At 33.5% G+C, this 142,499-nt stretch overlaps 15 protein-coding genes across 31 annotated transcripts in view; 9 read left to right on the top strand and 6 right to left on the bottom strand.

Annotated features, from left to right (window-relative positions):
• The window catches only part of LOC108330833 (probable apyrase 7), a 4,868-nt gene extending 137 nt beyond the window's left edge, over positions 1 to 4,731 (top strand). Inside the window, exons 1-3 of one of the 3 annotated variants that reach the window (XM_017565417.2) lie at positions 1 to 72; positions 317 to 1,345; positions 1,853 to 4,731. The exon at positions 1 to 72 is cut by the window's left edge and continues 137 nt beyond it. In XM_017565417.2, the coding sequence (XP_017420906.1) occupies positions 421 to 1,345; positions 1,853 to 2,400 (1,473 nt within the window). In that variant the 5' untranslated portion in view covers positions 1 to 72; positions 317 to 420 and the 3' untranslated portion in view covers positions 2,401 to 4,731. Of the gene's footprint in view, positions 1,346 to 1,852 lie in introns of all 3 variants that reach the window. The other 2 variants (XM_017565409.2, XM_017565424.2) reach the window with 2 other exon arrangements.
• Positions 4,732 to 17,610: 12,879 nt separating this feature from the next.
• On the top strand, positions 17,611 to 21,410 carry LOC108330884 (CRAL-TRIO domain-containing protein C3H8.02). Its single transcript, XM_017565478.2, has 6 exons — positions 17,611 to 17,809; positions 17,962 to 18,114; positions 18,632 to 18,778; positions 19,391 to 19,543; positions 19,691 to 19,813; positions 20,943 to 21,410. Exons 1-6 carry the CDS (start codon positions 17,690 to 17,692, stop codon positions 21,018 to 21,020), a joined length of 774 nt encoding a protein of 257 aa, XP_017420967.1. The 5' UTR covers positions 17,611 to 17,689; the 3' UTR covers positions 21,021 to 21,410.
• A 2,604-nt stretch (positions 21,411 to 24,014) lies between these two features.
• On the top strand, positions 24,015 to 25,451 carry LOC108330903 (uncharacterized). Its single transcript, XM_017565501.2, has 2 exons — positions 24,015 to 24,444; positions 24,516 to 25,451. The coding sequence occupies exons 1-2, from the start codon at positions 24,242 to 24,244 to the stop codon at positions 24,955 to 24,957; spliced, it is 645 nt and encodes a 214-aa protein (XP_017420990.1). The 5' UTR covers positions 24,015 to 24,241; the 3' UTR covers positions 24,958 to 25,451.
• Positions 25,452 to 28,851: 3,400 nt separating this feature from the next.
• LOC108330853 (CRAL-TRIO domain-containing protein C3H8.02) lies at positions 28,852 to 42,491 on the top strand. Of its 5 annotated transcripts, none has more exons than XM_017565443.2 (7): positions 28,852 to 29,123; positions 38,718 to 38,853; positions 39,018 to 39,170; positions 39,686 to 39,832; positions 40,470 to 40,622; positions 40,770 to 40,892; positions 42,052 to 42,491. In XM_017565443.2, exons 1-7 carry the CDS (start codon positions 29,119 to 29,121, stop codon positions 42,127 to 42,129), a joined length of 795 nt encoding a protein of 264 aa, XP_017420932.1. In that variant the 5' UTR covers positions 28,852 to 29,118; the 3' UTR covers positions 42,130 to 42,491. The 5 variants fall into 5 exon arrangements, 4 of the variants coding, with proteins under 4 accessions (XP_017420932.1, XP_017420926.1, XP_017420946.1 ...); XM_017565437.2 differs by having other exon boundaries at positions 38,712 to 38,853; XM_017565457.2 differs by having other exon boundaries at positions 28,853 to 29,116; positions 38,708 to 38,853.
• An 11,388-nt stretch (positions 42,492 to 53,879) lies between these two features.
• LOC108342807 (protein MODIFIER OF SNC1 1) lies at positions 53,880 to 65,642 on the top strand. Of its 4 annotated transcripts, none has more exons than XM_017580630.2 (11): positions 53,880 to 54,154; positions 55,619 to 55,694; positions 56,164 to 56,247; positions 56,341 to 56,385; positions 56,476 to 56,848; positions 57,273 to 57,375; positions 60,627 to 60,698; positions 60,807 to 62,112; positions 62,199 to 62,463; positions 62,544 to 65,233; positions 65,318 to 65,642. In XM_017580630.2, exons 2-10 carry the CDS (start codon positions 55,663 to 55,665, stop codon positions 65,118 to 65,120), a joined length of 4,857 nt encoding a protein of 1,618 aa, XP_017436119.1. In that variant the 5' UTR covers positions 53,880 to 54,154; positions 55,619 to 55,662; the 3' UTR covers positions 65,121 to 65,233; positions 65,318 to 65,642. The 4 variants fall into 4 exon arrangements, with proteins under 4 accessions (XP_017436119.1, XP_052726346.1, XP_052726341.1 ...); XM_052870386.1 differs by having other exon boundaries at positions 53,880 to 54,161; positions 56,488 to 56,848; XM_052870381.1 differs by having other exon boundaries at positions 53,880 to 54,161; positions 60,810 to 62,112.
• Positions 65,643 to 71,554: 5,912 nt separating this feature from the next.
• On the bottom strand, positions 71,555 to 72,956 carry LOC108329336 (probable E3 ubiquitin-protein ligase ZFP1). The gene is made up of 4 exons (XM_017563508.1): positions 72,784 to 72,956; positions 72,105 to 72,237; positions 71,852 to 71,998; positions 71,555 to 71,689 (listed from the first exon to the last, which is right to left on the bottom strand). The coding sequence occupies exons 1-4, from the start codon at positions 72,954 to 72,956 to the stop codon at positions 71,555 to 71,557; spliced, it is 588 nt and encodes a 195-aa protein (XP_017418997.1).
• Positions 72,957 to 78,073: 5,117 nt separating this feature from the next.
• LOC108347082 (uncharacterized) lies at positions 78,074 to 82,011 on the top strand. 4 transcript variants are annotated; one of them, XM_017586539.2, is made up of 6 exons: positions 78,074 to 78,289; positions 78,451 to 78,503; positions 78,619 to 78,680; positions 79,747 to 79,912; positions 80,385 to 80,826; positions 81,387 to 82,011. In XM_017586539.2, exons 3-6 carry the CDS (start codon positions 78,654 to 78,656, stop codon positions 81,799 to 81,801), a joined length of 1,050 nt encoding a protein of 349 aa, XP_017442028.1. In that variant the 5' UTR covers positions 78,074 to 78,289; positions 78,451 to 78,503; positions 78,619 to 78,653; the 3' UTR covers positions 81,802 to 82,011. The 4 variants fall into 4 exon arrangements, with proteins under 4 accessions (XP_017442028.1, XP_017441730.1, XP_052726323.1 ...); XM_017586241.2 differs by lacking the exon at positions 78,451 to 78,503; XM_052870363.1 differs by lacking the exons at positions 78,451 to 78,503; positions 78,619 to 78,680 and having other exon boundaries at positions 78,076 to 78,289.
• Positions 82,012 to 89,366: 7,355 nt separating this feature from the next.
• LOC108341318 (uncharacterized) lies at positions 89,367 to 92,344 on the top strand. The gene is made up of 5 exons (XM_017579021.2): positions 89,367 to 89,481; positions 89,793 to 89,838; positions 90,060 to 90,449; positions 91,413 to 91,750; positions 91,922 to 92,344. Exons 1-5 carry the CDS (start codon positions 89,413 to 89,415, stop codon positions 92,120 to 92,122), a joined length of 1,044 nt encoding a protein of 347 aa, XP_017434510.1. The 5' UTR covers positions 89,367 to 89,412; the 3' UTR covers positions 92,123 to 92,344.
• Positions 92,345 to 96,987: 4,643 nt separating this feature from the next.
• Positions 96,988 to 99,908, top strand: LOC108335716 (LRR receptor-like serine/threonine-protein kinase GSO1). Its single transcript, XM_017571833.2, has one exon. The coding sequence runs from the start codon at positions 96,988 to 96,990 to the stop codon at positions 99,796 to 99,798; it is 2,811 nt and encodes a 936-aa protein (XP_017427322.2). The 3' UTR covers positions 99,799 to 99,908.
• Positions 99,909 to 101,440: 1,532 nt separating this feature from the next.
• LOC108339307 (cysteine-rich receptor-like protein kinase 1) lies at positions 101,441 to 107,412 on the bottom strand. The gene is made up of 5 exons (XM_017576446.2): positions 106,433 to 107,412; positions 103,423 to 103,773; positions 102,797 to 103,031; positions 102,379 to 102,523; positions 101,441 to 102,278 (listed from the first exon to the last, which is right to left on the bottom strand). The coding sequence occupies exons 1-5, from the start codon at positions 107,193 to 107,195 to the stop codon at positions 101,856 to 101,858; spliced, it is 1,917 nt and encodes a 638-aa protein (XP_017431935.2). The 5' UTR covers positions 107,196 to 107,412; the 3' UTR covers positions 101,441 to 101,855.
• Positions 107,413 to 108,508: 1,096 nt separating this feature from the next.
• Positions 108,509 to 110,231, bottom strand: LOC108338163 (uncharacterized). Of its 2 annotated transcripts, XM_017574902.2 has the most exons (3): positions 109,156 to 110,227; positions 109,006 to 109,047; positions 108,509 to 108,683 (listed from the first exon to the last, which is right to left on the bottom strand). In XM_017574902.2, exons 1-3 carry the CDS (start codon positions 109,970 to 109,972, stop codon positions 108,619 to 108,621), a joined length of 924 nt encoding a protein of 307 aa, XP_017430391.1. In that variant the 5' UTR covers positions 109,973 to 110,227; the 3' UTR covers positions 108,509 to 108,618. The 2 variants fall into 2 exon arrangements, with proteins under 2 accessions (XP_017430391.1, XP_052726311.1); XM_052870351.1 differs by lacking the exon at positions 109,006 to 109,047 and having other exon boundaries at positions 109,156 to 110,231.
• Positions 110,232 to 114,289: 4,058 nt separating this feature from the next.
• On the top strand, positions 114,290 to 121,428 carry LOC108330618 (uncharacterized). The gene is made up of 5 exons (XM_017565150.2): positions 114,290 to 114,551; positions 115,392 to 115,496; positions 120,240 to 120,495; positions 120,669 to 120,746; positions 120,886 to 121,428. The coding sequence occupies exons 1-5, from the start codon at positions 114,513 to 114,515 to the stop codon at positions 121,005 to 121,007; spliced, it is 600 nt and encodes a 199-aa protein (XP_017420639.1). The 5' UTR covers positions 114,290 to 114,512; the 3' UTR covers positions 121,008 to 121,428.
• A 377-nt stretch (positions 121,429 to 121,805) lies between these two features.
• Positions 121,806 to 129,280, bottom strand: LOC108331475 (M phase phosphoprotein 10). 2 transcript variants are annotated; one of them, XM_017566180.2, is made up of 13 exons: positions 128,551 to 129,280; positions 128,175 to 128,242; positions 126,434 to 126,545; positions 126,219 to 126,329; positions 125,969 to 126,106; positions 124,007 to 124,075; positions 123,856 to 123,897; positions 123,666 to 123,734; positions 123,402 to 123,473; positions 123,257 to 123,310; positions 123,025 to 123,166; positions 122,774 to 122,836; positions 121,806 to 122,177 (listed from the first exon to the last, which is right to left on the bottom strand). In XM_017566180.2, exons 1-13 carry the CDS (start codon positions 129,184 to 129,186, stop codon positions 122,173 to 122,175), a joined length of 1,581 nt encoding a protein of 526 aa, XP_017421669.1. In that variant the 5' UTR covers positions 129,187 to 129,280; the 3' UTR covers positions 121,806 to 122,172. The 2 variants fall into 2 exon arrangements, with proteins under 2 accessions (XP_017421669.1, XP_052726300.1); XM_052870340.1 differs by lacking the exon at positions 121,806 to 122,177 and having other exon boundaries at positions 122,610 to 122,836.
• A 5,753-nt stretch (positions 129,281 to 135,033) lies between these two features.
• Positions 135,034 to 138,236, bottom strand: LOC108334841 (uncharacterized). The gene is made up of 8 exons (XM_017570777.2): positions 137,167 to 138,236; positions 136,669 to 136,702; positions 136,335 to 136,562; positions 136,096 to 136,185; positions 135,883 to 135,948; positions 135,661 to 135,752; positions 135,512 to 135,559; positions 135,034 to 135,387 (listed from the first exon to the last, which is right to left on the bottom strand). The coding sequence occupies exons 1-8, from the start codon at positions 137,565 to 137,567 to the stop codon at positions 135,270 to 135,272; spliced, it is 1,077 nt and encodes a 358-aa protein (XP_017426266.1). The 5' UTR covers positions 137,568 to 138,236; the 3' UTR covers positions 135,034 to 135,269.
• A 2,943-nt stretch (positions 138,237 to 141,179) lies between these two features.
• The window catches only part of LOC108320468 (uncharacterized), a 6,938-nt gene continuing 5,618 nt past the window's right edge, over positions 141,180 to 142,499 (bottom strand). For all 3 annotated transcript variants that reach the window (XM_017551888.2, XM_052870329.1, XM_017551897.2), the window contains 2 exons: positions 142,487 to 142,499; positions 141,180 to 141,440 (listed from right to left, as the gene is read on the bottom strand). The exon at positions 142,487 to 142,499 is cut by the window's right edge and continues 84 nt beyond it. In XM_017551888.2, coding sequence (XP_017407377.1) covers positions 141,327 to 141,440; positions 142,487 to 142,499 — 127 coding nt within the window. In that variant the 3' untranslated portion in view covers positions 141,180 to 141,326. The remainder of the gene's footprint in view (positions 141,441 to 142,486) is intronic.

The following is a 142,499-nucleotide window of genomic DNA, read 5'->3' as shown; positions in this document are numbered from 1 at the left end:
AGTTTATGAGTTTTCCAAATTCCATCAGATAATTTCGGATCAAGCTACAGCAACTCTACAGCCACAGCTCTGGTAAATTCATCTTCTATTATACTCAGTAGTAGCTACAATTAGTGAAGTAGATCTCATCTCAACCAAGTACGCGTTTTCCTCAACCCGATTTTGGAACTCGATTAAAAGGGGTTTTCATATGACAATTACATCATTTTTCTAATGGAAGTCCCCAAATCCCCTTCCAAATGCAAACGAATCGCCAAACACAAATGGCTTATAAAATTCGGTTTAGTAATTTTGGTGATGCTGCTATTATTTCTAGGTTTTTATCTTGAGTCAGAAACTGGAAAACTCAATGCGTCGTCGTATTACACCGTGGTTGTGGATTGTGGAAGCACTGGGACACGGGTGAATGTGTATGAGTGGATGGTAGGGGTGAAAGGAGCAAGCAAAGGGAACTTGCCAGTGTTGCTGCACTCCTATCCTGATAATACAACCAGGAGGAGTTCACTTTGGAAAGGTTCTTGTCAATATCACTGTATGCAAACTGAACCCGGGTTACACAACTTTGTTAATGATTCTTTAGGAGTGAGACAGGCTTTGGAGCCCTTGATTGTGTGGGCGGAGCAAGTGGTGCCGCGAGAAATGCGCGGCAGTACTCCTGCTTTTGTCTTGGCTACTGCTGGGTTGAGGGGGCTCACCTTGGAGGACGCTGATAGGGTATTGGGAGATATTGAGGCTGTTGTGAAAGGCCATAGCTTTATGATGAGCAAGAGCTGGATAAGGGTTTTGAGTGGGAAGGAGGAAGCTTATTATGGCTGGGTGGCTTTGAACTACAAAATAGGCACCTTTGATGATAACTATCCCAACTCTCCCACTTTGGGACTTGTTGATATTGGGGGCTCGTCGTTGCAGATTGTGGCAGAGATAGATGTTGCTGTTGATGATGTGCATGTGATGAAATCAAGGCTCGGATCAACGGAACATCGGATTATGGCATATTCATTGCCTGCGTTTGGCCTAAATGAAGCGTTTGATAGGACAGTTCTTAGGCTCAGAAACAATCAAAGTGAGGAAAGAACTGCCAGTATCTCTGACCTCAGACATCCTTGTCTGTTATCAACTTATGTACAAAACTATACATGCCATTCTTGCTCTGCATTGGCTTCCATTTATGAGAAAAAACACAGTCAAGACCGGGAAAGTGAGCTTTATTCTTTACGTCTTACTGGAGAACCTAATTGGGAGCAATGCAGAGAACTAGCTATTGGTGCCGCCATGAACTCGAGTTCCAAAGTGTCACATCTGACAGTTAGCAAAAATTGCCAAGCTAGTTTATTTTCTGGTACTGGTAAGGGTATAATCATTTGTTTGCATTGTAGTTTTCTTATTTTATTAATTCACGCTTTACAATTTTTATGAAATTTTCTCGTGGTCTTCTTGAAGTATGTTGAATATACATGTTAATTGAGAATTATAATAATTTCAGCATGGCAAATTTTTAGCAGTTGGTTTGGTTTGTACCCGGTGGCTATATGTAGTTACTTTCATTTTCTCAACCTCTCACCCAATCTCCAAAACGCTACTTTGTAAAATCGTAAAAATGAAAAGTAGATCAAACAATAAAGATACATTATCGTATCCCCTCTATGATCATACCAAAAAATTCAATTGTTGATTGTGTGAAACTATATCACTTTTGATGACTAAGGTTGTTATACAGTCCACCTTTTCTCTATGTAAGTGTTGACATTGCACAACCCTAGCTCCCTGATAACATTGAAGAAAGGGTGGTTAAAAGTTTTGTTTCTATTATGTGCTGCTAGGAACTTACTGTGTTTCATCACTTACCTTGCAGGCATTGATATACTTAATTTAACAGCTGTTGCACAACCAGCCAAGTTTCATGCATTGTCTGGTTTCTTTTTTGTCTACAATAAGCTAAATTTGAGCCCAAGAACCAACTTAACAATGGTTTGGGAATCAGGCAAACAAATATGTTCAAATTTATGGTCTGGTTTGAGCAGTGTTTCTGATAATCCAGATTATGCTGGACTATTTTGTTTCCAGGTGGCTTATATGGCATCATTGATTGATTATGGTCTCTGTCTTGGGGATGTTGAAATGATATTTGGCCCAGGTGACATTTCGTGGACTTTAGGAGCTGCATTAATTGAAGGGAAATTTTTGTGGTTAAACAGTACAAGCTACGAAGCCCATGCTATTATTTCAACTTTAAAGAATGTCAAGGTCACGTCTTCTCCTACTGTTCTATTTGCTGTACTCGTATTACTTTCATTGATTGTTTATTGTAGTCAAATTAGGCTACCAATGCCAAGTAGAAGGGATTCTGCTCCTGGCTCATCTTTGCCATCTTATACTCCTATAAGACGTCGATCTAACTAATAATATTTCGGCATTTTTGTGTCAGTCTTTGCATAATTCATTTTTGAAGAATGACATAACATTGGAAGTTTTAGAAATCAATGTTTATTTACTTTGACTCACTCAATTTTAAACCTGATACTTTAATAGGAGGAAACCAACTTTGTCCCCAATGTTTTGGTACCAATTGCACAATATTAATGAAAAATAGTTTAGGGATTGTCATGTATTGGCAGTTTCATTTTCAGTTCATGTAACCTGAAAGTATTTTATGACCTAAAAGCCATCCAAGTCATATTTGAGGAATTCTGAAATTAAGAATATGGCTTGAGAAGTCAAAAATATGTTCTCAATATGAATATTTGTCTATGATTCGGTGCTTGTACAATCTTAACATTTGATATTAATGACTTACCTTGCCTGTATAAATTATTGTTTGAACATCAAAATAGAAGAAATAAGTATAATATAATTGTAGTATAAATATACTTGCTATAAACATTCTAAATTCCTTTAATTGATATTTCTTTTGCCCATTCCTCTTTTTTTTTTTAATTTTTTTTTCTTGATTTTTGGGTCACCTGGTGGATCCGGGGACTGAGATAGTGAAAGATAGCTTTCACAGGCTGCTAACTCCTTTGGCCTCTAGACTGACCAGTTAAAGTTTTTTCCATAAGCAAAGAGAAATTTTAAATAAAACAGTAGCATTGATAACATAAGATCTGCTATATGAGTACAGGGAATAAACGCACCCAAGAATTATGAGGTGCGTACATGTTCTTGTTCACTACCATCATATATTACCAAAGACAAATCCCACCCCTACATGAACTGACTAGTTAGAGTTAACCTTAAAGCAATGTTGTATGGAAGAGAGAAAAACGAAGAAACTTAACACTTTGTAATATGTTGATTGTAGTTGAAGACATTTAGCTATAAATACATGATATTTTTTGAAGGAATGCTACTACGAGTCTTTTCTAAACACTTTCTTTTATTTAGCAAAATTCACAGGCATGTCATCATTAAATGATGTAGGTCCCTCGCTTTATTTGGTAGGTCACACTCCCATGAACATGTGTGTTGAAAAGAGCATGCTATTGATGTCTCTCTTTTATTGTATTGCTTCTTGTTTGATTTAGTACTTTTATTTTATAATCATATCTACTTGATTCTTTGCTGCATTTGATTCCAATTTTCCTAGTTAGTGAAGTTCCCCTGGCCACACTCATTTATATATCTGCGGGAAGGAGTGTTGTGCCTCATGGAGCATTGAATTAACCCCTGAAACCTGATCTTACGAGGCAACATATTATACTCATCAATGGCAAATTTAGCGTTCCTTATGGCTACTTGAAGTTTGGACCTTTTATTTTTTTCTTCCTCCAAACCTATCATTAACATTTAATTCAACTAAGAATAAGCTTTCACAAACTAGGACAATATACGAGAGACATAATTGAAGTGACTCAACTTGTAACTAACTATGGTTAATTATGATTAGTTATGGTTACTTAGTTAATTATGGTTGGTTAGTTATGGTTAGTTAACTATCCCAGTATCAGTTGCAAAATAAGATGCATTATTTATTACTGATACATTTTTCAATGTCATGTCATTCTTCAAAAATGAATTATGCAAAGACTGACACAAAAATGTCAAAATATTATTAGTTAGATCGACGTCTTACAAGAGTATAAGATGGCAAAGATGAGGCAGGAGCAGAATCCCTTCTACTTCGCATTGGTAGCTTAATTTGACTACAATAAACAATCCATGAAAGTAATACGAGTACAGCAAATTGTACAAGAGAAGACGTTACCTTGACAATCTTTAAAGTTGAAATAATTACACGGGCTTCGTAGCTTGTACTGCTTAACCATAAAAATTTCCCTTCAATTAATGCAGCTGCTAAAGTCCACCAAATGTCACCTGGTCCAAATACCATATCAACATCCATAAGACACAGACCATAATCAATCAATGATGCCATATAAGCCACCTGGAAACAAAATTGTCCAGCATAATCTGGATTATTAGAATCACTGCTCAAACCAGACCATAAATTTAAATAGATTTAATTAATTTAGCTTACTGTAGACCAAAAAGAAACCAGACAATGCATGAAACTTGGTTGGTTGTGCAACAACTGATAAATTAACTATATCAATGCCTGCAAGGTAAGTAATGAAACACAGTAAGTTCCTATCAACACATAATAGAAACAAAACTTTTAACCACCCTTCTTCCATGTTATCAGGGAGCTATGGTTGTGAATTATCAACACTTACATAGAGAAAAGGTGGACTGTATGAAAACCTTAGTCATCAAAAGTGATATAGTTTCAGACAATCAACAATTGAATTTTTTGGTATAATCATAGAGGGGAATACGGTTTAGGAATTAAAGTTTAGGGTTAAGGGATAGAGTTAGGGTTTAGGGTTAGGGTTTATGTTTTAGGATTTGTTAGTTAGGTTTGGGGTCCGTGGTCCAGGGTTTTGCGTTGGGGTTTGGGTTAGGGTTTAGGTTTAGAGTTAGGGTTGAGGGTTAGGGTTGGGGATATGGTTAGGGTTAAGGTTTATGGTTTACAGTTTTGATTAGGCTTTAGCTTTTACGGTTAGGGTTTAGACTTTAGAGTTTAAGGATTAGAGTTTAGGGTTTACGGATTAGGGTTTAAGGTGAGGATTAGGGTTAGGATTAAGGTTTAGGTATTAGGGTTGGGGTTAGGGTTTATGATTTAGTGAATTCTTTGTAAATCTAGACTTTGGCCAGAAGAGGGAGGTTATGCTCCCAACCATGGAGGTTATGCTCCCAACCAGGGAGGTTATGCTCCCAAACCATTCTTTGTAAAGAGAGTTCTTTTACCGTGAATAATAGAAAATCTCATTCTTACATTACTGTTTCTACCTACTGTTAGTGTTCTTGTTAGGTTCCAAACCCAGGTACCTAACAGAGTTCGATTAAACAAAGTAGGAGAAGTAAAGTTTATGAGTTCTGTACATATAAATAGAAGGAATAAGTCGAAATAGACGAAGAAAGCCAAAAGTTGAGAGATGAGGTCCAAAAAGGAGAAGGAGATGAACATAGAAAGCGAAAAAGAGGACAAAGAAGTAAAAGTATATAGAGATGACTAACCTTTCACACGTCCAAAGATGCATTGGTAGCCTAATTTTACTACAATAAAGAATCAATGAAAGTAATACGAGTACAACAAATAGTACAGTAAAAGAAGACGTTACCTTGACATTCGTTAAAGTTGAAATAATAATATGGGTTTCGTAGCTTGTACTATTTAACCACAAAACTTTCCCTTCAATTAATGCAGCTCCTAAAGTCCACCAAATGTCACCTTGTCCAAATACCATATCAACATCCCCAAGACAGAGACCATGATCAATCAATGATGCCATATAAGCCGCCACCTGGGAACAAAATTGTCCAGCATAATCTGGATTATCAGAATCACTGCCCAAAATTGTTTGCCTGACTCCCAAACCATTGTTAAGTTGGTTCTTCGGCTCAAATTTAGCTTATTGTAGACAAAAAAGAAACCAGGTAATGCATGAATCTTGGCTGGTTGTGCAACAGCTGTTAAATTAAGATATCAGTGCCTGCAAGGTAAGTAATGAAACGAAGTAAGTTCCTATCAACACATAATAGAACCAAAACTTTTAACCACCCTTCTTCCATCAGGGAGCTAAGGCTGTGCACTGTCAACACTTACATAGAGAAAATGTGGACTGTATGACAACCTTAGTCATCAAAAGTGATATAGTTTCACACAATCCACAATTGAATTTTTTGGTATAATCATAGAGGGGAATACGGTTTAGGATTAAGGGTTAGGGTTAGTTAGTTAAGGTTTAAGATTAGGTTTTCGTGTTTAGGGTTAGTGATTTAGGGTTTAGGATTAGGGTTAGGGTTTAGGTTTAGGGTTTAAGTTTAGATTTAGGGATTAGGGTTAGGGTTAGCGTTAGGGTTAGGGTTAGCATTAGGGTTAGGGTTTATTGTTCAGGTTGGTTTACGATTAGTTAACTATGGTTACTTAACTATGGTTAACTACGGTTAGTATGGTTAGTTAATAGTTAATTATGAGTTAACTAGGGTTAGTTAGTTATGATTAGATAATTATTGTGGGTTAGTTATTGTTAGTTAATTATGGTTGCTAAATCACATGCACTATTTATTACTAATACATTATTCAATTACCAGTGCGTCGAACATTTAGATACAAATATCAATACATATTGTATAACGGTTATATACATTTAAGCGGGTCAAGAGACACTTATTAGCATTTCAAGAATAGTTTCAAAAATAATTTCAAGAAGTCATGAATTTTACATATTACAAATTTCTCAAAGTGCAGCAGATTACAACACAACATAATGAAGGAAATGACAACAACAGCTTAATTGCGTAATAAATATAATTTCTTAAAGATAATATAAACAACGGACATAATATAACCAACCTGATACTTTAACTCAAGCATTGATACTTTAGATTACCTTTTGATATGTAAGAATCATCTCCATATGTAGTTTGGAATCCCATGATTCAACAAACCATAAATCTATAATTCTCTCAAGTGTCAACGTTTCCCTTGTTCCACCAATATACTTGATCATGTCAAATTTCTTTGTCGTCTAATACATGATGGAAAAAGTTGAAGAATAAGTTTAATGAGATAAAAATACAAACTTGAAGCCAAAACTAGAAAGATACACACCCACGAAATAAAAAACTTAAGTTGGGTTATAAAATTGTAACTTGATAAACTCAATGTTCACCAAATCTGCAACCTTTATAACACTCTGAATAAACAAAAAAAGAGTTTGATTAAACAAAGTATGAGAAGTAAAGTTTCTGAGTTCTGTACATGTAAATAGAAGGGCTAAGACGAAGAAAGCCAAAAGTTGAGAGATGAGGTCCACAAAGGAGAAGAAGATGAACATAGAAAGCGAAAAATTGGACAAAAAAGGAAAAGTATATAGAGATGACTAACCTTTCACACGTCCAAAGTTACAGATAATATGAAAAAGGATAACATAAATGAAGGCTGATATTATTTTACAGAAAAGGTAAAAAAAGAAGAACAAGAAGCGGGAGAAGGTCTGATATTATATAGAAGGAGAATGTCTGATATTATATAGAAGAAGAAGGTCCAAACCTTTCAGACTCACCTACTACTAGTTAACTAGATTAGTTAATTATGATTAGTTAATTATGGTTGGTTAGTTATGGTTAGTTAATTATAGTTAGTTAGTTATGGTTACTTAGTTAATTATGGTTGGTTAGTTAACTATCCCGATATCAGTTGCAAAATAGGATGCATTATTAATTACTGATACATTTTTCAATGTCATATCATTTTTCAAAAATGAATTGTGCAAAGACTGACACAAAAATGTCAAAATATTAATAGTTAGATCGACGACTTACAAGAGTATAAGATGGCAAAGAGTATAACCTCCCTGGTTGGGAGCATAACCTCCCTCTTCTGACCAAAGTCCAGATTTACAAAGAATTCACTAAATCATAAACCCTAACCCCAACCCTAATACCTAAACCTTAATCCTAACCTTAATCCTCACCTTAAACCCTAATCCGTAAACCCTAAACCCTAGTTAACTATTAACTAATCATAGTTAAGTAATCATAGTTAACTAATCATAAACCAACCTTAACAATAAACCCTAACCATAACACTAATCGTAATGCTAACCCTAACCCTAAACCTTAACCCTAACCTTATTCCTAATCATAACTCCAACCCTAACTCTAACCCTAACCTTCATTCTAACTCTAACCTTATTCCTAATCATAATTCCAACCTTAACCCTAAAACATAAACCTTAACCCTAACCATAACGCTAACCCTAACCGTAAACTCTAAACCCTTAACCCTAAACCCTTATCCCTTAACCCTAACTCTAACCCTAACCCTATTCCTAATCATAACCCTAACCTTAAACCCTAATCCCTAAACCCTAATCCCTAAACCCTAAAACATAAACCCTAACCATAACGCTAACCCTAACCGTAAACCCTTAACCCTAAACCCTTATTCCCTAACCCTTAACCCTAACCCTAACCCTATTCCTAACCATAACCCTAACCTTAAACCCAAAACCCAAAACCCTAAAACATATACCCTAAAAACCCTAACCCTAATCCTAAACCCTAAATCAGTAACCCTAAACACGAAAACCTAATCCTAACCCTAACTAACTAACCATAAACCCTTACCCTAAACCCTAAACCTAAACCCTAACTTTAACCCTAAACCCTAACTTTAACCCCAAACTCTAAACTCTAACCTTAAACCCTAAACCGTATTCCCTTCTATGATTATACCAAAAATTTCAATTGTTGATTGTGTGAAACTATATCACTTTTGATGACTAAGCTTGTCATACAGTCCACATTTTCTCTACGTAAGTGTTGACATTGCACAGCCCTAACTTCCTCATAACAGTAAACCCTAACCCTGAAACGTGAACCCCGAATCTGAACGCTAAACCTTAAACCATAAACCCTAAATCCTAAACAATAAACCCTTAAACATTGAACCATGAAGCTTGAACCCCGAACCCTAAACCTTAACCCTTCACCCCGAATCCCGAATTTGAACCCTCAACCCCTAACCCCGATCCCCGAACCCCAAACCCCAAACCCTCAAAGTTAAACCCCTAAACCTAACCATAAACCTTAAACTATAAACCCTAAACTTTAAACACTATATCCTAAACACTAACAAAAATCCTAACTCTAACCTAAACCTTAAACCCCGAACCCCGAACTCTGAATCCTAAACCCCGATCCCTGAACTAGAAACCCTGAACCTTGAACCCTAAAGCATAACCCTAACCCCAAACCCTAACCCCAAACCTTGAACCATGAACCCTAAACCATGATCCCTTAACCCTAACCCTAAACATTAAACTATAAACCCTAAAATCTAAACACTAACTAAAACCCTAACCCTAGCCATAACCCCGAACCCCAAACCCCAAACCTTGAAACCCTGAACCCTGAATCCTAAAACCTAACCCTAAACCTTAACCCTTAACCCTTAACCCCGAATCCTGAATCTGAACCCTGAACCACAAACCCCTAACCCCGATCCTCGAACCCCAAACCCCAAACCCTCAAACTTAAACCCCCAAACCTAACCATAAACCTTAAACTATAAACTCTAAACCTTAATCACTAGATCCTAAACCCTAAACACTAACAAAAATCCTAACCCTAACCTAAACCTTAAACCTTGAACCTCGAACCCTGAACCTCGAACCTTGAACTTTACCCACGAACCCTGAACCAGAAACGTTGAACCTTGAACCATAAACCCTAATCGCTAAAAAAAACCCTAACCCTAACATTAATCTTAAACCCTGAACCCATAAACCTAAACCCTAAACATAAACCCTAACCTAAACCTTAAACCCTGAACCCTATAACCTGAACCCCGAACCCTGAACACCGAACCTCAAACCTGACCCTCAAACCCCGAACCAAAAACCCTAAACCCTGAACCCTAAACTCTAAATGCTAAACCTTAAAGCCTAGCCTTAAAGTCTAACCCTAGAGCCTAACTTTAAACCATGAACCCTCAATGCGAACCCGAACTCAAAAAGGAACCCGAACCCGAACCTGACCTAAACCCGAAACCGAAACCTTAACCCCAAACCTTAATTAATAAACCCTAAACTTTAAACCGTAACCCTAACCCTAACCCTAACCATAATTGTAACCCTAAACTCTAAACCATAAACTTTAAACCATTATCCCTACACCCTAAACAATAAACCGTAAACCATAACTCTAACCCTAAACCCTAAAACAATAACTCTAACTCTAAACCCTAAAACAATAACCCCAACTCTAAACCCTAAACCTTAATCCTAAACCCTAGCCCTAGCTCTAAACCCTAACCCTAACCATAATCATAACCATAACCCTTGTCCTAACCTTAAACCCTAAACACTAATCCTTAAACCTTAAACTCTAAACCCTAAACCCAAACCCAAACCCTAAAGCTTAAACCCTAATCCCTAAACCATAAACCCTAAACTCTAATCCCTAAACCATAAACCATAACCTTAACCCTAACCTTAATCATAAACCCTAAAACACTAACTCTAAACAATAAACCCTAACCCTAAACCCCGGAACACTTACCCTAAACCCTAACCTTAAATCATAAACCTTAACCATAAACCCTAACCCTAAATCCTAACTCTAACCCTAAACCCTAAATATTAACCAAAAACCTAACCCAAACCTTAAACCCTGGACCGTGGACCCTGCACCCTACACCTTGGACCTGAACCCGAACCCTAAACCCTAAATCTTAATCTATAAACCTTAAACTTTAAACCCGTACCTTAACCCTAACCATAACTGTAACCCTAAACATTAAACCCTTATCCCTAAACCCTAAACAATAAACCCTAAACCATAACCCTAACGCTAAACCCTAACCCTAGCCCTAACCCTAAACCCCAAACCAATAAAAACAAATGTTTTTTAAATCTTTTCGCAAATTTAGAATGATCTTTAACCTTTCTTATAATCTAAGTAATACGCGTATGGAGTGAAAGTAAAAGAGATAAGGAGAGAAATACAAACAGAGGATTTATACTGGTTTGGCCTCAATGCCTACATCCAATTTCCCTTCCAATCAACCTTAGATTGAAGGATCTTTCACTATAATGATTTGAGTTTTACACCAAAGGTTTTACAGAGACTCTCTCAAATGTAAACACCTCTCTTACTCAACAATCAAATATAGAAAGATAGCAAAGAACCACACGTCTTCACTACATAACCCTTTGAGAACACCTCTCAAAGTACTGAGAGCTCCTCACTATTCTTCTTGGTCGCACGCACAGGGAATCAACACAATCTGAGATTGCAGAAAATGAAGTTTGATCAGTTAAAAATACACCTCACTCGTGCAGTAGTTGATCAGTAGTGTAAATCCATATTTGTTCTTCAAGAAACCTTCAAGATGTACCAAACTCTATGAATCGTGTTTCTTGGAGCGTCTCAACACCTGTAACACTTTTCTCAAATCAAAGATATCAGATATGAAAGTTTAGAATGATCAATAATGTTTCAGAGTTATGTGTAATGCGTCAATTTATAGTTTTCCTCATGATAGACGCAAAATAATCGATTACATTAATAATGTTCGGTTACATTAGTAGCAGATGTAACAAAATTGAAACTAACACATTTTTAAATGAATGCACAATTAATGTAATCGATTTGCAATATGTGTTAGTCAAACATATTTAAAAATATGACCGTTATTGCAGATATGACTAAGCTTGAAAACAGTTTTCAAAATATAACAGACGTAATTGATTGCATAACTAGTGTAATCGATTAAGCTTTTCACTTAAACAGATTTTGAAAATTTTTTCTCTTCAAAAACTCATCATAGCACATTTCAACAATATGTTTGCAAAGACACGACTTTTAATCGATTTTACATATAATGTAATCGATTTAAAACTTGTTGTTTTGCCATAGTTTAAAAACATAAGCTATCTGATGAACTTAATTGGTTTGCATACTTCTGTGATCATAAACCCTAAACCATATACCCTAACCATAAACCCCAACTCTAAACCCTAAACCCTAAAACTTAAATCTTAAACTCTAATCCCTAAACCATAAATCCTAAACCTTAATCACTAAACCATAAACTTTAACCCTAAACCTAAACCTACCCTTAAACCCTAACTCTAATCCTAAACCTTAAAACCCTAATCCTAAACCTTAGAACACTTACTCTAAACCCTACCCCGAATCATTAAACCTGAACTCTAAACCATAACCCTAAGTCTGACTTCAACCCTAAACCTTAACCCTAAATCCTAACCCTAAGGCTAAACCATAAACCCTACACCCTAACTCTAACCATAACCCTAAACCTTAAACACTAACCAAACTTTAACCCTAAACCCTAACCTTAAACGCTGAACCTCGAACCCTAACCTTAAACCCTTACCGTAAACGCTAAACCCTAATCAAAACTGTAAACAATAAACCTTAATCATAACCCTAACCTTAAACCTTAACCCTAACCATAAACCCTAACCTTAAGCCTAACCTAAACCTTAAACCCTAAACCCTAACCTAACCCTAAACACTAACTCTAACCATAACCATAAACATTAACCAAAACCCTAACCCAAACTTTAAACCTTAAACCCTAACTTTAAACCCTGAATGTTGAACCTTGAATCCTAAACCTTGAACATTGGACCCTGAACTGTGGACCTTGGACCATAGACTCTGGACCCTGGACCCTAAACCTTAAACTACAAACCTTAAACTTTAAACCCTAACCCTAAGTCTAACCATAATCGTAACCCTAAACCATAAATCGTAAACATTAAACCCTTATCCCTAAACCCTAAACAATAAATCCTAACCATAAACCCTAAACCATAACCATAACCCTAAACCCTAAAATAATAACCCTAACTCTAAATCCTAACCTCGACCCCAACCCAAAACCCTAACACTAAAACCTAGCCTAACACTAGTTAACACATTATGAACTAACCATATATTTAACTAACCATACTAATAACAGTTAACCATAGTTAACTAACCATAAACAAACCCCAACCATAAACCATAACCCTAACCCTGACTCTAACCTTAACCCTAACCTTAAACCTTAACCTTAACACTAACCCAAACCCTAAACCCTAACCACTAAACCATGACCCTAACCCTAACCCTAAACCATAACCATAAACCCTAACCCTAAACCCTACCTTTGACCTTATCCTTAACCTTAACCCTAAACCCTAACCCTAAACTTTAACCGTAAACGCTAAACCATGATCGAAACTCTAACCCTAACCCTAATCCTAAAATTTAAACCATGAACACTAACCCCTAAACCCTAAACTCTAAACCCTAACTCTAAACCTTTAGCCCTAAATCATACACGCTAAACTCTAACCCTACCCATAAACCCTAAACTGCAAACCTGAAAACTAAACCCTAACCATAAATCCTAAACTCTAACCCAAACCCTGATCCTAAACCCTAACACTTGATCTTAACTTTAACCTTAACCCTAAACCTTAAACCATAAACCCTAAACCCTCAATTATAAGCCCTAAATCCTAAACCTTAAACTCTAACCTTAACCGTAACTGTAATCGTAACTCTAATCCCTAACCCTAACCTTAAACCCTAACTTTAAACCCTAAATACTAAACATTAAACCCTAACTCTAAACGCTAACCCTAACACTAACCATAGCCCTAACCCTAACCCTAAACCTTAACCATAACCCTAACCCTAAACCATAACGTTAAACCCTAACATTAATCCTAACCCTAACCTTAACCCTTACCCTAAACCTTAACTTTAAACACTAAACCCTAACCCAAACCCTAACTGTTAACCGTAAATGCTAAACCCTAAATCATAAATCTTAAACCCTAACCCTAAGCCTAACCTTAATCGTAAACTTAATCCTAAACACTAACACTAATCATAAGCCCTAACCCTAAATTATAGTCATAACCCTAAACTATAATCGTAAACCCTAAACTATAGTCATAACCCTAAACTCATGAAACCTTGGGGGAACAACTTTTGGAACATTTCTTTATATAGTGTTTTCTTGGAAAGTGTTTTTTTATGTTATTAATGTGATTGATTATTAAAATAATTAAAAGTATAGAGTTTATTTGAGAACAGACACTGAAAGCATTGGTTTGTTACGCTGAAAATTGTGGTTCAGTGTCTTTTAGTTAATGTTATGTTAAAAATAATATATATATATATATATATATATAAAGAAAAGAATAAATTATCTAGTAGTTTTCAACTAGTAGAAATATTTTGGTGGTGTTTAAAGATAATTTTAGGTTTTATTTTAAAGCTTTTAATTAAAGTCTATTATCCGGGTAAATGAGTCATGTAATGAGTTGTCTTTATATTTTCGAGTTGTCAAATATGGTTGTTTAATGATTGAAATGAAGATGTTGGTTTGATTCTTGTGCAACTACAAATTGCATTATTTATAATTTTTCTATGGGACATTTTTTTGATAAATCCAATTTTCGACACCGAAAATTTTTGTACACAGGGAGAACGAAAGATCCAAGAAAAATACTTATGATTTATGGGTGAGATGTAAAGTGAGTAGTTTTGCTGTATAAAAAAATAATACATTATGTTTAAGTATATGTATAACCTAATTGGTAAGAACTTTTCTTGGGTTATATTATCTTCGTAAATTATTTGTTTAATTGTTTTAATAATTTACTAGTATATGAAAATGTATGGTGTATAATTTATATTTATATGTTGCATGTATTTATCAATGAAATGTGAATAGCATAGTGGTTAAGGTTTTAGGATTGTGTATCTATATTGGATGTTTATTTTAATCTGCTGCTTTGGTCATGAGTGGGAGTTGTGGCTATTAAGTGAATTAAAAAGAAAAAAAAAAAAGAAACAATGTGGATGTTGGGAAGGAGCGTATAAGAGGGAATGGAAAGGAAACGTGCTTATCATTTTTTTCGGCTTCATTTTCGGTCAGTTTTAAGTGCAGTTTTCTTTTAAAAAATAAGTTTCATTATAATAGGAGGATATTTTTGGTGGTTGGGGAGGATGAAAAGAGATTTTTGGAATAGGGGAATAAAGGTGAGGGCAACAGAGGTGAGTTTTTTTTAAAACATAAACACAAAAACCTTACGTGAACTGAGAGACCGAGAGAGGTTGGACTGTTTGAAGAGAAGAAGAGGAACTTCTAGCTAGTAGCTTTGGCCAAGGTATGGGAAGCTACCTTAGTTATTTTTCCTAGCTTTCAATATGTGTTCTGGGTTCTTGCTGTATTCCGGATTTATCCTATTATGATGTGTTGAGTGTGTTATACGTTCCAACATTTAAGGTCCAGATAGAGCCTTTAGTGTTGAAGCTAGGATCTGTTTTATTGTCTTGACTCTGCATGTTGGTTTTTAAGTTTGTATGATGCTAATTTTTGTTTTGTTTTACGTGCATATGGGTTGTTCGGGGTTGATAACAGCAGCTATGTTGTAGCCATGAGAGTTTCGTGATTTTATGCTTGGAGAGTGGCTTATGAGTAGAACCTGTGACTTTTATAGTTATATCCTTCCTTGTGGCTTTGCATCTTGTTTATAAATTGTAAAAAGAAAATGTTTTCAAGTTCTGTATAGCAAAATGAAGAAGTGTTTTGTTTTGGTTTTGGTGCATTTATTTTGAGCAGGACCCGCGGCAATTAAGGGTGGTAGTTTCTTTTGGTTTTATTATACTTTATAAATCATTTTATTGTAAAAGCATGAGTGAATAGGAAGAAAGTTATATTGGCTACGTAAAAGCATGGAAAGAATGATGCATGGACTAGTAATTTGTGAATTTGTGGGACCCGCGACATTAATGTCTAGTAAGACAGAGACTTTTTATTTGTTCAAGTGGGGCCACTTCATGAAAAGTGAAGTTGATGTTCATTTTAATATGAAGCAACGTGAATTGAGAGGAAAAAGAGGGAGGGGTGCGCTTAGAAGAAAGGAAAGAATGTGTATATTGATGGTGTTGACCTTTATTAGAAATTGGTTGGAAATGTTTTTATACGAGAATGAATAGTTACAATGATTAATTAAAATGATAAATGATTTATTATTTTTGGATTGGTATGGAATGTTATTTATTTATTTGTTTTATTTATTTTATTCCTTGAGTGGAACTCGTGAGAAATTCATATTCAATATATTGAGTTTCGAATGAACTTTAGATAATGATGAATGAATAGTGTTAGACAGAAAATGAGAATGGTTGTTGTACTATGATGAACTTTGACTGATGAGTGGAATGATTGAGTGTTGAAGTTATACTTGGGTCTGACTAATTCTTTTCACTATTGAGTTATGGTATTGTGGAGGCTCATGGTGTTATTGATCATGAATGATTAATGATGAGGTTATTTTAATAGAGGTACATGTGATGATGATTCGTAGTGACGATGTGTTTGGAGATGATGTTGATAATGATCATGGTGTATAAATGATTCTGTTAGTAGGATAGCGTTGTGGTGATTGATTTGTCATTAAGTTGTGTTTACTTTCTATGTACATATTTTATTGTTATTGGTTGTGCTATGGTAGCTTACCCATACTTGTTGTGTTTGTGGTCGTGTGTCTTGCGATGATCGTATAACTTTTGGTTATACGGGAGCAGATGTTGCAGATGCTTCATATGCATGATAGAGATGTGAGAGTGGGAAAAAGATTATTTAAAGTTTTTGTGTGATAAATGTCAAAGACAATGTAATTGGAATTACTTTATTTCATTTTTATTATACTAATTTCCATATTATATAAGTGGATTTTCATAATGGTATTATGATTTTAAAAATTTTAAATTTTACTCTTAATCGAAGTATCCCAAAAATCGGATGTTACAAAACCTAAACCAAAAACCCAAACCCTAAACTTAAACCTTGACCCTAAACCCTAACCTTATCCTCAACCACAACCTCAACTTTAACCATAACCATAACCCTAATCATAAACCCTAAACATTAACACTAAACCCTAGCTTGAATCCTAAACTCTAGCCCAAACCCTAAATCCTAGTCCAAACCATAAATTTTAACTTTAAATATAGTTAATTAATCCTCACCATAATCCTAACCCTAATCATGACATGTTTTTACTTCAATGTTAGTTAAGAAACGTAACGTAATAAAATATATAATTTTTATAATTTTATCATTTTTTATTAAATATAGTAAATTAATTTTTAATAAAATACAAAACTTAAAAAATAATATAATAGAATAAAACATATTAATTAAGGATAAAATTGATAAAAAAAACTGTATGTATTAAAATAAAATTGCTAAATTTTTTTGAAGTGAATCCACTTTATTAATAAGATTATTAAATATTACAATTAAATTAACAAGTTATAAAAAATGAAAATTTAAAATATATTTTAATTCTAAATTTTATTTGTTTGATGTGTGATATATTAAAAAAATAAAAGTTGAATAATCAATTATATAAAAACTTGTCTTATGTAAGAGATATTAAGAAGTAAATATTTGAAATTAGAAATTAATCATATATATATATATATATATGATTATAATTAAGAGTAATTTTGTTATATATAAAAATAAATAAAATGACAAAATTTATTGATAATAATATATGAAAGGAGAAGGTGTGGTATAGCCGTGGAGCAACCTAAAGCTTCACCCACCGTTAACGTAAGGAACAGCACGGAATTGATAGACATGCGTACTCTATACCCAACCGTCGCTGCTCCTCTTTCTCTTTCAAACTTTTCCCTTAGGACAAATTTCCTTGTTCGATGCAGTAATCTTCACTCGCAACCGCAACTCGACACGCGCAAGGTAACCACTTCTTTCTCAATCTTCCATCCACAGCATTTCACACTTTCTTCTCTTTAAGTGCACAATAACAGTTTGATGCTCGGTCAAATTCAAATGCATAATTTTTAGTTTAGGGCATATCTCCTCATGTTAATTAAAAAAGAATATTGCAGTTAGTTCTTTCAGTGAAGGAAAATCTTGAAAAAGAACACCATAGCCTCCCTGTTGGAAGAAATGGAAGGGATGACGAAGATATGATACTGTGGTTTCTCAAAGATCGCAAGTTTTCTGTTGAAGATGCTATTTCCAAGTTGACTAAAGCGATTGTATCCTTCTGGTCATTGTATCAATGTCCAATTTTATTCATAACGCATCACCACCGTTGTTTGAGGAGTGCGAAATAAGCGAATTTGACAAATTTTATTTTCTACTCGCATGTGTAATTTGATCTGTCCGAAAATGAGCCTTGTTGACGTGTTCAATGTGGACTGTAAACTTGGGTTTTGCTCTGATGTCTTTTGACCATGGTGTGCTTTGAGCAATTAAGGTCCAAGGTCTTTTGAGTTCGGCTAACGCTCCAGCCAGGTTGACACGCCATGGCGATGCATGTATACCTGTAAAAGACGCTCATACTTTCCGGTCATTAAGAAACCTACTGTGTCAATAAGCAATCCTTTGTCAACACCCACCAGGGTGAAATCCAAGTCCAAAGGTCACCTCGAACATGTCAATTAGATCCATTTTCGATATATCTGAACTAATCTTGTTCGTATTAATGGGATTAATTTTCTTTCAAATTTATGCCTACTACTCATCTTGTTGCTTTGCTTTCTACTCTATAAGAAATGGCGTCAAGATTTTGAGGTGTCTAAATTGACCGATGAAACTGTTAAAGATGCTGCTCAAACTGGAAAAGGATATGTACACGACTTTCTAGATATTAATGATAGACCTGTGCTTGTGGTGGTTGGATCAAAGCATATTCCTATGGTAAGAGTAGAAGTGGTAGTTGTTAGTATTTTATTCTTTATTGCTTTATATTTCTTGTTATTTTTATATTCCGTGAAATGAAACCGATTCGAGAAAATGTTAATACTGGCATGCAGAGAAAATTTGCTTTGCAGTGAAAGATATGTTTCAATTTTCTGAGGATAATAATTAAGAGTTTGACGTTGGTACTCTGATTTGCGTTTGAACACCTATTTAGTTTAGAACGCTAATGACCATAGAGACAGGGACTGATGTTGTAAATTCATTGGAATGTGGGAAATGAGTAAAACAAACACACTCCCTAACCTCAACAACTTCCCTGCCATGCTTCCCTCTTTCTGCTTCTAGAACCTCATCACTTGCAATTGATACTTCTACTCTGTATCATAGATGTTAAATTTGGGGAATTAATGTGATTGCCTAATTTGGTACAAAATTCTGGTTGTAAGTATATGCAGCTTGATGTCACTGGAATAACTGAGGTCAACTGCATTACATATTACACACTGTACTTTACTTTTTTAGTTTATGTATATACCTCAGATATAACCGGCAGCCTTGTGACCTTTGGATAACTATTTGTGACAATGTGGACAAATAATTATGTGACAGGCACTGGACCCTGTAGATGATGAGAGGCTGTGCGTTTTCTTAATTGAGAAGGCATTAAGTAAGCTTCCAACTGGGAAAGAAAAACTACTTGGAATAGTTGATCTCAGAGGCTTCAGAACAGAAAATGCTGATCTTAAATTCTTGACTTTCTTGGTAATAGTTTTTAATATCTGCCAAACATAATTCAGTTAAGAAGTCTGAATCATCATCACCTAATGTAGTTTGAACTGTAGTGCCTCACTAGAAAGAAATTGTGCAAAGAGCAGCACAACAGCTAATATATTTCTTTATTTTTGGCAGTTTGATGTATTTTATTATTACTATCCGAAGCGATTGGATCAAGTACTATTTGTGGATGCACCTTTTGTTTTTAAGCCAATTTGGCAGCTAGCCAAACCCTTGTTAAAATCATATGCTTCCCTGGTAAGTGATTCTTGTCTTAAATGCCTGTTTTTAATATGAAAAGAGTTGTTTTTCCCTTTATGTTTAAGGGCTGAGTGCTTGAGATGGCTTCAGTTTTCTGAAGGGTTACCCCGTAGTATAACCTAACCCTATGTGTTGAAACTCAAAATTTGAGGGGGAAAAAGGGAGTTATCTGGTGGAAACTGTGGGCTTGGACCAATAGGGTTTGTGGTGGACCTTACTCATTTTTGTGAATTTCTTTGGAATGTAAACTGGTTTACTGGGTCCTAAGATAAGATAAAAATTAATGTTGTTCATTGTAATTTGATCTAATATCACAGAAATAGGAGGCAATTGCCTGCTGAAGAGTAGCTATAGTGGTTGTAGCTGACCATGCGTTTCACCTTCTCAATCTGAGGTTGAGGGCTCCTGTCTTAGACCCTTCCCTTTAGGTTCAGTCAGTTCCGTGTGATTTTCGCCAGGGGTGTAGTGACAATGTGTAGGTGATTGGGTAGTGTTGCTGGATTAGAGGCCAGGAATATTGCCTCCCGAGAATAATGAGAGAAAAGAGATGAATGATACTTTCTGTTCATTCGTCATAATTCATTACGGCGGGTTATATATAAGGGAAAATAACCAAAAGCATAACAAAAAGTAAAGGAATGCAATAGCAAATGCGTAACAGAAAATAGAGGAATGTAATAACAAACATAACAATAGCCCATAGCGGATTGACACCACAGCACTGAATATCTTTGCCAGATTTGAGGAATCTTCAGTGCACATAGGTATTTGTGTTGAGGCTTGATATCCTCCTCACTAATAAACCCAACTTCAGATGTAGCTTCTGTAATGACTGGATGAATAGGTACTGGGCTGCTGCGGTTCATAGAACAATGTTCCCATCCAGGAGTTCCCTCGTTTCTTTGGGATGACGATTGTGTTACTGACTTTAGGTTGTGATTAAGTCAACTAGCTGAATGTAATTGGGCTTATGGGATGTAAGATTGTTGGCTCATATGTTTAAGTTAAACAAACCATAATGATTAATTTCAGCACTGTTTGGCGTTAGATATCAACTCTTTGTGCTGCTCCATCATCATCTTCTTCTAATTATTTCTTCTCCTGCCTTCCCCCTTTTATTTTACAGGTAAGATTTTGCTCTGCAGAAACTGTTAGGAAGGAATATTTTACAGAAGAAACTTTGCCACCAAACTTCAGAGATTGAAAATTGGATGGAATAAAAAATTGCAGCAAAAGTTGCAAACACACTCGTATTAAGCGCGTTTATCTTGGGACTTAGAAGGACCACAACAGCAACACAACATTTATTTCGTCAAAAACTTAGAAGAGCTAAAGGAAGGAATTTGATAAAAGCAGTGCTGATAAAAGCAGTGCTGATTAAGGCACCCGTAATGTTAAAAGCTTAAAAGGAGCTAAAGAAAGGAATTTAAGAAAAACAGTGCCGATATGTAGGAATATGAGACCAAAAGAAAAAAAAAATCGTTTTCAGTTAATTACTTCCGTTTTGGAATTTTGTCATATGTTCTGACTAATTTCTGTTGTACAAGCGGTACAAACTTGTGTTTTAAATGCATATTATTATTTTTTTTGGTCATTTGAATACTTCTAAATATTGGACGTAACCCGTCATACAATTGTATAATTGTTTAGTATAATATTTAGTCCTAAAGAAATAAAAGAGAGGGGAAAGACATCTAATTTAAAAGTCTGTCTTTTCCATTTTCCTGTCAATAATTTATAGATATTTTAGAGGATTTACTCGCAATACTTCTAAAATTGGCCAATTAAGAAATATCTCACTTAAATAAAATTACATTTATGCTATACTGATCAGACATTATAAAAAAAGATTCTAACAATGCATTTAAATAATATTGAATAGAAAATTGTCGAAATCATATAATATCAAGGATTAAGAGAAATTTCCTTAATATCAGTATCTGGCCTCAATGAAATTTAGTTCAACACGCAATGAACTGATCATATAATGAAAACGGCTGATAAAGAAGCTCTTGATCACAATAAGATCAATAGTAAAGGGAGGAAATCTTTACGATACTCATTACTGTATCGTAGGAAAACAATCTCGAAATGCCTTCCCTACACGCCTAATGCTTTGAGTTTGAGGTTCTTTTCTTTGAGGAAAGTGGTCCACTAAACTGGTTTATGATCTATTTCTTCAAAGACAAGATGCTGAGGTAACTTCTTCCTGTAGGTGAGGAATGTTCCACCATAAGCTGTGTAGTTGAAGTACTCACGTTCTAAATACAAGTCCAACATTAGTAGTTAAAAATTACACATCGAAGCATGAAGTGGTAGAAGACCTTAGCCACTTTAAAAGTTTTGGATGCATTGCATATGCTCACATTCCACAGATCAGCAGAGGAGCAAATTGGGGAGTAAAGGAGATAAATGTATTTTTCTTGGTGTTAGTGATATTTGGAACGCTTATAAATTATATAATCCTAACACTAAGAAAATTGTCATAGCGGAGATGTTGTATTTTATGAAAAAAAAATTTGGAATTGTAATGAAGATGCATGGCAGCCAGGCCAACAACTTAATGTTCTAGATTTTGATGATGAAAATGGAACAGAAAAGTAACCAATAAGCGCTTCACAAGATGAGCAAGGTGTAACCCAATAAATTCCAATAACTACAAGAGAGCTGAGACCACCACACAATAGAAGGAAGCATGCGTGGATGTGTGATTTTGAAGTGGTAGGAATTATCAATATGATGATCCACTTGTTCACTCTGCCTTCTTTACAAACTGTGATCCAATATCCTTTGAGGAAGCAGTCAAAGAATCAAAATGGAGACAAGCAATGGATGATGAAATCACAGCCATAGAGAAAAAATGATATGTAAGAATTAACAAAACTTCCAACAGGGCAAAATACAATTGGTGTTAAGTGGGTATATAAGACAAAATTAAAAGACAATGGAGAGATTAACAAGCACAAGGCGCATTTAGTAGCAAAAGGCTATAAACAAAATTTGGTATTAATTATAAAGAAATTTTTGTTCCAATCGCTCGACATGATACAATTAGACTTGTGATTGTTTTGGTGGCACAAAACTCTACCTTTTAGATGATGTGAAATCAACTTTCTTTTATGGAGAACTTGCAAAACATGTATTCATTGATCAACCTCCTAGCTATATTAAGTTTGGAAATGAGCACAAGGTTTATAAGTTAAAGAGAGTCATGTATGGACTAAAACAAGCTTCACAAGCTTTGTACAACTGAATTGACGCTTATCTTTTTTAAGGATTTAAAAGAATGTCCATATAGACACATTTTTTTTTTGTCAAGATTGATGATGGAGGGAGAATGTTAATTGTGGGTCTATAGGTTGATGATTTAATTTTCACTCAGAATGATGGTGTTATGTTTGAGAATTTTAAAAAGTGTATGATGCTTGAATTTGACATGACAGATCTTGAAAAATTGTATTATTTTTTAGGCATTGAAGTAAAATTATCAACTACAGGAATTTTTATTTCTAAAAAAAATGTGCATGAAATTCTGGACAAGTTTAAAATGAAGGATTATAATCCAATTAGCACACCTATGGAAACAAGTTTGAAGTTGGTTAAAGAATCCAGAGATAAGAAAGTTGACAACACGACTTACAAGCAAGCTGAGGAAAGTTTAATGTACTTAAGAATGACAAGACTAAACATAATGAATGTCATAAGTATTATTATCAAATACATGGAATGTTCGAAAGAGATATTGTGAGAAAAAGAATTTTTCTTTACTTAAAAGAGACTATTGAATATGACTTATTCTATCAAAAGAATAAAAAATTATATTTATTTAGTTTCATTATGCAAGTGAATTTTGTGATAAAAAGAACATAATATATTCATTATGGATTCAACAACCATTGTTAAAGAAGACACTCTGTTGTAATTGTTTTTCTAGATAGAAATCATTCTTATGTCTTACTTTAGATTATACTTTACAATCATACAAATTAATTCTAATATATAACTCTTTATATATTTCACTGTTCAATTCCACTATCATAAAAAAAATCCATATGTAACAAAATAAACTATTTTTCAATAATCAACTTTAGTATCTCACTCTAAAACACGAAAGTATACACTTAATATTTTATAATAGTAATCTTTTCTGCTAGTTTTCTTTACAAACTGTGTAGCTGTTACTTGTCTTTTACTTGCCTAGTTTTTCACCCTCTCTTATCCAAACTCTCTGGCGCTGAAGACAAATAATTCTGATTGATATTGAAATCTGCAATTCGGTATACAATCACTAGAAATCAGAATCAGAAGAAGAATAAAACAATTGTCACAAAAGTCAACGGCTAAGAGCCTTGATAAAATCACAGAAGAGGTATATTGAGAAAAAGAGGAAGGAAATAGCAAGAGAGAAGGGGGAAGGAAAGGAGAATGAAGAAGGGAATAACACTACTAACCATAACAGTGATCGCGATATGTTTGGCTATGGTTAGCAGTGCGCCGGAGTCCCCACCATACACTGTGGTACACTCGCAGTCCGATTTCGAGATCAGGCTCTATGGAACCTCCGTTTGGATGTCTGCTCCCGCTCTCGACATTTCCTTCGAGAAAGCCTCCTGGGACGGTTTTCACAGGTAATTCTTCTTTACCCCCCACAATAACTAACTGATAACTAACCAACTAACCCGATTTTACTATCTCCCAGGTTGTTCCAGTTTACTGAAGGCGCCAACCTCAATTTCTCACGAATCCCAATGACCGTTCCCGTCTTGACCACCACCGTTCCCGGAGCCGGTCCCCTCAAGTCCCAAGGCTACTACGTTAGTTTATACTTACCCGTTAAGTTCCAAGGAAACCCACCCCTGCCGCTTCCAGAACTCAATATCAGGCCCTATGAATTCACCACCCACTGCGTTGCGGTTAGAAAGTTCTCTGGATTCGCCAATGATGAGAGGATTGTCAAGGAGGCGGAAAAGCTTGCCACCAGCCTCAGTCGCTCTCCCTGGGCGCAGTCCAAGACTCGCCGTGGTTACTCGATCGCGCAGTACAATACTCCCATCCGAATTGTGAATCGCAAAAACGAGGTCTGGGTGGACATTGATGCTCCTCAATTAGGCTGTGAATCGGTTGGTATTTCCACGTATTGATGGAAGGGGTATGGAAGAATGGTTCGGTACTTGTGAAGGTGTTCTTGCCTGCTTCTTGTACAGGTCTGTCTGATGTGTGATATATGTTCATATTGTTTAACTGTCATGAAACATAGACTTGTGTTGTGTCTGTGAATAATAGGTTGCGTGAGATTTCTCACACGATCATGTCTATGGACAACAGATCGACTCGCTTGCACTGTGTCAGTTATGTTATGATGGGATCTGTAGAAGAAAAACGTCACTTTCTTTCCTCTTTCAACTAATCAATTGTTAAACTCAGTGACAGTGATTATTGGAGGAGTGTCGGAAAAGATGAGAAGTTGGGGAAATAGCTTATGAGCACTAATGAAAGGAAACACTTTGTAATTATTAGAACATAAAGGGACAATCTTAGTTGAGTTTGTTTAGGAGTTTAGCTTAGAGAACATTGGAATTTTATAACGTTTTTATTTTTACACTTTATAAACTAACTTGAATCAAGACTTTCTATATGATTAATTCTAGTCATTGAAAACAAGTTAGGTTGCATGGATTGATTTTTCTACTTGTTTTTTTATCTTCCACACCGTCACTTTTAGCTTAGAAATTCAATGCTGTCAAATTGGTGCTATCTAAAGAAAATAATTTAGACCAAAAAGTTGGTTTGGGTTGAGGCATTAGGATTAACATATCGAGTCACAACTTTTCATGATCCATTTTAAGGACTTTTTCCTAAATTTCAGCCCAGGGTCTGCCACCAGCCATTGTGGAGGCACTTTCTGTATCATATGCAATTGTCAAGTTGTCTAAAATAAGTATAGCAGTGTCTGCAAGGTTACTTGCAGAGATTACATAAACAGAACCTGTAACAACTACTCCCCTCTTCATGTTTTAGACTGATACACCTCTACCATAAAAAAAAAAAAGTGCACTTGATCTGTATGTTAGTCTTAATCATCAGAGGTAATATAGTTGCAGTTACAGATACCAACATTTCAGAGATTTACATTTGTTTGGTATCGAATTTTCAAAGATAGAGGATTCAAGTATTCACTCTGATGACTTTAGAAGAACAGTTATGAGCCACGGATTAGCCACCAAACCAAACTGCTCATTTCTTTGTTCAGTGATTGCTTGCTTAATCTAACATTTTCTGTGCTGAAATTGCTATTGTAATTTTCAATTAACACGTCTTTTACATGCTTAAAGAAAGCGGGGAAAGAAATTATTAAAAGCACAATGGAAACAAAAATGAATTAACTTGGCAAATTAACTTAAACTTAAGAGAAAAGTCAAATTTAAAATAATAGTTCATCAGGTCAAAACTTAAATAGTAATTCAAGGGATTAATGTTACTCAATGTAAAACTCTTAATAGAGACAGTTTATTGCTCAAAAACCAGAACAATTAGTAGTTACTTGCAGTGTTGTTAGAAGGCTCCAAAGCCTCTTTTACTTAAGTTTTATTGCAATATGAATGTGACAATTGTTTGTAAATTCTCTTTGCTTACGCTACCTACGTATGACACACGGAGTGCAATATGACATTTTCATTTTATTTTAAGCTGAGATTTTTACGACCAAAAATACAGGTTATAAATGGTTCATATATAGACTAAATACGCAAGATTCTATTTCAACATAAATCACACTTTTAAATGTGTTCAAAATTTCCAGTCTTTTTTTCTTGGAAAATCAATGTTTCAAAGTAATATTTTTGATAAAATAGATATAAAATTTATCAGTATCAAAGATGAGGTGGTTCTCTCAAATTTGAGAAAAATAAATTTTATACTCTTTATTTATTTATGTCATTAACGTGTTCTCCTAAATAATATATTTCTTTCCTTTCTCTTTGTTGTTTTTCATTTTTCTAACAATCGATTAAACAATTATTTACTTATTTTCTTTTATTTATCTTTCTTTCTTAAACCAAACAAAACATTAATCATATACAAATAAAATGTATTCAAAATTTCCTGTATAATTGTTGAATGTCCAGAGTCTTAAAAATAAGAAAAAAAAATGAAATAATTGACCTACTTGGAGACGACTCCTAACTTTCTTTTGCTTACGTGATAAGACAAATAAACAAATGAATAAAGAAAATTAATAAGTCAGATAAATTTTAATTGAGATTTCGATAAATTAGTTAAAAATATTTCATGAATATATAACATGTTAAAATTTATTTAAAAATAATATTTATCTATGATCTAAGTTCCAAAAAAATTATTAAAATTATTCATTCACAATTTTTTCATGAATATATGGTCAATCCAAAAGAAAACATTACTTCATTTTGTACAATAAATGGTGTCAGACATATAAATTTTCTTTTTGATATATTTATAAAATTAAATTATTTAAGTGGTTATTATATTTAATGACATTACAATAGCTCATTGAATAGTTTTCAACTAATAGAAATTTCTTGTTTTTATAATGGTCGAATACATCCATCCATTATAGCATCAGCCACTTTCACGAGAAACAAGTGACTATCTAGTTAATATACTTTATAATAAACTAGTAATCAATAAAAGTCGTTATATGTTTATTATCTTTATTAGTTTTTTTTATTGTTACAGAGAATTATATTAATTTAAAAAACGATAAATTTAATAAATAATCATTAAAGATAAATAGTAAAATAATTATTTTAATTTAAAAAACAATTTAACTTAAGTAAATGATCACTAAAAAGATAAAAGTTATAAGATAGTTATTTTAGTTTAAAATTTTTAAAATATAATTATTTGAGGAGTAAAATTGAAAAAAATCGTGTATAAAAAAAGTCTTCTTTAATAATATAGATAATAAAAGATATATATTCATATTAGTTTTACATTTTATAATTTTATTATTTTTTATTTTCAAAGGTATAATTTTACAATTGCAGATAATATATTTGTAAAAACTTAAAATATTTTTTTAAATTAAAAATTAAGAAAGATTTAATTATGAAAGTTAGTTGAATTATTGTTGTTTCATTATCTTCGATTTTAAAAATATTAACAGAAAAGTATTCTTTTAGTTATTAAATAAATTGAATATATATATATATATATATATATATATATATATATATATATATATATATATATATATATAAAATAAACTATTGATAAACCCATGAAAGGCCCATACTAACTCGGGCGCTAATATAAGTGTGCAAAATGATTTATGAATGATAATTAAATTTAGGTTTGGTTGAATCTTTAATTTATTTGATGATATATTTTATGTGGTGTATGTGTTTATGTGAAAGGATATATATGAAAGAAAAAATAGGTGTTAGTATTTTGGCTTGTTTTGCTCTTTAAATGGTCTGGGAACACTTTTTTTTAGAGACACTACAAAAAATAAGAAGAAATGTGCAAGAAGATAATTACTTACGGAAATTTACAAATCAAAGATAATCATTTTAATTTTATTTCAATTAATGGCTTAAATTAACAATATTTTAATTTAGTTTCATAGATTATCAAAATTATATTATTTTTTTTTATAGACATAATATTTATAGAGTTTATAACTATACAATGTTGTTAGTGTAATTTGTATATTCTTGACTAATAAAAAAATATTGCGATTAAGATTTTTAAGACGGTTATTATCCGATTGAATGAATTATCATATACAAAAAATTAATGTTTGTGCAACCTTATATTTATCATTATTAATTAATCGACCACAGTTATCTAATATTTATATAAAATAAATAACAATTAATGAAACGATTGATGTGATTTTATTTTATTTTTTTATGGTATATTCTCACTTGATAACTGGCACTACTAGTAAGAAGCATCTTTCTTAAAGTAGGGTTCATGTGAAACTATACATTTATTTAGTAATATCTATTTTGAATTGGAATCTTAATATTTAAACAACACATTACACATCTGACTAAAACGATTCAAGCCATACTTGACTACTACGAATAATAAAATTATTCTTATCCACTTTTAACATCCATTTTCGTTCTCCCTCTCCGATCCGAAACCCATCGCCTCTAACTCTATCAGATCTCTCTTTCTAAACCTCACTCAACACCTTCCGGGAAATTCCCCTAACCTATTGAACGTATATTCATCTCCTTTTATCTTTCCTTTTCTTCGCAGCTTTCTGCAATTGCTTCGCTAGGGTTTCTCCGAGGCCACGGATTTTCCACTGTATGCGGTACACTTTCGTTTCCACTTCCAACTCTAATTCATCCGCGATTGATTACGGGGAAAGGAAGGAAAAAACACGTATTTCGTGGGGGATTAGAACTGGCATTTTTGCAACTGTAACTTTAACTGCTGTGGGATTTTATATGCATTGTTTTTTTTTTCTTCTATTGCGGGATATTAAATGGGGCGGTGTAAAATATGTTTTTGTCGCGAAAGTGTATTTTGTACAATCGTTTGTTTGTATATATTTTTTATTTTGAGGAATATAATGATTAAATGCCTTTTTATGGCGATTGTGCCTGTGAACCTCGTTTGGACCGTTTTCTCGGTTTTTGAAGATGTTGCGCATGTGTGATTTTTGGGCGTAACTTGCCTGTGATAGCATTGTTTAGGAGCGCTCGTTGTTGAAAGTTTGTGTTCCTCTTGTTACATCTGCTTTTGGATCTCTGGTTTGCTGATAAGATAACTACTATGGAATTGGCGCATGATTTGCTGTGGTGAAATTGATTTGTTAATGGGCTTTTGGAATGTTATCTTATAGGCTTGGTATGGACACATGGTTGTGTTGGGAGTATCAAGGGGGAGGTTTTTGACCGGGGAGTCAATGAGCAATGAGATGTGAGTCCAACCTTATAAGAGATTGACACCACTCTTTATCCAAAACCTTAAGGTAATGAGTTAATGGGTCTTCCCACTTATAAACCACTCTACTTTCTCATTTCTCTCCAATGTGGGACTTAGACTCACACTTGGATTCCCAACAATCTCCCCCTCAAGGGTGAGTCATTGGTACACTCCCTCTAGAACTCCCCCTTCAGCGGAAGCATCCCTTTCAACCACGAGTAGCCCTCTATACCGTCGTTCATCTTAACGGGTCTCACTTTCCTGGACCCTTGCCAGGAAGACTTTCGATATAGGGATCATTACCCTCGTCTGAGCCTTGGTCACCAACACCAACCATCGGCTCTGATACCACTGTTAGGAGTATCAAGGGGGAGGTTTTTGACCGGGGAGTCAATGAGCAATGAGATGTGAGTCCAACCTTATAAGAGATTGACACCAATCTTTACTCAAAACCTTAAGACAATGAGTTAATGGGTCTTCCCACTTATAAACCACTCTACTTTCTCATTTCTCTCCAATATGGGACTTAGACTCACACTTAGATTCCCAACAATTGTTGGGTATCAGTCATACAACACAAGCACACTAGGCAAAAATGGAAATTTTATACTAATGGAAGAAATTACAACACTCTCTTCCTTTACACTCATAATTTCTCAATTGCTTAAAGAAGCAAGAGAAGATAGAAAGAAGAGAAGAAGATGGGATGAGGAAAGGGGAACCTTAACCTCTCTTTTATAACCAAAGGAGGAAGTCCCTTACAATGTTTTACTAGATGTGGGACTTCTCTCCTTCACAATCTCCCACTTGAAGATTTTGATTAAACTAATCAAATCTTCACACCATATTTGCCATCCATGTTGCTTATGTTTCCAATAGGCCGTAATAGGATCGAGTCTTTCTAAACTTGTCAGTATTAACCGGCTTTGTCATGACATTTGCTAGGTTTTCATCTGTGTGAATCTTTTGCATATCAACACTTCTTTCTTCCATTACTTCTCTCACAAAGTGATACCTTATTCCTATGTGCTTTGTCCTGGAATGAAAGGCTGGATTCTTTGCAATGTGCAAAGCACTTTGACTATCACAATACACAACAATTTGTTGTTGCTTGTGCCCAAGTTTCTCCTTTATCCTTTTAATCCAAATAGCTTCCTTACATGCTTGAGTGGCTGCCATGTATTCAGCTTCTGTAGTAGACAGAGCTACAACATCTTGTAACTTGGATAACCAACTTATAGCTCCTCCAGCAATTGTAAACACATAGCCAGTAGTAGATTTCCTTTTATCCAGATCACCTGCAAAATCTGAATCAACATAGCCTCTGACAATTGATTCTGATCCTTTATAACATAATGCAAGGTTTGAGGTTCCTTTGATGTATCTAAGGATCCTCTTAACAGTATTCCAGTGCTCTCCACCAAAATTTCCCATGAATCTACTAACCACTCCCACTGCTTGAGCAATGTCCGGTCTTGTACAAATCATGGCATACATGAGGCTTCCTACTGCTGATGCATACGGTACACGAGACATTTCCATCCTCTCTGCTTCACTGCTAGGTCTCATACTTGAGGATAACTTACAGTTGATAGGAAGAGGGGTAGAAATTGGCTTGCAATCTTGCATGTTGAAGCGTCACAAGATCTTCAATAAATAATTCTTCTGTGAAAGCCAAATCTTCCTATCTTTTCTGTCTCGGTGAATTTGCATCCCTAAAATCTTGTTTGCCGATCCCAAGTCCTTCATATCAAACTCCCTAGCCAACTGTGCCTTCAGTTCTTGGATTAGAGCTTTGTTGGGGCCTACCACCAACATGTCATCCACATACAACAATAAAATGATAAAATCATTTTCTGTAAACCTATTGTAATAAGTACAATGGTCTGAACTTAGTCTGTTGTATCCGAGGCTAATGATGAAGGAATCAAATCTCTTATACCAACACCTTGGCGCCTGCTTTAGACCGTATAGAGATTTGTTCAACCTGCAAACCAAGTTTTCTTGTTTTTCAAAGCCTTCTGGTTGGAGCATATATATTTCCTCTTCAAGTTTTCCATGAAGGAAAGCAGTCTTTACATCCAATTGCTCTAGATGTAAATCAAATGCAGCACACATTGCAAGGACAATTCTGATCGTTGTTAGTCTAACAACTGGGGAGAAAATCTCGTTAAAATCAATGCCTTCTTTCTGAGCATATCCTTTAACAACTAATCTAGCACGATATCTTTCCACTTGATCATTGCCATCTTTCTTGATCTTATAAACCCATTTGCAACCAATGGCTTTTCGACCCTTTGGAAGTTCCACAAGATTCCATGTCTTGTTTCTATGAAGAGCTTCAATTTCTTCTTGCATTGCAGCCATCCACAGAGAAGCATCTGAACTAGTCACGGCCTCTTGAAAAATTGAAGGTTCTCCTTCTTCACTTAGGAGACAATACGCATCATGACTTGTCATCACATATTGTGAATGCCAAGATGGTTTGACTTTTTCTCTTGTTGTACGTCGGAGTTCTCCATCACCAACTTCATTTGGTTCATGTTCTTCTTGCTCCTCTTCTGAATCAGAAGAACTTTCCAAAGGCTTCTTCTCTATCTGTACTATAACTTTGTCCTTCTTCTCGCTGTCATTTGTCTGCTTACTTTGAGTTCATTTTCTGCAAAGACTACATCTCTGCTAACAATAACTTTATGGGCAGTAGGATCCCACAAACGATACCCCTTTACATTGTCAGCATAACCCAAGAATATGCATTTCCTGGATTTTGGATCCAACTTTGTTCTTTCTTGGGAGTTGTACATCACGTACACAGGACAACCAAATATACGTAAGGATGAATAATTAGCTGCTTTGCCATTCCACATCTCCATTGGAGTTTTCAGCTCAATAGCAGTTGATGGTGACCTATTTATCAAGTAACAAGCAGTTTTAACTGCTTCTGCCCAAAAGGATTTAGCTACACCCGCAGTTTGCAACATAGCTCGTGTTCTTTCTAGAAGAGTTCTGTTCATCCGCTCTGCTACACCATTTTGTTGCGGTGTGTGTGGTACTGAAAATTGTTTGACAATACCTTCTTTCTTGCAGAATTCTTGAAAATCTCCATCTACATATTCTCCTCCGTTATCTGATCTCAAGCACTTAATTCTTTTTCCAGTTTCAAGTTCTATTTGTGCTTTGAATTCCTTGAATTGAGCAAACACATGGGACTTTTTCTTGATAGGATACACCCATAATCTTCTGGAGTAATCATCAATAAATGATACAAAGTATTTTGCTCCTCCAATGGATAGTTCTAGTGATTCCCACACATCAGAATGGATCAAGTCCAGTATATGTTTACTTTTGGTAATCGTTCTAGCAAACTTCAACCTATGTTGCTTGCTTGTTACACAATGCTCACAGAAAGGTGAATCAACCTTCTTGAGCCCGGGTATGAGATTACGTTCCGCAAGAATTTGCAATCCTCGTTCTGACATATGCCCAAGTCTACGATGCCACATTAGTACCGCTTCTTCTTGGCTTGTCGATGCAACCGTTGCGTTGGCTTCTTGCAAAGTATCTCCCATAAGCACATATAAGTTTGCCATGATTTTCTCAGCTTTCATGACTACCAAATTTCCCCTTACTGCCTTCAAGATCCTTCCTTCAATATGGATCTTACATCCGAGGTCATCTAGTTGCCCTATAGACAAAAGATTCTTCTTCAAGTCTTTCACATGTCTTACACCTTGAATTGTGCGAACGGTACCATCATACATCTTTATTTTGATTGCACCAATTCCAGCAATTTCCAATGCATGGTCATTTCCCATGAATACAGATCCACCTGAGATAGGCTCATAAGTGTGAAACCAGTTCCGGTGAGGAGTCATGTGCCACGTTGCTCCTGAATCCATTATCCATCTATCATGACATTTCTTTTCATCATTAGAATTGATTGCTGCTTCGCTAACGAGGATTTCTCCGTCTTCTGCGGTATTTGCAACACAACCTTGTGAGGTTGATGCTTCATTTTTCCTCTTCCAACACTCTTTCTTTGTGTGCCCTTTCTTGCCACAATAGTAGCATTTGTATTTGAAATTCTTCTTACTTTGTGAGCTTGACCTGTCGTTGTTTTTACTCCCACTCGAACCACGTTCCATTGATATTCCTCTTCTCATCATTAATGCTTCTGCTTGTTTTGAAGTTTCCGTTCTATCCACTTTGTTTTTCCGCCTGTATTCTTCTTCAAGAATAGTTCCGGCAACATCTTCAAAGTATAGACGCCCTTCAATATTATTATTCGTAACGTTGATGATGAGCTGGTCATACGAGTCTGGTAAGCTTTGAAGTAGAAGCTCTGCACGCTTATTTTCAATTATGTTGAAATCTGCTGCTGATAATTGGGCAAACAAGGTGTTGAGGTGGTTTATATGGTCCGTCACCGAAGTGGACTCACTCATCCGAAGTGTGTAGAGTTTCCTCTTCAAGAATATTCTTGTGTGAAGAGACTTCACCTCATAATTTTATGAGGGCATCCCAAATCTCCTTTGCTGTATTTTTCTCCGCCACGCTAGATAATACTGAGTCTGCCATTGTTAGGTGCAAATTTGCGATAGCGTTGTTGTCAATTTCTTTCCACTTTTGATTCGTCATTTCTACGGGTTTTTCTTCAATTGCATCTATGCAATTGTCTTTTCTCAGAATTGCCTTCATCTTTAATTTCCACAACGAGAAATTATTCCCGTTAAACTTCTCTATCTCATATTTTGTTGTCATGGTTTTTAGAACTGGCTTATGCACTTCTCACTATGAATAGTATTGTCTACTGGAACAACACAGGTAGACAGTGAAGTAAAGCACCAAGAAGTTCCTAGGAAAGAGAGGTGGGTCACAAACGGACACTCTTAAGTACCAAGTCTTTCCTAGCCAGAACTTTCCCAGACAGCACTTTCACACTACCAAACGTTTTCAGTAATAACTCTTTTCTGATGCGGAAGATCGGATTAAACCGCAACCACAGAGCATACTCAGAATTTTACCAACACTATTCTAATGACAATAGCAGCGAAATACAAACCTATAGCTCTGATACCACTGTTGGGTATCATTCATACAGCACAAGCACACAACTAAAATAGAGAAGAGAAAATATTGATAATAGGCAAAAAGGAAATTTTATACTAGTGGAAGAAATTTACAGCACCTCTCTCTTTCTCTAAAGAATTTCTCAAAATTATGAGAATACAAGAAAGGAGAGAATGAGATATATAACAAAGGGCGCAAGGGGTTTCTTTTATAGCCACCAAGCCATGCTCCTTTACAAGTTCCCACCAATGTGGGACTTCATTTCTCACAATCTTCCACTTGAAGATTTTGATGAAACTAATCAAATCTCCCCACCATCTTTGCCTTCGTGTTGCTTGTTCTTCTGATAAACTTCAGTAGAATCGAATTTACGTAAATCTGTCAATAACCTTTGACACCAAATTCTGATTCTCTGAAACGCAATGCAACACCTGATCAATATTTTACTGCTCTCCACCTAAATCTGCCACGAACCTACTAACCACTCCCACTGCTTGTGCAATGTCTGGTCTTGTACGCATCATAGCAATTATAAGGCTGTACAAGACCAGACATTGCACAAGCAGTGGGAGTGGTTAGTAGGTTCGTGGCATGTTTAGGTGGAGAGCAGTAAAATATTGATCAGGTGTTGCATTGCGTTTCAGAGAATCAGAATTTGGTGTCAAAGGTTATTGACAGATTTACGTAAATTCGATTCTACTGAAGTTGAACAGAAGAACAAGCAACACGAAGGCAAAGATGGTGTGAAGATTTGATTAGTTTCATCAAAATCTTCAAGTGGGAGATTATGAGAAATGAAGTCCCACATTGGTGGGAACTTGTAAAGGGGTATGGCTTGGTGGCTATAAAAGAAACCCCTTGCCCCCTTTGTTATATATCCCATTCTCTCCTTTCTTGTATTCTCATAATTTTGAGAAGTTCTTTAGAGAAAGAGAGAGGTGCTGTAAATTTCTTCCACTAGTATAAAATTTCCTTTTTGCCTATTATCAATATTTTCTCTTCTCTATTTTAGTTGTGTGTGCTTGTGTTGTATGAATGATACCCAACAGTGGTATCAGAGCTATAGGTTTGTATTCCGCTGCTATTGTCATTAGAATAGTGTTGGTAAAATTCTGAGTATGCTCTGTGGTTGCGGTTTAATCCGATCTTCCGCATCAGAAAAGAGTTATTACTGAAAACGTTTGGTAGTGTGAAAGTGCTGTCTGGGAAAGTTCTGGCTAGGAAAGACTTGGTACTTAAGAGTGTCCGTTTGTGACCCACCTCTCTTTTCTGGGAACTTCTTGGTGCTTTACTTCACGGTCTACCTGTGTTGTTCCAGTAGACAATACTATTCATAGTGAGAAGTGCATAAGCCGGTTCTTAAAAACCATGACAACAAAATACGAGATAGAGAGGTTCAACGGCAACAATTTCGCATTGTGGAAATTGAAGATGAAGGCAATTTTGAAAAAGGACAATTGCATAGCTGCAATTGAAGGAAAACCCGCAGAAATGACAGAGCAGAAGTGGAAAGAAATTGACAACAACGCCATCGCGAATTTGCACCTATCAATGGCAGATTCAGTGTTATCCAGTGTGGCGGAGAAAGAAACAGCAAGGGAGATTTGGGATGCCCTCATAAAACTATATGAAGTGAAGTCTCTTCACACAAGAATATTCTTGAAGAGGAAACTCTACACTCTCCAGATGAGTGAGTCTACAACGGTGACGGACCACATCAACCATCTAAACACTTTGTTTGCCCAACTATCAGTGGCTGATTTCAACATAGTTGAAAATGAACGCACGGAGCTTCTACTGCAGAGTTTACCCGACTCGTATGATCAACTCATCATGAATATTACGAATAATAATATTGAAGGTTGTTTACACTTTGAGGATGTTGCCGGAGCAATTCTTGAAGAAGAATCCAGGCGAAGGAACAAAGAAGACATGCTGGAAAGTTCAAAGCAAACACAAGCTTTGGTGATGATGAGAGGAAAATCAACGAAATATGGGTCTAGTGGGAGTCAGTCCCATGATATATCTCAAATGCTACAATTGTGGTAAGAGGGGGCATGTCAAGAAAGAATGTTGGCACGAGAAGAGTGGAAGAAAGAACTCTGAGGCATCCTCACAAGGTTGTATGGCAAATACCTCAGAGGATGAAGATATTATGTGAGAAAGAAGGGAGATCTGGTAAGTCATAAAAGCTCAGAAGATCATGGCATATGCTTATGGGAGATACGTTGCAAAAGGCTAATGCAATGGTTACATCGACAAGTCAAGAAGAAGCGGTGTTGACGTGACATCGTACTTGGACAAATGTCAAAGTGAAGTTTGCAAGGTAGAACGTAATCTGTACCCGGGCTTAAACATAGATCAGGGTTTGCTAGTTTGACTACCAGAAAAGAAAACACAAGAAGACTTGGTTCATTCTGATGTAAGGGAATCACCGGAGTTATTCCTAGGAGAAGCAAAGTTTATTCCAGGTGTTTGAGTGTATTACATCAAGAGGAAGTCAAATGTGTTGTTACCAGTTCAAGAAAACCAAAGCACGAGCTTGAAATTGGGGAAAGAATTAAGTGCTTGGGCTATGCTAACAATGTGAAGGGGTATTGCCTGTGAGTTCCACCGCTCACAAGGTTATTGTTAAACAAGAATGAAATGATGCTCTAACCAGAAGGCTTTGAAGAACAAGAAAACTTGGTTTGCAGGTTGAACAAATCTCTATACGGTCTAAAGCAGGCGCCAAGGTGTTGGTATAAGAGATTTGATTCCTTCATCATTAGCCTCGGATACAACAGACTAAGTTCAGACCATTGTACTTATTACAATAGGTTTACAGAAAATGATTTTATCATTTTATTGTTGTATGTGGATGACATGTTGGTGGTAGGCCCCAACAAAGCTCTAATCCAAGAACTGAAGGCACAGTTGGCTAGGGAGTTTGATATGAAGGACTTGGGACCGGCAAACAAGATTTTAGGGATGCAAATTCACCGAGACAGAAAAGATAGGAAGATTTGGCTTTCACAGAAGAATTATTTATTGAAGATCTTGCGACGCTTCAACATGCAAGATTTCAAGCCAATTTCTACCCCACTTCCTATCAACTGTAAGTTATCCTCAAGTATGAGACCTAGCAGTGAAGCAGAGAGGATGGAAATGTCTCGTGTACCGTATGCATCAGCAGTAGGAAGCCTCATGTATGCCATGATTTGTACAAGACCGGACATTGCTCAAGCAGTGGGAGTGGTTAGTAGATTCATGGGACATTTTGGTGGAGAGCACTGGAATACTGTTAAGAGGATCCTTAGATACATCAAAGGAACCTCAAACGTTGCATTATGTTATAAAGGATCAGAATCAATTGTCAGAGGCTATGTTGATTCAGATTTTGCAGGTGATCTGGATAAAAGGAAATCTACTACTGGCTATGTGTTTACAATTGCTGGAGGAGCTATAAGTTGGTTATCCAAGTTACAAGATGTTGTAGCTCTGTCTACTGAGTGTAAAGGAAGAGAGTGTTGTAATTTGTGAGTTGTGATTGTAAAAAAGGTTATACCTATGTTTGTCAAGTGGTGCTATAAAAAAATAGTGAGTGATCATGATCAGAAGAAAAAGCTGTTTTGTATTGGTTGATTCATTGCATGAAGATCAGGTCCTTTTTGTAGTTGTTTCAACTTTGAATATAGCAGTGTGATATTGAACTGGTGGAAAATATGATTGGAAACCCTTAATACAGCATTTCTACACGAGGTGGATGGGCTAACTGCAAATATGGATATTATTTCATTTGATTGTCCGATTGAGTAAAATGAAAAGTTATAATTGTTTATTGGAAATTTGATTGTTGATACACATGTATTTTGCTGCTATTTTATTGGCAAAAATAATTGACGGATCCTTTGATAGTAAGGAACAGCACGGAATTGATAGACATGCGTACCCTATACCCAACCGTCGCTGCTCCTCTTTCTCTTTCAAACTTTTCCTTTAGGACCAATTTCCTTGTTCGATGCAGTAACCTTCACTCGCAACCGCAACTCGACACGCGCAAGGTAACCACTTCTTTCTCAATCTTCCATCCACAGCATTTCACACTTTCTTCTCTTTAAGTGCACAATAACAGTTTAATGCTCGCTCAAATTCAAATGCATAATTTTTAGTTTAGCGCATATCTTCTCATGTTCATTACTATCTTAATTAAAAAAGAAAATTGCAGTTAGTTCTTTCAGTGAAGGAAAAGCTTGAAAAAGAACACCATAGCCTCCCTGTTGGAAGAAATGGAAGGGATGACGAAGATATGATACTGTGGTTTCTCAAAGATCGCAAGTTTTCTGTTGAAGATGCTATTTCCAAGTTGACTAAAGCGATTGTATCCTTCTCGTGATTGTATCAATGTCCAATTTTATTCATAACGCATCACCACCGTTGTTTCAGGAGTGGGGTAAGCGAATTTGACAAATTTTATTTTCTACTTGCATGTGTAATTTGATCTGTCCGAAAATGAGCCTTGTTGACGTGTTCAATGTGGACTATAAACTTGTGTTTTGCTCTGATGTCTTTTGACCATGGTGTGCTTTGAGCAATTGAGGTCCAAGGTCTTTTGAGTTCGGCTAACGCTCCAGCCAGGTTGACACGTCATGGCGATGGATGTATACTTGTAAAAGCCGCTCATACTTTCCGGTCATTAAGGAACCTACTGTGTCAATAAGCAATCCTTTGTCAACACCCACCAGGGTGAAATCCAAGTTAAGAGGTCACCTCGAACATGTCAATTAGATCCATTTTCGATATATCTGAACTAATCTTGTTCGTATTAATGGGATTAACTTTCTTTCAAATTTATGCCTACTACTCATCTTGTTGCTTTGCTTTCTACTCTATAAGAAATGGCGTCAAGATTTTGAGGTGTCTAAATTGACCGATGAAACTGTTAAAGATGCTGCTCAAACTGGAAAAGGATATGTACACGACTTTCTAGATATTAATGATAGACCTGTGCTTGTGGTGGTTGGATCAAAGCATATTCCTCTGGTAAGAGTAGAAGTGGTAGTTGTTAGTATTTTATTGTGCTTTATTGCTTTGTATTTCTTGTTATTGTTATATTCCGTGAAATAAAACCGACTTGAGAAAATGTTAATACTGGCATGCAGCGAAAATTTGCTTTGCAGTGAAAGATATGTTTCAATTTTCTGAGGATAATAATTAAGAGTTTGACGTTGTGCTCTGATTTGCGTTTGAACACCTATTTAGTTTAGAACGCTAATGACCATAGAGACAGGGACTGATGTTGCAAATTCACTAGAATGTGGGAAATGAGTAAAACAAACACACTCCCTAACCTCACCAACTTCCCTGCCATGCTTCCCCTCTTTCTGCTTCTAGGACCTCATCACTCTCAATTGATACTTCTACTCTGTATCATAGATGTTAAATTTGGGGAATTAATGTGATTGCCTAATTTGGTACAAATTTCTGGTTGTAAGTATATGCAGCTTGATGTCACTGGAATAACTGAGGTCAACTTTTGTCAATTATCTCACTTTCTGCATTACATATTACATACTGTACTTTACTTTTTTAGTTTATGTATATACCTCAGATATAACTGGCAGCCTCGTGACCTTTGGATAATTATTTGTGACAATGTGGACAAATAATTATGTCACAGGCACTGGACCCTGCAGATGATGAGAGGCTGTGCGTTTTCTTAATTGAGAAGGCATTGAGTAAGCTTCCAACCGGGAAAGAAAAACTACTTGGAATAGTAGATCTCAGAGGCTTCAGAACAGAAAATGCTGATCTTAAATTCTTGACTTTCTTGGTAATAGTTTTTAATATTTGCCAAACATAATTCAGTTAAGAAGTCTGAATCATCATCACCTAATGTAGTTTGAACTGTAGTGCCTCACTAGAAAGAAATTTTGGAAAGAGCAGCACAACAGCTAATATATTTCTTTATTTTTGGCAGTTTGATGTATTTTATTATTACTATCCGAAGCGATTGGATCAAGTACTATTTGTGGATGCACCTTTTGTTTTTAAGCCAATTTGGCAGCTAGCCAAACCCTTGTTAAAATCATATGCTTCCCTGGTAAGTGATTCTTGTCTTAAATGCCTGTTTTTAATATGAAAAGAGTTGCTTTTCCCTTTATGTTTAAGGGCTGAGTGCTTGAGATGGCTTGAGTTTTCTGAAGGGTTACCCCGTAGTATAACCTGACCCTATGTGTTGAAACTCAAAATTTGAGGGGGAAAAAGGGAGTTATCTGGTGGAAACTGTGGGCTTGGACCAATAGGGTTTGTGGTGAACCTTACTCATTTTTGTGAATTTCTTTGGAATGTGATCTGGTTTACTGGGTCCTAAGATAAGATAAAAATTAATGTTGTTCATTGTAATTTGATCTAATATCACAGAAATAGGAGGCAATTGCCTGCTGAAGAGTAGCTATAGTGGTTGTAGCTGACCATGCGTTTCACCTTCTCAATCTGAGGTTGAGGGCTCCTGTCTTAGACCCTTCCCTTTAGGTTCAGTCAGTTCGGCGTGATTTTCGCCAGGGGTGTAGTGACAATGTGTAGGTGATTGGGTAGAGTTGCTGGATTAGAGGCCAGGAATATTGCCTCCCGAGAATAATGAGAGAAAAGAGATGAATGATACTTTCTGTTCATTCGTCATAATTCATTACGGCGGGTTATATATAAGGGAAAATAACCAACAGCATAACAAAAAGTAAAGGAATGCAATAGCAAATGCGTAACAGAAAATAGAGGAATGTAATAACAAACATAACAATAGCCCATAGCGGATTGACACCACAGCACTGAATATCTTTGCCAGATTTGAGGAATCCTGAGTGCACATAGGTATCCCAATCTAAGGGATGTTTATTGCTGTTTTTAGGCTTGATATCCTCCTCACTAATAAACCCAACTTCAGATGTAGCTTCTGTAATGACTGGATCAATTGGTACTGGGCTGCTGCGGTTCATAGAACAATGTTCCCATCCAGGAGTTCCCTCGTTTCTTTGGGATGACGATTGTGTAATTGACTTTAGGTTGTGATTAAGTCAACTAGCTGAATGTAATTGGGCTTACGTGATATGGGATGTAAGATTGTTGGCTCATATTTTTAAGTTAAACAAACCATAATGATTAATTTCAGCACTGTTTGGCGTTAGATATCAACTCTTTGTGCTGCTCCATCATCATTTTCTTCTAATTCTTTCTTCTCCTGCCTCCCCCCTTTTATTTTACAGGTAAGATTTTGCTCTGCAGAAACTGTTAGGAAGGAATATTTTACAGAAGAAACTTTGCCACCAAACTTCAGAGATTGAAAATTGGATGGAATAAAAAATTGCAACCAAAGTTGCAAACACACTCGTATTAAGCGCGTTTATCTTGGGACTTAGAAGAAACACAACATTTATTTCGTCAAAAACTTAGAAGAGCTAAAGGAAGGAATTTGATAAAAGCAGTGCTGATATAGGCACCCTTAATGTTAAAAGCTTAAAGTAGCTAAAGAAAGGAATTTAAGAAAAACAGTGCTGATAGTAGGAATATGAAACCAAAAGAAAAAAAAATCGTTTTCAGTTAATTACTTCCGTTTTGGAATTGTCATATGTTCTGACTAATTTCTGTTGTACAAGCGGTACAAACTTGTGTTTTAAATGCATATTATTTTCTCTTTTTTGGGTCATTTCAATACTTCTAAATATTGGACGTAACCCGTCATACAATTGTATAATTGTTTAGTATAATATTTAGTCCTAAAGAAATAAAAGAGAGGGGAAAGAAATCTAATTTAAAAGTCTGTCTTTTCCATTTTCCTGTCAATAATTTATAGATATTTTAGAGGATTTACTCGCAATACTTCTAAAATTGGCCAATTAAGAAATATCTCACTTAAATAAAATTACATTTATGCTATACTGATCAGACATTATAAACAACGATACTAGCAATGCATTTAAATAATATTGAATATAAAATTGTCCATCCAAATCATACAATATCAAGGATTAAGAGGAATTTCCTTAATATCAGTATCTGGCCTCAATGAAATTTAGTTCATCACGCAATGAACTGATCATATAATGAAAACGGCTGATAAAGAAGCTCTTGATCACAATAAGATCAATAGTAAAGGAGGAAATCTTTACAATACTCATTACTGTGTCGTAGGAAAACAATCTCGAAGTGCCTTCCCTACACGCCTAATGCTTTGAGTTTGAGGTTCTTTTCTTTGAGGAAAGTGGTCCACTAAACTGGTTTATGATCTATTTCTTCAAAGACAAGATGCTGAGGTAACTTCTTCCTGTAGGTGAGGAATGTTCCACCATAAGCTACAGCTTTCACGGTTAGATAAGTTTGTATTTTTTTTTAGTGGGAAGGATTGTTAGTAGATAATGATTGTTATTTTTCTTATTTTCAGGAGTTAGTTCAGATTTTTTTTTTCTTTTCCATTACTCTTTTATCATGTTGGGTTAATGTAAGCCTGTTTAAAGAGTTTATTTCCTAATAAATAAACAAGCAAGAGAGTATTTTCAATTTTTTTCTATTTTTCATAAAATTTGTCACTTTTAATGTGGTATCATAGCTCGATTCATAGAGAGGAGGGTGAGATAGAGAATAAAACTGGGTTGAAGCAACAAATTTGGGAGGGGAATGCAGTAGCACATGGCAATGACTTTTGATAATTTTATGCAACCAGTTATTCCTCATGGTCAATATGACCATTAGAGTACGTGATGGAGAATTTTTATAGGTCCAAGAAATTTCAAGGGGTATCAAAAGCAAAAGGACAACAACTCCAAGCTTTAAATGCAAAATTTGAAAAAACTTGATTTAAATAAGGTGAATCAATTTCAGATTATTTTTCTTGTGTGATGGCAATTATAAACTAGATGCACATCAATGAAGACAAAACTAAAGAAGTCATTGTTGTTGAAAAGATACTCGGTCTTTGTCACCAAATTTCAATTTTGTTGTATGTGCTATCAAGAGTTCAAAGACAAACTGCAAAGTTCATGAAGCTCAAACAACAAGATACAGAGGAGAAAGCTTTGAAGGCTTCTACCTATACTTATTCTAATAACTTTAGAGGAAGAGGTATAGGCAAAGAAAGAGATGGAAACAAAATTTCAACAAGAATTATAGAGGTGATAATGACTAATTTCAAGACAAAGGTAAAGGAAAGGAACATAACAAGTCTAAGGCAGAAAGTTTTAGATGTCGTAACTTTGGACATTAGGCTTCTGAATGTTATACCAAGTTGCCTCGTGACAACAAGGAAAAGGAGAATGTTCAAATCTTGTGGAGATAAAGGAAGAAAAGACTTTGTTGATAGTTGTTCAAGAAGCAAAGAATATTGAGCCAAACATTTGGTATGTAGATATAGGTTGTAGTAACCACATGACAGGTAACAAGTCGTCTTTTTCTTATTTCAATGAAAATTTTCACTCCACTGTGAGCTTTGGTGATTGTTCTAGTGTGCAAGTGATGGGAAAGGGAGATATTAATATAAAAACAAAAAATGTTATGTTGAAAAAATATCTAATGTGTTTATGTCCTTAATTTGAAAAGTAACTTGTTAGGTGTTGGACAATTACAAGAAAATGGCTATTTTATCACCATTAGTAAAGGTTCTTGTGAAATTTATGATTTTGTTAGATGTGCTATTGTTGTTGTACAAATGAGTTCAAATAGGTTATTTTCACTCAATATTGAATCTAGTTTGATGACTAAAGTAAATATCACTCATGGTTATGGCATTATCGTTATGGTTACTTGAACTTTGGAGGATTGAAGACCTTCCAACAAAAAAGCATGGTGATAGGCCTTCCATAAATTACTGCTCCTTCTCAAGGTTGTGAAGAATGTGTTGTTAGCAAACAACATTGTTCTCCATTTTCCAATGGCAAATAATGGAGAGCAAAGGATGTTTTGGAGCTAGTGCATTCATATTTATGCGAGCTAATTAAACCTACATCAATGGAGTTAAAAGATATATAATTACTTTCCTTAATGATTTTTCTATAAAAATTTAGGCAATTTATTACACGAAAAATCAGAAGTTTTTCCTCTATTTAAAAGCTTCAAGATTTGAGTGGAAAATGAATAAAGAAAGCTTATCAAGACCCTTCGCATAGATCGTGGTGGAGAATATTGATCTAATGAGTTTGCACTTTTTTGTGAAGAGCATTGAATTCAAAGGGAGTTGACAACAACATATACACCATAACATAATGGTGCATCAGAAAGGAAAAACATGATCATTCTCAACATGGTGAGGAGTATTTTGACAATGAGAAACCTCTTTAAAAGTTTTTGGCCTAAAGTAATTAGTTGAAGTACTCACATTCTAAATACAAGTCCAACATTGGTAGTTAAAAATAAGACATCGAAGGAAACATGAAGTGGTAGGAGACCTTAGCCACATTAAAAGTTTTGGATGCATTACATATGCTCACATTCCATATCAGCAGAGGAGCAAATTGGGCAATAAAGGAAATAAATGTATTTTTCTTGGTGTTAGTGATATTTCAAACACTTATAAATTGTATAATCCTAAAACTAAGAAAATTGTCATAAGTGGAGATGTTGTATTTGATGAATTTTTTTTTTTTTGGAATTGTAATGAAAATGCAGGTCAGCAAGGCCAACAACTTAAGTTTTTAGATTTTGATGATGAAAATGGAATAGAAAAGTAACCAACAAGTGGTTCACAAGATGATCAAGGTGTAACCCAATAAATTTCAACAACTACAGGAGAGTTGAGACCACCATACAACAAAAGGAAGCCTGCATGGATGAGTGATTTTGAAGTAGTAGGAATTATCAATCTAATGATCCACTTGTTCACTTTGCCTTCTTTGTAGACTGTGATCTAATATCCTTTGAGGAAGCAGTCAAAGAATCAAAATGGAGACAAGCAATGGATGATGAAATCACAGCTATAGAGAAAAATGATACGTAAGAATTAACAAAACTTCTAATAAGGCAAAATACAATTGGTGTTAAGTGGGTATACAAGACAAAATTAAAAGACAATGGAGAGATTAACAAGCACAAGACGCATTTAGTAACAAAAGGCTATAAACAAGAATTTGATATGGATTATAGAGAATTTTTTGCTCCAATAGCTCGACATGATACAATCAGACTTGTGATTGCTTTGGCGGCACAAAACTCTTGGCCTACCTTTTAGATGATGTGAAATCAAAATTTCTTTCATGGAGAACTTGCAAAACATGTATTCATTGACAACCTCCTAGCTATATTAAGTCTGGAAATGAGCACAAGGTTTATAAGTTAAAGAGAGCCTTGTATGGACTAAAACAAGCTCCATAAGCTTGGTATAGTTGAATTGGCACTTACTTTTTTAAAGAAGGATTTAAAAGAATGTCCATATGGACACACTTTTTGTCAAGATTGGTTATGTAGGGAGAATGTTAATTGTGGGTCTATAGGTTGATGATTTAATTTTCATAGAGAATGATGTTGTTATGTTTGAGAATTTTAAGAAGTGTATGATGCTTGAATTTGATATGACAAATCTTGAAAATTTATATTATTTTTTAGGCATTGAAGTAAAATTGTCAACTATAGGATTTTTTATTTAAAAAAAATGTGCATGAAATTCTAGACAGATTTAAAATGAAAGATTGTAATCCAGTTAGCACACCTATGGAAACAAGTTTGAAGTTGATTAAAGAATCTGAAGGTAAGAAAGTCATATTTGTTTGGTTTTAGAAAGAGTGATTATGCAAATGAATTTTGTGATAAAAAGAGCATGACATGTATGTATTCATTATGGGTTCAACAACCATCTCATGGTGTTAAAGAGACTACTTTTGTAACTGCTTTTCTGAATAGAAATCATTCTTATATCTTACTTTAGAGTATACGTTAGAATCATGACACATTAATTCTAATATATAACTCTTTATATATTTCACTGTTCAATTCCACTATCATAAAAAAAATTCATTTGTAACAAAATAAACTATTTTTTAATAACCAACTTTAGTATCTCACTAAAACACAAAACTTTATACACTTAATATTTTATAATAGTAATCTGCTAGTTTTCTTTACAAGTTGTGTAGCTATTACTTGTCTTTTACTTGCTTAGTTTTTCACACTCTCTTATCCAAACTCTGGCGTTGAAGACAAATAATTCTGATTGATATTAAAATATGCAATTCGGTATACAATCATTAGAAATCAGAATTAGAAGAAGAATAAAACAATTGTCACAAAAGTCAACGGCTAAGAGCCTTGATAAAATCATAGAAGAGGTATATTGAGAAAAAGAGGAAGGAAATAGCAAGAGAGAATGGGAAAGGAAAGGAGAATGAAGAAGGGAATAACACTACTAACCATAACAGTGATCGCGATATGTTTGGCTATGGTTAGCAATGCGTTGGAGTCCCACTGTAACACCCAAATATTTTAAAGGGTATTACTGATAGTAGAGACTAAATTAATTTGATATCTCATATAAACAATCAAACTTTATTTCAATTACTCCAAAGTACAATACCAAACTTACAAACTTTAAACAATATAGTCTTCACCATTGAAATTTCAACTTATAAATTTTACACAACATAATCTTTCCAATACAAATTTATTCTTTTTACAAAAATCCCTGAAAGTTTTTCCCCGCATCTCTCTCATCTCTAAGCTTTTTCAACCGCATCTGCAACATTATCTAATCACATATAACATGAGTTATATGATCATAGTACAAACAAATAAGGGTAAGCCAACCATATCATAAAATCATTAAACTTGTAATAAAAATATTATAATCATGTATTTCTGCAATTGATAAAATATCATTATTTCGATGTCATTAATTCATCATTATCAAAATCATCTTTCTCATTTCCATAAATCTTACAAGTGTACCATGCTTACTCATGAAGCCTTATGGTCAGACCGCTCTCTGCCTGCTTCCTTAAGCCTCACTTATATACCATGTCTTACTTTCTGAAGCCTTATGGTCAGACCCCTCTCTGCCTGCTTTTATAAAACTTACGAATCATATGTTTATGTCAAAGCCTTATGGTCAGACCACTTTCTGCCTGCTTTCATAAACCTCAGGTGTTACTTTGCTCATACCAAACTCTCATGGTATAACTCGAACATACTACTCCCGATAGTAACATCATTTCATAAGTAATGATTTCTCATATCCACCCCAACATTTCATAAAACCAACAATTCATACCCTCTTATCCACCTAACTCAATCATGTTCATTCTTTAATCATGAATTCATAATAACCCGTTTTGGTATCAATAAATTAAACATATTGCCAAATATCATGCTTCATATTATAAACTCATTTTGCCCATAACGAGTATAACTCAACGTACTTTCACCAAACAAAGATCATGGATCAACCAAAATATATCAACATATCTTAGGAACTACATATTAAAGTCTGGGCTTAATGTAATAAAATATATATGAGATAATATTATGCATCTACAATCAACTTGTTTTATTTTATTTTCATCCTAGTATAGATTTTTCTTTACTCCAATTGGTCACCGGAGAGGACCCAGATGTCTGAACGCATCAAACTCACCTTCGACGCCAGCACATATGACTAGTCACAACTGACTGGACCAGGCCAGGGCTGCTCTATGATCAGGGATGTGCCAACTCAGGTTTTTAAGGTTCCTCTATCCTACCAACAAAGAAAGGCCCTCAATAATTAACAATTGATTTATTTAAATTATCTACCATGCTCTCTTATGCTCTAAATTTGAAATGCCAAATTTTAATGTGTTCACTTCCTCTCATAGCAACCTCAAACAATATTTGTACATCTATTTAATACCCATATATAAGCTATTTCAGAACCCTTATTTCAGACCTTCCAACAAGATCAATTTCAGCCAATAAACTCATTCAGAACAGATTAAATTCATCACATCACAACATGTAAAATTTCACAGTTTCAGTTATCATACCCAATATAATAAAAGTCATAAAATAGTTTCACAAGAGCACACCAGTTCAACATTCATACGCAAATATTTTATAAAATAAATTCATACAAAAATAATTAGCTCCCATTACCATCAAAATAATATTAATATAAAAATTTAGGGGAATCAAGAAGTTGAATCTAGCAGAGCCGGTTAGACAACTTCTCATCCTTCCAGAAAGATGCAATAAAAAAAATAGATAAAACAATAAAATTTATGGGGAAACAAGAAGTTGAATCTGGCAGAGCCGGTTAGACAACTTCTAATCCATCCAAAAATACAATATAATTAAATAACACGAACAATAACATGTCTGGGGAAACAAGAAGTTGAATTTGACAGAGCCGGTTAGACAACTTCTAATCCTTCCAAAAATGCAATAAAATAAATAAGTAAAGCAATAAATAGTTTGGGGAAACAAGAAGTTGAATCTGGCAGAGCCGGTTAGACAACTTCTAATCCTTCCAAAATACAATAAAAATAAATAAGGAAAGCAATAAAATGTTTGGAAAAACAAGAAATTGAATCTGGCAGAGCCGATTAGACAATTTCTAATCCTTCCAAAATAAAAAAAATAAACAACTAATAACATACAAATGGCATAACATAATCAATATCACATTTTACAATTATCACACTTGGATATCATCACAGAAGCATACTCTTATTTAAATTTCAAGATCATACAGAAACAAAATACTCCATATTCAAGATTTAAGATCAGACAAAAACAGAATATAGCATATTTTAGACTCAAGATAATACAAAAGGAAATACTCAAAGTTAGCTCTTCTTACCTCTATTCCAAACTTAGTTTCCTCTTCTCAAACCGTTCTCCGGAAACTTCCAGAATTTCCTCTCTTCAACTAGAATTTCCTCCAACTCTCTTCTCTCACAATTTCTCTAGAATTTTGGTGTAAATCTTTAGCCTCCCCCCCTTGGCTATTTATAGCCAAAAATTTTACTATTCATTTTTACTATTCATTTTTACTATTCACTTTTACTATTCATTTTTACTATTCAAAAATTATTTTTTTATTCACCATTCTTATCTCTGAATGATTAATTCTACGTGGAGTGTTCTCTTCCACAATTTATTTTAATATATATATATATATATATATATATATATTTTAACCATTCACTATTCACTATTCACTATTCACTATTCACTATTCACTATTCACTATTTACTATTCACTATTCACTTTTCTTAAAAAATCCTACATATGTTATCAAAAATTTGAAGCTCTCCCTCTAGAATTACTATAATTTTATATCCAAAAATTTACATTTTTCTATCCATTAAAATTATTATTACTAATAAAATGCTAAAATTTACTATTATAAATATATATATATATATATATATATATATATATATATATATATATATATATTTTTTCATGGGTCTTACACCCACCGTACACTATGGTACACTTACAGTCCAATTTCGAGATCAAGCTCTATGGAACCACCGTTTGGATGTCTGCTCCCGTTTAGAGGAGTGTAGAAAAATATGAGAAGTTGGGGAAATAGCTTATGAGCACTAGCTTACTTACTAAATGATTGGTGGTTATCATATCCAATCAGTATGGTGTCCTAATAAGTTAGGAATAGATTCTTTAAAGATAAGAATTAGTTAGAGGAGACCTTTGAGAAATAGGAAGAAATTGGACCAAAGGTAAGAAGCAAGAGATAACATGCAAACATTTTAAGTATAAGACCATAATCAAGTCGACATTATAAACATACAACAAGCTAAAGGAAACAACAAGCTAAAGGGAACAACAAGCTAAAGGGAACAATGACTCAACATCAATGCTTTTACTTACGTCTTGGAAATCTAAGAGATTTTGATTAGAACATAAGTGATTGTTTGTTCTAGATGCATTATTTTTGGCTTGCTAGCAAAATTGAATGTTTTAAGTCGTGGTTGTGATTGTTTTGGCAATTCAATTTGCAATCATGCAATGTGTTTCACAATTTTAAACCTTGTTTGTTGTCAAGCAAAGCTATGTGAGAACTACTAATGAAAGGAAACACTTCCTAATTATGAAAACATAAAGAGACAATCTTGGTTGAGTTTGTTTAAGAGTTTAGCTTAGAGAACATTGGAATTTTATAAGGTTTTTATTTTTACACTTTATAAACTAACTTGAATCAAGATTTTCTATATGACTAATTCTAGTCATCGAAAACAAGTTAGGTTGCATGGATTGATTTGTCTTCCACCACTGTCACTTTTAGCATAGAAATTTAATTTTATCAAATTGGTGCTATCTAAAGAAAATAATTTAGACCTAGAAATTGGTTTGGGTTGAGGCATTAGGATTAACATATCGAGTCACAACTTTTTATGATCCATTTTTTTTGAAATATAACAAAAAAATATTCTTAGTTATTTTTGGGTAGAGTCTTTTTTTTTTGGAAAATCAATGTTCCAAAGTAATATTTTTGATAAAATAGATATAAAATCTATCAGTATCAAAGATGAGGTGGTTCTCTCCAATTTGAGAAAAATAAATATTATACCCTTTATCTATGTCATTGACGTGTTCTCCCAAATAATATATTTCTTTCCTTTTTCTTTATTGTTTTTCATTTTCCTAACAATCGATTAAACAATTATCTACTCATTTTCTTTTATTTATCTTTCTTTCTTGAACCAAACAAAACATTAATCATATACAAATAAAATGTGTTCAAAATTTCCAGTATAATTGCTGAATGTCTAAAATCTTAAAAATAAGAAAAAAATGAAATAATTGACCACTAGATGAAAGAGACTGCTAAATTTCTTTTGCTTATGTGCAAGACAAATAAACAAATGAATAAAGAAATAAATCAGATAAATTTTAATTGAGATTTCGATAAATTAGAAAAAAAATTTTCATGAATATATAACATGTTAAAATTTATTTAAAAATAATATTTATCTATGATCTAATTTCCAAAAAAATATTAAAATTATTCATTCACAATTTTTTCATGAATATATGGCAATAAAAAAAAACATTACTTCAAGTTCTACAATTAATGGTGTCAGACATATCAATTTTCTTTTAGATATATTTATAAAATTAAATTATTTAAGTGGTTATTATATTTACTGACATTACAATAGCTCAATGAATAGTTTTCAACTAATAGAAATTATTTGTTTTTATAATGGTCAAATACATCCATCCATTATAGCATCAGCCACTTTCACGAGAAACAAGTGACTATATAATTAATATACTTTATAAGGAATCAGTAGTCAATAAAAGTGATTATATGTTTATTAGTTTTTTTATTGTCATAGAGAATTATATTAATTTAAAAAACGATAAATTTAATAAATGATCATTAAAGATAAAATAGTAAAATAATTATTTTAATTTAAAAAATAATTTAACTTAAGTAAATGATCACCAATAAGGTACAAGTTATAAGATAATGATTTTAGTTTTAAAATTTTAAAATATAATTATTTGAGGAGTAAAATTGAAAAAAAATCGTGTATAAAAAGAATCTTCGTATAGATAATAAAAGTTATATATTCCTATTAGTTTTACATTTTAGAATTTAATTATTTTTATTTTTAAAGGTATAATTTTATAATAATTGCTGATAATATATTTGTAAAAACTTAAAATATTTTTTTAAATTACAAATTATGAAAGATTTAATTATGAAAGTTTGTTGAGTTATTGTTGTTTCATTATCTTGGATTTTAAAAATATAACAGAAAAATATTCTTTTAGTTATTAAATAAATTGAATATATATATATAATAAACAATTGATAAACCCTTGAATGAAAGGCGCATACTAACTCGGGCGCTAATATAAGTGTACAAAATGATTTATGAATGATAATTAAATTTAGGTTTGGTTGAATCTTTAATTTATTGGATGATATATTTTATGCGGTGTACGTGTTTATGTGAAAGGATATATATTAAAGAAAAAAAAATAGGTGTTAGTATTTTGGCTTGTTTTGCTCTTCAAATGGCTTGGGAACACTTTTTTTAGAGACACTACAAATCAAAGAAACAGAGTTTCAGTAATTTTAATTTTTTTTCAATTAAAGGCTGAAATAAATAATATTTTATTTTAGTTTCATAGATTATCAAATATTAATTTTTTATAGACATAATATTTATAGAGTTTATAACTATACAATGTTGTCAGTGTAAATATTTATATATTCTTGACCAATAAAAAATTACTGTGAATAAGATTTTTAAGATGGTTATTATCCGAGTGAATGAATTATTATATAAAATAATTAATGTTTGTTTAACCTTATATTTTCATTAATAATTAATCGACCATATTTATATAAAATAAATAACAATTAATGTGGTTTTATTTTATTTTATTTATGGTATATTCTCTCTTGGTAACTGGTACTACTAGAAAGAAGCATATTTCTTAAAGTACGGTTCATGTTAAACTATACATTTTTTTAGTAATATCTACTTTGAATTGGAATCTTAATATTTAAACAACACATTACACATCTGACTAAAACGATTCAAGCCATACTTGACTACTACGAATAATAAAATTATTCTTATCTACTTTTAACATCTTTTCACTCCCCAGGACTCTTTTAGTTTTTTGTCCACTCATTTTTTTAATAAAATAAAATCAAAGACAAAAAGTAAACCCCCCTAAAAAAAGCCCTTTAAATGATCTGTTTTGTAAATGAAATCATATTTCTAATACAAATTAATTTATATACTTTTGTAAAAGTGGGTTTATTTTACTCGTTCCACTTTTGAATTTTGCAACAAACTCTATTATTTGTGAGCAGAAAATATTTTCACTAAGCCATAATTAGTAACAATATTAAAATATTTTTCTGAAATTAAAATTAATTTTGAATTTAAAGTTTTTTTTTAAGATATAAATAACGGACTCCTCACACAAGTTCTATATTATACGAAATACAATATTATTTTACTGTTGATTTTTTTGATAAATTTTGTAGACTATTTGATCTACATGTAAGATAAAGATAATAAATTAATGTAATTTGTAGGTTGGGCCTACATCTATATGAATAAACAATTTTCTCACGGACGGTAAGGTAACTCAACTGTTACGTCTTTCAGCTCTCTCTTTCTCTCTCTTATTTTCTCATTTTCGTTCTCGTTCACTCGTGTACCCTTCTCCCTCTCCGATCCGAAACCCATCGCCTCTAACTCTCTCAGATCTCTCTTTCTCAACCTCACTCAACACCTTCCGCGAAATTCCCCTAACCTATTGAACGTATATTCATCTCCTTTTATCTTTCCTTTTCTTCGCAGCTTTCTGCAATTGCTTCGCTAGGGTTTCTCCGAGGCCACGGATTTTCCACTGTATGCGGTACACTTTCGTTTCCACTTCCAACTCTAATTCATCCGCGATTGATTACGGGGAAAGGAAGGAAAAAACACGTATTTCGTGGGGGATTAGAACTGGCATTTTTGCAACTGTAACTTTAACTGCTGTGGGATTTTATATGCATTGTTTTTTTTTTCTTCTATTGCGGGATATTAAATGGGGCGGTGTAAAATATGTTTTTGTCGCGAAAGTGTATTTTGTACAATCGTTTGTTTGTATATATTTTTTATTTTGAGGAATATAATGATTAAATGCCTTTTTATGGCGATTGTGCCTGTGAACCTCGTTTGGACCGTTTTATCGGTTTTTGAAGATGTTGCGCATGTGTGATTTTTGGGCGTAACTTGCCTGTGATAGCATTGTTGAGGAGCGCTCGTTGTTTAAAGTTTGTGTTGCTCTTGTTACCTCTGCTTTTGGATCTCTGGTTTGCTGATAAGATAACTACTATGGAATTGGCGCATGATTTGTTGTGGTGGAATTGATTTGTTAATGGGCTTTTGGAATGTTATCTGATAGGCTTGGTATGGACACATGGTTGTGAGTTGTGATTGTAAAAAAGGGTTATACCTATGTTTGTGAAGTGGTGCTATAAACAAATAGTGAGTGATCATGATCAGAAGAAAAAGCTGTTTTGTATTGTTTGATTCATTGCATGAATATCAGCTTCTTTTTGTAGTTGTTTCAACTTTGAATATAGCAGTGTGATATTGCACTGGTGGGAAATATGATTAGAAACCCTTAATACAGCATTTCTACACGAGGTGGATGGGCTAACTGCAAACATGGATATTATTTCATTTGATTGGTCGATTGAGTAAAATGAAAAGTTATAATTGTTTATTGGAAATTTGATTGTTGATACACATGTATTTTGCTGCTATTTTGATGGCAAAAAGAATTGACGGGATCCTTTAAACTGTTCCTTGTGTTTTAGAAGAGTCTAAATTTCATGCGAGTTGATAATCTTACCTAAAACCACCAGTAGTTGACCTGTACATTCTTAACATTCTTAACATTTTTTATTCATTGGCTCAGCTCCATTTGGAGACAGGTTAGATTTGGTAATAAATGGAGAAAATAATAAGATAGCAATGTGTTAAGCTGCCGTTGAAAATTAGAATTTGAATGACCTTTCTAACTGCCTGAAATGCTTGTATTAGAATGATGTTATAGATGAACGGCATCCTAAAATTAGAACTGTATTCTAATTGAGTACGGAAGAGGCTGTTGTGAATTTGCTGTTGCTAGTTCAGACATTTTAAAGTTACTAGTTGATATAGCTCCCATGATTCCCTTAAAATTGATACATCTACTAAATGTTCACTGGTTTATTGTTGGCATTATAATTTATAATACATCTTAAATTCTGATCATGTATGAAATCATTACAATATGCCTTTTTATTAATTGAATTATGTTTCTTTGGCTCTCCTAAGCAGGCCTTTCAATTAGGATTGGATGACCGTGTGGCAGCAACTAGACTATGACTTCAAGCATGTTGAGTGGGGAACGGAGGTATGTTTAAATTTGAGTGCTTTTGAAGTCACTAAAGTGAACTGGTGGTGAGAAGTTTGGGCAGTATGCAGGTCCTGTGGTGTCATAAGGGTTTCTGAAGTAAAATCGAATGGTGTTTTTCCCCCTTAAGATATGGCAATTTGGTTCCATTGTTAAGTTGATTGAACACTAAGACCAGAAACCAACATACCTAACTGCTCAATTGCGGACTCAGTATAAAAATATCCCTTGTACCATTTCACTACCTTTTGTAATGAAGTATATGGAATTCAGACATGATTTTTTTAGCATTCTGCACAAACCCAGTAGTTGTTCTAAGTCCCATCATGCCTTGCTATTTTACTAAGGCCATATGCCAGTATCTTATCCATTATCATGTTTCCCCTCAATGTGCACATGAATTATAAATATATTAACTTATTAAGTGATAAAAAAAATTGACATTGATGATATGATAATGCTGTTGCAGATGGGCCTCCTCTTCCAGAAGAGGTGGTATGACTGTTTTAGGGAAAGTTGCAGTTCCAAAACCTATCAACTTACCTAGTCAGAGGTATTTATGTTCTGGCTGAACACTTTTAACTTTTCAGTTAACTAACTCTGATTGGGTGCCATCTGAAAAAATTTACTTCTTAATTTTCTGAAGGTTAGAAAATCATGGTCTGGACCCAAACGTGGAGATTGTTCCCAAGTGAGTATATATTCTATAAACCCAAAAGCTATGACTTTTTCTGATGCCTTCTAGTTTTGGATTATGGTTGCTTATCTGATCTTTTATTAGGGGTACACTCAGCTGGGGTAGTAGATCATCATCTTCTACATCTAATGCATGGGGTTCTTCTCTGTCCCCAAAAACTGATGGTGGTGCTAGTTCACCCAGTCACCTCAGTGCCCGTCCATCATCTGGTGGAAGTGGCACACGACCTTCTACTGCTGGCAGTGATAGGGTTCTTGAGCCTACTGCTAATTCATGGGGCACAAATTCTCGGCCTTCATCAGCATCTGGGGTACTGTCAAAAACTCAGTCTTCATTGACATCATTGCGTCCTCGGAGTGCAGAAACTAGACCTGGAAGCTCTCAGCTATCTCGATTTGCTGAACCCTTGACTGAAAATTCAGGTGCCTGGAATGCTGCTAGGACTACAGAAAAACTGGTAGGCTTCTGCTTAAAACTTGAGTACCACTATTATTTACTTTTGAAGAATTTTTAAATGTATTCTTTTGGTATTCATTGTTTGTGTTTACAGATTTAATCTAGTGATTAAGATGTCCGGTCTTACAGTGATTGTCACTGGAATTTTACATTGGAAAAAGACATTCCATTTCCTACCCACATTTTTTGTTGGTTTGGGGATGGTCCACACCTTGTTGTGGAGTATAGTTCTGTGACTAATTTTCTGGTTAAGACCTGGTTGTATATATTCCAAACATCATGTATATACATTATAATTTGGAATACAATCAAACTAGGTGTCTTTTCCTTGTATTCTTAGGTCCAACTGTCCATGTATGCTTTTATTTCTCAGAGATTGCTATCCCTGCCGCTGATAATAGTTTGGTGCAATTGTACAAATGCAGGGTGTTGCACAACCCAAGAATGAAGAATTTTCTCTAAGCTCTGGAGACTTTCCAACCCTTGGTTCTGATAAAGATAAGTCTGTTCTGAATTCTGAGCTGCAAGGTATCATCATACAATCATACTCTCTATAACTATTACGGTGATTGCTTTATGCTTTATTAATTGGAGTATATGTTCTTTTATGGAGTTTAGTTTTGCATTTTCTTAAATTCAGAACACATTTAGTATTTACTGGTTACCTAATTTCAATAAAATGGTTTTAACTTAATTTCTAGGACTTTTTATGCTTATGTTGTAAAGCGATATCAATTATTCCCCTTAAAGTTTTTAATGTGTGTGGTTATTTGGCTGTGCACTTGTCCTCTGGTTTTGTAATCAGAATTCCTTTATACTATATTCCTTTGTAAGTGTAATTTGGGAATGGTTGGAAGATGATTCACTTATATTTTATGAATACATATTATTTTATGTCCACTATGTGCTTGTTAGAATAGTCTATATTATATTTTGAACAAAGTTGTTTTGTGTTGTATCTTTTTTTATGTAGCCTAGTATCCTAGGGGTTTCTTATTTTCTCTTTCCTTGAGCTTATGTTGTAAGTTTCTCATTCTTACACTCACACCTGATTGAAACTGTGCACACCGTATTACTTGGTGCAAGTATACCTGCATATCTCTTGGGTGATGCCAATCTCATTGCTTGTTTTCTTATCAACAGAATGCCTTCTTCGTCCGTTGATATTAAAGTTACTTATTCCATTATGTTTCCAAATGAACCTTAATTTCTAGTTGCTATCAATTAGAGCTATCAAATATGTCTTCCTAGGATATTCTCGTCTTCGAAAAGGGTATTGTTTGTTGTCCTTCTGAAACACAAAAGTACTAAATGTTTACAATTGTGACCTTTTTTTGAAAGGGAGATATTTCTTATCTTTGTCCCCTCACAAAGTCGACTCTATCCAACAAGTCTCACCCATTTCAGTAGTTGAACCCTCTACTACATCAAACCCACTCGAATCATCATTGATGCCTTTCATCAGTTACCAACGTAGGCCACAAGTAACTGGTCCCATATTGCATGGTGAGTCCTCTTCAAGTCCTTTGCTATCATCACTCAATATTGTTACTACTGATAATATAGATTCCAGTTGGCCCATTGCTTTCCAAAACCATACTCATTCCCTCATCCTATTTACAATTTGTTAAGCTATCATAGGACAGTCCCTTCCTAGTTTTCATTTGTTTTCTGTCTCATATCTACCATTCCAAAAAATGTGATTGAGGCACTTGATCATCCTAGATGGCGATAAACCATGATTGCTGATTTGTAGGCTCTTGAACATGGGACTTAGTTCTTCTACCACTTGGGCAGAAAACAATTGGTTGTAAATGGGTGTATGGCTTTAAAGTTGGGCCAATGGTGAGGTTGATTGAGAATATACTTAGATATATGGTCTAGGTTACAATGATATTCTAAATGACAATTGTACATCCCTTTGCTGTGGCAGCTCTTTACCATTGGCCTCTTCATCTGTTGGATATTAAGAATACTTTTTTATGGTGATTTGGTGGAACCGTTACATGGGGAAACCTCCTAGTTTTGTTGATCGTGGGGAGTTAGAATTGGTTTGTAAATTGTAATGGTCCCTTTGATCTCAAGCAATCTCAATGTGCTTGGTTTAGATAGTGCAATCATGTTATTCAGATCATTGGGATGAAACCTAGGGAAGTAAATAATTTAGTCTTTGATTGTCATACATGACTTGGAAGACATGTATATCTAGTTATTACCGGAAATGATGCCTCCAAAATTATTCAGCTAAAGCAACATTTGTGCAAACACTTTCAAACCCAAGATCTTGGAAGTCTGGAACACTTCCTAGGCATTGAAGTGTCTCAATCAAAAGAAGGTAACTGTGTTGGATATCTTGAAAGAAATAAGAATGATTGATTGTAAACTGGTTGATAATTCTGTGGATCCAAATAAGAAATTAACAAAGTGAGCCCTCTTCATATCCTTAGAGGTACAAGATCCTTGAGGGAAAACTTATTTATCTTACTATTTCTAATCCTAACCTAACTTTTGCAATTGATTTGGTGAGTCGGTTTATGTAGGCTCCTTACATTGATCATACCATTCTCAGGTATCTCAAAATAGGTCTAGGACAGGGTCTACTGTATGAACATAAAGGAAGTACCCAGTATGGATATTTTGTCGATGATTGGGCTGGGTCTCCTTTAGACAAATGTTTCACTATTGAATTGGATATTGTGTTTTTATTGGAGGAAGCATGATTTCTTGAAAAAGCAAGAAACACAACTTAGATGCCCAATGTATAAAAAGATGGCTATGGAGACCCAAACATAAAGAGTGGGCACGAGTACCCAAAACACAAAAAAACATAATGTGAGAGCTTGGAACAGAGAAATATGCAAACGATAGATTGAAAATGGACTTTAGGAGTAAAGGTTGATTAGAGATGCAATTCATGATGATGAGATGTATGCATGATATGATTTCATTAGGGGAAATATTATTTCTTGGAAAAGCAAGAAACACTGCAGTTTCTCTATCAAGTGCAAAAACTAAATATAGGGATTGGCAACATTCATTTGTGAACTTGTGTTGATAAAACAATATTTGTAGGTACTAAAGTTTTGTGAAATTTAACAATGAGAATGTACTTATGATAATCAGGCAGCTATGTGCATTGCTTCCATCCCTCTGTTTCATGAAATGATAAAACACAAAAATTGTTGTCCAATGAAATTTGCTCAAGTTTTTTGGCTCCTATAATCAACTTGCAGGCATTTTGATAAAATCCTTGAGAGGATTGGATTCAATTTATGTGTTCCAAGCTTAGAACATATAATCTGTATGCTCTAGCTTGAGGGGAGTGTTATAATAGTTTATATTATCTTCTGATAACAAAGAAAGCTTTTTTTGTGTTGTATCTGCATGTTAGAATGGTATCCTAGGGGTTTCTTTTTTCTCTCCTTCCTTGAGCGTAAGTGGTAAGCTTATCATCCTTATGTATATATGTGTGTGTATATGAACATCAACAAAACAGTGAGGTCTAATATAAGATCTCTTAAAACACCTTTTCTCTTTAAGTGTGTTAAAATGAGTGATTTGTGTAAGTTTTGAGTGAGGAGTTAATCTGCTACAGTCATATGGCCACATTGGTTTAGAAGTTGGTTTTACTGTTAATTGTTGAATAGTTATACTGCAATATAGTGCTGTTAGTTTGTCACTTTGAAATATACAATATAGAAACTACATTAGTATCTTGAGGTACACTACCAATCTTTCCAATGATTTTTTTAATAATTTTTTTTATCAACCAATGGCAGACCAAAATTCTCAAGCTCACCCTGACTCCTCTTCTGAACTCAGGAAAGAGATAAATGAGACTCCTGTTATTGGTATGTACTCATGCTCTTGCCTTTTAAACTAATGTTGGTTCAATTTTTTTTCTGCCATTTTCTGATGCTAGGTTTTTGTTCTTTGTCTGATGCTCTTTTTTTTTTCAGAAGATGATCATGTAAATGCAAATATTAAGGGTGAAAGTGTAAATTCTTGGAGGAGAGATTATCAGGTTTATAATGAGGAAGGTGTGAGGCCAGGCATAGAGAAATGGCAGGGAAACTCTCAGCTTTATCCTAATGCTGGTATTCCTCCTCAACACTATGAAGCTTGGCATGGTCCTCCGGTAAATAACCCTCAGGGCTGTGTTTGGTTCAGGGGTCCTCCCAGTGGTCCCCCATTTGGAAATCCTGTTACTCCAAGTGGCTTTCCAATGGAACCATTTCCATATTACCGTCCACACATGCCCCCTGCTGGTCTTGCAAACCCTCCCCCAGTTCCCCCCTCTGGAGCTGGACCACGAGGGCACCATAAGAATGGAGATGTCTACAGGCCTCATATAGCCGATGCCTTTATTCGTCCAGGCATTCCTATGAGACCTGGGTTTTATCCCGGTTCAATGGCTTATGAGGGATATTACAGTCCTCCAATGGGCTATTGCAATGCAAATGAGCGAGATGTTCCTTTCATGGGAATGGCTGCTGGACCTCCTGTCTTTAATAGGTACTCAAATCAAAATCCTCCTGAACCTGGCAATGCACATGGTAGGTCTGCTGGATATGGTAATACTGGGAAGCAATTGACTTCAGAGCAAGTGGAATCTGGCCATCCTCCTGATACTGCTGGACCATACAGAGTTCTTCTTAAGCAGCACCCTGAATCAGATGGGAAAAATAAATCAACAAATTTTGAGGATTCAGAGAAAACCAATGCATTATATGCTGATGGTCGTGGCCAACCTAGAATGACTGTTTGGGAGAATGAGCCGAGATCAAACTACAGAAAGAATGAAGATATGGATCTGAGGACGATTACCCATGGTGAAGTTTCTTCTCAGACTTCAGAGAATAAAGTATCTAGTTCTTCTGTCATTAAGGGCAAATCTCTTGAAAGTTCAGGAAACATAAAACTTGATGATAATTCAGCGAGGAAATTGGAGACTGTTGCCTCAGATATGCTAGAAATCTCCCCTAAACCATCTGCTCCAAAAGATGCCAGTCTAATTCAAAAGATCGAGGGTTTAAATGCAAAGGCTAGGGATAATTCATCTGCTCGAAATAGAGAGGAGCAAAGGAGTAAATTTCATACAAGTAATGCTGCGATAGACCATGTGGAAAATACTGTCGGTGCTGATGTGTTTCCAGCACGTACTCATGCCACAGAAAATATAAATCCTGCCCATCATGAAATGGGCGCTGCTGGTGCTGGAAAGAATTTTGAATCCTTGTCTTCCAGTGGAACTGCCACATCCAGGTTTGGCAAAAACTTCTACTAGGTGTCTATTACTGTAATCATGGTTCATTTATATTGGTTAAAAGTATTGAAGTGCTTATTCACAGGCAATCTGCTCATGGAATGCAAGGGAGAGGTGATCATCGTAACAAAGGAAGATCAAACAATCTAGATGCTGATGGTTGGCGAAAGAAATCTGTGGTTGAAGATTCTTTAGCCTCATCAGGTGTACAGTTGGAAGCATCTAATGTTCTTGTGGGTGATCATCAAATATCTGTTCAGACCAATGACAGGTCAGGATCCTATAACCAAGCAAGGCACTTTGGAGAATCTGTTCAAACCTGGTCTGATTCTGGTGACAGCCATGCACAGGTAATGTGGGTACCTTTCTGTGCTTGTTAGCTTAACTCTTGGCATTTAGTACTTACATGATACACTTTGAAACACATCAGCGTGCCAAAATGAAAGAGTTAGCCAAGCAACGGACTAGACAGCTGCAGGAGGAAGAGGAGGAACGGACAAGAAAGCAAAAGGCTAAAGCTCTTGCTAAGTTGGATGAGTTAAACAAGCGATCTCAAGCAGGAGATGGACCAACTCAGAAAGAGTATATTACAAATCCTCAAATGCAGGAAGAAGAGGATGAATGGACAAGAAAGCAAAAGGCGAATGCTTTTGCAAAGTTGGATGAGTTAAACAAGCAATCTCAAGCAGGTGATGGCTCAACTCAGAAAGAGTATGTGACAAATCCTGCCATCCATAATAAGCCAGAGGAGTTGCAACCTTCTGAGCCAAAAACTACAACTGTCAATTCTGCTGTAAATGAACCCAGCATTAGTAGAGTGGAAAAATCACCAGTCTTGCTTGTCGAACCAACTGTTGAGACACTTAAAAGTTCTATCCATGAGCCTATTCTGAAGCAGAATCAAGTTGTGGCGCTGCATCATGATATTAATAATGCTGATGCTACTAATCCCTTGCATGCTCATAACAATGTTGCCTCAAAGCAGAAGCGAATGAACTATAAACAGAAGCAAAATCTTCCTTTTGAGAAAACATCAAGTGACAAAGTTGTCTCTACCACCTCAACTGCCCTGAAAGTTGAGAATGAGGCAAGGATTGATGTTTCTCTCTCTTCTGGTGGTGTTACAAACGAAATTAGTTCAGTCTGTGGCTCTGACTTACCCATGAATTCAGCTGCTGTGGTTGAGTCTTCAGCAAACCCAAAAAAGAAGAATATTAGGAATAGTAAAAACAAACAGAAACATGACGAAAGTTCAACTCAGGCTGTACTACTAATACCAAAAGAAACCAATCTTTCCAAAAGCTCGGTTGAAGGTGACAAGTCCAAGGCTTCTGACTTTGAGTTAGAACAGGGTGTACTTCAACCGGCGCCCCTATCTAAAGATCCAAATCAGTTTCCAGAGCAACACAGATATTCATCAAATGAGGAATCCCATGGTAGACAGAATAGCCAGTGGAAATCACAGCATTCTCTTAGGATGCCAAGAAATATGCAGACCAATAGACCGGCAGAGAAATCCCATGGGACTGATGCTGTGATGTGGGCACCCGTTAAACCACAGAACAAGAGTGAGATCATGGATGAATTGGTGGATAAAAGTAAAACTGAGGCAGTTAATCCTGTAAAGAATGAGGAGCAGGTGCATAATTCAAAAAATAAGAGGGCAGAAATGGAGAGATATATTCCAAAACCTGTTGCAAAAGAAATGGCTCAGCAAGGAAATATTCTACAGGTAGCTTCATCAAGCAATCAGTCTCTTACTAATGATAGCATTGGGAGAGTTGATTCCGGGTCACAGGGCCCCCAAGTCATTCAGCATACTAATACAGTTGTTGGAAAAGTGGGTTCTGGGATGGAGTCTAAAATTAGAGATGGCAGGCATACTAAGCAGGGAAAAGCACATGGGTCGTGGCGGCAACGAAATATAACTGAATCAACTAATGTGCATGATGAACTGGACCATGATTCAAACTCTGAACCAAATGTTCAGAAACCAACAGAGCATTATCATGATCACAAGTCTGAAGCAAGCTTTGTGAAAGGAGGGCAAACCAAGCACTTCAGTGACACTGGTGAAGTCAATGGTTCTAACAATTCTAACTCTAATGATTCAGCTGCTTGGGCTTCAGGTCCTGTTAAAGATCATGCTGCAACAGGCAGAGGGAGGCGGGCCCCTTTCAGAGGACACAAGGGCGCAGGAGGGAACCGTGAAGTTGATAACAAAAGAAATTCTTGGGAGGCAGACAAAGTTGAAACCCTTATTTCATCTTCTGAGCATGGTCAACCAGATATTGGGATGGCTTCTAAAGAAAATCGAGGTGTGGGTGAACGTTTGATGTCTCAGTGGCAACCTAAATCTCAAGCATCTAGTAATCACAGAGGAAATATATCAAGTGACCAGAATGTTAGCTCGGTAGTTGTTGGAGGTAACAAAATGGATCCCACCCACAGCGGGGAATTTCTTCCAGTGAGCCGGGGCAAGAGTTCCAATGCTCACATCTCACAGCCTTTCTATGATCAACCAGTCTCTGAGAAAAGCAAGGCCGGGGAAGCTCCCCATTTTATTAACCAAGAGGGTAAGAAAGAGAGAAGACATGCTCCGTCAAAAAGGCAACAGTACTCCCCGAATCTGGCTTCTGTTACCTTAATTGAGCAGGCTCCAACAAGTCCAGATCTTTTGCAGGACCAACGCCCATCGTCTGGGTCTGGAAAAAATGTGAATCAAAATCGGTTTCGAAGAGGACATGAATCACATGGAAATTTGAAGCTACCAACCCAGGATAATCGACATTATAATCAACCTACAAACCGGGAGAGGCAGGGCCCAAGCACGCATCAGGAGTATCACGCACTTGGCGCATATGATGATGGCAAATCGGACAACTTTGAAAGACCTAAAAATGGTAGCCATGGTGAAAGAAGATTCAGGGAGAGAGGTCCAACTCATTCACGCCGAGGTGGGGGTAACTCTTATGGACGCCAGGGTGGTTTTGAATCTTATGACTAGACATGCTGAGTTAGTCAGTTGTGGAGATAGTTTCGTAAGGCAGTCTTTTTTTGTCTTCCTTCAGAAGCCACACACCCCATCAACTGTGCTTCTATATTAAGCCGAGCTTTCAGGTACATGCAGTGTAGGTTCCAGATATCTTGCCTTATGTAGTCACATCATTTATGTATGTACTGATGTCGGTATGTGTTCGGCAGGGCTAGGAGCGATGAAGATGGTGTCCCCGTTTTTGTGGGGGGCTGGGGGCATAAAAGGGTTTCGTGGATAGAGTTCCCTGTGGTTGATTGTTATTTTTCTAGTGTATCTGATTGAAAATTAGTAATTTGATGGCATTTTGTTTCTTATCCAAGTATGGAATACTTGACACATGTTTCATCGTGTCTATTGCTAGGGATAATTAGGATACCAAAGAGAGAACGTGTGTTCTGCGGTGCCCTTTTCCTCTTATTTTGGCTGGAAAATATAATGATATATGCTCACGCGTTTGCGCAATCTGAGTAAATATAAATTTTAATTGGGTCAGTAATTCAGCGAAGGAAAAAGCTACCGAATACTGTTCATACCGTTTTTTTGTTTTACTCCTTGTGGGCGTTCGAGGGATTGGGGTTTTGGAATGCTAATGGATCATTTGGTGCAATATTGTTTTAAAAAAAACCTGATACTTGATACTTTTATTGTATATCTGCTACCATCGAGTGTTTTAGTTACCTATCTGTTAAGGCGTGGGACGTATTATGGGATTTATTTATACATTCTTCTCAGTACTTGCTTATATTAGTTTATGCATACATAATTTGTCTCTAAACCAATTACTATTTTTTATGAATTCTAAATCAACTTTAAAATCTTACTTTGAATACAATACGCATTTTATATAATTCGTTGGTACTTCTAATTACAAAATCAAGTTAACAAGAAAAACATCAGTAAGAATTGTTCAGTTTGATTTTATTAATTTATGCGCTTCAGTTTTGAATATTGGAATTAAAATTTGTTTTAAAAGAATATTTTTAATTGAACTTAGATTTTTCATTGATTTTTTTTTAAATAAAATTGTTTGGAAATTTTTATCATACTAATGTTGTTCAGATTATATTCTAGAATAAAAATTATTTGAGTTTATACCTTAAAAGTAGACATTTTTTTAATTGAAATTTAGAAAATAATAAGATACCTTGTGACATTATTTATATCTATCTTGGTTAATCCAAATGGGTATACAGATAGAATTTGGTTGAGTTGAATATAATATCGAATTAACTCAATTAAATTTATTAGATTGAGTTGAGTGAGTTTAATTTTTTATTTATTTAGGAGCATAACTTTATTATAGTAAGGTTAAGTCAGGTCTTCAATTGAATAATTTGAAAAAACACTATTAAAAAAATACTTTAAAATGAATCCTTCTAGTGTTTCTTTAATAAAGTTGATTTACATAAATAATACTCAAATATAAAATTATTGGGTACAATATTTTTAATCATTGTGTGGTTGGATTTAGTTCGATTAGTTAATTTTAAATTTCATCGACTCTAATAAGATTATATTAAATAAATTTAAACATAAATATAAAAATGTAATTCGGTTGGATTGTTCAACTACCCATTCATTTGCTATAATTTTTTTCGTTACCACAACATATTAATTAAAATATAAATTTATTAATAAAATTTATTGATAATTATAATTTTTAATTTATTAGTAAAATTTATTGATAATTTAAATTTATTAGCGAATTAATTTTGGTTGATAAAATTTCTTGGATAATTTTATAATTTCTCTGTAGTGATTAGAAATTTACTTTTAACTTTTAAAACTTACTCATATATGAATATTAATTAGAGGTATATAAATTTTATTTCCTAATCTCACGCGATAGAGTATTTCTTGAATGAAAATATTATATAGTTCATGGTTTGAGACATACTAGTTACAATTTAAAATATAGACCTCGTATGCACTAATTAAATAATTGGATATGATTAAACATTAATCAAATGTTAGAGGGCTTTGAGCTAATCATAACTCATAAAATGCATAGATGAAGATTATTATAAATAATTGCTGTGTCTAAACAAACTTAATTATGCTATTTTAGAGATTATTATAATTTTATTACGATTAATGTAACTTTTATTCATGGTTAATTTAGGGCTTTCTCGGAAAATAAAATCTGAAATGATGGTTTGCAGGAGAAATTTTGATGATGTGCAGTAAAAGAAAAAGATGGAATTGATTCTTTAAAGGCTTGTAAAAGCTTTTATTATTGTTCCAAGTCCCTGTTTGGACATATGAAGGAATCCTTGGACTTTTTTTGCTACGAAAAACATGTTTCCCATTTATTTTAATGTCGGTTAAGAGAAAAAAAAAGAAAAGAAAAACACATGCTAATCCGTGACATTGACGTACGAAGACGGGTATAATGAGACTTTAAAAGTTTTTACTAAGAAGGATGTTTTATGAGTATATGACTTTGTCATTTTAATCTTTAAATAGCTTCCAAGTGTAGTTAATTTAATGAACATGAATATTGATGAGTTAAACATACTAAATTGACAAAAAAATTAAGAATTTATTTATGTAAGAAATTTGGCACAAGACATTATTTAAGGAAGAATTTGGTAGTTTACCCAAAAATAATTTTCAATCCAACATGAAGTTAATAATGATGATAATCTTTTTAATTGTGTTTTCCGGTCAATCTTAAGCTCGATGAAGACAACTTTTGTGGCAGTAGAAAGTCCTTGCCACCGTTCACGATCTAAACGTCGTGCGTTGCTAGTTTTGTGTTAATCATAACATTAGTGTAGACTTTCTCAATCACGAACGACAAGACCAACTTCTTGTTGCATGGTTACTCGCCTCTATGAATGTCTACATACTCACTAAGATCATGGTGGGTCTTGATATCAAGAAGATTGTAAACATACCCTTGTTGCTATTGGATCTCCTCTCACCATTGATGATCACATTGATGAGATTCTAGACGGGCTCTTAGAAGAATATGATGGTTTCATCACTTCTGTCACATCGCTTTGACCCCTATAGCGTCGAAGACATTGTTGCTTGCTCAAGAGGAACGTTTTGATAAGCATAGGCTTACTAATCAAACTCTCATGCAAGATAATCTTGCTTCATCTTCTAGGAATTCTAATACTCCTCAGCCCAAAAATAAGAATTGGTTTCAAAACATTGATGGTCGTTCTTCTTCATGCAACAATCCTCGTCAAAACTCTTACAACAAGAGGACCTCTGATTTCAAGCCTAGCGCCAAAGGTTCCTGGTCTTCATCTTTCGGTTCCAATATTTAATGTCAGATTCTCCACAACACAAGATGACAGATGGGGACTCCATATTTTCTGACCCTCTTTGGTACCTTAATAGTGGTGCCACACACCACATAACTCATGATAGCAATTCTTTCTCAAAATCACCTCGTACAATTACGTACTTATGCGGTAAAAATTGGTAATGGCTCAGGTATGACAATCACTCAAACTAGTATGACTTGTTTCATAGTTCTTCCATGCATATACCTCTTATTTAAAAAAAAAAACACTTAGTAGATGTCGGTTATGGTCCTGTCCGACGTCTATTGACGTCTGTGAATGCACTGACAAACGTCAAATTGTTTCCAGTGGCCACTTCAGGTTTTTTTGTGCTTAGCACCAGACAACGGCATTCAACGGTCATAGACAGCGGATGCCTTATATCCGACGTCTCATATGACGTCTGATGTATGTAGATCCGACGTTTAATATGACATCTGTGGGATAACATCCAACGTCTATTGATGTTCCTTGAAGGAACCGATGTCCCATTGACGTCTCTCAATATGATATCAGGAGAGATCAGATGTCAAAAACTCAAAATAACATACATTAAAAGCTTTTTTCTACAGTAGTGGTTCTAGTACAAGATTTTTTTAGTGTTTCTAGGTTTGCCAAGGATAATAATGGGTTTTTCTAATTTTTCCCTATCCATTGTTCTGTTAAAAAATGAGGAAACCGAGGAAATAATACTCCATGGAAAAGTTAAAGATGGCCTTTATGTTTTCGCTCCTTCCCAACCAACCATGCATGCTTCGGGTTATCAGACTAGTGTCATCAGTGTCCATGAGCATATACGAAAAAAATTCCTGCACAAGAAAAGAGAATAATATGTGATAAAGAAAGTAGACTTTTAAGGATTAAGAAAATTTTTAAAAGTAAAAAGAATGACATAGGAGGATGAAGATTATGCATGTTGTCTCTATATATTAGGTGCATTTTGTATGGGCATTGAAGAACTTCTTGAATGATTTGTTGTTTCTGAAACTCTATATGGTGAAGCAGTTACATAAGAATGAAAGTTGGAGTGACGTCTAAGTAATTTATAATGTGATCCTAAAACTATTTATAAAGATGATAGCTTAATTAAGGTAAGTATTAAAGAGAGAAACTTATTACTAAAGATAATTTAATTTTGAAAATTTAATTCTAAATATTCATTTTACTTAATCTTGATACCATTAATTATTATTTCTAAATCTACATTAAAATTGATTACTTGAAAATATGTATTTAATGATAAGGGAAATGTTAACAATATTTTAATCTTTAAAATCTAATTCCTAAAATTCAGTATACCTTACCTTGATATCATTTACTATAACTTGTGAATCTGATACACCATTAATTTAAGTGAAGAGGAAAATCTTTACATAATTTAATTTTGGAAATCTAATTTTAAATTTGATGACATTAATTGTTATTTGTAAATCTACGGTAAAAATAGATTAATTATAAAGATGATAATGAGAAGGCTAGAATTAGAGAGGAAATCTTTACCATTAAAAATAATTCAATTTTTGAAATATAGTTCTAAACACGTTAATTATTATGATTTATCTTTATAGGATTGAATAAACGAGCCATTAATTATTACGTTTGATATCCAAATCATTTGCATCATTATTTTATTTAATTATTACATTTTAATCAAATCCTAACTAACTATGAAAATACAAAGTAAAATGTAAAGAAAGAAGGTATTGATATAATCATAGGATAACTTCAATTTTTACCATTAAAGATGATAATGACAAAGGAAACTTAAAAAGTAATCTTTACCATTAAAGATAATTTAAATTTTAAAATTCCATTATCAATATCACTTTTATTTAATCTTGACGACATTAATTATTACTTGTAAATGTACTGTAAATATACATTGTTTATAATGATCATCACGACAAGGGAAGAGTCAAAGAGAACTATTAAAGATAATTCAATTTTTGAAATTCAATTTTAAATATTTCGTTTATCTGATTTTGGTGTCATTAATTATTACTATTTATGTTTTAGGATTGAATAGGAACCATCAATTATTACGTTTGCTATTCATATAATTTGGATTATTATTTTATTAATCATTACATTTCAATCAAATCCTAACAAATAATAAAAATATAAAGATAGAAAATATCCATATATATAGAGAGGATAAGTTTAATTAATTTTACATAATACATGATAATCTAATTACAAAACACAAAACCAAATAATTAATAATCCTTCATATCTCCTAGAAAATCTTTTAAATGATAGAATTATTTTAATCAAATTATCAATATAACTTAATTTTCATTATATTTCATTATATAATAATTTCACTGCCTTATTATTTTTTTTTACAAAATAAAACAATTATTAAAAAAATTGAAAATTCCGTGGGTGGTCTAGTTTGTTTTATAAAACTTTTAATTTTATTTGGATGTATATATCAAATTAACATACTGAATAGCAATTAAAACGAGATAATAATACTCTTTTACTGGTATACCTTGATCTATATACTTCAATCAATATAATTTTAAAAATATTTATTTTTAAATAATTGTTTGTTTAAGCTTAATATTGTTAATGAAATATTATTTTATAATTTATTATTTACCACTACCGAAAGCCAAATATTTGCAGTTTCATAAGTCCCGTATAATTCTATTTCAATTATTAAAAGAAAAAATTAATAGACTTTATAAGATTTAAGAAAGTAGTTTCTTGATGAAAATGATTAATAAAGACTTTTTGTTTCTTGTCAACTAATTTGATTAGAATTTTATTTAGTAAACGCAATCGAATCAATACCATTTAATGTATGATATATTAAGACAACAAGAAAAGAAAAAAATTTCAAGAAATACACCAATTCTTTATATTATGCACTTGGAAATAAGACATTAATGAAAAGTAAGAAAAAATATTAAGAATGTAATTTTTCATGGTTAACATTTAAAGAACAATATAACATGATAAATGTAAATAATTGTTCATGAAAATAACAAACAATGAGCTTTTCACTCTTACAACGATGTTAGGAATATGTATTACTTGATCGAGAACAAAATATGAATTCACTGAAATAATGAATTATGTAGTTTTAATTTTTCGTATCTATTCAATAGTCAATCCTTTTGATTTGCACATGGGACAAACATTTTTCTCATGTAACCATCTCTTTATACACTCTCCATGGTATTCATGTCCGCATTGAAGAATTCCAATCTCCTCTTTATTTTTATATTCATCCTGTGAAATCATGCACATGCATTCCAATTAATATGAGAAAGAAAAAAACATATTTTTAATATATCAATTTTTAATGAATAACCTCAATCTAGTACATAAAAAAAAGACAAATAAACTAGTACCTTATAAAATATAAAATATACATGTTCCTATATTTCATACCTGACATATTATGCAAATATCAGATTCCTGATCCCCCAAGTTCTCAGATAGTAGATAACTTTTTGTCTGCATATGTCTTGCAATAATATCTTCTGACAAACCCTTTTCCGAGTTGTCATTCATCCATTCACTTAACTCAAGAAGTTCCTATTGTCCAATTTCAAACCGTTAGCAATTTAAAGTTTTTCATAATCACTAAGATTTTAGTATGCATAGAAAAAAACATCAAACTATACATATATAGTATACTTGCCTCATATGACATGCCATCAATGTCCAAGCGCATATCACTATGAGGGTCACCTAATGAAGGAAATTCTTGCACATTATAAAGTGTCTCGTATGACATGTCATCAGTGTTCATGAGCATATACGAAAGGAAATTCCTGCATAAGAAAAGAGAATAATACGTGATAAAGAAAGTAGGCTTTTAAGGACTAAGAATTTTTAAAAGTAAAAAGAATGACATATTACACGAAATGCAGGAGGATGAAGATTATGCATGTTGTCTCTATTAGGTACATTTTGTATGGGCATTGAAGAACTTCTTGAATGATTTGTTGTTTCTGGAACTCTATATGGTGAAGCAGTTACGTAGGAATGAAAGTTGGAGTGACGTCTGATCTCTTGCACACGGTATTGTCGATGGAGAAATCTGTGGTGGTGTCTTCTTCTTCGGAGACCCATTCTTGTATTCTCTTCTAATGAGCTTACATTAGCACTAGGAGGTGGAGCTGTAGAAAATGATCATCCATTAATACACAAAATCAATAATTTAAAGAAAATAACATAAAATTACAAGACTCTTCAATCAAAACTGGTAGAATAATGTTGCACACATGAATACTTTATAAAAAAATCAAAATAGAACAAGTAGAGAAAGAAAGGTAGACATTTTACCTTGTACATAGGAGATTGGAAGATTTGGATACCAAACCAAGGCCGAATAATGACCCCAAACGAAATTGTTAGAGTAACTAGGTTGATGGTGAAGTCTATGGTGTTGTGTTATTCCATATATCATTCCATTTTCATCGACATCTACTAAGTAATTGGAATCAATAGTCATTCCTCTTATTACCATTGTGTGTATATTCTCAGACATGTTTCGCAATCGAATGTGATTAAGAAATTAACAAAGAAAGATAATGTTGAAGGCAAAAAATCCTTTTGGGGAGAGAAAGAAAATTTTAAGAAATGAGTAATTTATAATGTGATCCTAACACTATTTATAAAGATGATAGTTTAATTAAGTGTTAAAAGAGAAATTTATTACTAAAGATAATTTAATTTTGAAAATTTAATTCTAAATATTCATTTTACTTAATCTTGATACCATTAATTATTATTTCTAAATCTACATTAAAATTGATTACTTGAAAATATGTATTTAATGATAAGGGAAATATTAACAATATTTTAATCTTTAAAATCTAATTCCTAAATAATCAGTATACCTTACCTTGATATCATTTACTATAATTTGTGAATCTGTTACACCGTTAATTTAAGTGAAGAGGAAAATCTTTACATAATTTAATTTTGGAAATCTAATTTTAAATATTCAGTTTGTAATCTTGATGACATTAATTGTTATTTGTAAATCTACGATAAAAATAGATTAATTATAAAGATGATAATGAGAAGGCTAGAGTTAGAGAGGAAATCTTTACCATTAAAAATAAATAAATTTTTGAAATATAGTTCTAAACACGTATACTATTATGATTTATCTTTATAAGATTGAATAAAGAGCCATTAATTATTACGTTTGATATCCATAGCATAATTATTTTATTTAATCATTACATTTTAATCAAATCCTAACGAACTATTGAAATACAAAGTAAAAAAGAAAGAAGATTAAACATGATAATGACAAAGGAAACTGAAAAAGTAATCTCTACCATTAAAGATAATTTAAATTTTAAAATCTCATGATAAATATCACTTTATTTAATCTTGACAACATTAATTATTACTTGTAAATGTGTCGCAAATATACATTGCTTATAACGACAAGGGAAGAGTTAAAGAGAAACTATTAAAGATAATTCAATTTTTGAAATTTAATTTCAAATATTTAATTTATCTGATTTTGGTGTCATTAATTATTACTATTTATGTTTTAGGGTTGAATAGGAACCATCAATTATTGCGTTTGATATTCATATAATTTGGATTATTATTTTATTAATCATTACATTTCAATCAAACCCTAACAAATAATAAAAATATAAAGATAGAAAATATCCATATATATATATAGAGAGAGGATAAGTTTACTTATTTTTACATAATACATGATAATCTAATTACAAACACAAAACCAAAGAATTAATAATCCTTCATATCTCCTAGAAAATCTTTTAAATGATAGAATTATTTTAATCAAATTATCAATATAACTTAATTTTCATTATATAATAATTTCACTGCCTTATTATTTTTTTTTACAAAATAAAGCAATTATTAAAAAAATTGAAAATTCCGTGGGTGGTATAGTTTGTTTTATAAAACTTTTCATTTTATTTGGATGTATATATCAAATTAACATATTGAATAGCAATTAAAACGAGATAATAATACTCTTTTACTGGTATACCTTGATCTATATACTTCAATCAATATAATTTTAAAAAGATTTATTTTTAAATAATTGTTTGTTTAAGCTAATATTGTTAATGAAATATTATGTTATAATTTATTATTACCACTACCGAAAGCCACAAGTCCCGTATAATTCTATTTCAGTTATTAAAGGAAAAAATTAATAGACTTTATAAGATTTAAGAAAGTAGTTTCTTGATGAAAATGATTAATAATGACTTTTTGTTTCTTGGCAACTAATTTGATTATAATTTTATTTATTAAACGCAATCGAATTAATACCATTTAATGTATGATATATTCAGACAACAAGAAAAGCAAAAAAAATTTCAAGAAATAAACCAATTCTTTATATTATGCACTTGGAAATAAGACATTAATGAAAAGTAAGAAAAAATATTAAGAATATAATTTTTCATGGTTAACATTTAAAGAACAATATAACATGATAAATGTAATTAATTGTTCATGAAAATAGCAAACAATGAGTTTTTCACTCTTACAACGATGTTAGGAATATGTATTACTTGATTGAGAACAAAATATGAATTCACTGAAATAATGAATTATGTAGTTTTAATTTTTCGTATCTATTTAATAGTCAATCCTTTTGATTTGCATATGGGACAAACATTTTTCTCATTTAACTATCTCTTTATACACTCTGCATGGTATTCATGTCTACATTGAAGAATTTCAATCTCATCTTTATTTTTATATTCGTCGTGTGAAATCATGCACATGTATTCCAATTAATATGAGAAAGAAAAAAACATATTTTTAATATATTAAATTTTAATGAATAACCTCAATTTAGTACATAAAAAAGACAAATAAACTAGTACCTTATAAAATATAAAATATACATGTTGCTATATTTCATATCTGACATATTATGCAAATATCAGATTCCTGATCCCCCAAGTTCTCAGGTAGTAGATAACTTTTTTTCTGCACATGTCTTGCAATAATGTCTTCTGACAAACCCTTTTCCAAGTTGTCATTGATCCATTCACTTAACTCAAAAAGCTCCTATTGTCCAATTTCAAACCGTTAACCATTTAAAGTTTTTCATAATCACTAAGATTTTAGTATGCATAGAAAAAAACATCAGACTATATATATATATAACATGTTATCAATGTCCAAACACATATCACTATGAGAGTCACCTAACGAAGAAAATTCCTACATATTATAAAGTGTCTCTTTAAACTATGACATGCACAACTGGGTCATGATGCTTTTAAAACTACTCATTTTATGCATTCTTGTATGTTTGGTGCAAACAACATTCTTTTTTCTATGATACCTATATAAGGTTCATCAGTTACCTTTTTGTGTCTCAAACTTTATACACTAAACCTCTTGAACTAGTGTTTGTTGATATATGAGAATCATCTCTTGTTCCTTCCTCAAACGGTGCTCCCTATCACATTTCATTTCTTGATAGCTTTAAATCATTTTTTCACTACTTATCGGATTAAACATCATCTCACATGTCCACACACACACACAAGCAAAATGGTGCAATGAGCGTAAACAAAGACATGCTGTTGATTGCTGGAGCTTCTTTACCCTTGAAATTTTGGGATGAAGCCTTTTTAACTTTTGCATATTGTTAATGTGTTACCCACTCCGGTGCTTCAGAATGTCTATTTTTGGGATATAAAACCTAGCCTTAAGATTGAAAACATTTCTTCTATGCTTCTCTGATATTTAATATTTTGTATAAACTAACTTATGATGAAGTAATTTTTTTTCTTTTTTTTCCTTATTTTTTCAATCCTGAAAAAAAAAAACCTTGAAGAGAACATTTTCAAAACAAACATTTATAAAATTTTAGTTGAGTTATATTTAAGATTGTGTTGCAATAATTTATATTCTAAGTTTTTCTTTTCATCTACCACCATCTTTCTAATGCTAAAGTTATTAGATAGATGAAAAGAAATTAAGGAACATGATTATTGTTTGCAGTGTGTGTGGATATCTTGCATAAAACTTCATTGCAGCTCAATTTATTGAATTAGAGGCCAATCGTCTAATTAGCTAAATATTATTTAAAATTCAAGTACTTTTTTTAAGTTATAATTTATTTTTTATTTTCTTATTCTTTCTTAGTTAGTGGATGCTTCTTACTAAAGAAAAAACCTTAATGCTTTGTTAGCTTACTGGCGGTTTGTTGTTGAGAATGATAGCAAGAGAATGAATTGTAGATAAACTCGTGTTTGGATTTGCGAATTTGAGGACGAGAGAAGGAGAGGATTGTCGGGATTATGAGGTTTTGAATCTCGCTTTAACTTGATGATAATAATGTGCAAAGATAATTATGCCCTCATTGTGTGGAATCTGCGAAGTTCCATGGTGGTGAAGGAAGGAAGTTGATGCGTGGTGAAGGAAGAGACCAGCAAGAGTTGTGGAATCGATTCTATATATATATATATATATATATATATATATATATATATATATATATATATGTGGAAATGAGTTATGTTGAAGCTGAAACCGGTTCTGAGTATCAATGGAAGTTGGAATCGATTCTAATATGCATGAAATTGGTTATGATATTCGTGGAACCGGTTTTACTGTGCTTGACCGCCTTCTTTGTATTGCGAGACATCTATTGAAGACATGATGCCATTATCGGCGTGAGGAACTGATGAAGGATGCCATAGGTGAGGAAGCCGTAGTTGGTGGTTCATGGAGGTGGTGGAGCCGACGTGGTGGTTCGTGAAGGTGGACATGTTTTGGTATAGGTTGATTTGCTCTTATTTTCCCCAACCTACTGTCGTGGTGTTGTGTGCCTGGGACGGTGGTACATACTCGATTTCATTGATCAACAGAAATTATATTTCAGAGTTAATGAACTCTTTCAGCTTCTTCATCCCTTTTCTCTCAAAAGTTAATAAATAATTTTTTAATTTCATTCATTAAAATATTTCTATAAAATAAATTTAACTTATCTAAATATAATTTTATATTTCTTTTAATATTAAAAATAATTTCTTAATTTTTTTGTTTATTATTTTTTTAAAAAATTTATTTTCTAATTTCACAATTTTTTTTTAATATTATTTTCAAATTTCACAATTTTTTTTCAAATTTCACAATTTCTTCATCCCTTTTAATATTATTTTCAAATTTCACAATTTTTTTTTAAATTTATTTATTTTCACTTTCAAATTTTATCAGAAAAACAATACAGACATTATTTTCAATTCCACTTAAATTTATCTATTTATTCTTCATTAAATTTATCTTCACAAAGTGAACACATATCCTTTAGTAATGTTTTTTTCTAAATTATATGTATCTATAACAATTGATATGATTATTCACTTTTTGTTATTTTATTATATAGTTCTAGTTATACTAGCGTTAAGAACATATCTTTAATTGTTTTTTTTTTTCTAATTTTGTATTTGTCCTTTAAATCGAGTGCATTGTTTTTTATTTAATCTCTTTGTAACGAGGATTTGAATGAAACATTTGCACAATCTTTTAAAATTTCATTTGATGAAAAATAGTTATGAAAGGTTTATTAGAGAAAAAAAAAACTTTACAAAAAAACTTATCCAACAAAATAAAACTTTTTTATTTTTATTCAAAATAAACTTTGGCTAATGGCAATTGACATCTGATGAACTTCTAGGGAATGAAAGATAAGCACATCGTCTTCTTCATCCATCGTTAATAGCGTTGTCGTTGGGGTTTAGGGTTTCCAGATTTCAGATTTCCGATTTCCGATTTCCGTTCATTTCTTCACTGCTTCATACCTTTCTCCTTCAATATTCTATTCATAATTCTCTATTTCCATTCCTACAAGTAATTCCTGAATCATTTTGTTGCGCTAATTCGTACTCGGTTTGTTTCGTAACGTAGATTTCTCTTACTTTCTATTTATGATTTGTTTATCTGAAACCCTTCGAAGCACCGAGGTCGGTGTCGCTGACATTTTGATTTGTTGCATTCTAAAATTCATTTAGTTATATGACAATTTGTATGCTGGATGAAGACATTCAACTTCCGAAATTGAACGGTCAATGTGCTATACATTACTTAACGAATTTTGTTGAAGATTGATTGTGGGTCACTCCTTGTTTTTGTTGTGTTTATTTATCTCCTTGATTTCCTTGTTTTGTTTTTGGCAATAGGTTCTGTCAGTAGATAATTTGGTGGTTAAAGGCTTATGGCTTTTGTTGCTCATCAACAGCAGGTACTTACGTATCAAATTGACCTCCTATAGGATTGTTTTTTACGGCCAGCTTTTACTGATCGCTGTCATCAAGATTTTAGCTTTCTATGGATAAAAGTGAAGCCAATAGTAATATCAATGACAATGGGACTAGTTTATCGTTGTCAAAGGTTGCTGACCTTTGTTTACATGATTACATGCTGATTAAAGGGTTAAACCTTTAGGATAAAGGGTTACATATGATTTTCGTCACTTAACTTTTGGTAAAAATTGGAATTAGTTGTTATTCAAAACTTTGGTCCAATTTAATTCCCAATTTTAGAAATGCGTAAATTTAATCTTTTTAATCAAATTTTGTTAAGTTTATTTTACATATAAAACGTTAGAAACATTGAAGCAAAAATGTGTTAAATATATAAATAACTTAAATGTTATCATGAAACGAGCTTAAAATATCAAATGAACTTAACAAAATTTGGTTGAAATGATTAAATCTACATATTTCTAAAATTGGAGGACTAAATTGGACCAAAGTTTTGAAAAATGACTAATTTCAATTTTCACTAAAAGTTAAGGGACTAAAAACATATTTAATCTTAGAATAAATTTATATTGTTATGATGATCTCAAAGTTGATTAACAATGCTATTTTTATTTTGTATAGTCAGAAGAGTAGTATACTGTCCCAATGATATTTTCTTGTGACAACACTTGAACTGTTGCATTAAATTTAGTAATTTGAACATCGGAGAGTTGTCAACATTTATTAGTTATCCTTAAGGTTGAATTTTATCTGAAGATGAAGCTATGCGGAACATCTCTATTTCTCTCTCAAATTGTTCTGTGATTTTAGAGGTCTGTTGGTATTCTTTGGTAAACATGGTTTCAAAATTTCCAAAGCTTTGTTTGCTGAGAAGAAATCTACTTCAATTTTGCCTAAATTTTTTTTCTTGGTCAATACAAACACATTAAGTTCAATATGCTTTTCGTACAGCGTAAGTGGTGTTCTGTTTTTACAGTTCAAATTTTCCTTGTTAAGATTTCAAATATATATACAAATATGAATAATTTGTTTCTCTTTCCTCAGGGCTTGTTTGTGGCATTTTCCTCAAGGAAGTTGTTATGGAGCAAAAGGCTGAAGCTGAAGCAATGTTTATCAAAATGTCACTTGATTGGAAGAGCTGATTGGCATTGCAGACTAAGGTGGAGAGTTTGTTGTGCCACTGTGATGAAAATTTTGGTCTCTCATATAGGTCACTGTTTTTTATTACTTAAAATGCGTGGAACATATTTACATAATGATAGAAGTATCTTAGAATATATCATATGAGGTGGATATGTAACAAGATTTAATCAAGTCAATTTGACATTCTACTTTTAGGAGCCTCCTTGAAAAAGAGTTAAAAAGCTTTCGAGTCATGATTGATTAGTTATATTTATATTGTTTTAAACATGATAACATTGCCATCTGCCCATAGTTTTGTACACAGAATTTGAGGTTGATACTATGAAACGAAATACTATTTGGGGAGGGAGAGACTGATTATTGCATGTGCATAATTTTTGCAATAATGATTTATTTAACTGCTTACATGTTTTCACTTTCTGGTTGTAATACCAAATTTTCAGTTAGATGTCCTAGGATTTTTTTACATACTGGTTAGAAAATTTCAGCAAAATACCTGCATTAAAATGCAGATAAAGGATTTCTTGTTTCCAGTGTAGGGCCTCCTCACATTTGCGGAACCAAGCTCAGACCTTTGAAGATTTCAAGCTTCAAAGGCAGTGCCAAAGGTGATGATTCAGTAACCAGTGCTAATGGGTCGAAGGTTCCCAACCCCAAAACCTCCGTTAGACTGGATAAGAGAGGCGAAATGAAATCAGAATCTCCAAAGGCAAACAATGTTCCACTCTCTTGTGCTTCTGAAGCAAATGAGAACCTTGCAGTATCATCTGGTATTCATAAACTTCTCCAAAAATGGCTTACAATGTTACAAACACTACCACAAAATCAAGGGGAGCAGGAAATCTTGGGAGAACCACCTCCGGATGTCTTACCAAATTCTTTACAAGGGACGCAAAAGACCATAAAAGGTCAGAGTTTGAAGGCAGCATGGTCGTATTTTCTAGCCCAGGATGCAACAATAAAGGTTCCTTTCTTAATATTGTAAGTATGACAGTTTTTCCATCCCTGCTCTTAAAAGTTTTTTGCCTCTCCCTACACCACGTTTTTGCCTCTCCCTACACCACGTTTTTGCCTCTCCCTACAGCATGGTCGTATCATATGCATTTCTGTTAGGTGATTACATGTTTAATTTAATGAGGTGTCTACTTGGACTTTTAGTTTGAAACAAATTCTAGGTTATAAGAATTTATAGAGAAAGGGAAACTGGGTGGTGCTGACTCCCGAAGTCGATTTAGGAAGCATTGCCTTGATAGTAATTTGAAGCACAGAAAGCTTGCTTAAAAAAGGAAGTGCTGTTTTACTTTTTTTTCTGAGAGAGGCTCATGGAACACTCGGAAGTCTGACATAACAAAACTGCAAAAAAACAATTTACTTTTAGACAGATTATTTGAATGCGAAGAGAGTACATCTATTCAGGCACCTACATTTTCTTCCTTAATATATATATATATATTCAGCGTATTTAACTGGCAATGTCAACAGTTTGCAGTGCACAATAATGCTTGATGATGCTCATCTTCTGATTCCATATTTCTGTGCAGTGTTCCTTTCTACCTGGCCGTTAATGTAGTTTATGGGGCAGAGGTGTCGAAGGAGTTAACTCCTTTATGGGTTTTGGGGCCACTCATTGTGGCTCTCTACATCATGTTGTGGCGGTGGCTATGTGCACTCTATGTCTTCAGCTTCAAGCAGACCATCAAAGTAATTAAGAATTCGCCCTCGTACTTCATGTTGGCCTACAGCTATGTCTTTTGTGGCAAGCTCAAAGAAGACATCCAGGCTCATATTTTGCAGCCTATATTGAGCATAACAAATACTGATTATAAACAGCTGGGTAGAAAAAAGTTGAAAGAATTGTCAGAATGGATAGTAGAGAAGTATCTTGATTTTGTGGAATCAATATGGCCCTACTATTGTCGGACAATCAGATTTTTGAAGAGGGCTAATCTTATTTAAAGTTAGTGGGTGAGGTGAGGGAAGTTGGTTGTGATTTCAAGTGAGAGCTGGCCAATCCCTTTTTATACCGGGGTCTTGGTGTTTTGAGTGGAGCGAGACTTAGGTTGTGTATTAGGTTAGGTTGTACCTGTATCTATGCTTGAATTGAGTACGTGGTTATTTATTAGATTGCTTCTGTTCGTAATTGCTCATTGGCGGGTTCTTTTTAAACCTTAACACCCCACCATTGTTTTCTTGTGCGAGTTGTATAATGTAGTTTCCTTTCCAAGATGGATACTAGAACAAGGAGTCTTAATTTAAGAATAGTTTTCACAATAATTGATTTTAAAATTATTGAACTTTTATTTTAAATTTATCATTTAAAAATTAATGTTGAAACATACTTCATTTTTTTTCTCTCAATATTTACAGGAGTCTCATTTTTAAAATAGAAAAATAATTAAGTTGAAAACAATAATTTTTTTATGAAAGATCAAACCTGGCTAAATAATAAATGGAGTCCTAAAATGTGTATGATGGTGTTGGTTGTTTGATTCCTGAAAGAATTTTCGTATTAGTTCTTCTGTTGAAAAGTTAGTCCATCCTTGTGCTAAGTGATTACATTTTCTATCCCCTTATTTTCATTAATATGAACCTTTAGACCTCTGTTTTCTCAATACCACAATTCCATTTTGCTTGAGTAGTTATAGAAAATCATAGGATCTAGCTACATTGAAATTTAGAATATTTGTTGTTTATTACTTTTATATTTTAGTATATATTAATTGAAAGTCATTTAAAATTTTAAACTTAACTAAGTTTCAAATTTATTATAAATTTGAAAACTTTCAATTAAATTTTTATATTTTATTGAATACTTTAAAAATTATATTTTTTTAATTGAGTTTCTGACAAATTTTCTTTTGTTAATTGAGTAATGTAACGGTTAAACTAATGAAATTGTTATCTTGTTCAGTCATCTTAATTAGTTATCGTTACATATAATTTTATAATTTTGTTGTGTCTTATTTGTTTTTAATTTTCAATTCAATCAACTTTTTAGATGATTTGAAGTTTAAATTAATTTTATTCTCATTAAAATAAATTTTATACTTTTAAGCGAAATTTTGTATATTTAATTCTTAATAGTAGTCTTATAAGTAAAATATGTCAATTTTAATTATGTGTACGTAAATTTGCTTTTCAAATGACCTCAAATATTGGACTTGGCAAGAAATTGCATGAATTCAGTTTTTGATATCAATTCATTACGTTGATCTCATGTTATGATACGTACAATTCTAACCAAGAGCAAGTCAGATGATTGATAAATAGAATGTGTCTGCAATGTATTCGATACAGAAATTACCCTTTCATAAACATTAAAATGTTATTTAATGAAAAGTGAGAGATTAACATGCTACGAAAGTTATTTCCAACACAAAATATATAATACTTGTATTCCTCAATATAAATTACAAATTTTATAGTGTTTAATGTAGTTTTTGGCATGGTGCTTTCAATTCAATCTTGGGAACTTATAAGTAAAAATAGTCCTTGAAAGTTTTTCCTACTGTATGGTCACTCAATTAGTCAAGAATAGAAAGATCGATTGTTCAGCAAGAAAATATCAACCAGTTTAAAAATTATTCTAAATAATTAGTCATTAATGGATAGTTAATGAGAATAATAATAATTGATTGACAATTAACAAGAATAAAGTCATTTATTGGTAATTAATGAGTCAGACATAATGATAAATTCATTATAATATTTATAAATATATGTAAAGGCAAATAATTTGAATTAACTATAATTACTAATCTTTATTACAAGATTATTCCGCAAAGTCACTTACTTGAGCATCAGAGTGTCTTCCATGGTTAATACTGAGCATTTCTTTGTCCTCTTTCACAATCTATGGTCACACAACATTGAGCATCTCTTGCTCTCCACCTCTCATGATTCATCTGGCTATCTGCCACTTGCTAGGGCTACTTATCAGGGCTTCACCTTACCGTGGAGGGACGCACTCGTCTAAGCCCGGTCACCAAACTTGAACCATGGGCTTTGATACCATTTATAGGGATGTTCACCACATACTCACACATAGATCTCCATAATAGTAAGATATCACTAGTGCAAAAAAGGTTTTTTATACCTCCTAAAAAAGGTTTTTTATACCTATTTTCAAGCAGGTATATAAGCAAGGGGTATAGAAAGTTTTCAATTCTTTATATCTACTCTTAAACCGGTGTAAAAAAGTTTACTTTTATACTTGCTTTATTTATAATAGGTATAAAAATCTAATATTTACACTTGATACTCTGGTAGAGGAACTTTTTTTTTATAACTTCTAGTGTTAGAATAGGTATAAAAGAATCTCACTTTTATACTTGCTAATACTATAACCGGTGTGAAAGAACAAAACTTTTTATACCTGATATGGATTTAGATGGTGTAAAAAGTGACTTTTTTTTAAAATAACTGATTTGTATGTACTACTATCCATATCCAGACTTGCATAAAATTGAATCCAAGAATACAATTTAAATAATCAATAACAAGTAAAATAATCAATGTTGTTTCTATTAACACATCAAAATGTATTATTTACCTAACAAAGTCCTAAATATATTTACCTAACAAAATTACTTAACATAGTTACACATAAAATAATTCCTAAACTCAAAATGTAATATTGAAACATTTAATCATTTACAAATGATTAAAAAAAATGCAACCCAGTGCTTCCAAACATCCTTTATGACATGTTGCTTCATTGGAGATCTATCATCAAATATCTACACAATGAAGAGTCAAGTTATAATATTAATTCCTTATTCCTTAATATCGTAGTTATAAAATGTACACAACAAATAAATGTACTACATAATGCTAGAGTAGTAACTCAGCTCGTAATGCTCAATGTATCCACACTGTCTAAGGTCAATCAATCTAAATGCAACTGTCAAAAAGAAAAAACGGCACAATCAAGCTCAATGTACATAACCAAAAAAAGCATAACAGACAACTAACGTTTGATTTATGTAATAAACAAACGTTTGATTTATGTAATAAACAAATGATGTCCTACATTCAATCACAGATGGTAATTTATGAGTTGAGAGAGAGAAAAAAAGGACAAAATATATAATATGCAGATCTAGTTGAATAGATAACAATTTTAGAAGAAGCTTACCAAAACCAAAAACCAAAATACAAGTATTTAGGTCTAAGACATAAATTAAGTTCAGTCAACATGTGTTACTCTTGCAAAGATCGCAAGTGCAAAATACTGCTATGCAGAACATTCAGTCACCAAGGTCATGTCTTTATACCAATACAGTAACTCATGTCTTTATACTGCTATGCATTTGGCCTAAAAAATATGGCTCGATATGAAGATAACATTAAAGGTGATGCACTACGTGATTTCATTGGCTGCAAGAAAAAAGAAATAAGGTTAATGGATAGAGGTTCATACATGTGGAATGACAATCACTTGATAATTGATTGCGCTCACAAGAATTTCCAAAACAAACTTTTACTTTGAAAGAAAACAAACCCGTAACTTTTTCAAAATAAGAAAACCCCTCCCCTGAAACGTAACCCCAAGTTAATATACATATATATAACTATATTAAATATATATATATATAAACTTACGTCACCTTCTTTTTTATATATATATATATATATATATATATATATTAATATAATATAATACTTAAGTACATTAACCTCTGCACCTAATTCAATTAAGATCTCTGCTTTTCTTCACAATTAGAGACACCACAAATATACTTTTGACCCTTTTTTAATAAAAGAATAAAGCTTCCAATCTTCTTTACTTCAAAAGCTCTTGGACGTGTCTTCTCTCCTCCATGCAAAACATGAATTTTATTATTGCACGAAACTCGAGTCTATTCTATCCACTTTCTTCCTCTACCCAATTACTTCCTCCTTCCCTTTAACAAAACAAAATATCAAAGCTCTCCCTTACTCACACAGAACCACCCTTGCTGAGATTCTAACACACAAGGTTCTTTCATCTCAATCCCAACCAGCCTCTTTTTCTTTAACTACCAACCCATACACCTTCTCCCATGTTCTAATCACTCTTCATTTAACTACCAGAAGCTAAAACTCACCACTAACTACTCTCCCCAATAAAATTGAAGACACCTCTACCTTTCACCGTTCCGAAAACCCCACTCTTGTACCCCAGAGTTCACCAAGCCACCACATATCTTCCCCTATTCCTTTCTTCTTAAACTTCCAATACCCGTTACTCTATCCTAACCCTCCCTTTCTCCTTTCTCACACCACCCTCACACTCAAACATTCAGAACCATTACTCTCCTACCCAAACATCACTCCCAGATACCTTCCCTCATTCATGTATTCTCTCTTCCCCCATTCCACTACAGAATCCCATGGACATCCCCACGGAAGGCAGATGGCCACTTGTTCAAAGAACTCAATTTAACTTTTATTTTCATCTTCGTCTACTAAGCTGGTGGATATGTTTCACAAACACCAAAATCATAAGATATATATCTCTCTAGTCAAATCAATGAAGTAATAGAAAAATAAAAAATTTAGTGTACCCAAATAACCGTAAGGTGCAGGCTATGAGATAATGGTATGGCCGTAGAGCAGTTATAGTATAATGCAAAGCCATGCTAGTTAATGACAACAGAGAATATGATGATTTTGTCTAAAACCTTCAATAGAAATTGCACCTAATATACTATAAACTACTAAAATCCTGAACACGAAACCACACAATTGATCCAGACCGAAGTATGAAACAAAAAGAAATGGACGTTATCTGATTGTAACACTCACTGCATTATGTTCCAAAGGGAAGCACCTCGAGGTACAAATCAAGGATGTCACTGTTCACAGAGTCGTTCACAAAACGTGAAAGCGCTGTAACTGCAAAAGTACCACAGGCATCTTGTCTCGTACCCTCACCATCATTATCTAAAATTCAACAAATTCGAGATATTAGCTCTAATTTTAACGATCTTCCGTGCAATCATAAATCTTGAAATTGTAAGCATTTTTCACCTCAGTATCAGACTTCATAAAACTATCCCTTCAGTGACTGATATAAATAAAATTCAGTAATGTGCAGAAAACTCAATTAAATAGTGCTTAGAAACTGTGAGAATCAGTTACCTCGGAGACGATCTGGCACGCTCGGAATCTGGTTGTTTTGCTGGATGTCGTAGCGGCAGCTAGGAGGAACTTGAGGAAGCAGTCGATGAACTCGTCGGAGGCGGAGGCAGCAAGGGCAGAGACGAAGGAGACGACGCGTTCAACAGAGGCAAGGTGCCTCTGGAAATCAAAGAGAGGAGTTAGGGTTCTGGAGAAGGCGGAAAAGAAGACCGAAGAAGAGGATTTGGCTCGGAGGAGTGACAGTTCCTTGAGCTTTCGGTTGTGAGTGGCGTATGATGTTCGAGCCTCATCGAGAAGGGCCGCAATTTCAGCATCAATCGCTTCTAGATGAGTCGCGGAACCCTAATATCCCAAATATAGCAAAAGAGAGAAGTCGCGGTCCAATGTCACGAGCATTTTCACGATTGATTTGGCGATTTAGAAGAAAGGAGAAGTGGAGTGTGAAAGTGAAGACGTGGGAGAGGAAGTGAAGACGCGGGAGAGAAGTGGAAGTGAAGAGCGGCACAATATTAAATATTCCATACCGGTTTAAAATTGTACCGGTTTTAAAATTGTAGTGGGTATAAAAAATGAAATTTTATACCTATTTTTATTCTAACGGTGTAGAAGTATTTTTTATAGTGATTTTCAGTGTAATCGGTGTAAAAGAATTTATTTTATTTACGATATTGTCATTACATCATTTTTTATACCTGATAAAATTTGAACCGGTATAAATAATAGCTATAAAAAGCCTATTTTATATTAGTGTATTGTCCATTTTGAACTAAGCCCTCACGGATTACTTTTGGTACCACTCCAGAAAAGAAAGAGAATAGCCTAACCTGGATGATGGAGAATAGCCTAACCTGGATGATGGAGCAAGTCTTCTGCAGGTATCTTCCCCCACAGTTAGGACAAAGAAAAGAGAGAAAATAAAGTAACCTGAATGATGGAGCAAACAACTTTAAATGCTTTGAGTTAAACCTCAATCCTACCAAAACAATAATCATAACACAAACATAAGAGCAAGTTTTTAGTTGGATTTTAAATTATTCATCAATCAATTTCTATAAATTAAACTCAACCCAATCTAATTAGATTGAATAGATCGAATTAAATAATTGAATAATTTGTCTTAATAAAAATGAAAAGCAACAACAAAATAAAAAATAATAACGTCATTAAATTTGTTCTCACTATTTTAATGTATTTTTATTGAAATATATGTTTTTTTTTGCTAATAAAGTTTTATCATAATTTATATAAATTTATTTTTTTGTGTTAAATTATTTTAAAATTTTATTTTATAAATGATTTTTTAAATATATTGAACCTTATTCTATCACGTGAATTAAATATTATATAAATGTCTTAATTAATTTCTCCCTATCCAAATAATTTCATTTTTCTAGTATAATGAGCAATAAATTCTTATCCTTCTCTCGATCAAACGAAATTCTTCCTTGAATTGAACAAAAATATTTAATGTCTTTTATATGCTATGGATGTTAACACTCTATACCACATGCTAATTTTATTAATCAATCAATATAACTTATATTGATGACAAATGCTAATTTTGTCCTTAAGAAACAAATTAAGGAATTGAAAATGAGTTTTTTTTCTTAATTGATTATGCCTAACAATGCCTATTTATTAACTTATGATTTCCAAAAAGGAAAATCTTTTTCATTATTTAAGGGATGTGCTGATTGGATGGCAAGACCCTGTATTTGAACATAACACTAATAAATGTCACAATAAATTATGGATATAAAGATGAATTAACAAGTAATACAATTAAAAGTGAATCCTCATTTTCTATAATTATGAAAAATGGTTTCATTTATTATTGATATAGAAAATTAAGAAGAACTATTACTCTGATATTTTACACTATTATAACACCTTAATTTATAAAAAAATGTAAAATATATTTCAATCTCAAAAGTTTAATTAAAAGTTAATAATTTTTGTTTTCACAAATCCAAACAAAGGTTAATAAGATTACAAGATGTTTTAATTTATGAATAAGTAGAAATAAAATTTATTTGTCCTCAACAATAAGAATAGTTTTTTTTTGTTATAATTTATTATAAATTTATTAAAAATATTAGTTTTATTATCATTTAAAAGTAATATCCAAACATACTTTTCTAAATTTACATACAAGAGTTTTCAAAATGGGAAAACATAAGACATTTTGAATAATATAAACGTAGGAAATGTGTTACCTTGGAATTAGATAGTATTGAAAATATGATTGAAATGTAATTAAAATTAAATAAAATATACATTGAAAAAGAAGTAAAAAATTCATTAAATAAAAAACGGAAAGACTTGCGGAGGAAGTAACATTTGCAAAGACTAGTACCACTATTTAAATGAAGTTCCCTGATATTTGAAACAAATCAAATTCTAACAGCAGCAAACCTTCTCGCAAACCCTCTCCTCTCAGTAATGGCCACTACAATCACTTCCTTCTTGACTTCTTCTCCCTCTTCTTTCCAACACAACACAAATCTCAAGGTACCTAACTTTCTCTGTCATTTTTCAGCAATGTTTAGTTTTCACTGTTTCAAGAATAAAGATTAAGCCATAAAGATTCAAGAAGAAAGATTAAGCGATAAAAAATCCAAGAATGTCCATAGAAACTTTATTTTCCCAAAATTGGCTAGTAATAATATGTAAACCGAATTTTGTTGCTAAATGTATTAATATATTTTTCTTTTTCTTTGAGAGTAAAGTCTGTAAGTATGGCACCATCTACTACTGTTTCTATAGAAGTGTTGTTTTGTTTGTTCTTCCTCTTACATTGTTTCGTTTCCTTGCATATTCAGTTGAGGTTATCGCGAAGAGACGCTCACCTGACAATATATGATAAAGGTAGCTTGGTTGCTTGTTTGGTGGGCTTATTTGTGAATTTTCTGTTTTTTATTATTTTCTGACTTAACAACATTTTAATAATTCTTCATTGTTTGAAGAAATAATGATTTTTATATGATTAGTTCCAATTGGATTTTGTAAATAATTTGGCCATGGAAGTTTGGTTTCTTCTGATTTTTGGAGGTGACCGCTGTTAACACTCTTTTGTTTGTGATGGTTAGACAAATCCTGTCAGTATATACACGGAGTACCACCAAAGTTGAGAGGAAGGTACCAGAAACAGCATGCTGTTGCTGGTTCTGGGAATCAGCCACATATCAGTGGGCGTGAAAAATCTGTTTTGGTGCCAGAAAAGCATGATTCTATTTCTGAAAACACCTTTCTTGTTAACAAATCATGTTTTCATTTACCCCAAAATGGTGGAAAGCCAGGACTAGTCCGATTTTGTGACCTTAACAGAGAGAACGAAGTCATTTCATCAAATTCAGAGAAGACTCAGAACAGCGCATCATGGATTTTGGGCCCTGCTATCTTAGTTGCTTCTTTCATTTTTCCTCCAATCGTTTTGCCTGAAGTAATGCTTAACATTTTTGGACACTGGCCATCAAAAGGTGAGTAACTAACTTTTCTTTAAAAGAAATTCTACTGTGATGTGTTACTTTTCATGCAATGTATACGATTTAGCATATGCAATGTGTAGTGTATTTCTTGCATTCATGTGCTGTTCAAAGTAAAATGTTCCTGATGAATGTAAAATTTGCCTGTCAGAATTTTTTACTGGGGTGGGGTAAGGAACTGGTACTGTTAAACCTTCTGGATATTCATATCTGGGGTATGAGCCTTGTTAATAGAGTGACTTGGAACCCGTTATTCTTTCATGATTAGGACAAAACAGTTTGAAAGAATCTTCGAACAATTTGACAGAAATGAAAAATTAAAGTGAAAGAATATTTTACTTTCTTGAAAATGAAATTCCCAATTATAATTCATATGAATTCCATAGGTTTATAATTGTTTTGTTTAATATTTATCCAAACGTAATATTGTTTGAATAATCAACTTGCAAACATTATTAAGTGTACTAATTTATATATAGTATATAATATATATATATATATATTTTGTTTGACTTTGCTAGTTTATTAATAGTTTTAAAACTGTTCAAACCGACAAACAAATAAAGTTCAAACTCGTACATGTAAAATTTGAAATGAGGTTATGCTTGATTGGATAATTTTTTCATATAAATAAAATATGAAGAAAAAAATAAACGAGTTTGTAGAATTTTTCTTATTTTATTTCTTAAAAAGGTGATTTTTAACTAATGTATAAGTTAGTTTTCATTTAAAAAAGATTTCTTTTATTTTTGTTTCTTATTTTTTCTACAAGTGTTTTAGAGAACATTACCAAATATTGACTTATCCTAGTTCCAATGTTGGCAGCTTTGGGTTGAATATCCACAAACACTGGAGTGTGTCATTATTTTCTTCTACTGTTGCTATTTTATTATCCTTTCTTTGTTACTTTTTTAATTTAGTGCTTAACTCTAAACTTCCTTGATTCTTCGTCTCCAGTTTTCCACCTATTATTGTTCACAGAAGCAACTTTCTACAGTGGAGTTGCCGTTTTTCTTCTTCTACTTGACTCTTTAACGAGACGCAGACAACCAAATCATTCTGCAAAAAGAAGTGTTACTTTGACCCCGGGATATCAAATCTCTTCCGTTGTTACCGTGTTGCTTAGTACAACAATTCCAATAGCCACAATGATTTTGTCATGGGAATGGGCTTTCCCTCTCGTCCCCACGACTTTTGTTCCACACCTGGTTGGTATAGTTGTTCAATTCACATTTGAGCAGATAGCAAGATATTGGAACTCACCATCATGGGCTGCTATTTCAATGATCTTTCATGTAAGAGCAATCCAATACCCTCTTGAATAACCGCTTCCTGCGTTTCTTATAGTAGAATTCTTTCAGTTTGTTAAAGTTTAAATTACCCCAGTCCTCTCTTTCAAATACTCTTATTCTTTCTTCTAGATTGGTGATTCATAGTATCACACTCATAAATTATTTAATGCGCAGGCATATAGATTTCACCAAATTCATCGTGCTGGAAATCTGCTAACGTATATCTCATTTAGAGAAGGAACATCTGAGATTGTCAATAATTTGGGAATACTTTCAAATGTCCTTTACCTGCTTCTTGTGATGTGCGTTTGGTCTTTCTCAAGCTTCCTGATGAGATTGCTTCTGGAACTAAACAGTGATGCCAAGTTGATCTAAGGTTTGTTAATATCATTTCACAGCTGAAAACAGCTCAACTCATCTTTGGGTGGAATCTTTCTAGAAAAAGAAAATGAAGGGATATCTTAAGTAGTTCTATTTCCGCGAGCATACAAGTTATAACCCTTACAACTAGTTACATATTTCCTCTGTGTATACTTGCATGTTGGAACCCTTCGTTTAAGTAGAGAATTGAAAACTTCCCGGATTCACAAGTTTAAAGTTTATTGTAGAGTGACCGTATTTTTTTAGTTAGAAGCAGTACGATGAAAAAAAAAATTAGGCATACATTTAACAAATACATATACAAATAGTATGCTCAACAGACAATAGATAATATAATGAGGACCTAATTTTTAATGCTTATACAAAAAAAGTAATAGGAAAATGAAGATTTATAATTAATTTAGATCTCATTTCTTTTTCATACAAGATAATTAAATTTTTGTTAATGATTATTTCATTAAACTTTGCTACATTCCAATTGACTAGATCTACTCCATTCTATTAAACATTTAGATTTAACTATACTTTTTATAATTCTCTGTTTACATTCCTTTTCCCTCGAAAACCTTTACTTGTTGGTAGAAAAATTGTACAGGAAAGAAAAAGGAATTGGTTCTGGTGGATTGAATGGATTACAAAAAAACTAATGCATTGCCTTGCTGAGAACTTCATATATGTCTTAGTTGGTATCAATTATAATTTTTCTTGGATTTTTATTTACATTTCAAGACCCTTTTCTTTTCATCAGTCCTTTTATTACAAGTTATTTGTTAAGGAAAATATTAAGAAATATTTCACTTATGTATGTGTCAAAAAGAGAATCATGTATAGCATGTTTTTGATTTCACAGGATGCACTGTAGTTTCTCCAACAATTATGCTTAATATTTTTCAAGGTTTTATTAAAATTAATCACAACAATAATCATTAATTATATTTAATGATAATTCAAAATTTTACAATAAAAATATTTTACTTTTTGAATTATTATTAAAATACATGTGAACATATTTTTAACCACAATAATAATTAATATTTAAATATTTATTTTTTAACCTTAATTAATTATATTATCTATTAATATTATTATTTTTTTAATATTGAATCACGATTTATTATATAAATATTTTTAACTTATAAAAAAAATTATATTACTTTTGACGTAATTTTATAATATTGTTTTCTATTTATTAAAATATTGTTTTTTTATCACATAAATCAAATCATTCACAAAATTTTACCATCGAATCTACTTATTTTTATTTCTAAATCTTAAAAAAAAAATTACTTTCAAAACAACTCAAATTCATTTATTTATTCTTTTTTCAAATTCATCTCTAAAAAAACATACTAGAAGATATATACAATTAAGCTCCCTTTATAAATAGGTTCTCTCAAATTCATCTTTACAAATACCATGAAGTTCCTTTAGGTTTTTGTAAAATTGTTATACTTTTCTTAATACTAATTTTCATATATATCTTTTAAACCAAACACATTTATTTGTATATAATTATTTATTTACTTTTAATTACTTTTTTATTTTCCTGTAATATATGTATCGCTTATTTTTCTTAATCTGCAAGGTTACTAGATAGTCCCTAAAATAATCATTTAAGAAAAGATGAGAGAAAATGATGTCAGTACACTTATCTGTCTAATACTTATCCAGTTATTTTATATTCTTAAATTGTTGTATGAACTTGTCCTATTTGGTCAACTAATAACTTGGTGCCAAAACTCCATTAAAAGATATATTCAAACCCAACTAAAGTCAACATATTACACTAAAGAGAATGAAGTCGTCAACGCTGAGGCAATCTGCACTGTATTCTTCTTAATGTAATTACCCTTTTATCTCTCTACCAAACTAACCTGTGCATGATGAAAAAACTTTGAAAGCTTTAAGAATACCGTGTTGCAAAGAATAAAAAAGTGAATTTAAATTCTTTAAATAATATTTTGACATTATTCTAAGTACTATTGCAACGATATATTCGTACTCACTCCAATGCAGAATCTCCATATTTTATATATTCTTGTAAACAACGCGTTGTTGTGTCTTGATGTTGTTTTAAATCTTTGTTTATACATTTGGTCTCCTCAATAATGCACCTTCTCCCTTGGCTGCATCTCTTCCCGTAATCCAAAATTTTACACCTAAGTATTACTCCATTTTTGTATTCAAGAGTAGTTAATCTCCCCATGACATTATTCCTTTTGATTCTTGCCAAAATGGACTTTAACTAAGATTAGGTAGCAATTAAAAACAATAAACAACTCTCCATGAATTGCGAGCTATCAATCCAACTCTAAAAGTTGAAAACATTCTTTAAGGTGAACGAATGAGACCATTATTAAAAATTTCTATTTATATAAATAAGAAATAAACTTTTAAGTTTAACTTAATCTTTTAATATGAAAGATAAAATATGTATTTATATATTATAAATTGGTTTTATTTTTAAATGATGTAAATTCTTCGTAACATTTTCTATACTGTAACATATATATCAAGTATAAAACTATGTACTAACCGTGGTCAGACAACAATTTAATAATGAATAATACAATAAATGTAATAAATAATAAATTTTATTAAAATAGATGACTTTAATATCATTTTAATAAATATTATTAAATACAGTAAGTACATATAAATTTGGTGCAAATATAGCTAATAAATTAGAATTGTCTTATTTTTCAAATTCTAGGCTGAAAGAAGTTTACGAAAAAGGTCAATGATGACATGCACTATCAAGTAGCGTTAGGAAAGGGAAAAAGGTAATTATTTGCACGAAGCGTAGGCACCTAAACTTTTTGTAGTAGTGACCACATAGTGGAAGTATAGAAGCGTGAATAAAAGAGCAGCAGCATCTTGAAAACAAGCACTATTGGGTTAGTACCAAAGTAGATAAAAATCTCCATTCACATTTTTCTTCTAACAGTCCCATAAATACCTACAATATTGGGAAAACGAAAAATAAGAAAAATTTTAGGAAAACTCTTTTACAATAAAGCGTAAAAAGTAGTAAAATAAATGCAATATATTACATCATGAATATATATTTAAATAAATTTCTCCGTAAATATTTATAAAATAAAATAAACTTCTCTAAAATGTAAATTTAACTTATGTATTCAAAAATAAATGCTTACATTTTTTTTAAAAAACATAACTACCAATTAACTAACACACAAACTAATTTTTATGTTTAAAGAAGATTATTTTTGTTATTTCATACTTTCCTATCCCCTTTGAGAAAGTTTCATACTCATAGTGATGAAATAATTGAAGTTTTTAGTACAATGTAATGTGATGTTTCCTTTTTGAGGGGTTGCTTATGCTTGAATCATGGGAAACTGGGACGAAGGCGTGGATTGTATAAAGATAACGCTGAAAGCTAAGTAGTGAGCTGAATATGAAAGATAAGATTTGAGGCGCTTTTGCCTTCATGTATTTTGGCTTATATACATTTATCGCCAATCAGTGATGTTTGAACCGAAGATTATTGCTTCATTGAATCAACTACGATAATGCGATATAATTTTAGTGTATAAACTATTCAGTATAATACACCAAACCTCACATGGTTTTGGCTTTTATTCTGGACATTCATAGGTGAAAAATTAATGAAGCTGGAATTGACCAAAACTAGTGTGGTTGTTTTCTCTTCCTTGTTTTCTTCTCATATTTAATTTGGAAGTAGGTCGTTTGGGTTATATATGCTTAACCCTCTAATGAGTTTGATCCTACAATAATAGAAATGCACATATGGAAGATGACAATGGAGAAACCTAACACATTGTCTTGTGCTTTCACCCCTCGCTAAATTAAGGAAATAAAACAGAAAAAGACTAAAACGTGTGAAAGTTACCCTCGTTCATTTTTTTTCCACGTATCATTATGAAATCTAACTTTCTCATATTTCATGATGCATGCTTGAAAGCTTATGGCCTTTGGTTTTTCTTTTTTAAGAATACTTATCACGGAAAGCAGAAAATAATCTTAGGCTTGAATATTCTGAGGGAAATCTTAGTATTTGGATTGCCATAATGTTTTTGTACCAATTTAGTTGACAATTTTTGAAGTTTAAACAACTGGTACTCTTGTAAAGTCAAATCATGCTCAAACTTGTTTATCTTGAACTCAGACGTCTTACAAAAACTACTTCGAAGGTACTATGAATTTGTCCAGCAGCATTGTGAGCAAAATTTGAGGATTGTAAAAGTGGCCCCACTTGTGCCACTTTTTTCTCGACCATGAGGGGATCTTTTTCTTCGTGTTGTATAATTCTGTTGAACGTACCCCATTGTATTATCAAGTTCTCTACCACAAAAGCTACTAAAGAATCTTAAAATATTAAATTTGTTGCCTGGAGAAAAAAAGGGCGAAAAGGCACCAAAATCATGGTTAAACTGAAAAGGTAGAAACTAGAAAGATATCACTATATGTTTAAGATATAATATAATGGGTTGAACTTCTTCATTGTACTATTTCAACTTTCTTGAACAAAGTAGGCAGGGCTTACTTTGCTACTATTTAAAACCGTATCTTAACAACCAATTAGCACTTGAACTTGCGTCTTTGTTCATTATTCCTTCGTTTCTCATTCTATCTTTTTCTTCCTATTTTCGTTTTATACCCATCAAAATTTGAGCTCTTCTTAATTGTTCTTCTCTGTTCTTTTATACAGAATGGACCACCTTTTCCTAGAGCATACCTTTTGAATTATTTGATCTTCTGTGTGAACCTTTGAAATGAAACTCATACCTGTAAAACATTCTGCAATGGGTTCCGTTTGGATGTGCCATTTCTTTCTGTTACTGTCCACACTAGATACTTCTTTTATTGCAACTATGGCCAATAATGCAACAGATTCCTACTGGCTTATCAGAATTAAATCAGAGTTGGTAGATCCATCGGGAGCACTTGGCAACTGGTCTCCGACAGCTCATGTCTGCAACTGGAATGGAATAACATGTACAGTTGATCAGGAATATGTTATTGGCCTGAATCTGTCTGGTTCAGGAATATCCGGTTCCATTTCAGTTGAGTTCAGACACCTCTCTTTTATTCAAACACTTGATTTGTCTTCAAATTCTCTTTCTGGCTCCATCCCTTCGGAGCTGGGTCAGCTTCAAAATCTAAGAATATTGCAACTATACTCAAATGATATCTCTGGGAACATTCCTTCAGACATAGGTAACATGAGGAAGTTACAAATTCTTAGAATAGGTGACAACATGTTGACTGGTGAAATTCCACCTAGTATTGCCAATATGAGTGAATTGACAGTTTTGGCAATAGGATACTGCCACTTGAATGGAAGCATACCAGTTGGGATCGGTAAATTGAAACATCTAATATCCCTTGATTTAGAAATGAACAGACTCAGTGGCCCCATACCTGAAGAGATTCAAGGCTGTGAAGAGCTCCAAAACTTTGCAGCATCAAACAACATGCTTGAAGGAGACATACCTTTCTCTATGGGGTCGCTTAAATCATTAAAAATTCTGAACCTGGCCAATAACAGTTTGTCTGGGTCAATTCCTCCTGCTTTGAGTCATCTTTCTAACTTGACATACCTGAATTTGCTTGGAAACAAACTACATGGACAAATCCCTTCTGTGCTTAATAGTCTGATTCAGCTGCAGAAGTTGGACTTGTCCAAAAACAACCTCTCTGGATCAATACCTCTCCTTAATGTAGAATTGCAGAGTCTTGAAACTCTTGTTCTGTCTGATAATGCTCTGACTGGTAGCGTTCCAAGTAACTTCTGCCTCAGAGGTTCAAAGCTTCAGCAACTCTTTTTGGCTAGAAACATGCTCTCTGGCAAGTTTCCTTTGGAGTTGCTCAACTGCCCCTCAATCCAACAGTTGGACCTTTCTGATAACAGTTTTGAAGGAGAACTTCCTGCAAGCCTGGACAAACTGAATAACCTCACAGATCTTGTTCTCAACAACAACAGCTTTGTTGGACCTCTCCCTCCTGAAATTGGAAACATTAGTAGCTTAGAGGGTCTTTTCCTATTTGGTAACTTCTTGACAGGTAAAATTCCAACGGAGATTGGAAGGCTGCAGAGATTGAGCACCATTTACCTCTATGACAACCAGATGTCTGGACTCATACCAAGAGAGATAACAAACTGCACAAGCTTAGAGGAAATTGACTTCTTTGGAAATCACTTTACAGGGCCCATTCCAGAGACTATAGGTAAGCTCAAGAAATTAGTTGTTCTGCATCTTAGGCAGAATGACTTGTCTGGTCCGATCCCACCAAGCATGGGGTACTGTAAAAACCTTCAGATATTGGCCTTAGCAGATAACATATTGTCTGGTTCCATTCCATCTACATTCAGTTACCTCTCGGAGCTCACCAAAATTACCCTTTACAACAACTCCTTTGAAGGACCTCTCCCTCATTCACTCTCTTCTCTCAAAAGCCTGAAAATCATCAACTTTTCACACAACAAGTTCAGTGGAAGTTTCTTTCCTCTCACTGGTTCAAATTCTCTAACCATTCTGGACTTGACCAACAACAGCTTCTCAGGTCCCATCCCTTCCACTCTAGCCAATTCTAGAAACCTCAGCCGTCTCAGACTTGGACAAAATTATCTCACTGGAAGCATTCCTTCTGAATTTGACCAACTCACTGAGCTCAATTTTCTTGATTTATCATTCAACAATTTAACAGGAGAGATGCCACCTCAACTCTCAAACTCCAAGAAAATTGAACACATCCTCGTGAGTAACAACAGGTTGAGTGGCAAATTACCTGTTTGGTTGGGAAGCTTACAAGAACTTGGTGAGCTAGATCTCTCATACAATAACTTCAGTGGTAGGGTACCTTCTGAGCTTGGTAACTGCTCAAAATTGCTCAAGCTTTCTCTCCATCACAACAATCTGTCCGGTGAAATCCCCTTAGAGCTTGGAAACCTCACTGCCCTCAATGTCTTCAATTTGCAAAGGAACGGATTCTCTGGCCCCATTCCTCCGACAATTCAGCAATGCACAAAACTGTATGAGCTTAGGCTCTCAGAGAACTTTTTAACAGGTACCATACCAGTTGAGCTAGGAGGGCTTGCTGAGTTGCAAGTGATTTTGGACTTGAGTAAAAATCTCTTCACTGGTGAGATTCCACCATCTCTAGGAAACCTCGTGAAGCTAGAAAGACTCAACCTCTCTTTCAACCAACTTGAAGGGAAAGTTCCTCCTTCACTGGGCAAACTCACAAGCCTGCACGTGTTGAATCTCTCAAACAACCATCTTGAAGGCCAGATTCCTCCAACATTTTCAGGATTCCCACTAAGCTCATTCCTGAACAATCACGGCTTCTGTGGCCCACCACTGAGATCATGCTCTGAATCCACGGCACAGGGGAAAATGCAGCTATCAAACACACAAGTGGCAGCAATCATTGTGGCCATTGTGTTTACTTCCACAGTGATATGCTTAGTGATGTTGTACATCATGCTCAGGATCTGGTGCAACTGGAGAAAAGTTGCCATTTCGAGTGCAGAAGGTGGCACTGTTGCCCATAAGGAAAGAAATGGAGAGTATTGGAATATGAATTCATTTGGGTTGATTCCTTCACCAGATAAGCAGAATTCAGCAGCATCTTCCTTCTATAATCTTAAAATGGAGACCATGGAAAATGCACATATGTAACATATTTTTCATTAGTTTGGGTTCCAAGCTTTGAGGAACCATTCTATCTCACACTACTTGCACATCCTCAAATGCTAACATCATTTCATTCAATAGAAATACTTCTTCATTCAAAAGCATCATCCTACGGCATTATCTGGCACCAGGAATTCTTTAAGAACGAGTATATCATTCCTAAAATTAGCAATATATATTTTATTTAAATAAATATAAAAATATGTTGAAAATTATTATAAGTACTAAATTTATTTTATTAAAACTAGCGAAAACACGTGATATATTATTTTTTATCATAATAAAAATTATTATTATTATTATTATTGTTATTATTATAATTATAAAATTAAATATAAATATTTTTTTAATTTTATTGTAAGTAGTTTTTATTTATTTTATAGGTATTTTTATAATTAAAAAATATTAAATTTAAAAAATGGTCAAATTAATAAAATAATTAAATTTAAATAAATGATAAAATAATTATTTTAATTTTAAAAAAACTTGTATTTAAAAGATAAATTTAGAAAACAAATCGCAAAGAAGAATGTGATTTATACACAGGTATAGATATAAATAAGATAATATAATAAAATGCATATAGTGTTTATGTTTCCCTAATATATGCAAAACCAATTTAAATTCTATTGAATATACAAAGAAATTCTTAGTTTTATTGAAAGGAGGAATATAGTATCGGTTACGATTTTTAGGATTTGTTTAGATATCAAAAGAGATATGTTTTATGGAGAAATTTGTTATTTTATTTTGTTAGTTTATAAGTAGAATAAAGTGTAATAAAATATAAATATTTATAATAATGTGATTATGAGTAGTGTTCTTTTGAATTACTATTATGGATTTTTATTTTAATTGGTTTATAGGCTAAACCTATCTTGTGTCATCTAGTGTATTTTGATTTCTTTAATTATTGATAACTAAGTCTCATTCTATTTATCATATTAATCTTATTTGGAGTAACAGCATAGAGACGATGATGTCTTCTGTTTCGGCAACACCATGTATTCCTATCCAAGACAATAGACGTATATGGAGAAATTTGTTACTTTATTTTATTCATATACTATATAGAGAGAGAGAGAGAGGACAACGTAATAAAATATAAAATATTTATAATATTTGAATCTTAATTTCTTAAATTTAAATAATAACTAAATATATTTTTATTTTTATATAAGAAATATTTCTAAAATTGAAAGAAAAATTACTAAAAAATAATTTGAATAAACAAATGTTATGATGCAATGACGTGGATAATATTTTAAATTATGTCGTGAGTCAAAGTTATGTCAAGGAGTGGTTTGCTTAAATGAGATTTTGTAAAATTTTAGAAGAACGATGTATAATAATCGGGCACGAGTACTCTCTAATGCACGTGTTACTATTTAGTTTTGACAAATACAAATGTATTTCTTTGTAAATTTTATTTAATGTAATATATTACTAATCTAGATAAATAATCTTACATTGACGTTAATTTTGAGATGTGATGGTAATATTGAAGAAACATTTAATACAATATTCTTTTAATTCATAATTTATTTTGTGACACGTAATTTTAAAATAGGAGTAAGAGTTCTATTTGGTTAATTTTTGAAAATACAAGCAAATTTGATAAAAAGAAAATAAACAAAAACAAAATAAAGATAAAAGAAAAAAAAAATGAATGGAATTTTGTTGTACTAAATAGGATGAAGTCGACATTCACTACTTGAATGGAAATGTTATGTCAAATCCTCATTTCATGACAACTGTAATACATCAACAACTTGCAAGGACACAGCACAGCCATGTTTACTCTTCCCTACCCTTGAAGTCCTGCTTCATGTACACAATTATATAATACAAGTTGCTTCATGACCATAATCTACATTTTGTTCCTTGCGTCTTATGTTGAGCAAAATCCATTCATTTTCTCCTTCGCTTTCCAACCTTGTTCATCAGAATTTCACACACTCAAATTATAACTGACTATCCTCAGTTTTCTCTTATCCCCATTCAGGTCACTCCTCAGGATCATCGCAAAATTTCAAGTGAATCTACCTGGGCTCAGGCGCTCCCATATTTAATTGGAAATTTGAATCAGGGCTGCCAGCAATGAACTTGTCAGAATGAGGAAAGGAATTCCCTTGTACTGTTAAATCATCATTTGGAATTAGTGAACTGGTGGTGCTGTGAAAGGAGGACCTTGCACTTGCAAGCCCAATTGAGGATACAGTGCGGTCATTTTGACTTAGCCCACTGAAATTGAAGAATGGTTGTTGCTTTGGAGAGGGAATAGCGTAGTCTTTCTTGGTTAGCATCTGAACTACTTCAGACATGGATGGTCTGAGAGTAACAGTTGATTGTGTACAAAGAAGGCCAGCTTGGAGCGTATTTGATGCTTCGTCTACCGTAAGTTTACCTTGCAGAACTGGATCAACGGATGCTGTTATATTATTTGCCTTGTAATTCTTCCACACCTGAACAAGAGATAAAATGAGCATGCTACTGCCTGCTAATGAAACTCACTGATACCAATACCAATAAGTTACGGTGTGACTGAGGGATAGTTAATCTTACGCTGTGGAGAAGTGAAGTTGACCCCGGTATTTGATCACTGTTCTTCTTACCACACACAATCTCAACAATTAGGACACCAAAAGCATAGATGTCTGCCTTCTCTGTCAATTGTCCATTGGAAACATATTCAGGAGCCGTATATCCCCTGACAAAAGCAGTTGACTTTAATATGCGACCAGACCAATTGTGTAACACAAGTGAATTTTTTTATTGGAAGACGTTAAAACTTTGTCCATTCTAGTACATATTTTTAAGAGGTTAAGATTCCACAGAAACGTTTTTTCATAAAGGATTTGCAGTTTTGATCATCGCATAGTCTGGATATGAACTATCAATGTAACTACTTAAGAGCTATGCAACTAATTTCAGAATCCTCATGTTTTTACATAAATTGAAATGACAGAACTTTTCTACTTACAGTGTCTTCGAATTTCCTGTCCTAAGATGAGATTTGTTTCCAGTAACAATGCGAGCAAGACCAAAATTCGCTATTTTTGGATTCATATTCTCATCAAATAGAATGTTGCTCGACTTTATGTCTCTGTGAATAATCTTTGTTCCAGAACCTTCATGAAGGTATGCTAGGCCCTCAGCTATCCCACATATGATTTGAAACCGTTTTTCCCAGTTCAGAGCATCTTCTGAGCCCTTACCTGCAAATTACAAGGGATCTATTCTCAATTTTCAAATAAGCACATAGAAAGATAGAAAAGAAGAAAAAAGTAAACTGTATGTGTTCCCTCAATTTCCCCTTCAAAGCTAACTGAATTGTGCAAGTCAGTAATCAATAACAAAGCATAAACGCCAAGTCACCAATGAAAATCGTGATTTTCCTCTATGGCAACTTGTAACGAATTGTAAGAACTGACACCAAAGTTCCTATAGACCAACCAAATGTGGTCGATTAAGAATACACAAGATAGTCAAATACAGATGAGCAAATGTCTCTCTGGCCAGTAAAAGGAAGACACTCAAATCATGCTCTGTAAATTATTGAGAAAAAACACCAACGTGGACTAGAATTGCTCAAACTGGACAACTCACCGAAAAGGACTTGATCAAGACTTCCATTGGGCACAAATTCATAAACCAACAGGCTTTCAGGGCCTTCGATGCTGCACCCCAAAAGCTTCACCACATTCTTGTGTTGAATCCCACTAATCAAATTGACCTCATTGAAGAACCCCTCTGTCCATTGCCGTTTATTAAAAGATAATCGTTTAACAGCAACAGTCTTCCCAGTGGGGAGGGTTCCTTTGAACACGGAAGCAGCTCCACCTTGGCCTAATTTGTTTGCGGGATCAAAATTATCTGTGGCGTTCTCGAGCAAATCATACATAAAACTGAAGCCTGCTACGAAGGCAAAATCTGGTGCCAAACCACCACTGTCGCTTACTGTATTAGAATTAGCACATTAGAGAATAGAAAAATACTACAGAAAAAAATATAACCACTGTGGCATTAAACGAACAAGCATTACTTTTTCTACGTGACGACATTCTATGACAGCACATAAATGCAGCAAGGACGATGAGTGAAATCCCTACGATCACCGATAATACAAATGCAACGATCGTCCAGACACCAGGCCTTTCTGAAAACATTTCAAGTTAAAAGTAATTCAATTGTAAAAGAAATAGCAATATCAATGTCCTTTCGTAACTAGCCTGGTGTTGGGATGTATGAATTAAGGCATGGAATTTATAGCTACACCGCATAATGTTATTATAAAAGTTAACAAAATAAACAACTGTACATACACACACACACACACATTTGGTACGCGTTTACATATATCATTCATAAAACTCAAGGAATATTGGAGGTGATAACACTCTTGCTTCAAGTAATTAAACTTATTATTATTCAAATTCGAGATCGCAAATTAAGATATTATAAAGCGTATCAACTGAACATTCTTAATGGTACTTATTTTATTTTGGATGAACACAGAACATCTGTTGACCTGAAATAAAATGACCAGTCTCTTAAATCACCATAAGATTCATTTAGAGAATTTATTGGAATTGTCTAACTTATTTTTGCAATACCTATCATTCTCCTAGGTGTAGTTTTGTCATGCCAACTCCCTATTTCAACCTTCTTTTTTTTTCCTTCACTACTGGCCGAAGAAGGAATCTTGTTTGAAATACCTTGTAGGTTTCCACTTTTGCACTTTGCTTCTCCTTTTCTGGTCAGCAGTGTCTTTTGAACCTGTATACTCTTTTTTTGAGGTCTCTCACAAATGCTTCAAAGAAGTTTATGGAAAAAACTACCTTAGTCTACATCTGTTGAGCTTTGTTTTCTTGTCCAAAGTTTCTATGATCACTTGGAAGAATATGATGGTAAAATATCATCAGACAAAAGGATTTCCAACTTGTGCTTATTGTGGTAATTTGTGGAACCTAGTATATATGGAATTCTCAAAGCATTAAAAATTGTAACTCTTTGGATGAGGCTAGGTGTATTTTTGTAAATGGTATTCAACGATTTTATGATTTTCTCCATAAACTAACGTCCTTAAACAAATAAATCAGATATTACTTCTTTTATTGTTGAAGTCCAATCAATTGTTGAAGAGTTGAAAATGTTGCTAGAAGTTGATCCATTGAAGGAGATTAAGAAGTTGAAAAATTCTATATGGTTATGATCCATCATGCCGTCAACTTAGATTTTTAATCATGTTCAGGATCAAATCTTGATTGATCAATAAGTTACATCAATGAAAAGCCTAATAACATGACTACTTGATGCTCCCATCCATACCAGCATAAATATGTTCATGATTATGCTAAATCATATGCCTGTGTCAACTTGTGAAATTGTGAAAGGGAAGGTTGTGGCAAAACGGTGCAGCAGAAATGAAAAATAAATACTTAGCTGAAATTGTTTGTACCTTATTGGCAAGTTCTTGTGTGTCACTTCATCGCCGGGGTGATGTTATTCTTATTGTTTGCTTTCTTATAAATATGTCTTTTTCCTTTTTTGAAAATCATATTCCTTCTACTATTTTTTTTTCTACATCTATCTGTGTCTTTGGTTTTGTGTGCTTTGTTCATTATGTGTCCTCAGAGTTGAACCCGAAAGACCCGGTAAACATGTTTTCTTGTAATATTATCGTCTCCAAAAAGGTATCGACATTATTCTTCACAAACTGAAAAGTACTTGTGTACAAGTGTCAACTTTTTTTAAGAGAGTCGTTTCATTCCTTCTTTCCTATAAAATGCTAGTTCTATCCTACAATTTGTACCTTTCCCATTATTTGAACCATTCTCATTCCTCACTCATGACACTCCAAATCAAACCACTCCTCAAAGTTTCTGGTCTCCTTCAAGTCCACCAGAACCATCATCATCCCCTGTGATCACCTGACATTGCAGAACACAAAAGATTGGTTTCATATTACATGGTAAGTCCATTCTTCAAGTTCCTCACCACCACCTACCCACACCATGACTTCTGATAATGAAGATCTAGTTATCATATTACTCTTCAAAAAAGTACCTGCTCTACCTATAATCATTTTTCCAAGTTATCAAAGGTTGTCTCCTTCGGTTTTCTCCTTTCTTATTTATGTCCTTTATAACTATTCCTAAAATTTGAAGAAAGAACTTGATATCTTTAATGATGAGAAACTTGAATGATTGAAATGCATAGTCTTAACCAGAATCACGCATGAGAGTTGGTTCCTTTTCTACCTAAGAAGAAGACAATTTGGTATAAATGTGTTTAAGCTGTTGAAGTTAAGTCAAATGGTAAAGTTGATCGCCTTAAAGCATAATTAGTCACCGAAGGATACACATGGATATAAGTCACCGGATCATTTAGAGCACTTTCAATTTATGTATTGTAACCTTGGTGCATGTAAAAGGGGTTTCCTTGGGGAAATGTTGGACTATTGTTTGTACTAATTGATAGACAAAATGATATGGAACAAAGTTAATTTAAACTATAGTTTCTTGATTACCAGTGACCTCGTATATATGGGTCATACATGATTTTTTTGAAATAATTATAATAGAAGTAAAAGAATAAAATCCGTAGTGTGTGTTACCTGTAGAAGTAGAAGTAGAATCCTTGATGTTAGGTGGTGAAACGTCGTTGTAGAATTTGTGCCTTGAATACCTCAAAATGCAACCAGTGAATAAACTCTTACCCTCACCACTCGGCACACATTCCTGCACTTTCTTCGCCGCTTCGGTCAAGCATATCTTGCACCTCCCTTTGTTCAGCGTCGACCAGCACTGCGCCAGGGCGAAAACCCCATCCCCTCCGTCCACCGCGAACCCACGTTCCGCTGCCTCCTCCGTCACGTTCGACACCGTCGCCGTCACCCGTCTGGCCGTGTCATTCCCCACAGTTGGGCTCACGCAGATGCCGATGTCATGAGTGGGGTCCACGCTCTCACGGATAAAGGAGTAGTCATCGTATCGGAGGAAGCAGCCGTCGAGGTAGATTCTGCCAGCTGCCTTGGGCACGCACCGTGACAACACCAGCCTCGCTTGGCTGAAACACATGTAGCAGTCTGCTGGCCTCAGGTCGCGCCGGCATTGGGCCAATGCGTACATCGGAGGCCCAGAACCCAGCAGCGTCTGCGCTCCCCACCCTCGCTCTTTAACCTGAAACGACACCATGTCCATTATGGCCATGAAGTTGGACGCGGAAGACTCGGGGTTCTCATAATCCCCGCACGTGAGACCCGTTTCGCGTATACCCGTGCCGGAGCAGCCCGCACGTGGGATTAACAACGACGACGACAGCAACATTAGGCATAGACAGGAAATAAGGTTTTCAGGAACGTTAAAAAATTGCACCATTGTTTTCTTCTAATTAACAATTGCTCTGCTTTTCCTTTTGTTTGAAAATAGTGAGAATTAAACAAGTAATGATATGGTATTTGGCTCTGATGCCTCGTTATGATTACTCCTTTGTTGCTTTGTAGACATGTCTTTGTCGTGGGGTTCGGCCGTGAAGGTAGACAGGGAGAGGGTATTCCCGATCTTGGTGTAGATAGTCTTCTTGATTAATTTCCTCACAGGCATGATCCCTTCAGGTTTATGAGTTTTGTAGCGAGATAGAAAAAGATTATATAAGAAGAGAGAAAACACGTTGTGCATGCGGAGATTGTGATAAGCGAGAGGAGAAATGAACTGGCTTGGTTTTATGTTTTTCCTTATTTAGGGTTTGCATGACGTAGAAAATAGAGTCGAATAACACCTTCAACATGGCATTCGCTGGCCCTTTTCTCTATCCAGTACACATCTTCTTCAAGCAGCACCACCTCCAAAACTAGTCCTTACAGACTGTACTCCACCCATTAAAAGTGCGTCATGTCAAATTTATAGAGTTTTATTGTTTCGAAGTTTGTTAGGCAGCGGAGATGTATATAAATAGATCTTTATGAATAGAAAAGTGATCAAATCCTTCACTTTCAAGTATGCTGCATTCTAGCCTAGAAGAGATGTAATATTATTTCATTAGACCACTTTTACACTACAAAGATATTCTTATAGAATATTATTCTTACAGTTTAATCATAATACATAATCTTTAAATAACCCTTACAAATTTTACTATAGTAATTGTTGTGAATATATGGTTGTTAATGTTGAAAAAATATTTTTTTTATCAAGACTTAAGATTGTATTATTAGATACTTGTGTTTTGTTATGAAATGTAAGTCCTGAGATGATCGTTGATACCAAATACTAAGTGTTGAAAACTTTAATGGCGTATATACATTTAAAATGAATTGACAAGTCATAGAATCAGCGATATATGCATCTTTAAAAAAGATAGACACTGATCCGGGAAAAAAAATGTTTTTAACAACTCATTTTTGTCGGTACTCGTTGAAAACAGAGTGTGTGTGTTCAAAGTAACTTCCTTACTCTGATTGAATGGTAATGAAATAAGGTATGCATAATGAAATTTGCAACATGTATATACTGAGTGTGAAAAGGAATTGTCTCGGGTTAAATTTTGAAGCATGTCAAGATCTGGCGACATAATTTTTCATGCATCGTTGAGTGAATCAGATTCAGAAGTTGTTTGAGTAAAATAACATTACCCTGCATCCTGCGCTTTTGAATAATGTTCGAGTAAGCCTCTATAGGTGGGGAACACGGAATACAAATCAAAACTCACTCTCACTCTCATTGTATGACCACCGTCTTCAGCAAAAAACATTGCATTTACATATGAAACACGTTACCCATTTCACGATGATAGTCTCACACACTATACATATCCTACTTTTGAAATCTGATTGCTCGTCATCCACAATACCACATACGTCAATAGTCCTGTACGCAAAAAAAAAAAATATCAATTTCTCTCCAATGGTAAATGATTCCTTAAAAGGAAAACAAGAGTCTCATTCTTTTCACTTCATATCTTAATTTAAAATATTTTAATAAAAAAGTAAAAGCACTGACATTTTTCTGTAAATATTTTAAATAAAGATTTAGCCACTAATATAATAATTGTATGATTGGCCCTCCTAATACTATAACTGTGTAATTTTAATTCATCAATTTATTCTAATAGTTAATGTAAATAAAGTTTAGAGAACTTAAGTTATACTGTAATTTTTTTTTTCGAAAACAGAGTCTTTAGTGCCAGTACCTTCTAATACTTGATTATGTGTTGCTCCTGACGGTATGCCAACTGTAAAATTTACAGAAAGAGTATGAAAAACCACTAAGCATTATTTTATGTATTTTTCTTTGAAAGAACTGATGATTAATTAGGGAAAAAGTTGGTAAATGGAGGAACCTGAATCACAGTTGGAGGTGGAGTTGAAGTCCCCGCACATACAGACCTGTCTAATCCCATCGGAACCATAGCCACAGGTGCCACCAGTGGCTTCACAGGCGCCACAGAACTCATCATTCCCCTGCAGGGAGTACCTAACACGGATCCCGTAGGACCACCCGCCTGGCCCATCAACCTTAAGCGGAGCGACGCTATAAGCACTGCTATACCCTTCACACTGAAGCTTGGTGAGGTTAATCTCCCTAATAGCCTGATAGGGAACGGCACAGCACTCAAGTGGGCCGGAGCCGAAGAAGGAGGCGGGGCCAGATCTCTTGTGGCCCATCATCTCCCAGGCGGGGCAGGAAAGGTACTCCTCGCAGCCCATTCCGGAGACGTTGCGGCAGGGGAGGTGTTTTCCGGGGAAGCCCTGGAAGAGGGGGGAGCGGGGGGAGCAGGCGATGAGCATGAAGACGTTGTCGGCGGCGGGGTTCATGTAAGGAGCCCGCCAGGGTTCGACAGAGAAGCCGTTGCCACGGGATCCGAGAACGAGGTTGTGGCAGGTAGACATGTGAGGCTCGTGAAGCGTGAGGGCCTGGTAGGCGTAGTCGATTTCGAGGACCCTGTAGGAGCCGGAGCTGACGTGGAACATGAGAACCTCGTTCATGCAGAAAAGAAGATCGCGGAAGCCAGGGTGGCCGCAACCGTATTGGAGTGCGAAGGGGTAGTCTATGGTTATGTTGCCGCAGTATGAACGGCATGTGTTGGGGTGGCACCAACTTAGAGGGATTGTATATGCTGCCCAGAGAAACCACACTCCAAACACCAATGAACCCATGCTTCTCAATACTACTCTCGCTACTACTGAGGGACTAGAGTACTCACTGCAATAGTTCCTTGCTTCGTCAGTTACGTGATGATTATGAGCAAGCTTTATTTTGGTGTTGCGGAATCTAGATGAATTGTGTGGGGGTTTTCCTTCGCTTTATGTTGGGGTAGGGACCACGGATATTGTTGTTTTTATTTTACTCGACATTTTGGTGGCTTTTCCATTTCTCCCTACCTTTGCTTCGCTTTCCCTGCATCCTCTACAATATATACTGACTTCTTTAGAATCCAATATCTTTATAAGGTTACTTGTACAACAAACTATACAAAGAGAAAAAGAGAGAAAAATATTAGTTAACATGATAGTCATACTAAGAAATAAAATGTTTATATGGTTGGGATGGTTTATAAATAACTCCATCCTTTATTCATCACAGATATAATTAATCTCCTAACAGCTTCTTCCTTCTGTGTTTGAGATCCCAAATTAAAATTAACAAAAAAAATAACGAAAGACCAAAGCATATGGCTACAAATTGAACTTAGTACAAAGATAAAGAGCCCTGATCACTTGAAGCTCTCTAAATTGTCTACTCCGTGCTGTCAAAGGATTTTTTCTAATACTCCTCCAACATCTTCATTTACAAAAGACTTTAAAAAGAATAATCAAAATAAAGAAGGACAGATAAGTTTGTTGAGCTTATTGATAAAAATGAATGAAGTAAGTTATTCATGTAGATCAAAAGGATTTATTAAAATTTAATATATATTTAGAGAAAAATATAATGATAAATTTATAAGATGTAAGATATGATAAAAAAAAAGAAGAAAAAAATTAAGTGCATAATAAATAACATGAAATCAAAAGTATAGGTAATATATGTTTATTGTTATTCTTTTATTAGAGCACCTTATAACTTGTATTTGTATAATCTTTTTATAATTTTGTTGACTTGTTTATGTTTGATGGGTTTTCCATCACTTATTGTTAATGTATTGGAAGAAAAAAAAAACATGAGAAACTGAATTATCATTCATATGTACCAATACATGCATCTTGATTTATAAGATAAAAACTTGAATATATGTACACATTCACTAACAGTTTGTACAGAGGAAATTAAACTATAACAGATTAAACTCAATAACAGAATAAATATGGCATATTTCTATCATCTTCTCTCAAGTTAGGTGTAAGGGCTGTGGAGTACGAGCTTGGAAATAGCATTCTGGAAAAGAGTTGGATATAAGGATTTGTTGAAGATATCAACAAGATGATGAATAGAAGGAAAATCCAGAAGATATACAAGCCTATCTAGAAGTTTTTGTCGTGACAATCAATCTCAACATGTTTAATTCTCTCATAAGGTAGGATTTTAGGTTATCTGGATGGTAGAATCATTATCACAAAAAATAACATAAGAAGTGGCAATTGAAAGATGCAGATCTTAAAAAATATATTGAAATCCGTAGAGTTCAAAAGTTAAGGAGGTTAATGAATAGTAGTTTGTTTTGTTGGAATCGTTAGGTCAGTTAAGATTACTTCTTAGAAGCAATAATATGTTAGAGTATCTGTTAGGGTTTTCTATTATCCCATTTCCCCCTTTTTTTAGTTTACGAAAACACTATTTAAGCTAAGGATTTCCATTTTCCATGTACAAAAAGAAAACTATCAAAAGTTGTAATCAAAGTATTTTGTTTTCTCTTACTTGTTCTCTACCTCTTTGCTTTCATGTTTCCTTTTGCCTTTGCTTCCATGGAAGCTCTTTCTGTTGCACTCTAAGACCCGTATACCATTTTTTATATGGTATCAGAGCAGGTTCATTGTCTGCTCTACCTCAACTTCTGCTACATTTCATCTCTAATCAATTGGTAGCTTTCTTCTTTAAGTTATTGGTGTGATGGAACGTATAGACCAGTCAACAAATCCCTTTTATCTACATCCTGGGAAAATCCAGGTCTTATCCTAATCTTTCAAGTTTTAAATTAAATTATTCTTCTTAAAGCATAAACATGAAAAGAATTATTCTCTTAATAAGAATATCAAGTTCATAGATGGAGGTCTCAAGAAACCTCAAAGAAACAATCCCTTGTTTATTTTGGATTATCAAAACTCTTTCTTCACATATTGCATAAAGTGACATATATGTTGAAAATGTCAAAGATTTGTGGGATGAATTGAAAGAAAGGTTCTGCAAAGAAGATTACTTCAAGATTTCATATTTACTTCAGAACATTCATTCGATTAAATATGGAGAAGGAATGTAAGTCAAATCTTTATTGATTTAAAAATTCTTTGGGAAAAATTAGAGTTTTTTAGACTCATACCATGTTGAAATTGTGATGTTCTTTATAGTTATGCTCTACTTAAGATCTATGTCAAATACACATAAATAGAATATATTGTTTGTTTTCTGAAAGGCCTAAATGATACTTATAACACTGTGAGAACACAAATTCTTTTGATGGAGCCTCTTTACAACATCAATGGAGTCTCCTCCCTCATCATGCAACAAGACAAATTACCGGTATCATCAATCAGAATGATGAAACAAAGATCTTGGCCAACACCATTGACAAACAAAATCATTGGAAACAAGAACAAAGCTCGAAATATCAAGGGTGTGATGTTGGCTCATGCGGACAAGGAAGATGAAGAGGAAGAAATTCCAATCATGGAAAAAATGCTCTTATTACCACAAGATGAATCATACTATGGATGAAGGTTACTCCAAACATTGTTATCCACCCTGGTATAAGAAGAATGACATCCACAATAATCAAAACAGAAGAGGACATAATGAATGGAGCGGTGTCAATGCTTGCACAGATGATTATGCCTTTACACATACACATATCACTCATTGACTATAATGAAATTTCTCAATTTAAATGTATAAGACTTCATCCATCACTAGTTTAGAATCTCAACATATGAAGAGACATAACAATCAGTCATATACCCTACCAATGGTCACCAATTGTGGGATGTTACAAAATTCTTGATGTTTTTCCTCTTAAAAGAATTTTATGTGGAAGATAAAAAAGAAAAGAAAATTTGAAGTGTGGGAGTTGGAAAAGAATGAAAAACAATTAACAAAATGTGGTTTGTCAAAAAAATGTGGAATATGCAAAGAACTTGGTCACAATAAAAAGAATTGCCCCTAACTTCCTCAAAACCAACACCTATACTTAAGTAAACTCAAGCGAGAGACCAAGTAAAGCTACCTCAGACAACTAAAACAATTGACCAGGCATCATCATGAAGAACTCCATAAGTTTAACTTTGTATCCATGGTTAGGCAACCCAAATATTATCTCTCATCATTCTTAGTAATTATAATCATTCTCACAACAACAAACTCTCCACAGTTACAAGTGGGTGCTCCAACAAACCCCCTAGAACCACCATCGTGAAAAGTAAAAGCTTTGATTTTGCATCTGTCATGAATTATACTATCAAGATACAGAAGAATGATCCATTAACATAGCACAACATGTAGACATAAAACACAAAAGTAGAAGACAACCTCCAAGAATTATGACAAATTATATTCTCTTTCCTAAAAAGACCTAAAAAGGCATTGTACACAAATTATGTTTTCTTTGAACTCATTATCATGTTTTCTTCTTTACAAATTATAATCTATGACATTTTTACTGTGTTTACGTTTCATAATGACATATCATCGTTATCTTATTTACTCAAACATAACAAAATAGACTAAATTAAATATTTTTAAAAAATAAAAAATTAAATTAAAAGAAAATAAAAAGACGAAATTGAATTAACATAACAAAATCAAGTAATCAAATCATATCAAACCAACTATAAATTATAAAGCTATAAAATTATAAAATAAGATACCGATTTAATATAAACTTAATTATGAGTAATAATAATATTAGATATTGAAAAAGCTCCACATACTTCGTAATAATTATTTTCATTAATTATATTTTTTCTATTATTTTTCTTGTTATTAACAATATTTTTTGACAACTAGTTTGTTTTAATATAAACAGGTATTAAAATAAATTATATTATTACTAATAAATTATTTTTATTTCTAATAAATCATATATTTTTTTTAATGAAATACTTAAAATATGTATGTAAAAAGATAAAAGCAATAAAAAAATATTCTTCAAACCCCTAATGTAATATTTTGGTAAGCTTTGGATTTCAAATAGCCAATGCTTTTAGATATTTGATACTTTAATACTATCATTAAAATTGTGTAAATTAGTTTTCGACTACGGTTAGATTAAAAAGTTGAAGAATTGTTTAATTAAAAAAACAAAAACAAAATAAAAGGAATAGTGCTATGCGTTCAACCCAGCGTTAGTCTCAGATAGTACCTAAAATTAAAGATTCCACAACGGTGCAACCGTTGGATTCCGCTACCATCCGCACACACCGAATCAATTTATTTGGAGATCGATTTACCTTTCCCCTTTCACCCTTTTGTTTTCGAATTCTCTTTCGCCAATCAAACAGTTTGTACTGCTTCCATTTCCATACGGTTGATTTTGCCGTGCCTCCGATCATGGAAGTCCCTGATACCGCCGAATCCACAGTTCCAGAAGTACAAAACTCTTCTATGTTACTCTTTTTCTTTGGTTTTGTTTTTGGTTTGGCTAAGAATTTTGTTGCATTGTTTGGTGTGTGAATGGATAGTAGTGTGCGACTGATTTGAATAACGAACCCTAGAATTTTCTCTTCGTAGGATAGTGGCGAAACTTTTACATTCGCTAGCTGCAACGACTTGGTTCGTTTTGAGCTCAATTGGCGGCTGACTAGAACAGAAAAAGAATTCCATTATCAAGCCTGTTCACTTGCTAATATAGACGAGTATAAGAATGATTTACTTAATAGAATTCCATTATTTGTCAATATAGAACTACAGAAAATATGTCTAATCTAGACTTGCAATGTTGACATTGATAATATTTTGCTTTTCCCATTTCTAGGTGTTTTTTAGTCTGACCTTAGAAGTGTAGTGATGCATTTTAAGTTGCTCTCAGAAAAAATAAATTAGGTATCTGTTATGATTTATGAGGTGGAGAGGCGTGGGTATCATGACCGAGTTTCAAAATATAACGAAAATCACTTTTAGACTTCCGTAGGTTTGTTCAGAGGCTTCTCATTCTCATAACTGTTTGACGATAAAAGTTAGGAATGCTGGTTATCTAACTGTATCTACCTATTGATTAAGTTAATGAGTGTATTTTCAGAAATTTGTCCATATCATATAATTCATGATGTATTGAATTGAATTTTATATTATAGGCCTTGCGCTCATTTAATGAGAAAACATTCTGTTTTCCTCCTGGATTTTTTAAAATGTTGCTTTCAAATGTGTGCTGGACTTCACCATACTGAATTCACTTAACTTTTTTGCTATTCTAATACTTGCCTTAATCAGAATTCTCCAAGACTGGCTGGAACAGTTAACTGGGGCACAGCGACTGTCATTGGAGTGTTTGCAGGCATGTTATATGGTGGTAGCAAGGAGGCAGCTGCTTCTGTTGTAAGTATATAAGTAAAAATATGTTTCAAAACCCTGCTTAATATTACATTTTAGAGTGTAGTACGCTCAACTCAGAAAAGGTCATTGAAATAAAAGATAAGAGTACAAGTGAAGATCATTTTCTTTAAACAATCAAAGGGTAATTTGGTGTGAGTTTGATTTGGTTTTCTTACTGTTAGACATGTCCATGATGAGTCAAGTATTTCATAGTTATTTATTTAAATTGTGGTTCCCAAGAAATAATATTCCTTGTGAAAGTTCTTGGGTCTTCGGTAGAAGAAGAATATATAATAAAGCAGAAGACAAAATGAATACAATTTATTAAAACAATATTTTATGTTATCTATTCTATAGCAGAAACAAAGATAACTAAAGCAGAACTGTTCATTAAGAATTTTCCAGATAACTTTGTTTAGATAAATTTGTCATAGCACTTATAAGAAAAGAAAATAAGAAGGAAAAATGAAATAACTTTCCATTAGCTAACACTAGCTTATAGAAACATATATGTGTAAATTTTATAATTATTCATGTCTTCTAGTGTGAATTTTCATTTGGGTTTAGTCCATAAGCTCTTATAGGAGAAAAATATTGGAAGAAAAAATGGAATTAGCTTCCACATGCTAAAATTAGTTTATACATAAACTAATTTATAAAAACTCTCATATTAACTTCTCTAAAAACTAACTTATTCATAAGTTAATTTAGCTTGGAAAGTGTTGGAATAATTACTAAGTCTATTTATGATTAGTGAAGTCCAAAAGGTTAAAAGTAGGGAGTAGTTTGTGGGTTATCTCTATTTTATTGTACTTAACTGTCTAGGATAGTCTTTTTGACTTTCCATCTCCCTACCATGGTTACCAAACTTGCAGGTTAACTCGTTAACTACTCAGTCTAGTTTACGTGTTCACTTAGTGCTTCCAAGTTAACTCGGAAGCAAACTCATATTTGGTGTAGAATCAGTAGGCTCGTCTGAAATCGCAAGCTTGCTTTCGATTTGGAGAGTTTGTGAAGATATTTTTTAAATGCAAAACAGAGTCGTTTTTAGGGCTCACCAAATTAGGTTTTCTGATTTAGGGTCACTGACGAAACTCATCTTCTTTGTTCGTCTCTTGCGATTCACCCAAGCTTTGCTCTCGTTCTTGTTAGCGTATGTGTTTTTCCCTTCTCCTGCTCCTTGCTCGCATTGTCACTCGTTGTCGCCCACCATCTCGCCGTCACCGATGGTTGTGCCTCCTTTGTGTGCCTCTGTTTCGCACTCAGCCATCATCTCTCAATCCTTCGTGTGGTGTACGTGTAAGTGAAATTTTATTCTTTGCATTGAAGAAAGTTTTTTTCATGTGCCTCTAATTCCACCTCATCTCACGTACCTTTGTACGTGTGGTATAAATTATTTTATTTCTGAAAAGTAAGGTGCTGCATTGTTTTTAAGTTCTAAACAAAGCCCTCTGTTGCAGTGCTTGTTTTTTATGTTTTGTAGTGAAAAAACTTATACCATTATGTTTGGAAATGCATCAAATTCAGTGGATGCTAATCCAAGTGCATCTTCATCGGTTAAAAGTAGAAGTAAAAATGCTCCGGGAAATCAGTCTGATATTGGATGGAAACATGGGTTTGATATTAATGGTAATGGAAGAAAAGTTAAATGTAACTATTGCTTAAAGATTGTGAGTGGAGGCATATTTAGATTTAAACATCATCTTGTTGGAACCAGGGAGGATTCTGAACCTTGTGGTACTATTTCGGAAGAAACAAAAAATTTGATGATAAAAAAAGTTGCAGAAGCTAAGGATGCTTCAGTAAAGAGAAGAAAGTTACATGTCATTGATGAAGACCATGAAGAAAGTAAGAGTGTTGAAGGAGGAATAGGGTGTTCAGTTTTAAAGGAAAACAAAAAGATGCCACTACTAGCAAGGTGAGAGTCCAAGCAACTATAAATCAAATGATGAAAAGAGGATGGATAGAAAGAAGAAGTTGATGCTCAAGTGGTTGAAGTCTTTTACACCAGTGTCATTCCTTTCAATGTAATTAGAAATCCAACATTTGCAAAGATGTGTAAAATGATTGTTTAAGTATGGAGTTGGCTACAAACCACCATTTTACCATGACATTAGAGAGATGCTCTTGAAACAAGTTGTGAACAAAACATATATAATCCTTGAGGAATATATGGAGGAGTGGAAGAGAACTGGTTGTACCATTGTGTATGATGGTTGGACAGACAAAAAAAGACATTCTATTTGCAACTTCTTGGTGAATAGTTTTAAAGGACGATTTTTCTTTATTCAGTTGCAAAACATGTGTTGATGCACTGCCTTCCGCTCATCCGAACGTCACCGCTACTACCTCCATAGTTGTCGTCGGACAACCTTGGTCTAACCCTTGAAACATCATTTCAGATAAGTCCAAAAGCCACCCTTCTGGAAGTCACCCTAGGGTTTTCATTTTCCCTTGTTGTTTTAGCATCTCCTTACTTTTTTTTTGTTCCCTTGATCAAAGATGGCTACTGACAATGTTATTTCATTCTCTGAAATCCCTCCATTACTTCTGAGAAGTTGAATAAGAAAAATTATTTATCTTGGTATGTTGTCGTCGAAATGTAGTTTCTTGGCCAAGGTCATCATGACCACTTTGAGAAAGATGGAAGCCATGTGCCTGCTAAAAAGGTTTGACAGTGGAAACAAGCAAATTTTCAATTACGTGCCCTGTTGTGGTAATCAGTGGAACCAAAACTTCTGATGTCCCTTGTCACTCTGTTTGGAAGAAAACTCAAAACATTTATGCCAAATGATATCCAACATCTCTATTATTCAACAAACAAGCTTCCATCTCTCAAAATGGCAGACCATGATATGGTATCCTTCATGACTGAAACCCAATCAGCTGTGGAAGAACTGAGGATGTTCTTGGAAGTCGAATCTTTGGAGGAAATCAAGAAGAAACTTGACAAATATTATATGGTGATGATCCTTTGTGCTTTACCTCCAGACTTGGATCATATTGTATATCAATGTCTTATCAGTCATGAGGTCCCTTCCATGGATACCTTGACCACACATCTTCTTCATGAACTAGTAGAACCATTTGTCATGGTTGCCACACAAGAAAGAGGAGAACGTGAAGGTTGAGGGTGTCCTCAGTGCACATATTGTAGAAAGATGGGTCACACCCAAGAAAATTGCTACTTCTTGCATGATTTTCCTTCCAAAACAACAAATATCTCTGAGGCTAAAACTACCAACTCCAAGCTCAATGAGGAGGAATATCAAGAGTATCTATGTGTAAAGTCTAACAGTTTGGCATAAACATCTCAAACTCCAAGTACATTGCATTTCTCAATCCATGAAAGGTCAAAATTCATGAGTAATTAACTCGAGTGTTTCTGATCAACTTTTTATTAATATAAACAGTAGAACATGGAAGGGTCCTAGTCGCCCTCTAAAATTATGTTTGTCAAGTGAAAGAAACTTGTTTTATTTCCTTATTTCTTTTCTTCTATGAAGTTGTTCTTCTTACCCGGATCTTGAGCATGGACTTATGGACTGGTGGCAAAATCCTAACGGTGGTTTGATTGCTCCTTTTATGTGGAAAGGGCTTCCTTGTTGTTGGGAAGGGGAAGATCCATGAGTAAAAGAGTCTCCAACACTCAAGTCAAAGAGTTAGGATCTGTAAGTGAGAGTGAGTGTTAGTGAGTATTCCTGGGAAATACTGGTCCTATTTATAGGATCAACATAGGTCATAGGCCTATGTTCTTATTAGAATATTATTTACTTGGGTCGTATAATAAATAGTAAAGAGTGATAAATAATAACCAAGATACCAAACTATTAGGATTTAGTTATAATATTAAATATGGTCCAAATAGGTGTAGGTTGGGCTGCTCCATAGTGAAGGGGCTTAAAGGGCCTTATTGAGCCAGGTAAGAACACAAGTATATCAGAATGCCTAATTATATTTTTTACTTTTTGCAAATAGGGCAATGTTCACTTTTAGACCTTCAAGAAATAAATGTTCATGTATATTTTACTGTTCCTATTTCCCTAAACAAGGGACAAAAAAGAGTTGATGTAATTTGAAGCACAACGATCACATGTTTTCAGAAATGAAAAACCAAAAGGTGACGATTTTTGAAGGGCCTGAACTGAAGATATCTTTATTTATAGGGACTAAAAATATATCTAAACCTATTAATTATTTTTGCTCCTTGCATGAGCTGCACATTTTAGTTATTATCTGTGCACTGTATTGTTGTTTAGATAAGGAGATTAACTATCATTGTTTCAAAATGTCTTTATGAAGAAGACTGAACAGATACTGCTTATCCTGACTGTTGACCGAGAGAATATTGATGACAATTGTTAGAGATTCTACATTGTTTAGAAATATGACTAAACTGAAAATATATTGGTGGGATTATTAGATCATCATCTATTACACTGCTATCGAACCACATGCAGATGTCCACTTGAGATGTTTAGTTATTGGTTTGAAGGGCGTATGTTGAAGATACCCCCAATGGAGTTTGTTAGCGATATCAAGTTGATTTAAATGTTCATCTAAATGCAATAAAAACCAGTCTCACCTATGGAAAGAATGTTCTTTGCAAACATGCTACTGACATTTATCTTTTTGTATAGCCAATCCTAGTTTTTTTTCTTGTCAAACATGTTGCTGCAAATATTGCCAGTCTAGATTATCCCAATTAACTGTGGCAATCTTAAGGAATTTCACATTTGTTGTTAGAGCAAGGATGCCGAAGTTATGTTGAAACTTGGGAGCACTGAAGATAAACGCGAGCAATATCGATTGATGAGAGATGCAATGGAGAAACGATTCATTAGAGTTACACGGGGCTCGATAGTGGGAGGGATACGCCTTGGAATGTTTACTGCTGCATTTTACTGCATGCAAAATCTGCTTGCAGAGAAGAGGGGTGTTCATGATGTTTTTAATGTTGTCGGAGCTGGATCAGCGACTGCTTCAGCTTTTGGTTTAATCAGTAAGAAATCATACACTTACTGTACTCCATGTGTTGTTACTTGGGAAGATGATGAGAACAGCTAACTGTTCTACATTTTTATCGTACGTTATTTAGGTTGAAAATCTTTTAGATAATACAAAATGGTCAGACCACATCTAATGTGTTGAATGTTCTATCCTGTTTTGTTTTAGTGCCTGGATCACTCCGTTGGCGAGCAAGGAATATGGCGCTAGGGTCGGTGCTGGGAGCAGCATTTTGCTTTCCTCTTGGTAATGTTGACTACTTTTGTTAGTGAATAAAAGGAGAGGAAGCAAATTTATTATTTAATTGTTGAATGATATACCTTGCTTGTCTGAATTGTGGATGTGCAGCTATTTGTTGAAATTTTTCCCGCTAATTCTTTGGCAGGTTGGATCCATCTGAAGTTGGTACAAATGGCTAATGAAGCACATCCACATTCAGGTCAGAAAGAAGTTAAGAGTGGGGTTAGTGCTGCAATTGAGAGGCTTGAAGGAAATTTAAGTAAATGAAATACTATTGTTAGGTGTGACGCCCCTCATGCTCAGCAGGCTCGAGCATTTTATTTATTTTCGGAAAAGAGGGGTAATTTTTGCGTCAGGGGAATGACTTCCATGCCCTTTTATTGGAAGAAGTGCTAATTCAATAATTTAGTTGAACCTGTTACTCAAGATTTTCATCAGACACAGCAATGATACTTTCGGTCTAGATTAGAAATAGTAAGCATATTTTTAAAGTGCTTCGGACATCACTTATTCAAGTCTCTCAAAAACAAGAAAAAAAAGGTGGTAATGAGTAAACTTGTACAGACACTGTATTATTATTCATCGTTTACAGTGCATCCGATTGTATTCATCGTTGGTTTTTGAAGGCTGCCCAGGAGAAGGTTGTATCCTCCAAATATATTATGAAGATATTGTGTATTGCTCTTCATTGCTTTTACATGTTTTATTACCTTGAAATTTAATTCATTCCACGAATAGAAAAATTGTTCCTTTTTTTCTTCTTCCGGTTCATTTCTACCGTTACAAAAAATTAAAAATCCGTTACCCTTACATCTCTGAACAGACTTTCATTAGTTAGAAGGCGGGTCTTTTAAATTTCTTTCCCATTACCAAACGTTATTCAGGCATTGATTCTAGAAACTACTCATGTTTTTCTTAAAAGATCTTAGTTTACAACCAAAAAACTAACTGAACCCCCTTTCAAAGCATTACTAAACTAGACGATTTTCTTATTTTACTGTGCAATGGTGTCTTGAAATAAACTCGACTAATGCTCATCCCTTGATAGCAGTGCTATACAAGGAATTCAAGAGAATCAAAGGTCCAACTATAAGCCATTAGCAAGGGGTGCGGAACAATACAACATATCAGCTATGCATACCAATTGCGCTACAACAAACTTTAAATAACAGGGAAGCAAATAAACAGTGACCTATCAATTGATTTGATATTAACTTGGAATTTAGGGAACAGCAATAACAGGAAAACTATAAGCATTCAAGATACTCTCATCTGCCACTGCAGCACGGGTTTGAATGGCATCGTTCATATGATTGACTCCAAAAAAATCTTCTTCCACATCTATTTTACTCATGTTTTGCCACGAGCTCCATCTTCAACTTATTGTTAGTTGTGCAGCTTCTATAAACAATATAAAATTTCGCATTGTTCCTTACCCTGCAAAGATACAGGGAGATTTAAGGTAAGAAGCTACCACGTCTTTCGGAAAATTTCTTTGGACTACATCTGACTACTCATCCACAGATAGAAGCCACCACACCTTAATGTGTAGACAACTAGTCATCGTATCTTAGGACTAAAATACAAGGAATTGTACCCAGACAAGGGCAGACTCTATATTAAGGAACCACTGGTTTCAGTAAAACATTGTTCAGACAGGCTTAATTTGGAATTAATTGAGACTCAACTAAAACTGGTTCAATCCTGCTGAATATACCATGACTACCTAAAACTTCAATATTCCACAGGATTTGGTAGGGAATCATGAGAGAAAGAAAAAATGCTCCACACATATGATGTGTGTTCTACCAAATCTTTACAAAAAGCCAGCCAAGATTAAAAAAGAAGAGGTATATATCCAAGTCCTGGGAAAATAGGATAATGGCATTTCAGAATTCAGAATAGAACAGCCATTACATAGTTATGGTTTTAATTCCTTAACATAATGAGGTTACAGACAAGAAATTGACTTTGCTGGCAAAGAAATTAACATTTCTAAACCTAGTATTAAAAAGCCAGATAAAAAAAATTACCATTAACTTGGCTATGAATTGCACCTTCTTGCGTCTTCTTTTTTGTCTTTTTTACTGCCTCTTCTGTAACCACAAAGTTTGTTAATTAATAATTAAAAACATAAGATACTTTTTTGCTTCTACACAACAAAATGATGGGCAACTTTCCTCCTAGAAAAGTCATACGCATATGGTGTGAAAGTTCGCAAAAAGACTGGTAATATGTATTGAAAACCACAAGGAAGATATTTTTATTACACAACCTATGATACCTTTGAATTTTCTTTTCTTGTTAGCTCTCCTTCTCTTCCTTTCTGCCTGTGTAAGCTCTACTTCTTCCTTGATATCACCCTTGCCATCAAACACCTCCTCAGGAGCCAACATAGCAGCATCTGAAACAGCCACAGGAGCAATCTACCCATGGAAGGCGTAATACATTGTCAATAACTGATAAATGTAAGAAACATAAGCAAAAAAAAACTGATAGCAAGAATAGCTGCTTACTTCTTCCATTGCCAGAGCAGGCACATTAACTTGAATAGACATGTCCTCTATAACCTGTTCATTTCAATCCAAGGCAAAATAAGAAGAAATTTCAAGTTAAGTATATATAGTCTACCAAGAAATAATAAGAACGTTGGTGTCATACAGGTTTTGGGGCAAAGTTAAAATGAGATAGGGCATCCAGCTTCAGACAGAGTCTCTTGAACAGCATGGTAGCCTAATAAAGAGTACAAGGTGCAAGATTAATGCATAATAATGAAATATATAAAGGACATAACAAGTTAGTTACACAACCTGGTACAATTAGCCAACTTTGTATAATGCATGAGAAAATGAAGCACATAACAAATGAGAAAGAGATTAAATAGCACAATAAACAGAAACAAAGTAAAACAATCAAGATTTGCACCTCATTCTTTTGTTCATCTTTGAATGACAATGGAGCAGATGTGGGGTCTGTCTTCTGAACATATTCTTGCTGTCAACAATTAAAAAAAATACATTTAAGGTACATCACAAGCAAGGATGAAATGTACAAACCCTTGAAAAATTAGTAAAAGGTTTTCAAATGCTGCAGAACATATACTTAAAATACAAACCTCGTAAATTTCTGCAAGACCCTGCTTGCTTTTATTGTCATCCTGAATTCATAACAAAAATGAAATTACTTGTACAAGTTAGTTACATACAGATAGAGCTAGACAAGATGTTGACTGAACATTAAATCTATTTCAGTGAAATAAGCCTTACCAACTCTTTAACTTCCCGAGGCACTTTAGATGGCAATTTAGGAAGCCTTTGCACATCATTAAAAAACCCCTATATAAAACACAAGTGTACATTAGAAAAAACGTAGTGTAATGCAGTTTCATCTCATGTATTACTTGTTAGTAATTATATAACCAGCTTAACACATCCAACTTTTTACCAAAATGGTACATGTTGCCATCTATGTATCACTTGAAATAAGAATAGAGATTTAGAGTGATTCTAAGAGAGTATGTAAACCCCTCTCAAGAGTTTCATATTTATAATATCTTTAGATATATCATATACAATGAACATCAGAGAATTCTAGAAGACATATCTAGGAACTAGGATCATCATAAAGTACATAGCACCTAATAATACCCTATTAAAGGTCATTTATTCTAATACTTCCCCTCAAGCTGGAGCATACAAATTGTGTATGTACCCTTGGAGCAAATAAATTCAATTTGAGGACCTCTCAGTGATTTTGTTAATACATGTGCAAGATGATCATTTGATCCAACAAACTCTGAGTAGATTTCTTTGGACAACAATTTTTCTCTTATGAACTAGCAATCTATTTCAATGTGTTTAGTTCTGCGGAAGCAATGAGAAAAGCAGCTTGATTATCACAATACATCTTCATCGGCTGAATGCTACAAAAGTCTAATTCTTGTAAGAACTATTTTACCCACATAAGTTCAAGAGATGTCATTGCTCTATACTCAGCTTCAGTAGATGGTCAGGTGACCACATTTTTCTTCCTACTTTTTCAAGAGACAATATTTCCTCCAAGCAAAACACAATATCTTGTAGTAAAGTGTCTATCCATAAGAGAACTAGCCCAATCAGCATCACAATATCCAATAATTTAAGTATTCCCTTTACCTTCAGAAAGTAACCCTTGTCCTGGAGCCTTTTTGAAATATCTTAGAATACGAATGATTTACATTCAAGTCATCAATACATGGGTTTTGCATAAATTGACTCACAACACCAACTACATAGGACAAATCTGATCTAGTAATAGTGAGATAAATAAGTTTTCCAATTAGTCTTCTATATCTTTCTGGATCAAAGAAAGTTTCTTCCTGTTCTACCATTAATTTTAGATTTGGATCCATGGAACAATCTCCTGGTTTAAAATCAATCATACTCGTTTCTTTCAGGATGCCAAGAGCATATTTTTTGTTGTGAAAGTATCACTCCTTCCTTTGATTGAGCTACTTCTGTGCCAAAAAATGAGATTTCCAAGATCCTTGGTCTGAAAATAATTGCATAGATGGTGGCCTAGAGAAAGAGAGAGGGTTTTAGGAGAGAAATACCTAGGAGACCCAAGCAAATGAGTTTGAAACCAAGAATGAAGGCTAGATATGGACTCAACATGCTTCAGTGAGTCAAACAAAGGTGGCCTAGAGAAGGCCCAACCACTGGACAGCAACACGTGAGACTCACGCACCTGGGGCACAGTGATTGTTGACGACATGTGACAACGCATGGGATAGAGAATGGAGGCGTGACCACCGGGGTTGGATTGCGCTCTTCGAGGCACCTCAGTCCCAGGTGTTAAAAGACGAATCTCCAACGTCGAACAACGACGAACGACATAAATGGAGCCGTTGGAGAGTAAAAAAAACAGTCACAAAGACGGGCATAGCGAGATCAAGCCGCTCTGATACCAACTTGAATTAAGAATAGAGATTTAGAGTGAATTTGAGACAGTATGTAAACCCCTCTCAAGAGTTTCATATTTATAATATCTTCAAATACATCGAATACAATGAACATAAGAGAATTCTAGAAGACATTTCTAGAAACTAGGATAAACAAAAAGTACGTAGCACCTAATAATAAACCCTATTAAAGGTCATTTATTCTAACAGTATCATCTCCCACTCAAGTAAAAGACATGATGAACTATAGTAGACGTCCAAACCAAGTTAGTTCAGCATATAAAGTTACCTCAATAATCCTATTCTTGATCATATCCTCAATAGAAGCTGTAACTTCCTCAGTGATTACAGGAGTAGGCCTCACATTGTGCTCAAAGTCTAGATCAACTTCCAATGCACTATTTTTGGGTCTCTTTGCAGCAGTTACCTGTAACAAAATCATCAATCAATAATCAAAATACCAGATTAGCAAAATAGCCAGCAAATCCAACCCAAAAAGTAATCAGATTAAAAAAATGAACAAGGGACTAATGTATTACCTCACCCTGCATAATCCATGTTTTTGGCTCTATGTTAGCTTTCTCCATCTGCTCTATCTTGGATTGAATTTTTTCCAGCTCCTTTTCGTGGCCAGATGCAGTCCTTTTTTTCTACACATATGTAATAAAATAGAATAAGAAATTAAGAAAACTATTTACAAATTAAATAGTAAACATATATATATATATATATATAGAGAGAGAGAGAGAGAGACCTCATTGTCAAATTCTATGTCACCCTCATCTTCAGAATATTTAGATTCCCGAAGTACTTGAGCTTTTCTTTTTGAGCCCCTTTCCTTTTTACCTCCAAAGAAGTCTTCATACCTGATGGCAACAGGTGAAAAAAATGAACCCCAAATACAGACATGGTAAAAAAACATCTAAGGTAAGTATCCAGACAATTGCATAACATGAGCGGTGAGAACTGAGCATAATAATAAAGAAAATACACCAAAACAAACAAACTACATAATAATTAGCGGTAAACAGTGTAAAGCTCAAGGAGAGAGAAAAGATCACTTGGCCAAATTCATTTGGCCAGAGAATACTACAGGAATTACAATTGAAAAAAAAATAGAAAATGTATTTGATCCTAGAAAAGCCTTAAGCATAAATGCCATACAGTTAGCCTACCTTAACACTCTGAAAATCCAGTACCATAAAGCATGCTTGGTCTTATGCTTATGCAGTAAAACCCAAAGCACCCATCCATTTCATCAACCAAGCTTGGATCATATTCCTACTATTTACGTTTCCCTCCATCAATTCATAACTTTGTGTGTTAATTTCAAGATACCTAAAATGTGCTACTTCTGGCACGGTATGCTTTCCAACTTTCACCTCCAAGATATTATTAGCATGCAACGGGCATGTATTATTAATCAATACATTTTTCAATTAGTAGATTAAGGAAGGAAATTGACGGGAAAGAAAAAGGGGTATGCATATGAACAATCCAGGGAAATAATGACAGCAAAACAAATAACTACTTAGTTAAATTGACGGTGAACATTTAATGCAGAGGAGACCCATGTCCTTAAAGTCCCAAAGATATAGATTACACCTCGACCTTCAGCTGCACATAGGAATTTCACGTTTCTGGTGGGAAAGAGGAGAGAGGAGAAGAAAAAAGGATGAAGATGATAGATGGAAAGAGAAGAGAAACAGAGAGATCAAAGAACTGGACAATGCACAGCTCTTATTATCATTCAGTCTGTCAACAGTCCTACCTTATTTAAAGGTAACTACCAAACAGCCATAAAATCCTAGCTAACAGCAGCAGACTAACTAACTAATTAACATTATTTTCTTATTAAATATGTGATGAATAGAAGAAAACACAACACTGATGACATGGGTGACAGCGAGAAACTTCACTTACTATAGGTGTATTCAGCGTGGGACTCATACAGATAAATACCAGAAATAGGAAAAAGAGAAACAAGCTTTCACATCTATATCGATAATATCAAAAGAACTAGCCTAATGTACATTTCTTTGTCCAATGAAGAGCAAGTGACTTGATTTTTCTACAACGAGGCTAGTCCCTCCACTCCCTCTCCCATGTTTGGAAATATTATCAAAATAATAAAATAAAATTAGTTAAGGCATTGCATATCAGGTTGTCACGTGACAAGTGTTAACCATTAAAATCACAATTCTACACGCACTATCATAAGGCTAGACCTCCTGGCTATAATGCTTTGATATTGTATTCGCATCTCACCACAAAGTTTTACCCAAGAACAAGACATACACATGTGATATCTATAGATATTTCTGGAACATAGATCGTCAAGCAGAAGTGAAGCAATTTAAAGCTTTTACTTAAGCACTTCATTGACCAATAAGTGAAATTGTAGACTAGTGACAATGGATATAACCAATAACTAGAGTTGCAATCTTAAAATGGATGAAGATCCTTTTTTATAGTGGGAGGACAATAATAAACACCTTGCATTTTCCATGTCCTCTGCTTCTTCGTCTACATCATCTTCGTCACCAGACCCAAAATCATCATCCTAGATAAATATAATCAGAATGGGTCACAAACTAAATAATTAATAAACAAGCAAATAACAACTTAACAAGAACTGAACAATATTAATACGGATTTCACAGCCAAATTAGAAGAAAAGAAAAGCACTAAAAAACCAACATATAACACTACTAATAAAAATTCAACAAAAACGAACAAGACCGTATTATACCTCACACAAACCCTAACAGTGATATCAATTGGCACAAACTACCTAAAACAACTGTCCCAGGTTTAGAAACACCCCAAAAAAGACTAATAAAAACCACAGTAAGCAAAGAGCACACCCACCTCATCACTTTCCTCGTCATCATCTTCCTCCTCGCCTTCTCTGTCTGCCTCAGCATTCTGAAAATCCTCTTCCTCCTTATCTAAGTACTTCGCCAATTCATCTATTTTCAAGAATTTATCCTCAATGCCACCGCCTTCTTCATTATCTTCTTCGTCTCCCACTTCATCTTCCTCATCCTCTTCCATTCCTTCTTCTTCTCCCTGCTCTTCTTCGTCCTCGTCTCCTTCCTCTTCCTCTTCCTCTTCCTCATCCAACTCCTCGTCAAAACCGTCACTGTCTCCCTCCCACTCGTCTCTACTCTTTTCCTCCACCTTGTTCCCACTTTCCGAAAGAACCTTCAGCTGGGAAATCTCTTCAGGATTTTCAGCCAGCTGCTTCAATCGGCGGCGCAGGGTGGATAACAGAGGCTGTGATTGGAGGTCGATTTGTTGCCATATCTGTTCAGCGTCGAAACCTTCCACGAGGAGTTGATCCAATGGCGTTTTAGGGGAAAATGGTTTTAGGGTAGAAAACAAGTATTGGGACGCCGTACGAGCAGCTTCCGACAGCTCCACGTTCGGCGCCAACCATAAATGTGTATCCGTCGCTTTCAGGCGCCGTAGGGCTTCGACGCCAGCGTCACTCGCGTTCACCATTGTTGGGTGCACTGTCTCTCTGTTCTCTGGTGACAAAAGGGTTTAGTTTAGGGTTTTAGCACAACGAAAGTGTGACAGGACTGAAAATGTGCGTTTTCTTGACCTAATAAATAAATAAATTCGATTAATTGTTGGAAATTACTTTTTAAACCCAAATTGAAATTCGACTAATTTTGAGTATGTTATGTTTATATTTAGATTTAGATGTGTGTACAAATAAGGGAAGGATCTATACAAACTATCATATATTATTATCAATTATGCAATTACGTAATAATAAGAATATAAAATCGTTCCTCTTTAACCATCGGATACTTTTGACCAAATTAAATTCCTTTAAAATACTTACTTTTTCCACTTTTATATTTAATCTTTTAATTTTTTTCTTTTTTTAATAGTTACATTTCAAGATTATATAAATAAAAATCAATTCATAATAGTCTACATAAGTTACATGAAATATATATATATATATATATATATATATATATATATATATATATATATATATGCTATCTTAACTACAAAATTATTAATACATTATTTATATTCTAACATTTTTATAAATCATATTACTTTGTTATGATAAAGTTAATTATCTTATTCCTGCTTTACTCATTATTTAGTTTATCTTTGTATATATTAGTGATAATGCAATTTCATTCTATTTAAGTTAACAATGTTAACACACATAATGTTAGATGTTTTATCCATAAATGAGAATTTATAAATATACAAGATGATAAAATCAAATAAATCATGGGTAATATATGATAATGTTTAAATAATCCTCATATATATTTGTATTTCTCAATAGTTATTTTACAAAAATGTCGCAATGGTTTAAAAACTATTTTATCGATTAAATTATATTTTTTTAAGTAAACAAAAATTAGTGAAGATAATTCAATTTTAAATGCTATGATAAACATACCGGATTCTCTAATTATTCACTAATACAAAAATAGCATACAACGTCGAATATTTTGAAATGAATTCGCGAATTGTAAGATCCTTGAAAATATTTGTAAGTCAGATACTAGAAAAAAAAAGTAAAAAATAAATAGTAAATTGTGAATAGTAAAAAAAAATATTTTTGGAAGGGATAAGTGTTCCACATAGCTTTGAGATCATAATTCATCAAATTGCAAATAAAAAATTATTTTTATAATAGTAAAATGAATAAAAAAAAATGAATAGTTAAAATGAATAGTAAAAATGAATAGTAACTTTTTTGCGCTATAAATAGTCGAGGGGGAGGCTGAAAATTTACACAAAAGAACTTAGAAAATTTTTGAGAGAAGAGAGTTGGAAGAATTTCTAATATATTCTGTAAGTTTTCAGAGAACCAGGAAATTAAGTCTGTAATAGAGGTAAGGGAAGCCACTCTTATACTTTGTTTTTCTCTAATCCTAAATCTTGAATATGTAGTATTTGTTTCTGTATGGTCTTGAATTTTGAATGAGAACATTTATTTGTTTCTTTTGTATTTTTGGAAGGACGAGAAGTTGTCTAACCGGCTCTGCCAGATTCAACTTCTTGTTTCCCCAAAGCTTTGGTTGTTTCTTATATCTTTATATTGTATTTTTGGAAGGACGAGAAGTTGTCTAACCGGCTCTGCCAGATTCAACTTCTTGTTTTCCCTGAATTTTTATATTAATATTATTTTAATGGTAAGGGGAGCTAATTATTTTTGTATGAATTTATTTTATAAAAATATATGCATATGAATGTTGAACTAGTGTGCTCTTGTGAAACTGTTTTATGACTTTTATTATATTGGGTGTTATAACTGAAACTGTGAAATTGTACATGTTGTGATCTGATGAATTTAATTTGTTTTGAATGAGTTTGTTGGCTGAAATTGATCTTGTTGGAAGGTCTGGAGTAAGGGTTCTGTAATAGCTTGTATATGGGTATTAAATAGATGTACAGATACTGTTTAAGGTTGCTGTGAGAGGAAGTGAAAATATTAAAATTAGGCATTTCAGATTTAGAGCATAAGCGAACATGGTAGATAATTTAAATAAATCAATTGTTAATTATTGAGGGTCTTCCTTTGTTGGTAGGATAGAGGAACCTTAAAAACCTGAGTTGGCACATCCCTGATCATAGAGCAGCCCTGGCCTGGTCCAATCAGTTGTGACTAGTCATATGTGTTGGCGTCGAAGATGAGTTTGATGCGTTCAGACATCTGGGTCCTCTCTGGTGACCTATTGGGGTAAAGAAAGATCTCTACTAGGATGAAAATAAAATAAAACAAGTTGATTTCATTTACCGTTGAACCCAAACTTTAATATGTAATTCCTAAGACATGTTGATGTATTTTGGCTGATATATGACCTTTGATTGGTGAAAACATGTTGAGTTATACTTGTAAAAAAAATGAGTTTATAATATGAAGGATGATATCTGGCAATATGTTTACTTTATTTGGGTATTGACATCAAAATGGGTTATTGTCAATTTATAATTAAATGAACATGATTGAGTTACGTAGATAAGAGGGTATAATTTGTTGATTTTATGAAATGTTGGATTGGATATGAGAAATCATTACTTATGAAATGATGTTTACTACTGGGAGTAGTATGTTCGGTTTATACCATGAGAGCTTGATATGAACAAAGTAACACCCGGGGTTTATGAAAGCAGGCAGAAAGTGGTCTGACCATAAGGCTTTGACATAAACATATGATTCGTAAGTTTTATAGAAGCAGGCAGAGAGAGGTCTAACCATAAGGCTTCAGAAAGTAAGACATAGTATACAGGTGAGGCTTAAGGAAGCCGCTAGAGAGCGGTCTAACCATAAGGCTTCGTGAGTAAGCATGATATACTTGTAAGGTTTATGAAAATGAGAAAGATGATTAAAAAAAATGATGAATTAATGACATCGGGATAAGGGTATTTATCAATTGCAGAAATAAATGATTGTAACATTTATATTATAAGTTTAATGATTGTATGATATGGCTGGCTTACCCTTATTTGTTTGTGCTATTATCATATAACTCATGTTATATGTGAATAGATAATGTTGCATATGTGGTTGAAAAAGCTTAGAGATGATGAGAGAGATGCGGGGAAAAAACTTCAGGGATTTTTGTAAAAAGAATAAATTGTATTGGAAAATATATGTTGTGTAAGACTTATAAGTTAAATTTCAAATTTATATTAAGTGGTGAAGACTATATTGTTTAAAGTTTGTAAGTTTGGTATTGTATTTTGGAGGAATTGAAATAAAATTTGATTGTTTATATCATATTAATTTAGTCTCTACTACAAGTAATACCCTTTATTATATTTGGGTGTTACACGAACGACGTCATATCAGTACGTCGAATTCAAAAAAACTCGACTTTAAATTAATGTCAAATTTTGTTAATATACAACATTAACTTAAAGTCTAATTTTGTCAATATTCCAAGTTAATCAATTTTTTTTGTTTTTTTAATTAATTGTAATCATTTTTTACAACTCTATGAAACCTGAAAAGCAAAAATTTCAATTTTTGGTATTTTATAAAGCATAAACTATGAACCTGTAGTGTATTATCAACAATAAAAAATAATAACCAACAACAAACAAGTTCAATCAAACAACAACAACAAACAAGTTCAATCAAACAACAACAACAAACAAGCTCAACTAAACAACAACAAACAAGCTCAACTAAACAACAACAAACAAGTTTAACAAAAAAACAACAAACAAGTTCAACAAATAAGTTTTTCAAAACGAAAACGAAAACTAACCTTCAAAATGTGGGTTCGTCGGAATAAAATTTTGTGACAATGAGAGAAAAAGCAGAATGCGCCTATGAAGGACAATAGCACGAAAATAATCTGTTAAACACAGACAAAAATCATACATAAAGTATTCGAGAAAAGTTTGGAAAGAGAAAATGGTATAACATGCTAAGATAGGTTGAATGAATTTTCAATCTCTCGCTCAAATTTTTATTAAATTCGCTAATCTTTTGACATCAAATTACATCTAATAATTGTAATTATTTACAAAAATACCACCGCTCATTTTTAATTTTAATTTTGATTATTCAGTGGTTGGACATTAAACGTGGGACGTTATATGTTGTTGTTTTTGTAGTAGTGATTATAGTTCACAATAAATTAGGAGTGCATATAAAATAAATTTTTAAATAATTATCAGTTTCTTTTAAATGAAAAAAATATTATCATATAGACATGTAAAAGAGGTCAAACTATTTTCATAGGTCGTAACTTATAAAAAGATAGCATTTTAGAACAATCCAGTAAAAGTTAAACATCCTACATTGTGTTTATTGAATGTTTTATCATTTGTATCAAAAGATCTGTGTTCAAATTCAGCCTCAAATAAACTATCACGTGGCATTTTAGTTGTCGTTTAAATGTTCCCCAATTTTATATGATACAAGCATATATCAACTTTGGTTCAATTATCTATTCACTAAAGAGGTCATTTTTATCGCTTTGAACACTAAAAAGTACGTATAAGGATAAATATTTCAACTAAGAGTTACATACATAAGAGAATAACAATTACTGTTGCATTGAAGTGTATTCAATGTTTTTTTACAACAAAACTACAAGGGTGAAACGAAGAAAAAGACATTTATGTGAGTTCAAAATTATTCAAGGAGCTGAAAAAAGTTCGCAACAATCACTTATTCTCAAACCTATATATAAATATTCTTTTGAAGAGAAATTGATGTTACTTTTACAAATGTTAATGTTGAATTTTCTCCTTACCCAAACTAATCTGGTAAGAACATTTTTTTATTCATCCCAACAAACTCGTAAAGTAAATCAAACCATTAAAAACATCCAAAGATACTACTTTCTTCAGTGAGGATATATGATCTTTTTATTACTCAGACTCTATATTTATATAAATTATGAGTGATTTGTCAAAATAATACTTAATTAAATTTTAAATAGTTTATAAAAATAGTATTGTCAACAAAAACAATTGAGAGTCAAAAAAATATCCGGGTTTAAACAAAAATACTTTATTAATATTTGTTTTAGTTATAATAAATTATTTGATAAAAAAAATATTTCAAGGGATCAATGTGAATAACTGAAAATTGAAATAAGACTTAATTATACTTTTTAACCTACCTAATAAAAAAGTTTCAAGAAAAATATAAGGAACAGGCTCTTTTAATTCATTTTTAGTGTTGAATGAAATGTACTAAAAATAATTAAATTGTGAGTTGTATATATTCTCTTTAGTTGTTATTTAATGAAATTTGGTAACGATTTTATAGTTTTAATGAATTTTAAAAATCCATCAGAAAGTGTTAAAAGTTATTTCACTTCAATAATATAAATGACATTTTAATGAAAACATTCATGACTGAAACTATCAAAAGATTATTTAAATTACGATTAAAAACAATACATAAAATCACAAAATGATGACACGTAAGAGTATCTACAATACAATTGTATATACGAGTACTTAATTATTTTTACCAGTAAATTATATATTTATTAGGTAAAAATAAACAAGAAAATAAGAAAAACTAACATAAAAAAAACTTATTTTACCAATCTTAGAGTAAATTTTCTTCTAAAAGTTCGTGAAGAAATTACACATTTAAGCTAAATAAACATGCCTAATAGATGTTCTACGTTTAAAGAGATCCTATGGAAAGTAATTTATTTCGTTTTATTTACATAATTTCCAATAGAAAGTAATAATATTTTGATGATTAAAATAAATACCTAATAATTACATTATAATGATCTAAATGAATGGCTTGATGCCCTCATCTTTGTCTTAAACTCTAATTATTTTGTTTTTACTTCTCCCAATGCAAATTCGAACACTGAACGACAATAGAACCAATAATTCAATGCACTGATATCACAGTTTTTACACGCGCACATGCCATCTTTCGACAAGTGTCAACACAAAGTAACGCCCAAAACTCTCTTTGCTTCTAAACCATTGAATTCAAAAACAGCCAAAGAAACTTATATACTTCACCTCAACTTACAAACTTTTTTACTATTTTCTTGCAACTAAATATCTTCCCTTTTTCTACCACAAAATTTATGTTCTGAAAATCGAACTCATCTCACATATAGGTACGAGTCAGGGTACCGCGTGGACAACACGCTGTGTTTCAGCTTCATTATCAAAGCGAATATGCCATAGCACGGAATATGCAATAATGCCATCGAAAAGTAACTGAAAATCAATCACAGGACAGTGAGAAGGTATCAGAAAAAACATCATACCAACGCTTACTCAGAATCAGATACCCAAGAAATAGAAAGATACACAAGACAAGAAGAAAATAATTAATGTATACCACAGTGGAGCATACGAGGAGGACAAATCAAGAAATGGATATGGCCACCTGTTTTGTTTTTTTTTTCAGAAAAAAAGTATAATCAGGAAATTATGTATAAGATGTTTCTTTAGCAATTCAGTGATTAAAATAATGATGAGGGTTGTTACCAGAGTTTAACTATGGCATGAACAATCCACTGGAAAATCACATATGTAATTGTCCACATGAAAAAGTATCCTATTCGAAACCAAGGGAACCTCTGGAGAGAACAAAATGAAGGGTAAGGATTTGAATATATATATATATATATATATATATATATATATATATATATATATATATATGCAGTGAAAGTGGACAATTAGCTAGAATCAAATCTAGAAACTCACCAAGGAATTTAAAGCCGTGTCACCTAGCAGGAAAACAGCATTGATGGTGTGCATACTGATTATTAGCTGTCACATTACAATTTTGACTTATGATTTAGCTCTGATGTCTCTTTTTGGGTAAGAAAAGGAACAGGTATAGTACAACTATATATGTATGCTTATGTTATAAAAGAAGATTAACAAATATAATCTATCGAGTCGCACATGGCTTACCAAATTTATGTGGTAATCTTTGATGGTTAGAAACGGAACAATTATGAACCAAAACACACAATCTGTGAGCATTACAGCACCTGCAATTATCTGTTCATGAAAAAAAAGACAATTTATGTAGCCAATGGCAAAAACAGTCCCATCCCAGATTGTAAATGTTGATGAAAGGAAAAAAAGATAAAGATTTATTTAAGTTGAGTTCATCATTTATCTAAATCAGTGATGTAGGCCAAGTTTACCTGGAATATTATTTGAAAGATATAACCCCAGATGCCCGCAGGTTGGCGAACAAGATGTTCTTGTGGAGTTCCTAATCCTTTGTCATTGTTTGATGGATTAGAGCACTGGGGGGTTGTAGGAGTATCAGAAATTCCTTGCTCTGCATCTCCATCAACATTTCCAACCTTGTCACCACTGGCTTTTTTAAGATGCTGGTAACAACCATGCATGGAGAGCAAAGATCCCAGCTACAAAATCAAACATACAATGACAGTGTATAGCCAGATTATGGACTAGTTTATATAGATGAAATAGAAAGAAAAATTAGATGAGGCTCATCATAAAAGTATTTACCCCAAAGTAAATGGTGACTGCAGCAAAAGTCCACCTGTTTCATAGCAACAAAAAACAAAAGAAGGAAAAATTAATAGTCAAAAGCCAGAAGAGAAAAACAGACCCTTTTTTTTTACAAACGGAAGCGGCTTCCAATGGAAGATTATATTGGATAAAAACACTAGTTATCTTAGAGACACACACAAACCCATGATCACAAAAGGGGATTGTATGAGCCTATTTAATTCAAAGAGAAGAGGACTGATTGAACTGCTACTAATCCCTTCGTTTAGAAAAACAAACCAAGAGCTTCTTTTTTTTATTCGAGATTGATTAACTTTTTGTTTAAAGTTTAATTAGCTTTCAAATTATTGGTCCAGCCACAGACTTCTGCTTTCATGTTCCACACCTACAACTTAGGATGGTTCTTAACATAGAAAAAAATTAATACGCATTACTTCATTTTAACAGCATCCAAATTTCATATGAAGAAATTCGAAATGGAAAATGGAAACTCACTCAGTGTAAAAGTAGAAAATGCTTCCTCCGTCAGCAGTGGCTGTCAGTATGAGAAGCACCAAAAGCACAACAAATGCAAAAACTCTAAACCCCAGTAACCAGACAGGGTGAATTCCTTTCAAACAAGGCCTCCAAATTTCATCCTCATACAAAGTCGAGGATGTTTCTTTCTGGTCATCATTTCTTGTAGCTGTTTCTCTCTGGCCTTCCTTGTTATCATTTCCTGTTGCCTTCCACGAAACTTCATACTTCAATATAATCAATGAAGAAAAGATAGCTGAAAGCAGAACCCAAATGACACAAACCAAGACCCTCCAATTCAACCAGTAACTCTGTGTGGTTGTATCTGCAGTGATGATGGGTTCCCACGTGCCTTTTGGAGAGCCTGTGACGAACCTCATTTCGTTACTTCAGATTCTCTCAAAGGTAAGTGGAGAGGGAGATGGGGTTGTTCTGCTTCTCCTTAGAAAAATCCCTCAAATGCTATTGAAGAACAAAACAAATAGAATATAACAATGACCTTAAGAGAATTGGAAGCTATATATTAAACTTGTTCTCTGTGATCAAAAGTGGGGCCTAACGAGAAAGTACACATGATAGTGATTTTTCATGCATTTCAAACTAGGAACAGCTGCAAAAGTTTTGGGCCAGGGAAAACTAAAAGTTTGAAGTCTCTTGACCCATTTTAGCCACATTAACTAAACGTTTAATTATCGGATAAGGTAGAGATTTCAGGCTTTGGATGGATTTCACACAAAAAGATAGAACACCGACAATGTTAATTGTATGTGGATCAGTCTATAAAGGAAAAAAAGAAGCAGCTAAGAACTGTAAGCAAAAAGAAAAGGTTGAATTGAAACTTGCAAGGGAAAGCAAAACAACGTGGAGGAGCGAGAAGAGATGCTTTGCTTCTTTGCTTTTGTATATAGAAAACTATTAAAGGTTGTAGACTGTATAGAGAGAGAGAGAAAAGAAAAGGATGGTGTTGTGTGGTGTGCTTGGAGCACAAGCTTCTTCTATCACCTTTACTGTTGTTATCTAACAAGAATCTAGTTGCAGCCTTGACCACCGTATTCCCATGCAAATTTTAAACTAGTGTTGATGAGCCAAAAGACAAACATGTTTCTCTGAACCCTTCTTGGGTTAATAATCATATTATATTTCTTTTTTTAATGACAGAGAGAAAGACATAGGAAAGGGACCAGAGAGAGGGTATAATTGTATTTGGATTTTGTATTGAAATGCTTGGAGCCAAGATTCTTCATGTATCCCAAGAATGGTTTGGCCTCGCATGAGTCATGACTTGCTCAAAAAGAAATAAAGTGAAACCACAAGAAAAAGGGATGACATGGCTAAAAAAAGGTAAAATATATTTTTCATTTTTCAGAAATTAGTATGTTTCTGATCTCTATATTTATTAAAGTAGTTTTACTTCTTTACAATGAAAAACATTAGTCCCTACATTTGTTAAAGTGGAATGAAGAATTTATTTAAAAAAAATGAAGAGATAAAAAGAGGATAAATGTTCAGGAGATGATACCCGAAGGAAAGTGAAAAAAAACTCTATCATCTTCCGAATAGTTTGTGTTGAATTCTAAAATGAAATTGTAAAATAAGGTACAACTACAGGTATGTAATAATTTGTCATACATGAAAATAGGTTGGAACATGGTTTGGTGCTAATGATACTAAAAGTGATTGGTATGATTGAAATGGAGAATGTTTTATTAGGTCCACATTGTTAGGAACACATTGGTAATCAATAATCAAAGACGGGTTTGGAACGAATAAGGTGGTTGACTCGGAATGATGCAAGAAGAATTTAAAAGCAGCCACTCTGTTTTGACATGTGTTTCCAATCATACAACTTCTATTTGAACAATGAATGTCTATAGTTCATTTTATATAGTGAAATAAAAAGAAAGAAAATATAAACTAAAATAAATAATATAATGAAAAATATTTTATAAGTAATGTATGGTTGAAACGCTTGACAACTGGCAGATAGAGTTTTGGTAAAGGTTTGGTATTGAAGTTTTTTTTCTTTTTGGTTACAAGTTTGGTTAGGGTTTTGAATGTGCATGTGGACCTTCTTCTCTAGCCACCAAAATATGCGTGTTATTAAGAATATGCTTACAATCAATCAATCAATGTGTTATCAAAAGATAAGCACTGCATATTAGATTTTATGCTTTGTTTCACCTTCAGATTTTTTGTGTAATCAAGAAAAAAAAATGTCACATTTTTTAAAGGATAAAAGACTATTTTTTTTAAGAATGAATCAATTGTTTTAAAATCAGACAACCTTGCAGTTACAATCTTATTTTTATTCTCTTTCTTTTACACTTGTTTATCTCATTTTTTTTCTTACTTAACTACTTTTCTCTCTATTTTCTTTCTCGATAAGATACACGGATCAGGATTGCATTGGTGAAATTGGCTATATTGGATTATGTTTACACACAGCTATTTTTATTTATGTCAAGAACACACACAGTATACTTAAAATAGTTTTAATATGAACTAATAGGGTTAAATTATTTATACACCCTTATTTAAATTAGTATATATAAAAATACATAGATTTTATTATGTTATGTTGAAACCAAAACAAATTTATCAAAGAAAAGCAAGCAATTAATTAAATAACAACGTAGATTAGTGCATATTACATAAATTTAGTCCAATACAATCATTCATTTTTGTGAAACAACATCCCATTTTATATATATATATATATATATATATATATATCACATCATATACACAATACAAATAGACACAAACACACACAAACATGCATACACACTTACACTTGTGAGCACACACATTTGGGAGCAACACAAATAATTTAAGGGCTAGTTCCTTTGCCTTTCTCCGTGAACTTGTATATTAGTCAATTGTTACATTGGTTTAGTTTGGTTGATCTGAAAATTGATCTTCCCACCCAACTTAATTCCAAAAATGCAAATAAGACCAACATTAATAGCGAGTTTAACTAAGTTAAAAAAATAAATAAATTCTAAACGACATAAATTGAGTAGTGTTTTGACGTATCTAAGACAAGCTCGCTATAAACTTACCTAATAAGCTCATATGACAGCAAAACTCTCTTATCTTAGTTAAAGGAAAAGGAAAAGGAAAAGGTTCAAAGATAAAGTTAAGGTAAAAACTCATCTCCTAATTTTTCCTTTCATTAATGCTAGTGTAAGTTAAGACTCCTTCTTTCTTTTCTTTTTGTTTTTTACTGTTGCTTTAAACTCAAGAAGAAAAGGGGACAAAAATGCAACTCAAACTTCATCTATGTATCCATTACTAATCTTTCAGCCGACAAATTGATATTTTTTTTCGGCCGAAATAGTGAGTAGATTGATCAAGCCTGTTTTGCATGTTCATACAATTGTGTTTTGGATTTTTTTTCCCTCTTGGTCCAAATCTCTATACCCTATAGTGGGAGTTGGCACCTTAAACAAGTAAGAACCACACAGTCGTTTATTGTTTTTTCTTCCTTATTTCAGTAAATAATATACTTTCTCCTTTTTTTAATAACAATAAGCAAAGTGTAACAAAATTCATTGTTTACTTTAATTCTTGTTTTTCCGTCAAAATAAAGTTTTCTGAATATTTCATCGCATAAAAAATTGTTCGTTTAACTTTGGAAATAAAAGAGAAACCTAATTCAATTAACTAATACAATGAATAATTCAGTAAAAAGAATCCCTTGAATAATTGGGTCTCGTTGGGTCAGCTTCTAAGTTGCAGGTTTTTTTTTCTCTCATAATCTACTTTATCTAAATCTACCATTGATCAAGTTAAAAAATTATCTTTAATCGAATTTCACATAATTGTTTTTCAAAATATAAATTCCTTTTGTCGATTGAAATTTAGTTTTCGGAATTAAATTTTCAAGAGCATATTAATTTATTGACATTAAACTAATGAAAATATATTTAGAAAGTCTGTAATTAGTTTCTATGACACTGATTTCTTGGCTTTTCTGCACATCAATTCAATAAAATACAAATGTATGCTGATCATTTTATTCGTAACCATAAAATATTTTGCATTTAGTAAAGCATATAGACTGCTTGAATACTTTGGACTGGCGATGAGAATGACAAATATTTACATGTTGCAGAAGGTGATGCTGTAGTTCAGTTTCAAATATTACAACCTTCATCATCTCCAAGGAGAGAGAGAGAAAACGGGGCTATGGTCACATTGAATGATCGTGAGCCTACTCTTTCCACATGGATCATTTCATAGTCACCTTCCTGCATTATGATACAAAACCCTGGTTTTATGTGCGATGTGATGATGACGCATCTGGAAATCCTTGAAAGTGGAAATGCATCTTGAATAAAACAAGCAAATGCAAACAAAAAATCTAAATCATTTAGGGCTTAAGTTACATTTTTCCACTGATTCCCATTCTGATGAAGAAACTACAAGTGTTGCATGCTAAAATCATGATACCAACTCAATCTGTAGTAATATTAAAAGTATTCTTTGAAACATTGAAAAATAGGATGCATCCATGAACCAATCACCCTGACTGAAAGAATGTCAAAACAAGGCTTCTAATTTTGCTTTTTTTTTTCATGGAAAGCTCGTTGATTATGCAACTAATGAAGTTGCTCGGTTTGAAAACATGGCAGAATTGCATCCCTTCAAACTTAATGGCGTGTATGTGTATTGAAACCCTGTTCTAGCCTGTTGACAATTTAGCGCAATATATATTTGATTGAACCAAATCAATCTTGAGAGAATACGTAAATAAAAGGAATGAGGAAATCAGGTGCTTTTGTCCTTCTCATTTAAATTTATTTACACTTTTCGTCTCTAGAAATTATAAATTTGGTCTTTCTGTCTTTTTTTGTTAAATATTTAATAAGTTTAGCTACACAACGTGACAACATTCAATTGGCTTGTTGTCAACCCTTGACACATTTTATGTATCTTGATTATACTCTTGATCTTTCTGAAATTGCAATCATGAATGATCACAGAGAAACCAAAAGCATAATTACACACATCACCATGTGTTAGATAACACACCAATTACCACGTTTACATTTAGTGTAACATCTAAAATATCTGTTAAATATTTAATAAAAGATTGACGGAAAGACCAAGATTGTAGGCATGCACTATCAAGAAAATCCAATTTAGGCCATGGGAAACGGAAGACCAAAATTGCACAATTGTAATACATGTGGATCAAAACTATTGTACTATATTTGATTGCGTAATACCTAAAGTATTGAAATATCTTATGCTTCTGATTATCCCAGGAAATTGCAACAAAAGTAAATCTTACCATTCTTCCATTT

Source organism: Vigna angularis, chromosome 1 (genome assembly GCF_016808095.1).
Source record: "Vigna angularis cultivar LongXiaoDou No.4 chromosome 1, ASM1680809v1, whole genome shotgun sequence".
Lineage (NCBI taxonomy): Eukaryota > Viridiplantae > Streptophyta > Magnoliopsida > Fabales > Fabaceae > Vigna > Vigna angularis.
This window is presented reverse-complemented; position numbering and strand designations above follow the sequence as displayed.

Excerpts from the sequence above, each read along its gene's own strand:
- LOC108338163 (XM_017574902.2), bottom strand. The coding sequence starts at position 109,972 with ATGGGTTCATTGGTGTTTGGAGTGTGGTTTCTCTGGGCAGCATATACA. Across the intron at positions 109,048-109,155 it reads CACCTCCAACTGTGATTCAG|TTGGCATACCGTCAGGAGCA; the intron begins GTTCCTCCATTT and ends TAAATTTTACAG. Across the intron at positions 108,684-109,005 it reads ACATAATCAAGTATTAGAAG|GACTATTGACGTATGTGGTA; the intron begins GTACTGGCACTA and ends TTTTGCGTACAG.
- LOC108334841 (XM_017570777.2), bottom strand. The coding sequence starts at position 137,567 with ATGAGGTTCGTCACAGGCTCTCCAAAAGGCACGTGGGAACCCATCATC. Across the intron at positions 136,703-137,166 it reads ATTTTCTACTTTTACACTGA|GTGGACTTTTGCTGCAGTCA; the intron begins GTGAGTTTCCAT and ends GCTATGAAACAG. Across the intron at positions 135,949-136,095 it reads AAGATTACCACATAAATTTG|CTAATAATCAGTATGCACAC; the intron begins GTAAGCCATGTG and ends GTAATGTGACAG.
- LOC108331475 (XM_052870340.1), bottom strand. The coding sequence starts at position 129,186 with ATGGTGAACGCGAGTGACGCTGGCGTCGAAGCCCTACGGCGCCTGAAA. Across the intron at positions 126,546-128,174 it reads GAGGACATGGAAAATGCAAG|GTATGAAGACTTCTTTGGAG; the intron begins GTGTTTATTATT and ends TGTTGCCATCAG. Across the intron at positions 126,107-126,218 it reads CATGGATTATGCAGGGTGAG|GTAACTGCTGCAAAGAGACC; the intron begins GTAATACATTAG and ends ATTTTGTTACAG.
- LOC108339307 (XM_017576446.2), bottom strand. The coding sequence starts at position 107,195 with ATGGTGCAATTTTTTAACGTTCCTGAAAACCTTATTTCCTGTCTATGC. Across the intron at positions 103,774-106,432 it reads TTCTACTTCTACTTCTACAG|TAAGCGACAGTGGTGGTTTG; the intron begins GTAACACACACT and ends ATTCTAATACAG. Across the intron at positions 102,524-102,796 it reads ACAGGAAATTCGAAGACACT|GGGATATACGGCTCCTGAAT; the intron begins GTAAGTAGAAAA and ends TGCTTTTGTCAG.
- LOC108330853 (XM_017565437.2), top strand. Across the intron at positions 40,623-40,769 it reads TTAAATTCTTGACTTTCTTG|TTTGATGTATTTTATTATTA; the intron begins GTAATAGTTTTT and ends TATTTTTGGCAG. Across the intron at positions 40,893-42,051 it reads TAAAATCATATGCTTCCCTG|GTAAGATTTTGCTCTGCAGA; the intron begins GTAAGTGATTCT and ends TTTATTTTACAG.
- LOC108335716 (XM_017571833.2), top strand. The coding sequence starts at position 96,988 with ATGGCCAATAATGCAACAGATTCCTACTGGCTTATCAGAATTAAATCA.
- LOC108330618 (XM_017565150.2), top strand. The coding sequence starts at position 114,513 with ATGGAAGTCCCTGATACCGCCGAATCCACAGTTCCAGAA. Across the intron at positions 114,552-115,391 it reads CCGAATCCACAGTTCCAGAA|AATTCTCCAAGACTGGCTGG; the intron begins GTACAAAACTCT and ends TGCCTTAATCAG. Across the intron at positions 120,747-120,885 it reads AGCATTTTGCTTTCCTCTTG|GTTGGATCCATCTGAAGTTG; the intron begins GTAATGTTGACT and ends ATTCTTTGGCAG.
- LOC108330903 (XM_017565501.2), top strand. The coding sequence starts at position 24,242 with ATGAAGAAGGGAATAACACTACTAACCATAACAGTGATCGCGATATGT. Across the intron at positions 24,445-24,515 it reads TCCTGGGACGGTTTTCACAG|GTTGTTCCAGTTTACTGAAG; the intron begins GTAATTCTTCTT and ends ACTATCTCCCAG.
- LOC108347082 (XM_017586241.2), top strand. The coding sequence starts at position 78,654 with ATGGCTTTTGTTGCTCATCAACAGCAG. Across the intron at positions 78,681-79,746 it reads TTGTTGCTCATCAACAGCAG|GGCTTGTTTGTGGCATTTTC; the intron begins GTACTTACGTAT and ends CTCTTTCCTCAG. Across the intron at positions 79,913-80,384 it reads AATTTTGGTCTCTCATATAG|GGCCTCCTCACATTTGCGGA; the intron begins GTCACTGTTTTT and ends TTTCCAGTGTAG.
- LOC108330884 (XM_017565478.2), top strand. The coding sequence starts at position 17,690 with ATGCGTACTCTATACCCAACCGTCGCTGCTCCTCTTTCTCTTTCAAAC. Across the intron at positions 18,779-19,390 it reads GATCAAAGCATATTCCTATG|GCACTGGACCCTGTAGATGA; the intron begins GTAAGAGTAGAA and ends ATTATGTGACAG. Across the intron at positions 19,814-20,942 it reads TAAAATCATATGCTTCCCTG|GTAAGATTTTGCTCTGCAGA; the intron begins GTAAGTGATTCT and ends TTTATTTTACAG.
- LOC108342807 (XM_017580630.2), top strand. The coding sequence starts at position 55,663 with ATGACTTCAAGCATGTTGAGTGGGGAACGGAG. Across the intron at positions 56,248-56,340 it reads ATCAACTTACCTAGTCAGAG|GTTAGAAAATCATGGTCTGG; the intron begins GTATTTATGTTC and ends AATTTTCTGAAG. Across the intron at positions 60,699-60,806 it reads AAATGAGACTCCTGTTATTG|AAGATGATCATGTAAATGCA; the intron begins GTATGTACTCAT and ends TTTTTTTTTCAG.
- LOC108341318 (XM_017579021.2), top strand. The coding sequence starts at position 89,413 with ATGGCCACTACAATCACTTCCTTCTTGACTTCTTCTCCCTCTTCTTTC. Across the intron at positions 89,482-89,792 it reads AACACAACACAAATCTCAAG|TTGAGGTTATCGCGAAGAGA; the intron begins GTACCTAACTTT and ends TTGCATATTCAG. Across the intron at positions 91,751-91,921 it reads CTATTTCAATGATCTTTCAT|GCATATAGATTTCACCAAAT; the intron begins GTAAGAGCAATC and ends TTTAATGCGCAG.
- LOC108329336 (XM_017563508.1), bottom strand. The coding sequence starts at position 72,956 with ATGTCTGAGAATATACACACAATGGTAATAAGAGGAATGACTATTGAT. Across the intron at positions 72,238-72,783 it reads CATTATTCGGCCTTGGTTTG|GAATTTCCTTTCGTATATGC; the intron begins GTATCCAAATCT and ends TTTCTTATGCAG. Across the intron at positions 71,690-71,851 it reads ATATTTGCATAATATGTCAG|GATGAATATAAAAATAAAGA; the intron begins GTATGAAATATA and ends ATGATTTCACAG.